The 144179-nt window shown below is 39.2% G+C and overlaps 9 protein-coding genes, 2 long non-coding RNA genes and 1 other non-coding gene across 25 annotated transcripts in view; 5 read left to right on the plus strand and 7 right to left on the minus strand.

The window, feature by feature from the left end:
• Window positions 1–25050: 25050 nt before the first annotated feature.
• On the minus strand, window positions 25051–25122 carry Trnat-ugu (transfer RNA threonine (anticodon UGU)). Its single transcript has one exon. It is a non-coding gene; the product is annotated as a tRNA-Thr (tRNA).
• A 7440-nt stretch (window positions 25123–32562) lies between these two features.
• On the minus strand, window positions 32563–33070 carry LOC133838452 (uncharacterized). The gene is made up of 2 exons (XR_009893947.1): window positions 32938–33070; window positions 32563–32886 (listed from the first exon to the last, which is right to left on the minus strand). It is a non-coding gene; the product is annotated as an uncharacterized LOC133838452 (long non-coding RNA).
• A 3250-nt stretch (window positions 33071–36320) lies between these two features.
• LOC133839128 (uncharacterized) lies at window positions 36321–37226 on the minus strand. Of its 2 annotated transcripts, none has more exons than XR_009894056.1 (3): window positions 36744–37226; window positions 36486–36689; window positions 36321–36407 (listed from the first exon to the last, which is right to left on the minus strand). It is a non-coding gene; the product is annotated as an uncharacterized LOC133839128 (long non-coding RNA). The 2 variants fall into 2 exon arrangements; XR_009894055.1 differs by having other exon boundaries at window positions 36322–36407; window positions 36463–36689.
• An 8080-nt stretch (window positions 37227–45306) lies between these two features.
• On the plus strand, window positions 45307–47573 carry LOC133838028 (chymotrypsin-2). Its single transcript, XM_062268953.1, has 3 exons — window positions 45307–45419; window positions 45472–46073; window positions 46137–47573. The coding sequence occupies exons 1-3, from the start codon at window positions 45338–45340 to the stop codon at window positions 46317–46319; spliced, it is 867 nt and encodes a 288-aa protein (XP_062124937.1). The 5' UTR covers window positions 45307–45337; the 3' UTR covers window positions 46320–47573.
• Window positions 47574–54737: 7164 nt separating this feature from the next.
• Window positions 54738–56125, minus strand: LOC133838091 (FAM172 family protein homolog CG10038). 2 transcript variants are annotated; one of them, XM_062269055.1, is made up of 5 exons: window positions 56023–56125; window positions 55866–55954; window positions 55486–55789; window positions 55170–55428; window positions 54738–55112 (listed from the first exon to the last, which is right to left on the minus strand). In XM_062269055.1, the coding sequence occupies exons 1-5, from the start codon at window positions 56028–56030 to the stop codon at window positions 54804–54806; spliced, it is 969 nt and encodes a 322-aa protein (XP_062125039.1). In that variant the 5' UTR covers window positions 56031–56125; the 3' UTR covers window positions 54738–54803. The 2 variants fall into 2 exon arrangements, with proteins under 2 accessions (XP_062125039.1, XP_062125038.1); XM_062269054.1 differs by lacking the exon at window positions 56023–56125 and having other exon boundaries at window positions 55866–56004.
• Window positions 56126–56988: 863 nt separating this feature from the next.
• Window positions 56989–58596, plus strand: LOC133836475 (apyrase). The gene is made up of 2 exons (XM_062266982.1): window positions 56989–58041; window positions 58098–58596. The coding sequence occupies exons 1-2, from the start codon at window positions 57110–57112 to the stop codon at window positions 58393–58395; spliced, it is 1230 nt and encodes a 409-aa protein (XP_062122966.1). The 5' UTR covers window positions 56989–57109; the 3' UTR covers window positions 58396–58596.
• Window positions 58519–60715, minus strand: LOC133836474 (exonuclease 3'-5' domain-containing protein 2). The gene is made up of 3 exons (XM_062266981.1): window positions 60264–60715; window positions 59084–60211; window positions 58519–59022 (listed from the first exon to the last, which is right to left on the minus strand). Exons 1-3 carry the CDS (start codon window positions 60482–60484, stop codon window positions 58608–58610), a joined length of 1764 nt encoding a protein of 587 aa, XP_062122965.1. The 5' UTR covers window positions 60485–60715; the 3' UTR covers window positions 58519–58607.
• Window positions 60716–61054: 339 nt separating this feature from the next.
• LOC133839442 (solute carrier family 35 member G1) lies at window positions 61055–63640 on the plus strand. The gene is made up of 2 exons (XM_062271013.1): window positions 61055–61401; window positions 61457–63640. Exon 2 carries the CDS (start codon window positions 61515–61517, stop codon window positions 62583–62585), a length of 1071 nt encoding a protein of 356 aa, XP_062126997.1. The 5' UTR covers window positions 61055–61401; window positions 61457–61514; the 3' UTR covers window positions 62586–63640.
• LOC133839440 (DNA ligase 1) lies at window positions 63394–78443 on the minus strand. 6 transcript variants are annotated; one of them, XM_062271004.1, is made up of 9 exons: window positions 77763–77838; window positions 75173–76503; window positions 68718–68841; window positions 68560–68649; window positions 66093–66846; window positions 64601–64720; window positions 64250–64512; window positions 63969–64182; window positions 63394–63740 (listed from the first exon to the last, which is right to left on the minus strand). In XM_062271004.1, the coding sequence occupies exons 2-9, from the start codon at window positions 75975–75977 to the stop codon at window positions 63540–63542; spliced, it is 2571 nt and encodes an 856-aa protein (XP_062126988.1). In that variant the 5' UTR covers window positions 75978–76503; window positions 77763–77838; the 3' UTR covers window positions 63394–63539. The 6 variants fall into 6 exon arrangements, with proteins under 6 accessions (XP_062126988.1, XP_062126990.1, XP_062126987.1 ...); XM_062271006.1 differs by lacking the exons at window positions 75173–76503; window positions 77763–77838 and adding an exon at window positions 78389–78443; XM_062271003.1 differs by lacking the exon at window positions 77763–77838 and having other exon boundaries at window positions 75173–76613.
• On the plus strand, window positions 63620–93147 carry LOC133839441 (trichoplein keratin filament-binding protein). 3 transcript variants are annotated; one of them, XM_062271010.1, is made up of 2 exons: window positions 63620–63756; window positions 91580–93147. In XM_062271010.1, exon 2 carries the CDS (start codon window positions 91582–91584, stop codon window positions 93091–93093), a length of 1512 nt encoding a protein of 503 aa, XP_062126994.1. In that variant the 5' UTR covers window positions 63620–63756; window positions 91580–91581; the 3' UTR covers window positions 93094–93147. The 3 variants fall into 3 exon arrangements, with proteins under 3 accessions (XP_062126994.1, XP_062126995.1, XP_062126996.1); XM_062271011.1 differs by lacking the exon at window positions 63620–63756 and adding an exon at window positions 91207–91364; XM_062271012.1 differs by lacking the exon at window positions 63620–63756 and adding an exon at window positions 91342–91476.
• Window positions 80526–88184, minus strand: LOC133839443 (peptidoglycan-recognition protein LB). Of its 4 annotated transcripts, none has more exons than XM_062271014.1 (3): window positions 87964–88184; window positions 81005–81373; window positions 80526–80939 (listed from the first exon to the last, which is right to left on the minus strand). In XM_062271014.1, exons 1-3 carry the CDS (start codon window positions 88124–88126, stop codon window positions 80719–80721), a joined length of 753 nt encoding a protein of 250 aa, XP_062126998.1. In that variant the 5' UTR covers window positions 88127–88184; the 3' UTR covers window positions 80526–80718. The 4 variants fall into 4 exon arrangements, with proteins under 4 accessions (XP_062126998.1, XP_062127002.1, XP_062126999.1 ...); XM_062271018.1 differs by lacking the exon at window positions 87964–88184 and adding an exon at window positions 81690–81832 and having other exon boundaries at window positions 80528–80939; XM_062271015.1 differs by lacking the exon at window positions 87964–88184 and adding an exon at window positions 85434–85902 and having other exon boundaries at window positions 80529–80939.
• A 42449-nt stretch (window positions 93148–135596) lies between the features above and the next one.
• LOC133838058 (hemicentin-2) overlaps window positions 135597–144179 on the plus strand; it is a 9554-nt gene continuing 971 nt past the window's right edge. The window contains exons 1-4 of one of the 2 annotated variants that reach the window (XM_062269009.1): window positions 135597–136144; window positions 136860–136984; window positions 139019–139369; window positions 143874–144131. In XM_062269009.1, the coding sequence (XP_062124993.1) occupies window positions 136894–136984; window positions 139019–139369; window positions 143874–144131 (700 nt within the window). In that variant the 5' untranslated portion in view covers window positions 135597–136144; window positions 136860–136893. The remainder of the gene's footprint in view (window positions 136145–136859; window positions 136985–139018; window positions 139370–143873; window positions 144132–144179) is intronic. The other variant, XM_062269008.1, reaches the window with a different exon arrangement.

Raw genomic sequence — 144179 nt, forward strand, 5'->3', positions numbered from 1 at the left:
TCCTACGGGGCGGGGGCCAAGTTGTCCAACTCCTCCAGCCTCAGCTCCAACTCCAGGTGGCTGGTGTTGGGAAATCGGAATCGGCTCCAATCCGTGTGGCGCAGCTCGTGCGAAATGATAAATATTCCATAATTTCGCTTGGCATTCAATTTCGATATGTGTGACACATAAATTACGAATTAACGCTTTGAGCTCAACGCCATGCAACATGCAATACAACTGGGGCCCTACGAGAGGGACAGCGGAGGCCCAAGCAGCCTTGGGGTGAATTTTGGGTCACGGGTGGGCAACCAATGATAACCAAGCGCATTGTGCGGCATTTGCACATCAATTTGATAGTTGCCCGCTATATAAATCAAGATAGTCAACCTTTTCAGCTGAATTTGATTTAAAATCAAGATTTCTTCCGATTAAAATAAATATATTTTTCTATAATAAGTTTTAAGTAGCTAATGTTGGTTGACACCAACTAAGAGCATAATTTCCGTTGCCTTTTAAAAGCCGTCCAATAACAGTTTTAGTTCTCCTGGAGCCTTTTCTATCTCACGCAGAAATCTGAAAACTCAATTAACTTGAAAATTTAAGAAGTTCATTATGAACTGAAATTCATTAGTAAAAAGCTGGTATCAAAAGAATACAAGACCTGTGAAAGTAAAGACAAAATAATTTCCTTAGAAAAGGATTTCCTGCCGCTTGCCTTGAAACTTCCGTAAATAACACAGTAAGAGAAAGATATATGGAAACGACAGAGAGAGAGAGAGAGAGAGAGAGAGAGAGAAAGAGAGAGAGAGCGAGAAAGCAACTTAAGGTGTGGTAAGAGCGATTCTCGATATGGAAAAAGAAGTTCAAAACTGGTATTAGAACTGCCAGCAATGAGGCAACCGAAAACTGAAAGATACGCACAAAAGATGATTAATAATCTCAAAGACGCACACACTCTGCCTTCGTCGTTTCCTTAGAATGTCATGCATAAAGAAAAACTCGCGGAAAATCTGCACTTTCCCTTGGACCCGACACAAGACAAATGTCCTTGCTGCGTGGTCTGTTTTACAGTTAATTTAAGTTGACAACGCCAAACGGATGCAGATTCTGCTTCTCTTGCCTCTCGAGTAGCTCATACCACGAAAAATGCTGATTTTGTCAACTGTTTGCCACTGATAAAATTATTAGCTTGTCTTTGTTTCGCTCCCACCACAAGTTTTTGTCCGCGTTTTCCGCGCATTTTTGTATTAAAATGCAAATTTTTGGTTAATTTTGTTGTTTCTGTTTTAATCAGCGACCCAACAGGGCGAGACTTTTGCCTCCATAGCACCATCCTCCAGACCCAAGGGCACTTCCTGTCTAGCGGTTGCACTTGGCTTATGATGAATAACCTCTCCGTATGTTTCGACCCCAACGCATCCATGGCTATCTCTTAAAAACTTGATGGCGCTCTAGTGGTGACTTAACCTAGGGCATATTTTTTAATTTCCAGCGTGTAATTGAAACATATAATTGTTTTTTATTTGAGGACATCTTATGTTCACATAAATAATTCATTTCGGAAATATACAATGCATGAAATTTCTTTTAGATTGTTAATTGCGTCTTAGCTTAAGTCTACAAATCAATTTGCTCTTAATTTATAAACACATTTTATTCGAAATAATCGGAAATGATTTTCTCTTTGCAAACTAATAAGCATTATTCTGTCTATGCAGATACAAAATAAACCTAGTTCTTACATAGCTAACTCTAATGTCTATATATGTATACTTCTAAATATATATGTATAGGTGCATGTGGGTTTATCTGGCATCTAACCAACCACTTGAAAAACGCGACTTTGTATGAACCTAGTCTCACATAAAAGACATAAACAATTAAACTCATTTGACGATTAATTACGAGCCGCTTCTAAATCGCGTGCCGACGCCGGCGGCGACGCCAGTTCAGCAAAATGTGTGCTATCAAAACAACAAGAACAACAACAACAACAATAGCAATAGCTGCTGTAGTACGATGTGGCTAAAGTACAAATTCATTTGCTGCTAAAGACACTGAGTCGATCGGAACTTGCATGTCGTGTCATAATCTTGATGAATGCATAATTGCTGGCCCGACATGCGGCAGCTCTACTTTCTATACCCGACCCCCGATTCACGACCATGCAACAGGGCATCTCCCAGTAGTCCACCCCAGCTCCACCCGCACCATCAACGATTGCAGAGACTGCAATTTGCGGTTACGTGAGGTTGGCCAACGCTGTTCCCATCTAATGGGCTTAAATGTCAACCAGCATAAAGTGTACGGCAAAGAGAGAGAACGATAAAGAAAGGGTCTACTATAACATATATGCAGTTGCAATTGCAGTATTTCTATTTTCAAAATATTTTCATAAACTTTAATAGAGAAAATTCCAAGTTTTCTTCATGGCATCGCGCATGCAATTAATGAATAATGCGTCAATTAATTATGTTACTTTGTAAGCCCCAGAAGCACCCAAAGTTCCGGGCCAACGAAACCCTACCACCATGAGCAGCAGCTTCGTCAATGCTGATCCACATTCTCGTACTCGTGGCTGACCCAAATTATTCAATTCGTTTTTATTTATTTTTAATTTTTTGATTTGTTGCAATATTTCCTCACACTGAGCACTAGCAGTATGCCACCCCTACCCCAACTCTTATTCTTTCTCTCTCTCTTGTTAAACGTTCAAAGATCGAGTCGGGCCAGCCAAAGGGGTCTCAACTTGTTTGTGTAACTATTTATTCTAATTTGACCCGCTTATTGGAAGCCAAGTAACATTCCCATATTGGGGTCGTTTCTCGGCATCGAGTGCGTATAGAAGACATATGAGGGGCCGCCGGTTTACCATGTTTTTAATTGCTCTAACAATGTCGCTCGATGCTCTTAAATGATGAATCACTTTTTCATTAAAATTTGACTTTAAGCGTGACCTCCATATTGCCGTTATTGACTTCTATTGGGCTAATGCGAGTAAATAACTCTTGAATGTCGGCCCCATTGAACGAAAACAAAAAAACAAACATTGAATACATCAAATCATGGGAAGAGTTCTCAACTGCAACATTTTACATATGCTTACTTTACATACTGGTTTATTTATATTTATTTGACTTTATTAATAATATCTGTGGTAATTAGTCAGTTTACAAATTTACAAATACAGCAGATATTACCCATAAAGTAAATATGTTTTGAGAACTTTGAGCCTCCAGGAAATATATGTAATAAGCAGACCCTATAATCAGATCAGATAAAAATTGTATAGGTTATTTAAAAAATAATAAATTTTATATTGTAAAATGAGCTGCTGCAGTCGGGATGTTAGTCGCCATGGTTGACAAACTGACATATTAAATACTTTATGATTTATTTTGAATGTAATATTATATTTATATACCAAATATAGTATGGGTGTATATGAAAATTTGTTCATCATATTAATTTTGCATATTTTAATAGTAATAGCGGCCTGTTTAGTTTTTAATTAAAATAGGTACATAGAGAGAAAAAAAATAGTGTGAAAATATTTTAATTTAAGATTTTTCGATCCAAAAAAGAACAATCGTGAAATAAGACTTTTTGATTGAAACCATATTAAATCAAATTTTGTATGCTAAATTTGCATTTTAAGATTAAAAACATCTCATTTGAAGATTAAAATTTTGAGTCAAGAATTATTTATTCTGGATTGAAAAGTTGCTTGTAAATCTTGATTTTAGAATTTTTCAATCTAGAAAAAAAAAAATTGTTTTCATTTCGTAAAATGTTGGAACTCCTTCCATTATATTTATAACATTATTTTTGGTATTGTTACCTCTAGCTCAGTAAGTAGAGATGTCGCAATTCATTATGCCGTGTAGTCGGATGGTATTTAAAAATGAGGTAAGTAATTGTAAATAATAATAATAATAATAAAAGAAAATACGCCCTATTTTGCTGTTTTTATATAAAAAAAATCTAAATTTAAGATTTTATTAAGGCAATCTAAATTTAAGATTGTTTCATCTTAATTTAAGATTATCTTGGTTTCATTTTAAGATTCTTGAAACAAAATTATAATCTTGAAGATTTTCGATCTTGATTTAAGAATAAACCTTCTTGGTTATATTTTGACACACAAACAATCATGATTCAAGATTTTATTCTTGATTTTAGCACGTTTTTTTTCTGTGTATTAACAATTACACTGGGATGAAGACTTTTATTTCTATGTAATCTCTCAAATTTCAAATTCTATGACCTCCCACTGTTTGTAACATATCAATGACTTGACAATAAACCATTCAACTTCTTATAAAGTATATTCTATAAGTCGATATCATTGCGAAGCGCCACATAATAGTTCGATGATATGACTCGTGATAATGATACATTAGAAACGTTTTTGCAAATGTTTTTTTTTTTACAAGCTGAAAGTAAACATACCAGCTAAAGTTCTTGTCATCAACTTCGTGCAGAATTCACACATGCAGTAGAAAGCGAGCGAGAGTGATAAAAAAAATGAAGAGCAAAAAATAAAAAGACAAAAACTGCATTTAACACGTTAAAAACAGAACTGAGAATATGATACGTTGAGTGTATATAAGCCAAGGTCGAGGTCATTGGAAGACACTTGAGTTGAAAGTTTAGTTCAGACAACAACTCTATAGATCCCCTATAAACGCGAAGATGAAAGTCATCATTTTAATTGGACTGCTGAGTTTTATTCACGTGAGAGGTGCAGATGAAGCAACTACAACTACACTCTCTGCTGCAACTTCAACTTCAGCAGCAACAACATCAGCGGAAACCACCGAAAATTTAACATCCTCTGGTACAACTACTGAACCAATGCCGGCAGCTGAACAACTTATTCCCAAATTGATTGCAGCAAATACAATTGAATTAAATAACAATCAAAATATGCTGAGAGATATTGAAGATGAAATAATACTTTTCTCGGCCAATATAACGCAACAGATGAAAGATATACAAGAACTTGGCGCATTAAAATTGCTGGCAGTAAGTTCAGTCGACGTGATGAAAAACAATTCACTATATTTTCTGAAGGATCTCACCAACATAAATTACAAATTTGGTGTCGCCACTGGAAAAGTTACTTATGCCATGGATAACTTGTTAAGGGATCAGCAAGAATCTAAGGATACCATCGTTCAAATGCAAAACAAGCTTAAGGATTACCAGAAGAATATTCTAAGCCAATCTCAGACTATCGACAACAGCATTGTGCAGTTATCTAAATTGATCACTCGCTCGGTACTTCCTAGGTTGACTAACTTAAAAAGCCGATTCACAGGCTTAAACTCCTCTCAGATCATCATTAAATCTGAACTGTCAAATATTGATAATACCAGAACGATTCAGATAAAGTCCTTCACAAAATTAAATGATTTGGAGAAACAATTGATCAACAATATCAATAACAATAACGCTAAGAGCACGCAGATAAAAGAAATAAGTGAAACCTTACAAAATTTAGCGCATAAAAATTTAACTGATATTGCTAATACTATTCAAAATTTAATCATTGAAGAGAAACGCATTGACTTGACATTAAGCTCTTGGAATAAGCTTAGCAAAGCTAACTTACCAAAATATGTATCTGTAAATACCAAGGCAACCACGAAATATGTGACAGGTTACGTAAAGAAGTCCCCAGTTAACAACATCTCGGAACAACCAAAAACAAACTTCTATAACCACGCGTCTTTCACACAAAAGAATCAACAGGATCAACAAAAATCTCAAGCAGTAAATGAGGACTACAGCGAGGTCTATGAGATTCATCAGCCAGCATTTGAAGTTTACCAAGTCCCAAAAAATATCCAGAACCAACTCACGACTTCTTATGATACAACAAATAAAGTATCTTATGCGTTACCGGAAACTTTTAAATACTTTGCTAATGATAAACTACAATCTCCCGTATTACCGACAAATAATCCGATTAAAACTCATTATCCAAAAGAGCGTCAATCAAAACAGATTTCTGGAGTTCTAAATTACTATGGTAATATCAAAGGTGAAGATAAGTTTGTACAAGTTGCAAATAGTAGGAAAAATATTCCGAGAAAAGGTACAAAACAGACGACTTCCTATGATAGACAAAAAATACTGTATTCAGCACCAGATAACTATTTTAAGGATGGTAAAATCCAGTCTCGTCTGAATGATAAGGCCGTTGAGAATTACTATGCTGATGAGTTAAGGTCAGAACATATATCTGAAACCCCGGATTTCTATGATCATAATAAAGATGCAATCAAATTTGAACAAGGAATTAAGACGTATCAAGAAAATGAAGATAAGTATGAATTCTATAATGTTAATAAGGATCAGAAGACCAACAAGTATGGAAATGTTCAAACATCAAGCTGGAAATGAGATTATAAATTATTCCAATATTTTGCCCATCGACCAATGTAATGACATTATTAGATGTATATTTCTAATTAAATTGTTCATGTATTCAACTTTGTAAACTTTTTGCTGTGCATAAAATCTGTTGTATTTAGATTTTATCGACACAAAGGCAATAAACCAAATAAAATCGAAAAAAGACCATAACGAAATCACCAAATTGTGTTTGCCAAATATGCGGACTATTTGGGAACTATCAATTTACAAACAAGCGCAGACCATGAAACTGATACGATGCGAATGGGTTTGAGATTTGCGGAATTAAAGGCGTCGTAACATAAATGTACTGACTTAGGGAGGTGACAAAGTAGACAAAAGTCGAGAACAAGCGCAACTGGAATGAACCTTTTAACATACTTGTAGTTACTAATTTCATGCGACAGGCGACACAAACCAAAAACAAAAGTGCATTTTTCATTTGTTTTTATTGTTGTCCAACAGCAGCAGAAGCAGGAGCAGAAGCGGACAGACAGTCAGCAGGACATAAGAGTAGAGTGCCCTGGTCAGAACAAAGTTGTATCAACACAGTGACCAAATCACTAGTAATGTATCAGGCTACCAAAGTAGTTGTTGTTTTGCCAACAGATGCTATGCGAAGGTGTTACCAGTCCATTGGAGAGCCCGCATGAATTGGCGGCTATTCAGTTGCTCGGTCGGGTTCGACATTCATGTGCTGAGTGGAGGACTCAGGCACTCAGGCACACGACCGTTTTTGGCCCGAGCGGTGCTATAAATTATCAGCTCAATAGAGTGGGAAAGAGAAGGGAAGTCAAAACACAGACACAGCACTTCAATTCGAGTGGTTCTGCGAAAGAGATGGCACTAAAGCACGCACCCAACCAATTGACGACATAAAAGAATGAAATACCAAAAAAAAAAAGACACAGCAAAGCAAAACAAAGCAAAACGTAACTCTGCTCAAAATGACCAGAAGTATGCCCAAAAAGCAAAAGCGTACAAGACAAAATACTGCAACATAAACACTGACAACATGCTGCGACCTCAAGCCTGTATCTGTATCTGTAGCTGTATATTTGGGTGTAGCTGAACCTAAATCTGAACCAGGCTCTTTCGCCACTCTCGAGTGCGGCTTGGTTATCGGGCAAAAGTCGGGACGGAAGCAACTGCAAAACGCAGCCGTTGCAATGACAACTTTGAGGGCAAAGTCAATGAGAGCCTTCCTGCTCCCAGTTGTCGTCTGTTTGCTACCAATGCCAATAGCAGTGCGAGAGACAAAAGGACCCCGGAGCGTTCCATATCAAAACATGAATACAACGACAGCTAACAAAACTCTCAACATGCGTTGAAATGTTAAGAAATATTTTTACTGCCTTCGACCAAACGACTCGAAAGATGCCAACGACTCAAAAACTTCTTGACCAATAAAAAGAACAAGAAACAACCAAAAACAAATACTTATTCCGGATGGGAGGACAATTAAATACCCTACAATTATCAGATTTTATTTCATGGAAATTTCATGCGGTTATAAGCTTATATTATTATTATATATTTACATGTTATTCATACATATTTGCATGTTTAAAATATGTTTATTTGAGGTTTCCTTATAGTACAAATACTGTCTTAGTATGTTAATACTTGTCAAACATCATCTTAATTCACTGTTCTTATTGTAAAGATATGGTATCCCAACAAGCGGAAAAGAGGTATATAAGCCTCAACATACAACTTAAAAAATAAATATACTAAAAAAAATAACCTTGAATTTGAGTAGAATTTAAAAAATTAAGCTAAATCCATTAAGCTTTAAAATAGTAATTATCGAAGCGAAATGAAAAATCAGATCTGATTGGAAATTTCACACCAATATAAAGTGTCCTTGTATAAGTTAATTATTTATTTAAAAATAATAACAAAAATATATTTGATTAAGATTCCGATTGGAACCGTTCTTTATTGAAATCAAATTAGAGACTAAAGACTAATTCTAAAGCTAGCCCTATATAAAGCTGCGAGTTTCAGCAGCGGCGTTGACAGCGCTGCTTTGGTTGGTGAATTGGGTGCAATGCTTCTTATTCTTGGAATTGCTTGCACCGGCATGTGGCGGATGTATTGGGCAACTTGGCTTGGGTCTTCTTGAATGTTTGCAGGTGCACTCGGCGCGTGCAGGAAGTTGGTCAGACGCTGAGTCTGCATTTTGGACTTGTGGGATTTGTTGTTTGGGTTTCGAAATGTTTTGTCTGTTAACTCTTCCCCCTCTAATTCGTGCTTGTCCTCAAGCAATTTTTATTTCTCAAAAGTATGGGATGTTGTTGAATTGAGGCAGTGGATTTTTCTGTAAATCTTCTTGCTTGCGGAGTGGTGGCTTCAATGTTTCTGATGGAGCTGGTGTTGGTCCAAGTTGAAGGGTAATGGTGTTCTTCTTCCGACTGCAAGCGTGAAGTCCTAACGCTGTTATCAGGATGACACCGAAGAGCGTTAACATTGTAATGCTGTTGACCATGGAATGCGTCTGTATGTATTGCAGCTTGTTGGTGTTATTGAGATGAAGCGCCTCCAGTGCTTCTAGGGATAAAATCCTTAAACGTTCAGTTTCTTCGGCTGTTATTTGTGAGATTGGCACTTTTGGTTGCATAATGACTGGCTCCATATTGTTGAATAGCCGCTCTTTGATTTGCATGGAATCGTTGATTAGGTGAATTAGAAATGACCCTTCCAGATGATTTCCGGTTCCATTCCAGACCAAATTGCCGTTGAAGTTGTTGAGGAGAATTAGACCATTGTCGATTTCCTCTATCTCCGGGATGTGATCCGCGTTGCTGAAACTGCACAGTGCTCTCTCCCTTAACTAGTTTCGGAATACAATGTGTTTGGCTTACATCAATAACATTCTTTTGTCGCAAACTTTTATGTTTAAGTAGGTTTTACAATTTTTTGGTATGCCATATACTATATCATTATACAAAAATAGTTGACTTATTTCTAAGTGTACAATTGCGTTATTTTTTACTATTGGTTTTAATAAAATATTTTGATATTCAATTTCTTCTAGGTTAGGAATTTTGACAATATACAAAAGTGTAGTTTTATTATGAAGCATTGATATATCGGAAAATTCCATTATCTCTTCGATTGACAATGGTGGCATATTGCCTTTTCTAAATATTTCTCCAATTTCTGTTAGTTCATTTTCATTTAGTAAAAGAGTATTTGCTATATTTAATTTGGCCCACTGAGTGGCATATTTGATATTTACTATTTCATCTTTTAATAATCGGATTTCATTATGAAGGCTAATGGCTACCTCGTTACTAAGAAAACTACTTTTTTGTATTGAATTAGTTAGGAGTTCGATAAGGACGTAAGTTTGTTAATTCTTTGCTCCAGTTGTGTATTAACTATAACCTGTTGATTATTATTACTGATGAGATTATTGATATTTTCCTTTAACATGACGAGATCGTCATGATCTGGGTTGCCTGCTATGTACTTCCAACCTGTACCTAACCAATTTAGTGACCTAGATTTTCGTTTATTTGGGGAATCTGTTATTGTTTTGAGTGCGTTAGTGGTAGCGATTAACTCATGATGTATTGTTGAATATAGCGGACTACGCTTTAGGCCCTCTTCAGTGTGACTGTTAAGTAGGTCTAGTGCTTCCTGGATTTGATTAAGGTCTATTACATGTACTAATTTTGTTGAGGATGTCTGTAACTTTCCCAGTCCCCTATGAATGGTCACTGTCTGAACGTTCGTGTAGTTTGTAATGTCCATTGTAGCTTCCGTTATTGTCCATAGTAATACCCTGCGAATATTATGATTTGATGTTACTTTTATGTACGATTCTTCCAGATTCTGTTAAAATGTTTGTATTTTTATCTTCTTTAACTAATTCTTTCTTAAATCTTGGGGAAAGTTTTGAACCTAAACGAGTGTTTACTTTTACATATATTTCTTGTCCTGGCTCATAAGTTATTATTTCGTTTCTGCTTTTGTTGTGGAATTGTAAATTTTTATTTTGTGCGATCTTAAGTTTGTCAATATTGTCTTGTCTGGCCTGTTCGTACTGGTCTGGGTTTGTCGTGACTCTCCTTCCAAAGAATACCTCTAATGGTCGCTTTTTGGTTGTGGAGTGGAAAGAGTAGTTATATTCGTATATAGCTCTATCCAGGAGCTCTTCGAAAGTTCTATGGTGGTTTTCTTTCTGTAAGCATCTCATTACTTCGGAAAGTGTCGAATGGAACCTTTCTACTTGTCCATTAACTGTACTCTTATATGGTGGCGCAGTGTAAATTGTAATATTTAACTGATCCTCAAGCATGAATTTTATGGACCTTGAGTTGAGAGATTTCTCATTATCTATTACAACGAACTTAGGAACTCCATAATAGAAAATAATGTCCCTAAGTGGTGTTCGAATGTCTTCTATTGCTTTTGAATTGATTATGCGTGCCTGTGCTAGTTTTGAGAATTTATCTATTGCTGTAAGAACTAAATGGCCTTTGGTTGAGTAAATGTCGATGTGAATGATGTGACCGGGATATTCTGGTATTGGAGTTTTTTTTATTTCTGGATTAGGGGGATGTCGGTCATATTTAGATTCCTTACAAATTTTGCATTGCCTTACTATGTTGCTTATTTTTGTTTCATTTTAGGAAGTAGAATTTTTCTGCTAATTGAATTTTATTTTCTTCGGCACTGCGGTGTGCTCTATTGTGGATTTTGAGGATTTCCTCCTCTTGTCTAGATTCGTTGGTGAGGTCTACAGTCATGGATTGAGAGAATCGGGTTTTGACGTTTTTGAAATATTTAGGATATAATAGTTGTATTTTCCCCATTATATCCTCAGTTGTTTGGATGCCATTTATAACCGAAGGGTTGAGGTATTTTTTAAGTGTTTCTACTAATTCTTTATCGTTAAATTCCTTTTTGTATATTTCGTGTCGATGGAACGTGGGGAATGGTATAGAGAATATGTAGTCGGATTTATCTGATTTGTTAAGAAATATTTGGTTCTTGAAAACATTAATGGGGACTTCCATACTGGGTATTAGTTCGTGACTTGAGCTTTCTGCACTATGCTGAGTTGAGGCTATGGAATTGATTTGATCAGTTGATATTCTCGAGAGTGCGTCAGCTACGACGTTCTCCTTTCCTGGTTTGTAGAATATTTCGTAGTCATATTCTTCTAAGTAGGATTTCCATCTTTTAATTCTAGCATTTCCGTTCCAACTGCTCAAGGAATGTGTAAGGGGTTGATGGTCGGTGAATATTTTGACTTTTGCTTTCCCATATAAATAATTTTTGAGAGCTTTAAGTGACCAGATGATGGCCAGCATTTCTTTTCGTTAGCTGCATAGTTTTCTTCTGCTTTTGCTAGTGTTCTCGATAGGAATGAAATTGGTTGGTTGTCTTGCGATAGGACTGCTCCTATTGCGTAATTAGACGCGTCCGTTGTCAAGTGAAATTCTTTAGTAAAATCTGGATAGCGAAGAATTATTTCCTTTGAAATAAGACAACTTCGTAGTTTTTGAAAAGCCTTCAATGCTTCGGAGTCAAGAGTAATTGGTTTTTGATGACCTGTTTTTGGACACATGTCCATCTTCCCTCTTAAAAGAGACGTAAGGGGTTTTGCTAACTTAGCATAACTTTGTATGAATCTTCGGTAGTAGCCGGAGAGTCCAAGAAAAGATCTCAGCTCTTTTAGTGTTTTAGGGCAGGGATAGTTGGCTATCGCTGCGACTTTATTTGGATTTGTTTCGATGCCTTTATCGGAAATTACAAAACCTAGAAATTCGACTTTATTCTTCATGAACTCGCATTTATCTAACTGACATTTCATGTTGGCATCTTGTAAAGTTCGAAAAATTAACTCCAAGTTCTTGTAATGGGATTCATCATCTTTACTAAATATGATGATATCGTCTATGTAAATGAAACATATCTTACCGATATGTTCATGAAGTATGTCATCCAAAGCTCGCTGAAATATAGCGGGCGCGTTTTTGAGACCAAATGGGAGTCGTGTAAACTCATACTTTCCGTTATTGACGGAGAATGCGGTCTTTTCTATATCGGAAGGTTTCAAAGGGATTTGATGAAAACCACTTTTAAGGTCTAAAACCGAAAATACTCTATTATTGCCTAGCTGTGCAAGTACTTCACCTATCTCAGGAATAGGGTATTTGTCTGCAATGGTTACTCTGTTTATTTTGCGATAGTCTATTACGACGCGATATTTCTTTTTCCTGAAGCGTCAGCTTTTTGGGTACGATCCATACGGGAGAATTGTATGGGGACCGAGACGGTCGAATTATTCCATCTTCTAAAAGTTCTTTTATCTGTTTATTCACTTCATCTTTCAGTGACATTGGATACTGATAGAACTTGGAATATACAGGGGTGTCGGTTGATGTTCTTATTGTTGCTTGTACCTTGGTTGTGTAGGTCAGTTTTTGATTTGGATTGGCGAAGAGGTTTGGAAATTTTTTTAAGAGTTGGTTTAGATTTGTTTTCTGTGTTTCTGACAGGTGGCTTGTTCTTGGTACTATTGTATTTACTGCTTCGAAGATTTGTTCTTTTAAAGGGATTTTTATCTTGTTTCTGATTACCATTAGGTTTTACTTGGATTTATTTCTGCTCTTAATTCCTTTAAGGTGTCGTTTCCTAAAATAGCATCAAAAGTTTCTAGATCTTTTAATAAGAAAAATTTCACCTCAACATCTGTTATATTGAACAAGTTGGCATTTTTGTGGTGTGTTACCAGTGTATTACCTCCTATCGAGACGGCGTGAAAAGGGTTTTTATTTGGAGTGGGGTTTTCTACAAATTTCGGCTTGATGTAATTTCTATTGGATCCAGTGTCAATGAGAATTCTAATTATTTGGCCGTTCCTCAATCTACAAGTAAAGTATGGGAGAGAGGAACTCTTTACTCTAAAAAATTTAGTGCAGAGTAGTCATAAAATTCGCAAGTGTCATCTTCATAGTTGTTGTCATATTGGTCTACTTGTTCTACGTATTCTTCTATTGTTTGTTCTACGTCTGCGTGAGTCTCGTATTCAGCGACTGCTTGTTCATAGTTAGTTGTGGTATCGTAAGTTTCTGTCGAAGGTTCTGTTATTTCGTCGTTGTTTGTCTGTATGTTAAAGTTTCTCTGTCGTTTCTGTCCGTCTGGTATAGGACCGGGGGGTCTTTTCCCAGCTTCGAATCGTGGTCTGTTCATGTAGTTGACAAATTTCGTTTGAACGCTGGAATCCACATCCATTGGTTCTGGACGCGGTAGCGGTTTCGGGGCCATTGGCCTAGGTGGGGCAACCTGTTGAGAGGTTGTGGCAACAGTGTATTGCCGTGGGTTGGCAATTGGTTGATACCCAGAATTTGGGAAATATTGTCTTGGTAGTGGAGTTGGTGGTAGTTGTCCGTAGTGTAAGTATTGTCGTGGCTGTTGTTGTCTGAAAGGGATTGGTGGTGGTTGTCTGTTTGAGAAGATGACATTCCGTGGGGCTGGTATGGGTTTACCATTACTGTTTCTAAAATGTGTCGGATGTCCTTTAAAAGTGGCATGTTTCGACCTAAAGGTTTGATTTTCCATTTTAAGCAGAGATGTAGTGCGGTAGGTAAGTCTGCTGGTTCTTTCATGCCTAATAACCGAGGCAAGTCACCTTGTAGCCCTCGAATGAAAGTGTCTAGCGCTTTGTCTCTGTATAATTTTGTCAACATTGCTTCCCCGTTTCTGTCAATATCCATGCTACTCGTTTTATTTAAAATTAGAGACAAGTGTCTGTATACGTCTTTGTGGAAATCTTCCACTGATTGATTCGGACCTTGTACTAATGTAGTCATTTCATATTCTAGGGTTGCTATGTCTCGTTTATCTGCATAATGTAGTGAAAGACATCTGCACATGGCATCCCAGTTAAGCGGTACCTTATATGCTTCTAAAGCTTGGTCTGCACTTTTCGTTATCTTGTCTCGGATGGTGTGCAAGATATTATGATATTTGGGCGTACCTTGGTATGAGTTATATGCTTGTAAAACACGCTCTACACTTTTTTCCATGAGCTAAATTCTTCTGGGTTTCCACTAAACTCACGCAAACCTTTTGCTATGTCGGGTACTCTGTCAAGATCTGTCAAATTTCTTTGATGTTCTGGCGCAATAACATGATCTGGGAGACTTAGAAAATCTTCTACAGGATTGGTATGTTGTCTTATTAATATTGGCAATTGTTCGGCTAATATTTCGCTTATAGCGGCTGTTAGAGCGGCTCTGTTATCTTCGTTCATTGTGGGTCTGTTTTGTTGATGTTCTAAATGCCTATTGTTTTGTCTCTCAATTGAACGTTGTCTTTGTGCTTCGTTCACTTGTTCTATTTCTTCTGGATTTAGTATGGGGGGTCGAATTAAGTTATGACGATTGGCCATAAGCGATAAGATGAAATTTAAAAGCTATTTTTTGTTTTTTTTTTTTTTTTGTTTTATATTAAAGTTTATAACCAGTGGATGGTTTTTCCTTCTACTTTGGAGGGTCCCTTGGGAATCGCAAAGTTGGAATAAGTTATATCACCGTTGTGATCTTTTTGTTTGATTTATCGCTTTACGCTTATTTATGTTATTTACTCTTTTACTATGGACTCTTTTGAGTCTTGTTTACTTTGCAATAATTTGTTTCTTTTCTTATATATTTTTTCAAAATTTTGCTTTTCGCTTTTAGTTTTATTTATTTGCTTGCGATTTGCTATATTCTATATGGACTCCTTGGAGTCTTGTGTATTTTACACTTTGCTTTATGTTTTTTATTTCCGTTTTTGTTTTCTTTTCTTTGTAAAATTTCTTATATCTAACTTACATTAGCAATGATGTGGCCACCTTTCCTGATGGGACGGGGTTGTTCCTTTTGCAGCTGCTACTGGGGCTCCGTGATCCATACCTTCTGGAGAGTATTCTGAGAACGGATCTTGCAGAATATGTGGTCCACCGATGCAGTTCTCACAATCTCACCTGTTACACTAGCTAATTTAATGGCTTGGTACAGGTTTGTGTTGGCTAACTTAATTGCCGAGATTGCTTGAACTGTTCCTTCAACTGACTAATTTAATAGTCGAGAAGGTTTTGCAAATTTAATTGCTTTGGTCGCACTTGGTCGAATTAACGTCCTTTTGGCTTAGTTGCACTTCGTCAAATTAATGTCCGATTGGCTGATTGTTATTTCCCAGTGATTAATTATCACGAGCCTCTATTGGGATAATAACTTGAATTGCGCACTTAGAAACTGTTTTGTTCTGTCGATGCACTATTCGTTTTCACGCACTTAGATACGGTTTTGCTCTATCGTAACGCGATTTGACCGAAAATGTTCTTTGGCGCACTTAGATACGGTTTTGCACTATCGATACGCGAACTTTCCGGTCCCTGCTCGGGCGCCAGTTAATTATTTATTTAAAAATAATAACAAAAATATATTTGATTAAGATTCCGATTGGAACCGTTCTTTATTGAAATCAAATTAGAGACTAAAGACTAATTCTAAAGCTAGCCCTATATAAAGCTGCGAGTTTCAGCAGCGGCGTTGACAGCGCTGCTTTGGTTGGTGAATTGGGTGCAATGCTTCTTATTCTTGGAATTGCTTGCACCGGCATGTGGCGGATGTATTGGGCAACTTGGCTTGGGTCTTCTTGGAATGTTTGCAGGTGCACTCGGCGCGTGCAGGAAGTTGGTCAGACGCTGAGTCTGCATCGTTGGACTTGTGGGATTTGTTGTTTGGGTTTCGAAATGTTTTGTCTGTTAACTTATATGTTGGGACCAGAAATAATAACTACAGTACTTATGACAACAACAATAACGAATGCTACAAGAGGAGCAATTGCAACAACTAAGGGAGAGCGAACTGGGTTTAAGGCTCTCATAGAGCAGCATGCTGCATGGTTGGCTGCATGCCCCATGCTGCATGCTGTGCGCGATTCATGTTTGGTGATTAAAGTAAAGTTCGTAAATTTACAGTTTTCATCAAAGAGGCGACTTTTAGTGGACTGGACTCACCTTTTCAGTGCACAACAGCGCAGAGTTCAGCCGGGTGACTGTGACGATGACTCTGGACTCTGTCTGTGGCTTTAGCTATAGCGTTGGCTTTGGCTCTATGACCAGACTTGGCTGTATTGCCACACACACACACACACACACACACACACAGTCACACTCACATGCATTGATAGCGACTGGGTGCTCGCTCCTTTGGCTTTCCTAAACTGATTTCCAGCAATAAGCATTAGTTGAAAATTGCAATTGTTTTTTCTCTCTTTTCGATTTAAGGGGAGAGTGGGAATCGAGTAGGTTCCGCACCGCGGGGGAGTGCCAAGGCAGCTAAGGAGTAAACCCGGGCCCAGACACGATTCGACAACGAGGTCTGGGCACACAGGCACATCATCAACTTGGTCGTCGTCGTCGTCGTCGTCGTCGTAGTCGTAGTCATAGTCGTAGTTGTAGTCGTCAGCGACAGCGAGGCTCAGCCCCAAAAGAAATCCAATTGTATTTAACGAATTTTTGAGTAACCAAAAGCATCTGTGCATCCAAATGGCGATGCCGATGCCGATGATGATGGCGATGCTGATGTCGACGCAAGAGACTGCTGACTGTTGGGCTGGCTGGAAAGGTGCGCTGTGCGCTGTGAATCATATGGACACCATTAAATGGAAAGGCTTTGGCTTTGGCAATCAACAACACGCGTCAATTGCACGCTGTGTGAGACCGCGAGGAAAAGCGGAAAACTGAAAAACCCAAAAATGAAATAAAAATAACAAAAAAAAAAACAAACTGCAAGAGGCAAAAGGCAAACGGCAATACTTTGATTGCAGTCTCACTGAAATCTGGCCTCGTTTTTCGCTAGAAATGCGCAGAGATGGGTTCAGAATCTGTTATTGGGTTGGGCTCCATTTCGAATACCCTTTGGTGTGAAACTAAACCTTGGTTCTTGCACAACTGGTTTCATAACATGCACAATTGTGTGCATCAAAAGCTCAACCGCAACCATTAATAAACCTAATAACAACATTAAGGGAAATATGTTCTTAACAAAAACTAATCAGAATTTGATAAGTGCACTAAATTAGCTGATCAAAGTGCTGGTAATAAATGTAATTTGAATTTCATACACACGCAAGCACACACATACGCACACAGGTGTCTGCAGCAAGCTCTGTTGTTGCACTGTTGCCGGCAACATTACTTAATTGCATTGCCAATGCCAAGGATATCACCAGAATGGAGTACTGGCAATCGATCGTCACGGATTATCAACTTGTAATAGACCTGATGCTCCATATCTCAGTGCTAAATTATGCTCTCTCTCTCTTCGCTTGTTGTTGTTGTTGTTATTGTTATTGTGGCTCGCTGGACAGGTGTTGATTGCCCTGACCAAGCTCTGGTTGCCAATTTATAGCCATCCAGTTGCTTCGATTAGAATACGCTTGCGAATTGAAGACTGCACCATAATAATGCTGCAGCCTGGTGCATCTGTTAATGTTGTAGTTACTGCTGTTGTTGCTCGCGGTGGCGTTGATATCGACGCTGGTCGTGCTCTGGAGAAGGGACTTGCAAACGTGTTGCAAATTATTGCAACTTGTACGTGACTCAAATATCGACAACAGCCACACGCAAATTTCAAACTGATGTAAGCAGATCTGATCATCGTAAAGATGCGCATGACGCATACATAAATTGTGAAATACATACTACATATGTATATATTTAAATACAATATGTATGTATATATTTAAATATGAATATGTATCTAGAACTTATTTCAATAAGTTTTATAATGATATCGCCATGTACATCATAAGTTGTTCGTATTAAACGTATTAACGCAAAAATACTATAATATACCGAAGGCTATATTTGGTATATTGATATAGTACTACATGCAAAATATACCATAGGGTACAAAATATGCTGCCCAACCAGCTTAGACCTGATCTCAGTAGGCGTTTTTTGCCATACAAAAGCTTATCTTACATAATTTCTAAAATTTGTATCTAATCGAAACTAAATTATATAATTATATAGTAAATACTGTAGTTTCACAAATGTTTGCGCATGACTAAATCGTCTCGGCTGTTAGCACTGAACAAAAATGTATACTTTTTGTGGACGGAGTTGCTTCCTTCTGCCTTTTAGATAAATGTCCTACATGTACAAAGTTAGTTAAGTTAAACAAAGTTAAGTTAATTAATTAATTAACGCAATCTATACAAAAGTACTGTCTTAACAAAGAAACACACTATTATTTATTTATATCCCAAAGTTATGACATTCTTGTGTCAATATAGCCAAGTCTATTTATCTCATTGTCTGACCGTATAAACTTTTAAATCGCAAAGACTACAAAAGGTAGAGATACAATCTTTTTTGGTTGCACTTCTTAAGATTTTGTTGTGTTTTCAATGCAGCAGTACATCTACTAATACGAAATATTACTTTCAGTTCAAAATATTGAGTGTGCAAATGATATTATCTATTTAGCAATGGCTTACAAAGCAACTGTCTTGAACTTTTCTTGTAGCTTAATTTATTTATTATGGAATAAATTCCGGGTTCAATTAATGTATACTTTGTTTTACTAACAAATTGAACAAAGTTTGCAATTGCAGTTCAATTGCACCAACATGACTTCATTTTGTTGTTGCTGCTATTGTTATTGTCGTTGATGCTGTTGTAGTTGTTGTTGTCTTATGTTGATTGCTGCGGTTGCTCGCATTTGAAGACAATCATCGAAAGCCACGCTGAACAACACCGAGCCACTGAACAACTGAGTAGCACGACGATGACTACGACGACGACTACGACGACGACGACGACGACGACGAAGGCGACGACGAGCAAAGGCATTGCAATTTGCTTAAAATTTGAGTTCAGCTGCGGGTCAAGCAACTGCTGGCTACTGAATTTAACCACGGCAAGGGCAGGGTGCAGCTGGTAGATAAAGAGAAGAGGGCGCCACAATAATCTATTTATTTTGTTTGTTTGTTGTCTTTAATTTTGTTTTTGAATATCTCTAGTCGAGCACAAAAATAGTTTTGATAAAAATCGCAAGCATCGAAATTTTTTATTCAAACAATAACGTGCCAAAAGTTTGCTACTGCATTTTAAATTTTTATATCTTGAGTTTGTCGTCATCGACCGCCTCCCCACAATCTCTCCAACACCCCCCTCTTCGCCTTGCAACAGCTGCTGCAGTGTTGAAGTTTTGGCTTTGTAGACTATAAAGTTTGTTGAGCGCACGTTTTAGTTGTAGCTCAAAAATTTTACTTGAACATGAAAAATATCTTGTTTAGATTTTAATTTGTAGATAGACGACAAGTAGACTTAATTATCATTTTTTGTTGTAATATGGGTAGACTTACTTACTACTCTATACATAATACATTAGGCTGCTTTGAAGGCGGCTTTCAGCTACCATAGTCTAGTTGCCATTTGCTGCCAGTTGCAAGCTGCAAGTTGTTTCATTTGGCCAACTTTCCACGGCGAAATTTCGCCAAGACTCACAGCATAATCATTTCCCAGCAAATCTATGCGCATCTCCCACTCGATGCTATGCAAATGATTCTTGTATCCACCGAATTAAGCTCAAGCAGCCCAAGAATGCCGCTGAGCGCGAGAGAAAGACAGAAACGATGCCAGAGAGAGTGAGAGAGAAATAGTGAGAGAGTGAGAGGAGGAGTTAGATAGTTGGCAGTAGCTGCTCGTAAGGTAAACATATTTTCCATGTCGATGCCATCGATTGCGTTATGCAAAATATATGCAAATGCCATAAATACGAACCTCGGTCCAGACCCCAAAAGCGACTCTTAAACTGAAGCTCTCTGCTATAGAGTGACGCAGCAAAGGAAAACTGTTTTTCACCAGAATCGAATGCTGATGTTGTTGTCGCTGCTGTCGGTTTACTTGTTGTTTCTTCATTCTATTTTTTTTTCTTTTTGTTTTTTTTTTTTTTTTGCCGCTTTTGATACCCAGCGATGCCAAGATTTGTGAAATTTATCGACCAAGTGATTGGATAGGTGTGGGAGTGTATGTTTGTGTGTATATGTGTGTGTGTTTAGATTTGGCATTCTTGGAACGGTAGTTAGCGTCTCAAATTGAATAATCTTCGATTTTGACATCATTTGAATATCGTTTGGTAGCCATTGGCTGTGCTGCAAGTTGTGTTCATCGCAAGCAAAATTGAGTTGGTGAAAGAATAAACCTGCAAATCACGAGTTTGAACTCATCTGTCAGGCGTTTTTAATTGACCCAGGCATTCCAAATTTTGCACGTGCTTTCTTTAAATGATCATGGAATCTGAGTAAATAACAAATACTACTAAATACTAAAAAAGTATACATATTAAAAAAGTATTAATTTGAAAGAGAAAAATGTTAAGCTTATGCAATAGATCAGCTCTCAACATATTCAAATTTCACATATCTCTTTTTTGCTCTATTCTTTCGCGTGCCTGTTTAGCTATTTTGGCAATAAGTTTTTGGTCATTCGTAAATAGAAAATCAAACCATAAATCTCTCGCAAATACCACTCAAAAAGCAATAAGACTATTTCATTGCCATTGTGTGCTAAGTAGATTTGGAAAAGGCGATACAAATTTCACTAAAGAAAACAATTCCGGCTGCCTAGGGACAATGTCACAAGGCCTGAAACGTTGCATTTGCAGTTGCCGTTACTGTTGCAGTTGCAGTTGCAGTTGGAGCTGGACAGTCGCACAAGCCATACGCATTTCCATGACAATGCTGTAAAGAAGACAAAGCACTGCAGCAAACCAGAGGCTAATCTTTGAGGCAAATCACTGGCAAGATGCGAAGGTCTGTGCCATATGCCAGCTCGGTTCGTGCCTTGGTCGGGTGACCGTTGTCCAGTTGGGCTGAATCAATTTGTTAGAAAAGTAGCCAGAAATTTAGCGGGAAAAAACAAAGGTCAGATAGGCACTGGAGAGGCGTGTGACATTTACAAACCTTGTGGGCTACTTAAGATGCTAGTTACAAGGGTGGATGTGTGTCCTGTCAAAGCGATAGAGAGAGAGAGAGAGAGTTTCATTGTGCGGGTGCCAAATGAATGAACAAATGGACAGCCAACTGTGCAGATAATCGGATTGTTCAGCAAAGGTAATTTGTGGGTTTTTAAGGACTCAACTTTAAGCAGCTGCCTTGCCGTTAACGTTGCCGCAGCCTCCGTCGTTGATTGCGTCAAACTTATGCAAAAAATGTCTTGAAATAATGTTTACTTCGCTCAGAGAGAGGGAGAGACAAAGTTTAGCACCTCTTGGGCATTATAAATAGCCAGCGGGCGGGCAGCTGATCCCTGATCACCGATCACTGATAGCGTATCGTTTATCGCCATAATTCCTCTCACCACAACCTCGACAACACAAGAACAACAGCGTGGCACAATTTTTGGCGGCAGTCAGCAGAGGAATCCCAAGGATGAGGAAGCATTTCGGTACCAAAAGTGTCACACATGCAACGTCATCAACATTTTCGTAACCCATGGCCAACAAAAATATCAAGATGCATCTTAGCGATCACAACAACATGAATAAACACGACTGCATTGCGGCAAGCAGAGAAGACACAACGCTAGCTGCTTCTGGTTCAAACAACTCTGTCGGCCTCTCTGACAATTTATCTGATCGCCGGCATCAATAACTTGGCCTATGGTTGACCAATATGCTGAGGTAGTCGCTACCGATAAGACAAATGTGGTTTGCAAAATATTGCCTAAAAATATCGGTAAGTTTCACAAAAAATATTTTAAAAAAAATATAGTTTTATCAGATTTAGAGAATAAGCAAAATAAATACAATCAAATATGAGGATTTCACTTGGTGACAATATTATTTGAAAGTGAAGTTTTTCTTTAACAAAAAATTATCACGCATAAATTACTATTACGAAATATACATTTTGATCTCAAAATATTAATGATCATGGATAAGGTAGGATTCAGCAAAAGGAATAATAAATTCATAGTATATATTCTTTAATAAATAATTGAACTATTTTTGTAAATAAGTATCTTATCTTTTCGATGAATATGTCATTTTATATTAAGGGATGGACATATAACTTATAAGCAAAATATATCTGGGTGATCTTCACTTTCGTTTGATTATCTTATTTCTTTTGTCTGAGACTTTTGAAGAATGCATGTAAGTTGATATTTATGAACGGCTTAATCAAACATTATTTATTCACAAATGGTGGACAAGCAGTTAGTGAGCGAGTGAATGCGAGAGTATATCAATTAAAACTAATAGAACAATTAAAGAAATGCACCCAGAGAATTCCAACAAAGCATAGACACAAAACAACTTTGCCGCATGCGGAACAGTGTGAGAGTGACGAGAGAGTTTTGTAGTCATCGTCTTTCGCAATTAAGCAAGATGAATAAATAAATAAACGAATGTATGAGTGCATGAATGGAGGAGTGAGTGAATGAGTGAGTGACTGAGTATTTGGTCTGTGTGTGTGTGCTTATAATTTCTCAACTCTAATTCCCAAGAAATATACACACAAATTAGACAAACGGGAGCAATGATGGGTTGTAATTTCTACATAACTAAATGAGGCAACTGGCAACATTGCCAGCGGGAGGCGTTGCAAGACAGGCAGAGTGCACAAACAGTTAAACGGCTTCAGTGTTGGCAGTTGCAATTGCAGTGGCAGTTGCTGCCACCCACTTGTAATTGTTGCTGCTTGGAGAAAATAGACAACATGCAATTATTAGCAGCTGTCTGCTAGAATAGACCACAAGACGTAAACAATTTCCAGTATGAATTATGAAAATTTTAATATGTACTAGCAAAATGCCAAAGATTCGGTCTAATTAACTAAGTGCGAGCTAAGTGCGAGGCAGTTAGGAATCAGGTCTAGCAACTGCATGCGGTTCATTTTGGTTGAGTTCAGTTCGTTGCGAGCGCAAAACCCCATTTTTTAGCTTCATGTATTTTTAATTTCCTTAATAGCTTTTTGTCTCTTGCCAGACATTGATGGACCAGCCAAACACCCAAAACAAAAACAGCCAAACAGCAACTGCGACAACAACAACGATAACAACGACCACAAAAAATTAAAACACCAAAAATTGTGGAGCGCAGCTGACACTCAAAACTCTGGCCAGATTAATCTGTTGGCAGAAAAGTTTTAGACCAGTGAAAAGTTATGCTGCTCTTCTACCTGGGCGCAGCTGGGAGCCAACTAAGCGGAACGTGTCGTCCATCAAAATTAATTACAAAAGAAGCAAAGCGGCAGTGTGCAGGCCAATTGTGGGTGGTAAGCTCAAAAGTTAAAAGCGGGTCTCGGCGACAGGGCAATAAGCCAGCGACTGGCGCCCTCTAGCGACTCACCCCTAAACAATAGCTCAACGCCGAGTTTTCTGTTTTCTGCTCAGCGCGTTGTGCACCATCCGTCAACACTGTGCTGTGTGTCTGTCGCCCTTGCACCCGTCGCTTAACAAGTTGCAACAAACTCAACCAACTTTACAAAATGATAAATTGGCACTCTCACACCCTAGGCACATAAGCTGCACTTTTGCTTCTCTCTAAAATAAGTGTTGCATACTTTCGGGCGAAGCGCTGAAAATTGGATTCTTATTATCGATTTCTTTCTAGCATTATCACACAATTAATAAAAATGTATTAAATTTTAAGCTCGTATGGGTTTTACAAAATCGTTCATTGATTTAAAATTTATAAACGAACCCTTTAAAATCTCAACATGTACTCGTCACTACAGCGGCAATCATTTTGGGGCTATTGTCAGAAGTACAAAAGAATGCAGTCGATACATACGATATACATATTGAGGCTTCGATAAATGCGGTACTCTCCGATTTATTGGCTAATGCGCATTTCATGCCATGGCCAAGGCCAAATTAATTAATACCAAAGCTTTCGCTGTCAATTGTTGATTTTTAATTAAGGCACTGAATGACATCGAATTGAATGCGATTTATGCTTGGCGATAGGAATCGAAAGGAACAAAAAACAAATGTCAAAAGCACGGTTTTAATTATAAACAAATAGATGACAAAGATATGAGGCCATTGATAAAATAAACAACATAATTAAAAGCGAACAACAAGTCAAATAGAAAATACATAAAGTTGTCGGCATTGGGACAAGTTTTGAACTCACGACACGGGTCGAATTTTGTTCAAACATTTGCGCAAATATTTGACATCAACAACTGCGACGACATCAGCTAATAGCACAAGTATCCTTAGCATGTCCTTGAATACGCTCGGCTTACATCCCCGTCCGTTTCTATTTATCCAAGCCCTTTAATTCAAAGCGCAAATGTTACCGCTGCCGGGGTGTCAACAAGCGCCCTCTGGCGTCGTGTAGCTGATGTTGTTAATATTATGTCAGCGATAATGTCACACATGGCTGCTTTGTATATTCTTGTGGTTGCTATGTGTCAGCATGAGTTTCTAATTAAAAATGTAAAACATTTGTGCTTGTGAAAGGAATAGGGTTTTCCCTTAACCTGTGTGCAATATATTTCAACTTACAAATTCAAATGAACTTATCATTTAACTCCATTTCAATCGTAAGTAAAAAGTAATGTTAATAATTCGAGTTACTAAAACAATGTGAAAAAAATAGGAACTATAATTGCCTCCTGTGAGGATTGAACTCACGACCCCTGGTTTACAAGACCAGTGCTCTGCCACTGAGCTAAAGAGGCTCACGTTCGAAGCGCGTCCAAGTACCTAATAAAAGTTGAAAAAATTGTACATAGGTTATTGCAATAGTGACATGTTCCTTGCCCATTCTTTTCTGTGATAAGAATTCATTGTTTTCAATTACACTAAGTGCTCTTTAACAGTTGAAAAGTCGTTGTTTTTGTAAGAAAAACATAGTTTCTACATGAAAAAACCACGTCGTCACAACTATCTAGTTTGATTACATTTTTAACTTCTACCTATGCAAGTTTTTAATAATAATAAGTGAGATGTAAACATACTATATTAAAAAATCTAAATATTTAGCTTAAGGTTTTAACAAAGTAAAAAAATGTTTAAATCCAGATATTTTTGAGCCGGTAGCTTGTAGAGTTTTTGTTACGGTTTTAATCCTTCCAGACGAATGCGTTGAAATTATTTATTATGACGCAAAACTTTTTTCCGACCGCGACATTTTTCGAACACGACTGCGTCCGTTATCTGCAGCCAAAAAGCCAAAGGGCTTGTATGGGGCTCACAGCCCGAAAGCACACACAAACAGGTGAACACGCTGAGGGTAAAACCACAATAGACAATTTTGTGAGTTAAGCCCGAACAAAGCTTTAAAAGGTGGACAATTCTTAACGGTTTGCTGGCGCTGCAATATAAAAATGCTGTAAGCTGATTAAAGAGACATCAAAAGCGGATTTTGTTGATGTTGCAATTTCATTTGTGGGCGCCAAGAATCATGGGTAATCCTTGGCTAATGAATAATTTTGGTGGGATAACGATGTCGTAATGATATCCTGTCAGTTGTCGTTCCATGTCTATGACGTCATGTTTAGCATCTTCTTGAATTTTGTGAGATTTTCTTTTGTTTGTGGCCAATAAATTTTATCTCATTCTCTTTTATTTCGAGATTGGTTCAATCCTTTTATGGGGTACTGAAAACACTAGGCTGTCCCTTGCACTTGTTTTCAGCCTTTTCTTACAATTTCTCATTGTTAATTTTTCATGCTGAAGTCATGTTTTCTTAAGTGTCTGACTTTTTGTAATTAGTGCGGCTTTAATTGCCAAAATCATAACCGCTATAAAAGTCTATGTCTCAAATTGTGGCAACCGTTGCGCTTTATAGCACTTAAGTCAGCTGTCCCCTTTGTGCCATTTATTGACTGACCAGATCATTAATCCTTGGCTTGTTAACGAAAAACAATTTGTCCAAATAACAATTAAGACTGCCAAATAACCTCGCACCCTCCTCCGTATTACACCCCCCGGGGCAGGATGTGCAGCACCGTAAAGAGCCTTTGACAGTTGGCTAATGAAATCTCAGTGAGAATGTGATTCAAGTGTGGAAAATTCCACATGATTAATCACTTTAAAGTATTCAACTTGGTTATTTGACTTTTTGGTGTTTCTGTTTAAATTTACATTTTATCTACTTTTTTGATTCACATCAGCGTCGTATTGTTAGACGCTGTGACTCATTGTCCTTCACTCCCGCCCTAGAACATCCATTAATGTCCATTATTTCGTACATGTTTGTGGTCAGTATTGCCCAACTTTTTTTTTTTTTGGTTAACAATGACTTTTTCCACTTTCTATGATACCTGGTTTTAGGTAGACTTTATGCATTGCACTGCTCATAATGGAGCTATTGTTAGTTGATAGCTATAACGAAAACTTTTCAGTCAGCTCTTAGCAGTTTCAAGTAAAGTTTTTTAGTTCTTCTTTCTATTATTAAAATTGCAAAAAGTAATATACTTTTACTTAGAACATTTTCTAATATTTTAAATATTAATTCACTTTTCTTTAATAATTTAGTATTACATTTATACCCTCTACCCTTATGGAAGAAAATGTGCCTGTAGAAAAATTTAACTTCTATATATTCTTGTTCAACGTGAACAGCCGAGACATTATAGCCATGTCCGTTATTCGGTCCGTCTGTATGAACATCTAGCTCTAAGAAACTATAAAAGATGGAGACGACAGCAAATTTTATATTTACATGGAGATCAAGTTTAGTTCAAATTTTTGACACGTTCACTTCCGACCCTCCAAATTAACAAAATTCAAGTAGCAAGCGCAATTTTGAAGCAACAGTTAATTTTCGGAATCTAAAATGACAAAAACAGTATTTATGATTCTTAAAAATTGTAAAAGTTATTTAAGAAATACTTTTGAATGGGATAAACGTCTACTTACTCCGGGTCTTAGCTGCTTTTTATACCCGCTATCCATAGGGTAACTTTGTGCCGACAGGAAATGTATGTAACAGGTAGAAGGAGGCATCTCCGACCCTATAAAGTATATATATTTTTGATCAGCGTCAACAGCCGAGACGATATAGCCATGTCCGTCTGTCCGTCTGTGTGTCTGTCCGTATGAACCCCTAGATCTCAGAGACTATAAGAGATAGAGCTATAATTTTTTCGACAGCATTTGTTATGTTTGCACGCAGATCAAGTTTGTTTCAAATTTTTGCCACGCCAACTTCCGCCCCCGCATATCAAAAAGTCGAACAACAAGCGTAATTTAAAAGCTAAGGTTGTGAATTTTGGTATATATAATAATAACTATAGTAGTTATGACTCCTGCAAATTTGGTTGCGATCAGATAAAAATTGTCGAATTGTCGACTAGGGGTCTGAGTTGCTTTGGCTGACAATCTGGTATATTGAGCCGTTCATGGTATATTTTGAATGCGGTACTATATCGATATACCACATATACCATTTGGTATATTTTTAGTATATTTGCAGCACATTCGGTATATTTTGAGAATAATACCACAAAATATATTGCTTTTAATCAAATTGGGTAGCGGGTATCTCACAGTCGAGTACACTCGACTGCAGCTTTCTTACTTGTTAAATGTAGTACTATGTCAATATAGCAAACATAATATTTTCTCGGTATATTAATATACCATATTTTAAGATTTTGAATAAAAGCAAAACAGTCGTCTACACTAGACTGTAACTTTCTTACTTGTTTTTGTTTTGCAGAAAAAAAGTCTCTTTCATTCGCATTAACAGAAAGAATGCGTTAAGGTTATTCACTTAATGCAGCAAATAGAACTAATTAGCACTTGACCAACAATTGTCAATAATTAACATAATGGAACCATAAATTGCGAACGTACTCCGAAGAAAGTCCAATGATACAAACAATGCGTTTATTATCACACCATAGCCAAGGGGACGGCGAAAGCAAGCACATAGCTTACAATGCGTACTTTTATAAATATTATCATGGGTCGGGTAATAAATTCTAGAGAAAGCGCAAAATTAATGTAACTCCTCATAAATTAATTTGAAATGCGCATATGTATGGGTGGCAATGGTGTCCAATGTTTTGCTCTTGATGCTTATCTCTAACAATTGCAAAGAGCACCAGTGAAAGTGAACAGTTTCACACAACCAGTGAAAGAATGGGCAGAGCCCTAATTGCCCATACTTAGTGGATGTATCAGGAAAGGGAAAGCAGCCACAAGGCACATGTTCATTGGATGCCGACGCCGATGCCGGACACTTGTGCTGGACATGACATGGATGAGCCTAGCAGTCGCATCTTTGGTTAATTACCAAGATGTATGCGTGTCGTGCACACAGCCCAATTAACCCCCATTATGGGCGACTGAGTTTGTGGGTGACGACTGACGACTGTCGACGACGACACTCAACCCAACACTTCAAGTCCAAAAACAAGCTAAGCCCGAAGTCAACAATCGTCCTGGGCGTGTGAGTTCAGATGCTGCACGAGGTCAAGCGTTCGCTTGGGCAAGTAATTAAGATTTCTGCTTTTTCCCCCCACAGTTACAAGCCAAATGAAACAAAAAAAACTACGACAACAAGCACCCGCAATACCAGTCACACATCCATAAAGTCGCTCTATGAGACGCAAACAACTCAGGGCGTAGTGCACACTCCGTTCCACGACGCCATTCCAGCTCCAAATTGCTTTATGATGTTGCAGATTATGATAATGAATACCATCTGGACTGCACTGGACACTGAGCAGGGGCAGCCCGCCTGCCTGCCTGCCTGCCAAGGGCGCCACACACTGTTGCAGCAACGTTGACACTTTAAGTGATTTAATGTTATTGTTTTCGAACCATTCCCCAGCCTCGAGAGTATATCACATACATACATATTCATATACCAGAAGCCCAACAAATTTAATGGATATTAATGCATGCGGTTTAATTGAAATGTTTCATTCCAAAAATTTACGATTTACTTAAAATTATTTACAGATTTTTAAAGAAATTTAAAGCAATGTTTTCATTTATATAAGCTAACTGATAGAATGAGTCAACGTTTCGGCTTATTTAAAGAATATCAATTGTTTCAGGACGGTACTCAAACAAATACATAGACCATGAACATCCAAAAACAAGTAAGAAAGCTACAGTCGAGTGTATTCGACTGTAAGATCACTACCCAGTTTGAATAAAAGAAATATATTTTGCGGTATTTTTCTCAAAATATACCGAATATACTGCAAAAATAATAAATATATACCAAGTGGTATATTTGGTATATCGATATAGTAACGCATTCAAAATACACCAAGTAGGCGTTTTTGCCCATACAAAAGTATTTCTTTAATAACTTCGACAATTTTATCTGATCGCGACCAAATTTTCGAGAATTATAACTACTATAATAATTATTGTATATACCAAAACTCTAGCTTTAAAATTACGCTTGTTATTTGATTTTTTATTTGCGGGGCGGAAGTGGGCGTGGCAAAATTTGAAACAAACTTGATCTGCGTGCAAACATAACAAATGCTGTCGATAAAAATTATAGCTCTATCTCTGAGATCCAGTGTTTCATACGGACGAACGGACAGACACACAGACGGACAGACGGACATGGCTAGATGGTCTCGGCTGTTGATGCTGATCAAGAATATATATACTTTATAGGGTCGGAGATGCCTCGTTCTACCTGTTACATACATTTCCTGCCGGCACAAATTTATAATACCCTTCTACCCTATGTATAAACATTTTATAGCAGTATATGCAAAATTTTGAATTTTGAATACAAATTTTCTAATTGTTGAATAATTTTGTGGCTTCAACAATGTCTATTAATTGCTTTATTATTTGTATCATTGAGAAACGCTTGCAAAATATTACAAAATATGATGTATACACTATGTTAGAGCATATTATAATTTACAAATATGTGACATCCATTCTCACCGAACTCGAATGAATTGTTCAGAGAGTGTAAGTGCAGATTTCATATCAATATTGTCATCTCTTTCTACATTTTCTCTCACTCACTCTCTCGCCTTTTCCACCTCTGTTTGGGCGCAAGTGTGAACTGCCATTGAAATGATTTTGATTGGAAAAAATTTAATTTCCTATACGCTTCAGTGTGTGCTTATCGGAGCCGCATTGTGTCAAAAATTGACAATTTTTTACAATGAACTTTGGCGTTCTTTTTTTTAAATTTAAATCAAGTGTTGGGGAAAAACGATAAAGTGGAAAGCATTTAACGGATATCTAAACTTTTTGTGATATGTTGTACACAAACCCCAAACCACAATTAATTAAGCACAAACTCTTGACAACAATGCAACAAAACCAGTTGCAAATATTCATAGACCGTTTCTTATTTATGTATGTACTTCTTATCATACCCTATGTTTTCGTTAATTTTAAAAAAAGCTATATAAAAATCTTACTTTCCAAAACTTGTGTATTTCTAAAATTTCCACAGAAAGTGCTTCCTTAAAAACTAAATTTTAAATTAAACCATTAGAGATATAATTAAGGTGATCATCGATTACAGCGTATCTACTAGTCAAGTATTCTGCCACTGAATTGTTATCACTTTTTTTTTGCGGTACGATTGCGAAACTTGCTTCAATTACAATTTCGATTTGTTGTGCGAGAGAATTTCAACTCAGCCAATAGGAAGAGCAAAAAAGTTCATTAAACGCTTTTCCTAGCTGCCAACCAATTTTCACATTCATGGAAATTCGTTTGCCGTCGCTCTTTTGTGCCACACAAAAGGCTCCAAAACCGCAGAGCGTGGAGTGAAATTCATTTTTTCCATTAAATCGAACCGTTGATTGTGCATGAAGCGAACAGGCACAAATGTCAACGCTCGGTTAGATGGCAGCGGCCTGATAGGTTGCCAACAAATGCCATCGCACCCTCCTCATCCTTCCTCCCACTACTCCGGCCACACCAATAGCTCCTTCAACTCCTGCTTCGCCTGCTCATCGATGTGGGAGTCTGAGTGCCAAAACGCGTCGACTCTGTCACATGCGATTGCCACACAACCAACGACCAACAACAACCAGGGGGAGTATTTTTCACAGCACTTTTTCCATGACGATTCCAACCCAACTGACACCCTGCATCATCTCAGTTCAACCCAAGTGTTTGACCAGAGAATTTTACTCACTTATGATATATCGATATAGCTTTATACGTCAGCTCTGCTTACATATTGGAAACTCAGTTTTATACTGTCAATTTCCAATACCCTTTACCTATTAAAAATGAGTGGTATATCGATGGAGAATGCTGGATATACGTTCACTGATTCCTATTCTTAATATAACAGATAATATTTCATTTCGCTCCGTTCTGATTTCCCAATAATTACATATTTAAATCATATTTAAACGTAAGTGTCAGACCTATGGCACAGCAGATCGGATTATTCTAAACTGTTCACTTTACAGGGTAGCCATGAGTGATGCACTTTTTTCATATAGTGATTTTTTTTATTCTTCTCGCTACTTGAAATTCGATACTAAGCGCAATGGCTTTTTGACAAACAATGACATGGACTCACCTACTGTTTGGGGAGTGTTTTCTGCGGTTTTCCTCATCTTTTTTTTCAGTTTTCTCTCTTATTTGCTCCCATTGACAATCGCATTTGCAAATGAATTGCTTATTGACAGTTTGATAGAATGTTGCCTCGTTGACTGTTGTTGTTCGTATTCGTTCGTTCACTCGTTCGTTCGATTCGCAGCCTCCTTTGTTATTCTTTAATTATTCGTTGCGACGAAAATAAAGAAAGCAAAAGTAAGCAAAGCGATACAACAAGAAAACGAACAATAAAGAAAACTGATTGCTCAATTGTCTCAAATGAAGATTGTACTAAATACGAGGAGAAGAGCCAGATTCCATAATATTTTATAATTGCTCAGTCTAGTTATATGACTTAAGAGACTTAAAAGTTGAATTTATAGTACAAATTCAAAAAGAATCAAATTATTAAAAAGCTATGCTTGGTATAGGTTTAACCCCTCTAATTTGCTTTGCATCTCCATTAACTCTAACCCCATTTAAATAGAGTTGTTGTCCATACCAAAAAGGTTTACGGCTCATTGCACTCTGCAGGGCTCTTCAAATTTGTCACATTTCCCTTATCTCCATACAGTTGCATACACACATGTATGAATAATAATAATAAATTCGCATGCAATTAACAACTTAGCTTCAATTTAATGCATGCAAAATCCATTAAATCACTTAAAATGCGCAAATCTCGCGGTTGCATTAAAACGTTAAAAAGCGAAGAGACGCGCCATTTGAGAACACTTCAGAGCGATGTCATACAATACGACTACAAACAGTTTGGCGAGCCAGAGTTATGCACAAAAGTCAGGGGAGGACACGCATAAGGACAACGCTCTTTAATGTCGATGATAATGTAGCAACACTCAACCTCCTCGCCCATGAGGGGAGTTGACAGTGCCAGAGCGAAGATATACACCGAATGGGTTGGACATGCGTGTTAAATCCTAAAAAAAAGAGGGTAAAATGAATTGTCACAATTCAAAATTTAATTACACATATCAGCCAGATGCAAATGAAGGCATAAAGTGTCCTCTTTGCAGCTTAAGCTTAATGCAGTTTGTTTTATTTTAGTCCGCCAGTTTTCAGTAGATATTCCATGAAAAATATTCAGAAGTTGTTTCCTACGATTTTAATTGTTTTTCTGAATTAAACATTTTTTGCAGTCAACATATCAAAAGTATATTTTTTCGTATTCGAACTCGAGTCAATCTAAAGTTATCTAAATCGAAATGTCAACCTTAACATGAGTTCATCAACCAACTGTCAAAATTGAAATTTAATACTGTCAGTAATGTTAACACGTAACTTCAGTTCTGATTCGATTTACATGTGAGCGATGTCATGCATGAATAACTGATAACAAAATATGTACAAAGAGTTCAACTGAATAGAGAGTATGAAATCAATGGATCATACAAACTCCAAAGCTGACAAATAAAAGAGGTTAAAAAATCACCCTAACTTATTATAGTTGAATTTGTTAAATTTAAAAAATATCAAAATTCGAAAACTCATTGCACTTTAGTATATTCTAAAATATTAAATGCAAAACCATTTCAAACAATGAATATGAAATGAAAGTTAGTTATTAAAATATGAGAATCATTTCGGACTCCTTAATGGACTAGCGTCCGAACAGAAACGCATTTGCAAATTGCCCAAATTGTTGGCCAGCTGTGGCTCACAGCGATAAATGGGTGGGTTTCAATTAGCCTAAAACCAGCTGAACAACCGAACGGCTGATGACCAAAATATTTAATACCTTTTATCCAGTGTATAATTCGCATAATGACAAAAAGTCTCATTTCGTTATTTAGGCTGTGGAAATCAACAAACGTCAAACAGGCAGCAAAGAGCAACCATCCAACCACATTTACTGACCATCCGGATGCACTTCAACTTTCCACCCTGTTGCGTACAATCAACGCAAGCCACGGTTATGGAAAAAGCAGTGGCATTGGGTCACCCGCTGGCACACGACAACCTCGTCCTGTCCTCCTCGTCGTCGTCGAATTGTTGCAAAAGTGCGAAACCGCAAATGTTAAGCACAACACAGAAGTCAACGCCGCCACCCAAACAAACCCACCGACTTTAACGGCGACAACCGCAACGAGACCCACTCGATGATGCCGTCGACAAAGCTCTTCAATTTGCTTGCCATCTATTATGGCAGCTCATTGTGGGATTACCGAACACAACCACAACCACAACCACTAGACACACTGCCAACCACCAACGAGCGTTGGCGATGAAGCTCGCATTAAAAGGGAGAGAGGCAAGGGTATTGAGCAATTGCTAATAAAAAGGGTGGAAAATCCACTTTGCTATGGCATTTGATTTTGATTTCTCCCTGTGTTTGTCCATTGACTCTTGGGACGTGGCGTGTGGGCAGGATGAAGATACGGTAGATAAATCTTACTTCGCTGACTTTTGATGTCATCAGATAAGCATATGATATCCAGGTAACTTTCAAAAATTCCCAAATATTGCCATATTTGCAAAAGGAATAATTTTTAGGTCGAAGCTAATTGAACTATTGAAGTTTAAACTATTGACTGATGAAAGAAAAATAAACAATAATTGCTATCCAGCTGAGTGAATTTCGTGCAGGTTTTTTTCAGGATTACACTCGATTACAGGATACATTACAAGCAAGTACAACGGGTGGGCTAGCTAGGGCATCACCCGCTGGGAATGATCAATCAATTGAAATCACATTTTATTTCATTCAACTGACTAAGCATGGACGAACAAGTCTACGCATTCAGGGTGGAACTGTTTGATTATTATGATTATTGCATTGCTTGAAATGGATATGGTATGAAACCCATGTTAATTATGAAATTAAGCTTTGTTCCATATACTGCATATACCATATAAAAACATTCTGTTATACTTGCTTGTCCAGTACTATATTGAAATGGAGCTCAGCAAACAAATTATTTTGAATTGAGATATGCTTAGACATTTTGATTCGGATTTTGTCTGGTCGACTTAATGAAAAACGGAAACACCACTTGTTTTATTTCCCATTTTAACATTATTCTGCATCCTCATCAACGGTCCCGAAAGTTTCTACGTCTTATTACAAGAGTTCAGACTTTAGTCATAATGTGAAAGAAGGGAGAAGAGATAGACGGGGATTGCTCTGTTTGCTTGTGTACTTTGTTTTTTAGCGATTAATTAATGCAATTAATCTGCAGCTGAATTCGTGACTTTCGCCTGGAGGGTTTGTCTTCCAGTTTGATTGAATTGTTTGTGCGCATTTGTATTCCTCAGTCCTAGACGGGAGTGTAAATAAATGGTAAAGATTCAGTTGAGATTATCATTAATGAAGAAATTAATTAAGAACATCGAACTTACATGCCTATATACATATATCTGTAATTGATTAGCAATAACCGCACTTCAGCAGAACAAAATACCTATTTCTATATCTGCAACTCGCCCACAATCTGTCATTTATAACACATTTGGTGTAGCATTCAACCCTTCAAATCAAGCAATCAATCTGGTAGTATATATTAGCACTAAAACAAATTACCATATTAATTGCTACTAATTAAAAATTCATTAAAACTCAGTGCACTCCCACAGCCTGAAATGGGGTCCACAATCGGACTGAAACTCGCGTCGAGAGAGAGAGTGGCAATTTATTATGCTTTGTCATCTCGATGTCGTCAGGACCAAATGCACAAAATGATAATAATAAACATTTTCATTTTCATAATGCCTAGATATCAATGAGTTCATAACGGCCAGAGTGGAACTCAGTGTGTACTTTCAATTAAAAGCCAACTTTCAGCCATAATTCAAAACTAAAATATGCAAAACGAGTTTGCGGTGAAAGTTTCAATCGCATCGATTTGCATAGCCTGAGGGCTGGCATCGAGCATCGGGCATCGGGCAAACGGGCAACAGACACATAAGTATCTATATCTGTGTTGCCAGTAATTATGGCAGTAAAGTCCACGCCACCACTAACCAACCACCAGACCAGGAAAGCACAGCCCAACCAAGCCCTCTCCCATTCCCCAGATGTATGCACCTGTAACATCTGAGCTCCAACACACTTCGCTATTCATGCCATAAATTCCGGCTGTGTGGCATATTAATTAATTTGCTTTGCGGCATTTCAAAAGGATTATTTACAGCTCATTTCATATGTGCGTGTGTGGGTGAACGTTATTGTCCTTGCATATGTGTGTGTGTGTGGTTACAAAGGCAATAGGCTAAGGTTTAAAACGTGTGTGGGTGAATACAAAAGCTACAGAGTTATTAAATTTTTCAAAAGGAACTTTTTAAATCTTTCTTATTGTCAAAAATTTATGAATTTCTTCATTGCAAAGAGTATTTCATAAAAAAAAATACACAATATTCCCTGTTGATTTGATCTCGCGGAGTGGTCCCAATGAACTTCTGTAACTGCAAAGCAATCCAATATTAACAAAGCACTCAGTCTCAGCTGCGTGTTGAAAGTTTGCGACAATTTAAAATCTAATGAACAGAAATTAATTTACCATACAATAATAACTCAACTAACACGAAACGACGCGACAAGCTGCTACTCTCTCCCTCCCCAATAATCCTGCCATACCGGATCCACTTTCATCCGGCTAAAGAGTTGAACGGGAGCATCAAAAATCCATAGCTCAGGTCGTGCGACTCTCGACTACCCAAGGGAGACAGCCGAGTCGCGATTTCAAAGTGTTTCCGTTTTCAATTTGCATAAAATTCGTTAAAATGTCTAACGGCATTAATGAGCAAGCTAGTGGAGGTGTGAGGCTTAGGAGAACCTTACCTGTTGCCTTGAAAGCGTCATCGGCTGTGCCCAGTGGAGCTTAAGTGTAAATGGATCGCCTTGTGGTATCCGGTAATTGTGTGTAATTAAATCCTGCCCCGCTGTTTGCAAATACCCAAAACAAATGACAACACTTTGCCTTTGCCACATTGCGGTTGCCTGTGGTTACACCATGTCAAAGCTTAAACCTCAACCCTTTTCTGTCGCATTCTGTTTTAATTATGTTGCGTGAATAATTTTTGCTCTTTGTTTCATCTATTTTGAAGTCATTGATATCCTTTGGTTCTATAGAACAGGCGTTGCTTTAATTAGTGAAAATTCGTTTGTAATTAAAAACGACTGCTATTAATTTTTGAGATGGAGACAACTATGACAAAGACAATGTTATTTATGCAATGTGTGCTGAAAAATTTGTATTTAAATAATTTCTTAAGAAATATAAACGCCACAAGTTGAATAAAAATAAATAATCTCTATGAAAACAAAAATTAATGTACGGAATAATTTCCATTTAAGTTTTGTAAATGGTATTATAACTTTGTGCCTGCAGAAATTGTATGTAACAGGCATAAGGAAGCATCTCCGATCCCATGTACATATATATGTAGTATATTCTTGATTCAGTGTCAACAGCGTCAATATCGATGAATATCGATTAACAAGCGCAATTTTGAAGCAAGACTACGTATAATCATAACTACAGTTTTTTATGACACCTGATTGCGATCAGATACATATGTAAATGTTGTATATGGTATTTGGAAATACTTTTGTACGCAGAAAAATGACAAGTTACATAAGGTATTAGATGCTTTGGGTGACAATCTGGTATATTTTGCACTCTGTGGTATATTTTCGAAGTATCAGAAGTATCAGTGTATCGGTATTCATCAATATACCAAAATCATAGCATTTGGTATATTTCAATATTTTTACGGTATATATTAGGAATAATACCGCACTGTTTTGCTTTTACTCAAAATGGGTAGCAGATATCTCACAGTCGAGCACACTCGACTATTATATTCAATTTCTTGTATTGCGTCATTGCCAGATTGCCGCAATACATAACATAGTTTGTTTTACTTGCCATACTTTGCGGTGACTGAGCGAGTAGATAGAAAAGATGCCCGACAACAGTCTCTTTTGCCATGAACTGCTTCTTAACTGGTGTCTGTTGTTATTTTCGACAGCGTGGGTTGGTTCACTGCACCACATTGCCTCACAACGAATGTTTGTTGCAAGTTTACAGAAAAATGTTACATTTAATTTAAGTAAGTTAACCGATTCGGATCTTAACTAGACTAAAAAATGTGCAAATGTATGTTTATTTTGACATGGTTGTTGCTAACAAGGCGTAAGTTTCCATGTGGGTTAAAATATAAATATAGAATATAGAGAGAAACATGTCAATTTAAAATTAAACAATCTTTATTCACTTTGCAAATATATTGAATTTACCATTTTAAAAGGCAGATTTTTGTTATAATTAAAAATGTTATTAACAACAACTTGATGATTAAATACAACATTTATTCTATTATTTGATCTTGAAATAATGAATTAACAGCTTCAGAATTATGTACTCAGTGGTAAGATAATCAGAACTCAATTGAAATAACTATGTTACTCAAAAAGAAATTAAATATATTGAAACAAAAGTACCAAAAGGTAGTATATATAATATACTAATACAAGAATATATACTATCCAAAAATCTCAAGCAAAGTTGCTATACGTCAACCTACACAATTAACCAAGCTCTTCTTATACTCGTATTGTGCGAGATTTAGGGGATCATACAGAGAGATAAGCATAGCCTTATAATCTTGACTATTAACACTGATCTGGAATATACATATATACTTTGTAGGGTCGGAGATACTTGTTTATGTTCCAAATTTAGCACCAAAGAAAAAAAATCAATATTTATTTTCTCATCTGGAAGCCGAATTCAGATTAATAAAAAGAAACCATAGTGGATTCTTAATAAGAAATTACTAAATGTTGTTATTAAATGCGTATATTCCACAATTGCTATCTGCCAAATATATCATTAACTATATTATATGTATGTTTTTTACTTTCCCACTTACAATGTTATCATCATAGTTAAATACATTGTTGTAGACGATATTTGTTATTTAATTAAATTGTGTACACTTCTACTCATAGCACGTTTGTGCATAATTAATAGAGAATATTATTATACAATGCGATAACGTTATCTTTAGCGAAACGGGTGACCACAGCAATTTAGACGACCTGACCAAATGTTGCCATTAACCTTGGAGTCGGCGTGGGGCTAATAAGTTACGACTAATCCTAAATTATGATTTGGTATAGTAAAAAGCAAAACGATAAATGCTTTATTTTCAATTTACGACCGAAAGGGTTACCCATTACAAAAAAGGAAGGGATTTCCTTGTTTCCATCAGCCTCATACTCCAACTGTTTTTTAGAAATGTTTCCAAATCATTTGCATATGAATTTTGAACTCTAACGCCTCTCGCACTTTGCCTAGTTGAGCATTCAAATTACTGTTATTATTATTTTCACTCATATGCCACTCGTCCGCATCCGTCTGGGGGGTTGAGAGTTAAGGTTATAGTCTCTCTGGCGGTGAAGGTGGCGGTATCGGGTGTACCATTAAAATCCGGCACGACCTTTGCACCACGCTCGCTTGGAGCACTTTCGTTGGGTTTTAATTCTATTAGACAAGGCCACAGGCTCTACGCTTATCGCTGCCGGCACACATGTCGCCATTCCTCTGCTCAGACCCGGATCTAGAGAGAGAGAGACACCCGGACCCAACAGGCATCTGGGCAACATTTCGAGGCGCGTAAAAGGTTAAAATTGTAATTTGTGGCTTCTATGGCGCACTTTATTACGCTTTTCATTCACAACTTTGGCATTTGCAGTTAACAAGCTCCGGCACGCTTAATTTCTTGGCCGCCTCTCACAACATTTGTTCAACATCATGTAAGAGAACAGAATGAGGTGTAGAGGTTGTTTTGTTTGTCCGCCGCTTGCTCTAAAACAAAAGAGATTTTTAATGGCCCTATAGCACACCTTATCAGCGTCGGATATCCTTGCCGCACTTGCCACATAAAACAAATAAAGGTTAGTTACCAGATTTCGGTTTTCGCTTTTAATCAACTTTGTTTATTTGTGTGCCTTCACCTTAGCCCAAAGTGGGCCCAAAGTTTCGCACTTGTCTGAGGCCAAACTGGCGATAAGCCGCTTCTGAATTATTTCGTTAAATGTAAACATGTTTTCCCTCTCTCAGATAAGTATGTACTATATATATTGCTTTTCGCGTGGGCGTATACATACACGAGAATATACTGTTTACCTTTTAGAAAATCGTATGATTACGCATGAGACTCAAAGCAGTTACCCAAAGCTTTTGGTGTATACTGTTTGTAGTGTATCTTGAGTTGAATGAAATAATCTAATATTTAATAAGTTATTTTATTGTCATTCAAGGCAGACTGTTTTAAAATTATCCCTAATTAATATACTCATCGGATTGTATATTCTTTAGTGAACTTAAACTAGTTTAAAATTCCTTTTAATTTTTAAATCCTCACACTATTTCAACAATGAAATAATCTAATGGGAAAATGTATCCTAAAGCCTTAATTATTCTTAACATATTGTAGACATAATACTATTGATACGACTCCAAAGATGTACTACCATGAAAGCTTTTTGCTTTGCAGACATAAGTATTTAAACGGTTTTACACTTTTCTTCGTAAGCATCTCTCAGATCTCAAATCGCATGCAAACAAGCTCAAACCCTGGCCACACCCATTGCTAAAAATAACAAATTGTCAACACATAAGATGGCATTTAATCTTCAACAAATTGCAAGCCACTTGTACAGACAGGCTTAAGTAAATACAATGCGACTTCAACATTCGTTCCTACCCTCCCCTCATCACAATTCCACCAGTCTCTGACACTGTCTACTTGTTTTTCGACTTGTTCCTGACAATCTATCAAGTGGTAGGATGGGTAAGCAAAAGTGCGCAGGGTGTTATGCGAAAATTTGTGAAATCTCTTTGGATTTTTTTCTCTTTCTTATTCGTCTTGTAGTCACGTGAAATTTGCATTTTAACTCAATAAATTCACTTTGCATACGCACACGTTGACTGGAAGCCGAAACATGCGCCATGTTGCTCTATAAATCTGTTCCCGACTCTTGCAGATAAAAAGAGGGGAGGCGTGCGGTGGTTAGCGGCTTAGCCTTCAGCCTGCGGCCAGCTTCAGTCTAGCTACTGACTTGCAGCTTGGCATCCATCCCAACCACAACACCTCAACTGTAGCTGCGGCCTCTCCCCTCTCAAACTCAAACCTATTATAAGATTACTTGAAGTCGAGAATTGGAACTGCGAACTGAGAACTGGGAACCGGCCGTCGCCTTTTGTCGCTTTGGCAGTGCTTAAGGCGATATTTGCGTTATTTACGATTATTTACAATTTAAAATTTACATGTGCCAAGTACCATTGTCGAACCTCCTTCCTCCTTCCCATTTCTGGTATAGCCCCATGTTGTACATCCTTCGTCTTGTATCTTGATATGTTGATTTTTATTTATCTCACAATTACTTGGCAGTAACTATGGATTTGTTGTGCTTAGCTCTGGCTTAGCAAGTGAGTTACTAACTTACATGCAAATGCATTGTATAGATATAATTTTGGGCTACAAATAGATGTCATTTAATATCTAAAATTTAAGTTTCATACATGATTCGAACAAGTAAGAAAGTCGAGGATTCTCGTCTAATCCACTAATCATTTTATAGAATAGTTTTATTATTTAATTATTTATAAGCAATACTCATTATATACAACCTACATACTACATAAGGTATAAAATGTTGTAAACTTTAGTTTTGGCTTGAAATGAGGAAATCTAACAAAGCAACTTTTTTGCAATAATTATGCATGATCAACATTTTTATACCCGTTGCCCACTAAAGAACAAATGAAATCATTTTTTACGAAAGACAAAATAAGCAAAGTAGTATATTCTTGACTAAAATGATATACGGTGAAGCTTCATCGGTGCTTTTACTTTTATATTCCCCAAACAAGTATAGTAGGTATTTCAAAGTTAGGCTCACTCGATTGTAGTTTGTATACGTTTTCTTATAAAACACAGAATTTTGTTGGACTGCAAATTTATGCAGTGGTGCGATACTGGCCAGCGGCAATTTGATAATCGAACCGTTGCCCTACAAACTCTTCTGCGACTGCAGCAAATAAAGCAGAAGCGCAGGCAACGATATCCCGCCAGCCAGCTATATGCAATTCCACAACCACCACCAGCAAAGAGAACAGAAACAAGACCAGTCAGCATCACAGCTGGGCATCTTTCTGAGGCAACTAATTGAATTATTAGTGGCTGTAGTCAGCAGTTGAGTTTGCTTAACCACGGGTTAACCATGGTTAAGGTTGCGATTCAGGTTGATTTTGAGGCTACGGTCTGGTCGTATGCCAGTTGTGTGCACATTGAAATTAGTATTGGTGGTTGACAAGGATCAGTGCCGACGCCTTATTTGTGTTCACGCTCATTGCTGGGTCCTGCCAGCCGCTTTGTCTCCTGCCCCAGCCACAGTCTGTGACCAAGTGCTGTTGCCCTAAGCGATGGGTGGCTATTCTCGTGAGCTCTAACAAGCGAGTGCTTGCCATGTTGCAGCCCAGTTGTTTGGCCGATTCAGATTCCGATTTCCATTTGTGCTGAGCCCAAGGCAACGACATGTGCATGCGTATTGTTCTTGTAAATCATTGATTAACTTTTCACTTTTTGCATATGATTAGAGAAAGTTGTTCGCTGAATTGAATAACAGAATCTCCCCCCTCATACGCTGTTTTGTCCAACCCTTTTATTATCAGCAATCAAGGTCCAAGACAGCCACACTTTCCTGACACTCTCCATGTCTCCGTCAAAAGGCAAATGTCACGCATGTCACTGGTCCAACAATGGGCAGATATAATCAGTATGTCTTATACACAACAGCTTTATATCGCATATATAACTCACCGCTGACAGTTTCCACAGTTTACTTAAGAAATATGAAAACCGAAACTTTGGTATCTTTGAATTTTGCTAACTTTTAGTTGCATTGTGCAAACTTTGGTTTGCTTTACATCAACTTTGACACGTTTTGGCTCTAACCCAAAAATTTCATGGAGCAGTTGACACTACGTGGACTGTCTTTGTACAAGGGGTACAATGCACCCAGAGATCTACTTACATATATACGCTCATAACTGGAGCACTGTGTGGCACCCAAACCCAAGAAAGAGGTCTCCGCTTCCGCACAATTAGTTCGTTCCAATTGTGCGCCTTCAGAGTCTGTCTGTCTGACTGTCTGGGCGAGGAAACAAATTTCCCATTTATGCGCTGGCAATTTGCAAGGTGTTAGTCTTAGGTGCAGCTTGGGCGACAGAGAGAGAGCTGCCTCATCTGACAAAAACAAATCACTTAGCCTTAATGGCTTATGGAGGCAGCGCATTTAACCAAAAACCTCAAGCAGTTAAGCGGAATGACAGTGGGCGACTGCTGATGTTGGCAGCAAAAACCCCCCAAAGAGCTCTAGAGCACAAGACGGAAAAAAGAGAAGGAGGACCAGAAGCTAAAGAGAAGCTGTCAAATGGTTGTCTTTACTTGCATCTCACACATAAAACTGGAAAGATGCTCGTTGTTGACGTTAGGGCCTCAGACCTCAACTGAGAGCTGAAACGGGGACTGAGACTGAGCCCGGAATTGCAACTGAGACTGGGTCTACATCCTTCATAATGGGCGACCCAATTAGGCAAAGTGAGTGTCGGTAAAATGCATATGAACCATAAAACAATTGAACAATGTGCTGACAACAATTAACCACTAAACCGCAAAGATCTGCTGTGAGTAAAAAAAATGCAAAAAGGATGTTTAACCTCACAAAGCAAATATTGTACACAATGCTTAGAAATTGACTCATGGCTTTAAAAGAACAACGTTTCTTTTATAACTTATTAACAAGGTGTTGGTTATTATTTAAATAATGTTGATAGACGGAAGGAATTATAATAATTTATGAAAAATCTGTACTAAACTCAAAAATGCATCTCCAGTGTAGGCATAACAGAAAGAAACACTAAAATCCAGTATTAAATGAAGACCATAAAATTTAGTACTAATTAAATTTGCTATGCAAATTTTCAAAGTATACGTAAGGGTTTGCGGTAACTTTCTTTACTTTTGATTTGTTAGTATACATGTAATTAAAATCTATCCAGTAAAATAGCAATTTATTCTTATATATTATTCAGTTATCTAGCGATATAGAAAATATTTTGAGACTGTGGTACGTCTATATATCTGAGACTTAATAAAATGGATTCCATTAACTAAAAGCCTTCAAATGCACGTCAACATATGCTGTTTCAGTAAGCGTCAATAAATTGCTAGCAGCTGTCCGTCATTTGATTATTAGATTTGTCAATGCAACACTTTTTGCCAAATGGCAATTCACACAATGTTAGAATCAAACCGAGAAAGGTGGAGCTAGCAATAAAAAACAATCGAAATTGCAAATGGATTGACCAAAAAACTTTGGCTACGACAAATGCGAGCTAACTTGTTGATGTCACATGCAGACGATGCATATAAATTAAAGAGACTATCAAGTGGTCACTGAGTGGCCATTGTGTGGCATCTTAAATGTCAAAAGTGACACCCCATGCTCTCAGCCAGCACCCTCGAGCTCGCCCCCTGGTCTGGTGCACCTGAAGCGAACTAACTTTGACTCCCACCGCTGCTGAAACAATAAATTTCCTTTTGACTGGGGACAAAAAGTAGGCAAGCCTCTAGACCTGACCATACACATGTGTGTAGAGCTGTCGGTGTACGCATTTGAGCGGGGACAGGGTAAGAAAAATGATGACCACAACGCCCTGATGCTGGACGCACGGATGAACATGGATGGCATAAAAAAGAGCGGATAACGTTATGTTAAGGAATAACTTGCTGGCTAATAAAAAATCAAAAGGCAAAAGCTGAGTGAAAACCTGGGGAAGGCAACCTGTTTCAAATGCATTTGGCCGAGCCATGGTTTACCATTATGTCCTAGTTGGGGGTGTTTAAGCGGAAAAGGTAAGTGCCATTCGTTCACTGGACCAGTCTGGGCTTTTAGTCAATATCTCAACCGATGTGCAATTTTTCTTCATTTCTTGTGTGTTACCAGTGTGCTGCTCAGCCGGAAGTTAAGCTGTTGTTTATGTGTCATAATAAATCATGTTCAATGTACACGAAATAATTTCAGGTAAGTGGATAATGGAAGCTTTCGACTACAAGTTGCAGTATTAGTAGTTCTTTAATATACCCCAAGCTAAAGATATTCGAGTTCCTTATCAAGTTTCTAGTGAGCGATCATCTTAAAGCTATACATGAAACGAATTAAGGTCACATAAATAAATATATTTATACTATTTTAATTTGCCATTTAAGGCGTTGATAATGGAGTTATATACTAATTTTGTACACTTAAAAATGATTAACAAATTTGTTTAAAAATGACTTAGTTGCAATCTACACGCCATGAGCTATCATTTGTATTTCACAACATGTATCTTTATGTATTGTATCTTAAGGATAGAGCCCAAAGTGGCTTATGACAAGGGTACTTATGACAATTTAGAATAATATACAACCCATAATTAAAATTCTCTTAGGGAGCAATAGTATATCCAAAAGTGATATTGCAAAAGCTTCGGTCAATGATGTCGATGAACCACTTGAGAACCCCACAATCTCAAAATATCCTTTTATGGTCTCCATTGAGAGAAATGATTATAAAAAATACACACATCTTTGTGGTGGTGCAATCCTTAACGAACATTTCGTGATAACTGCAGCCCACTGCATGCTGAAACCGAGACAACTTTATGCCAAAGACATTTCTGTTCTTGCCGGTTCATCTCTTTTGTTCGATAAGAATGCAACACGATTTTTCGTAAAAGCCACGAAACGACATCCCCAATTTGTTCCATTCAGGGGAAATGATATCCTGCTTCTTTTAATGGAACGTGAAATACCTATTGATAATATTCAATTTGGAAATATCGATTTTCGAGATACCACTAGAAAAAGCGGAGAAATCGACGCACATCTTCTCGGCTGGGGACAGACGCAATTAAATCAGACAAAGGAACTTGAAGATGTCCCATTTAAAACAATTCAAGATAAAGACTGCTTTCTCAACTATCGCTTTAGATATTTAACTAATTCGGAAGTCTGCGCGATGAATACAAAAGGACCTCGTGGAGCTTGTGATGTGAAGAATGATATTGCTATCACATGTGAAGAATATGTTATAGATTAATTCTTATGTTTTTAGGGGGATTCTGGAGGACCTCTTGTCGATGACACTCATCAAAAGCTTATTGGGCTGCTGACTTATGGCAGAAAGCCCTGCCAAATTGACAAGCCATATGCATTTACCCGGATTAGCCTCTTCGTCAAGTGGATTGAACAAGAAATGGCAAATATGCTTAAACTGAAGACGAAGGCCATTAAATAGAGCACTCAGGTATCAAATATAAAATGTGACTTCATTTATTCAGAATAATTCCCACTTGGCGCTCTGAAATGTTTCAAAATGTAAATAAGAGAAGTCACTTAAAAAAATTCTACCGCCCACATTTGTCAGTTAGAGTGGAGAAAGACGAGATGATAATGTGTTAATGTTCTCTCTGGAACGTTTTTAGAATTCATGTCAGTTTCATAAGGTAACAATTCACGCGCAATTGTCATTCACAGTGATTTCTGGGTAAGGACCCCAGAGGTACCCCAATTCCGTAGTGTAAAAAATAACACAAATGACAGCTACGTGATTTTATTCAACAGTTTCCCCACTTATTTTGTTAGGTTTTTATATGTCGTAGTTTGTTTCTTTCTCTCCATCGGTTAGAAAATATCTTGAATTTTTATTGCAAGTGGAAAGTAAACTATATCAATACACTATCAGGAGTAATCAGTAATCATTTTAAGAATATATACTTAGATATGTCTGCAACAACACTCTTGAACAATATTTTTAAAACCATTAAAAATTTACATATATAAATTATAAATATTTAACCAAGTTGGAACAGCTGCATTTGTGGAACTGTGTTGACTTTACGTGGAAAAGTTCAAGGTCCGCGCCATTGATATGAGTGCAGGCTTTAATCGACTTAATCGAGTGTGTAGTTCAACTTAATACACTCAGAGATGCAGACGTTCTTTTTTCCATACTTGGCGATTATTTCGATATGTTGTCTCTGCTCAATACACGCTTACTCACTTTGGGACTCTGTGGATGAACAGGAGACTTGTCCAGCCTTTGCCCAACGGAGGGAAATATTAAGACCACATCATAGCACAAATCACAATGTTCAACATAATGCTGAGCATCAGCATAAGCCCGGTAGACTGTTCAAGCCTGTTCAGTGGCTCATGCGCATCATTCAAATAACAACTATATCGAGAAACGAACCCAAGTGTAATATTCAAAACCCTAAACCTGTGCAAAGACAAGTACTAATACCTAATAAAAGGCTGCGCAAAATACCAAACTCCAAAGATGTCAAGAAAAATGCTAAGATGCTGTACATATTGGATAACAGACCAGTTCTTGAAAGGCAGCCCAATTATTTTTTTAATGTAATATTTGCATTTATTTCTTAGTTTTAAGAACCACAATTAAGCAAACTTGAGCAAACATATGTGACCATTGTAGGCAATAAATTAAAAGTGTTTTGTTCCAGCTAAGGATTAAATAATCACAACCAGACTTCAAGACTTTCCCAATAAATAATATGCACACATATGCGACAGAAAGAGCTTTTCAGCCACAAACTGCGCCACTTGATTGAGGTTGCTACCAACCGCAACCATTTCATGGTGAACCTCAGCAATAACCCCCACCTAGGACTACGTCTGTCACATAAAAAATGATGGTATATGCCTGACCCTAAATTAATCTAGCGAAACCTTTTCCTGTACACGAATTCTATGTCACCCCTCAGTCTCTTTCACTTTCTGACTCTTATATGCTTTACTCACAAGCTCACATACAAGGAACATCAAAGCCACTGAAGGATGACAGAAACGAAGTTATTTGAATATGCACGTAAATGTCATATGCGAACAAATTAAATTTGGCTTATGACCGGCTAAACGAGAAAAGCCAAAGAAAAAAGAAAGAATTGTTTATACATTTTTTTTATGTATGTAATGGTCGAGTATCATAAAAGAAAATACAAAAATTTTATGATTTTAAATTTGTTGTCCTTTTTATTTTTACTCATTTTTAGATAGTTTATCTCAGGATTATAATATTAAGACTTTAAGCTCGATATTTTATTCGCTTACCGAAATTAATTTTGATGTATTATTTTACGCAAGGATTCTCTCTAACGTAATAGTGTGTTAAATAAAAACTTAAAATTAAATTTGTTTACCCTAAACTATTATACATTTTTCTATTTTTAGTTTTTAATAGACTCTGAAATTGATGCGCGAAAATTCGCAAATTTAGGTGGAAAAAGAAGAAACTTCGTTGCAATATGTCGCTTGCAGTGAATTGGAATTATGCAAAACAAAGTAAGAAATAGAATTTCATTTGAAATTCAAAATTCAAAATTTGTGCAGCCACTTTAGAAGGTGATGGAACTTGCGGTGGCATGCTGTGAGAATGACAGCGCCAGGAACACCTCATTCACATGCAGTCAACGTACCGCAAAGTGGATATTGATATTTTGTCCTTAAATTTTGTTATTTATGTGGACACGCTTGCCCCGCCTTAGAAAAAGAAAGGACAGAAAATGCGAAACAGAAGTTTACAATTTGCCAACTTGTGCAAATTTAACGCGGCATTGTCAGAGTCGAAAGACATGGTCTACCCGCCTTCGGATCCCTCTCTCAAGTGGAATATTTCAGCGATTATCATGCAAGTCGTGTGCCAGTGCAGAGGCCGTCGCTTAAGTTTGACAGACCAAACCAAATAATCCGCACACCCTTCGACACCCAACTATAGTATGTTTCCACATCCGCCCCCATTTCACCATATATTTGAAAATATTTTCCACACATCGGCGAAGTTTTTTGTTTCCTTCTGTATAGTGTGTTTGGCAACCACTTGAATTTTTTCAATTGTCACAAATTTATTTTAATACAGCGTGAAATTTATGAGTGACAAATTGAATTTGAAAATTGAGTAATATTTTGTTTTATCATTTCTTTGAGAATATTTTGAACAATATCTTCAACGTTTAAAGTTTCTTGAAATTCAACTTAAGCATATGAATTCTAGTACTTTAAGTAAAGCTTAAAAGCTTGAATTAAACTGCAAAGTTATATGATATAATCAATCCAAAAAATATAAAATAAAAATCTATAGACTTACGAATATTATTTCGTTTTATGTTTATACTATTGTATGTCTAAGATAGATTTTTTTATCAAAGTTGATTGATGATTCCTATTCCCCTAAAAAAAGAAGCAAAAAGTAGACAACACAAGTCATCGATTCGATATGGATTGGTTTAGCTGCAGGACACTCATAAGTCCTAAACCTCAAAGCAAGGCACTGCCCCACATATCTCAGAATGTTTAAGTATCTACGCGTGTTTTATATTGTTTCAAATGGGCCAACACTAAACACTCCATAAATAAAACCATTAGGTATACCATTAATGTAAGATGGCTAGCGGAAAAAATGTTTATTTGACTTGAAGAACTTGAATTACTCTTACCGATGGTATTTTATGTTTATCATCATGTAACACATCAAATCATGAAGCTAACAGCTGACGTATTTTTCATTATATATATTTTCTTCCAAAAATATGTAATTATGAAAAAAGACTCTATAGCAAAAATAAGAACTTTGACTGGTAAAAGTAAAGACCCACATAAAACCATACTTCAGAGTATTCTTAGTTCGGTCCACGGAGTGAAGTTGTTTTTTTCTGGATTGCTTATCATTTTTATGTGTGCCTTGAGTAGGTGGGCGTATGTGTGTGAGGGGTGTGCAAGTGTGTGTGTTTGACATACGCAATCATATAAATCTTAATGTTTATAAATCACGTCCTACTATTGTGCCCAAGGGTCACTCGTTGGAATACAAAATAAAATAAACTTAAGATTGCCTAGTATAACTGCATTTTAGCTAAAAAATAAGAGTGCAGTCCAAAAGTAATATTAAAGTATGAAATCTCATGCGGAAAACTGGCACAATTTGTATAAAAAGAACCAAGATTTCATTTGAGAGTTTGTGGCATTTTTAATATGCAAATAATTTGCTGGGCAAATGGCAACCAACTGTGACCCAGCTGATGACACAATGGCCAACGCCCTCTGCGGAACATTGAGCATCTATTCAAGAGTCAAGTTGACAACAATGAGACTAGGCCTACTTGCACTTGCAAGGAGCAGGATGTGACCAGCATACGGCGCATTGGGCAAACATTTGAATATGACACACAGAGTTGACAGCTGCTCCATCCCCATCCGAATGTGGGTCCGGGTCTAGGTCGGGGTCGGGGTTGAAGTTGGAGTCTGAGGGATGACTCTGTTGATGCGTGCCCATTGTGCGCATTTGACGTTTGGTTTATTAATCAGTTTGGCCCGGGGCTAGGGCAGGACCAAGCCAAGGACCAAAAGCAGAGCTCACTGCCGTCACAATTTTCCACAAATGAATAATTTTTGTATTCAAAAAAAAAGGGCAAAGTCAAAAGCAGCAGCAATAGCAAAGGACATATCGCAGAACTGAGTTTATATTTTTGCGGCGCAAGTCGCTTTTTAATTTCACACAAAAGATGAAAAAAGTCAAACAAATGTCAGTCGCGTGTTAATCAAGTGTAAATAAATGGCGCAAAGATTAGAGAGTCAGACCAACAAAAAAATCAACAGCAGAAATTTGAATGAAAACGTTGCAGCTGAGAGTTATTTCAAATAGGATACCCTGTACTCAGTTTTCAATTGAAAATGGAAATCTATGAACATTATTAATCTCGAATATACCATTTTTTAACTCTATTTGTTTTCAATGGATCTATGATAGAATAACACAAATAAGTGTAAATTCGATAATTATAATTTCTTACATCAGCGTTGATATTACTCAGAAACTCGCACATTTATCATACTTTACAGTCGTTATGTGCAGGGTACAAAAAACCACAATGAAGCCACAGAAAAATGTTGTTGACGCCACGCAAAATAAATATAAAATGGGGTGTGATGCAACTCAGAATAAAAGTTCACAAAAAAATAGGAAAAAACATTGAATATAAAGAAAAACATTTAATGGTTTTATAAATGTTTTTTAAATGTGCGTGAAAAATCTGTCACTTGACCGCAGAACGCTTTAAGTTAAATTTCGCTCAGTCATTTCCCGTTGCGGGAATCCAATGCAAATTAGCTACCAATGTTGTTATCATGAATCCAAGGCGCCTTGTTATTGCCTGACACCCACTAAATCCGCCGGCAATGCCCAATCCCAAGCCCCAGACGAACTCGAACTTGGGACCCAAACGCTGAAGCCCTGCCGTCGTTACCACTTCTTTTAGCGCCCCAGCAACGCCTTCGATAAGTAAACGCTGAACCATTGTCCTTTTTAAGGCGTACCCCTAGGGTGGGAAAGCGCCGCAAGTCGAGGCTTCGGAAGGCAGGGGGTGTTGATGATACTATTATCTTATATCGCGAACCGTTGACGACAAGAAGAAGCGCCGGCTGTCAGTGGTCGCGAGCACTTCAATTGTCCTTTTTCTAAGCATTTACAATTCATAGATACATAGATAGTCACTTTTGGAGTTTGGAAAAAATCGTTTTATTGGCTTTGAGGTCCTTTTGTCGCCTCAGCCGCCCACCAGCCAACAGCAGCACAAGTGCTGAAGCAACAAGGACATAAACAGCAAATAAGTTTAACATTGTACACCATTCAAAGGGTCCAAGGGGATGGCCAAAGGGCTCCCGTTGCTTGTTATTGTATTTGCCGTGATTTGTGTGGCTTTGTACGGGAAAGCACTTCAATTTTAAAATGTTTTGCTTACCCAGCACAGTGGGGCAAACTTAATGTAAAATGTATATTTAAAAATTATGAACTTACACTTCTAGAAATGATTCATTTAAAAATAAAGAGAGTTCGAGGAAAAGTTAGATAAATAAGAAAAAATAGTTATAAAAAATAGTTATAATAATAAACTACTGTTCTGTTTCACTGTGCAGTTTAGTCAATTTTTCCCGAAAAGGGGTGCTCATAGAACAAATTGTAAAATTGCGTGTTTTCCTTTCCCCTTCCTCATTTACAGTACACTGCTTCAAGACACAATGCTATCTAATCTTATTCGATATTATTTTTGCGTTAAACTTGCATTTAAGCACATTCTTGAGTCGCAATTGAAGCTATTGTTAAGCGACAATCTAACAAATTGCCTTCACCAACAAGTTGAGGCTTTAAATTCCTTGCCCCAGTCAGTCGATCCTCTGAGAGAAACAAGCACTTTTAATGATATTTACAGGAAATGGCAGAAACGCATAAGTCATTTGTCAGCCATAAAAATTCGTCACACATGACCATTAAATTATCAAACAAAAAAAGGCAAAAAGAAGAAAATATGCCTCAAAAAATATTCTTAATGGTTCTTTCTGAAAATATGACCTTGTAAGTTATGAAGCGTACACCCAGCACAGTTGGGCCCCTTTTCAAAACGGAACGACCACGAACCACGAGCTAAGGTTCAACGATGGTCACCGCAGTTAAGCATGGAACAGTTGGATGCTTCCACTTGTGGCTGGTATCGGTGGGTGGCGTCGGTTCAATTCGAATTGGGATGGTGGATGGGAGTTAAGAGTTGAGAGTTGAAAGTGAGTTGGGTGTTGGAAGTACGAAAGTCAAGTACTTTGCTGTGTGCGTACGCGCTCATATGTGAACATTTATTGGAAAACATTATTATTTATGACTTTTTGAATGACATCGCTTGAACTTTTCAAGCAATACAATAAGCCCAACCCACAGCGAATATTGTGGCGGCATTCGCTTTTCTTATTTTCATTATTCTGTTCTTTTTTTTTAGGTTGTTTAAATTGCATTTTCTGAACAGTTGAGAGTTTTGATTTATAGAGATATTCATTAAGTATTAAGCATTTGCGTCATATGTAACATCAACCAAAAGAACAAAACGAAGGCGATTTATTATTGCTGAATTTTAATGAATTAACCATAGACAACTAGTTATTCTCAATGTAATGATTATTCGAAGCCATTTACTACAATCACTGAAAATCTATCCGTGTATATCAAACACTTTATCTCTTAACATATATCCATTACCAACGAATGGCTAAGAAAAACAAATTTGCGCCTTGAACAACACATAAATTGAGTTTCAATCTAAAATGAAAATCTTTATGTCCCTCAAATAAAACGACCTCACAAATATCCCAGCAGACAAATCAACACTTTAAAAGGGTTAGTTCTCAGTCTCCAATCTTATAAGAAAAACGATGCTTTTGCTTACATGCTCAAAGATCTTATCAAATAACCACAAGAACAATGCTTATTTTAAGTAATTGCTAGTTCTTGTTAGCTGCGATAATATTGTAAGAAGTTTGCATCGACGTGACTGTTAAATCCTTAAATTAAACCTAAACTCTAACTTGTGCTTTTATTTACTTTTCGTTTGTGGAGTAAGAGTTTGCCTATTTACATCTGTCATGTACAGAGAAAAATAAAAAAAAAGAAAAGATATATAGTAGATACATACATGCTCCAGGCGCATGACCCATTCCTGAACTCGTACAAAGAGCTCTGAAGGATACGAAGAATACACGAGCTCTCGCTCCGACTATACTAATGCCATCCTCTTCGTGTGTTTTTCTCTCTGTCTGTGTCTGGGTGAGTTCGTGTAGGGTGCGGGTGAGTCAAAGTGTAGATAGCAGCCTGCCATAGGACGGCAACAACGTCAACGATGTCTAAGGTGGAGCAGAAGCCATGACTGCGGCCATGACAGCGATAATGTATACACCAAATAGAGGGGGGGACTTAGCAGGGGCAGCCTTGTCGGCACCACCCACTTCCAGCCCTCAACCAACTGTCTGTGGCCGTTTCAGCTTTCTCGCTCTATCACTCCCTCTTAGAATGCCTGATTCGGATTCGCAAAGTGAACTCTTTGTGGGTATTAAGTTCGGTTCTGCTTAATGTTGAAGATAATCCAATGACTACACTTATATTAACCGCTTTAAAGGTAAATCTGTTGCCAATAGAATTACGAATATCTGAAAAAGAAAAATAATTTAACTCGAATGTGAATGTACTCAAAAATGTAATACTCATAGATTTTCATAAGAAACTACAAATAATAATAAATGCCGATAAATAACAATTACATTAATAAATATTTTTATGCAATTTATTTGTTTTTAAAAAATAGCTCATTCCGAGAATTAAGCAGCAAATAATCGTCAATAAAGGCAAGCTTAATTACTCAGATTGTACGCTATCATTTTTAAGTTACACCAGCAAACTCACTTGGGACACTTTTTTATGGTGTATTTTGTTAAACGATGTGGTTGCTTATCGGCTAAAGTTGGCTGGGAATTTCCATCGCTGCAACAACCCCAATGATGAAACTTCCTTTTGAGTGCCCTTCTTATCACACTATACTCAAGGGAACTAAACTATGGGTAGTTTTTTAGCTTTGTTGGCTGGACACGGAACCCACTTTTGTTTTATCGGCTACGATACATCAACCATCAACTTGATTAACTCACATGGAATGTGCCAAAGTGCCGAAAATCAAATTAAATGTCGTCGATGTGAGTGCTTGTGACACATCTGAGTTATTGCGGGGGGCTTGTCTATTGCGACGTTTGATTTATGCATAGTAAATCGATAGTTTGTGTCACTCCTTGGAGAAAAGGGATAAGTGTCATAAATACAAATATGTGTGATAAAAAAAAACGTATAATACATTAACATAATCTGACAATATATAGAATGAAAGTATTGATTAGATAGTTATGTGTTAGACGACGTGTTTTTGGTTCCCACACGTTGCTCGTATTTATCCTCAAAGAACTTAAAGATCGACTCCATAGCCGAGTATGAGCTCCACTCGTGCTCAGGATGCCCTGCAGATACACGTCTGAAAGTATCTCGAGTCTGTTCCCTGCGCAGATCTGTATCAAGAGGTTCATTGCTAGATGCCCAATTGCAGGCTACATCGATAAAGTACTGCTTGCAGCTGGCCGGAGGAGAACCTATTGTTCCATCGGTCAAGGCAATAGCAAAGACCTTCTCCTTAAAGAAATCTGTATAGTTTTCCGTCTGCAATATAAGGAAGTCATTAATAAGGCTTTACATTTTAGCTACAATAGAACTAACCAGATATCTTGCAATGGATGCGCCAAAGCTGTGCGCAACAATGGCAACGTTTTCTGGGTTTGATGGAATTACAACATTCTCCCAGACATAAGATGCATGGTGAAAAGCAGTGTCAAGACCCTTTATAGGCTTTAACTTGCCCTTTATCTCACGGGCATTATCATTCGTGTTAGTCACGAGTATATCATACCCTAGTTGTTGGGCTCGCTTGATGTACGGCAATTGAGTTCCGTGATCCAAGGAGTTGTTAATTATTAACCTGTGAAAGAGAGTTTACTTTAATTTAATGAAAAATATTTATTTTGAATATGTATACTTTCTAGCCCATTGACCAGCAAGGACATATCCACTGCCATTGATCAGAACGAGCAACTTCTTGGATTTGGAAATCGGTTGTGGCTGAGTGAATACGAATGTGGAACGCTCGATTGGCATGCCGAGCGGAAGATATGTCTTCTGCAATCCGTTCTTCTCTAATAGCTCATAAACGATTTCTGGAATTTGATTGGCAAGTTTGTCGTAGTGTTCTCTGTTTACTGCCGCATCCTCGCTTATTTGGAAGACAAAAGGCTCCTCTCCTGGCTCACCAGTTGCAGGATCAATCTTATGCAGCTTGCCATCTGAAAACATATATTACAATTACAATTACAATTATTTTACTTGGTTTCAAATAATTATAATATCTCATGAACTGACCTTCTGTGAAGCCATAACCGAATTCACGGAGGCGCGCAATTGCTTCTTGGCTGTTTACTGCCTTTGGCTCTGCCATGACTTGGATTGCACTTTGAGACTTTCCTGTTAGAACAGATTGAACAGAGTGTTTAATGCGTGTCCACATCTTGAACAATACAAATTCATAGCCTTACTGAATGAAATTAACAAGATTGTATTTGTTGATATCACTAATTGCCGGCGATTACACTGCTCAGTGTGGCCGAATACTCCATTGTCAAATAATACCACTTTACGTTTGAAAATACCGCATGGAAACGGATAAATATTTAAACTGATTCAAATACACAACAGGCATCGACCAGTTCTCGGTCGGGTGCTTAGGGAGCAGCCAAATAATTCCCCCCTGCCCATGGGTCGGGTGGTAACTTAAAACTTAAAAAAAAAAAAAAAAAAGTTGATATGACATTCTGGTGTACGCACAACGGATAATATTAGCACATTTACTTGTATGAATTTCATCCACATATAAAGTGGCAAGCTTTACGATTACAAATTGATTTAATCGATTCTTTTGATCGACCAATAAATTGATTAAGGCGATTTACCTGTTTTTATTTAATTTAAAATGTATTCGTATAAGATGTTTATACTTTCAACTTAAGATTAAATTTAACTTAATTTACAAATTTTTATAATAAATAAATAATATTAAAATTCTTTAAAGATGAAGAAAAAATTAAAATCACTTACCATATAATACATAGATGCTTTAAATCTTGTAACAGAAACGTATCATATGGTATTAAATGGTTAATGTTAAAATAAACAGGAATGATATCAGCTGTTGTGGAGCCGCTGTTATCGCTAACAACGTCCGCTAGCTATGTTAAAGATAAGAAGCTGACACCCCACATCAGCTATGAATACATTTCATTTAACTAAAAGTGCCCACGCTACCAGTTCCATAGCTTTAATTTACAATGCATTTGCAAATGCAGGGTTAACCATATTTATAATCTGTTGAGGAACAGCGGTTATCGACCGCTAATTATCGTTAGGGGTATTTGAAAACCGACACACCACATCAGCATGTTGGTAATCAGCTGATGTTGTGTAGCAATTATCGATAATATCGACCGCTATTTATCGTTAGAGGAATCTAAACAACAAAAACCGACACATCACAACAGTTGTTGACACATCTTTTATTATTCCGTTTGCCACGCTATCAAATCAATAGTGAATAGTTAATACAATTATAAATGCAAAGCCCGTCATTTGCTTACAGGGATACTGAACACACGCCGCGCGCAATGTATTTGCGCGACTGGCGATCTGCGTTGCGAACTCCGTCGTATCGGATTGGAAATCGCACCGTGCGCTTCAATTATCACTTTGCCCTGCTTGTGTTTTGTGCGGTGGTGCTCATATTACTTTTCTTGTATGCAAGACAAGGCTCCAAGTCCTCCTCTGATGGCTACTGGCTGCGCAGCATGCACGTTAACGCAAATACCGAGTACAATTCAACGTATCCGCTGACAGCAGCGATGACTGTTCATGGTGGCGCTATTGTCTATCGCATTGCTATAATAGCCGATTTAGATACTACCTCGAAACTTGTGAAGAGCGATGGCAGCACAACGTGGCGCAGTTATCTCAAAAAAGGTTATCTAACTTATGTACCTGCAAAAAACGAGATACAAATCAGTTGGGACGATGGTGCGCCGACGACGTTGGAGTCTGCGTTTGCCTTGAAGGGACGTGGTATGGAACTCTCCGAACTGGTCACGTTTAATGGCAAACTATTAAGCTTTGATGATCGCACTGGAATCGTCTATGAGATTAACAATGACAAGGTCATTCCATGGCTGATATTAATGGATGGCGATGGACGCAGTTCCAAGGGCTTCAAATCGGAGTGGGCAACGGTAAAAGGACACACGTTATATGTCGGTTCCATGGGAAAGGAGTGGACAACTAGCATGGGCGACTTTCAGAATAACAATCCCATGTATGTGAAGGCAATATCAACCAAGGGCGAGGTGCAATCGATCAACTGGACGAAGAACTACAAACAACTGCGTCTGATGTCTCAGCAAATCTCCTGGCCCGGCTACATGATCCACGAGAGCGGCGTCTGGTCAGAGGAGCATCAACGCTGGTTCTTCCTGCCACGACGCTGCTCCAAGGAAAAGTAAGTAAGCAAATTCGCTTTGGAGGATGGAAGTAACTGGAGTCATTAAATTACAGATATAATGAAACTCTGGACGAGCACATGGGGTGTAATATTCTAATCTCCGCCGATGAGGATTTCGTGAATATTAACACGGTTCAACTGGATCCGGAGAACACATCGCCGACGCACGGTTTTTCCAGCTTTAAATTTCTGCCGCATGCCAAGGACAGCGTGATTATTGCACTCAAATCGGAGGAACTCAATGGCAAGACGTCCACTTACCTAACTGCGTTTAGTGTAGGAGGCAAGACAATGTTACCGGAGGTGAGAATCAACACAGACTACAAGTATGAGGGATTTGAGTTCATTTAGCGATCACAAATGGGCAGAGAAGCAATGTGTACATAGTGTATTATTTAATTTTAGTCAATTAGGTTGTTTTTATAAGAGATGCTCATAGACCAATGCCATTAATTCTAGCTCTGAATCATCAAATCTCTCTTTTCTATAGCTAATTCAAATGCCAATAAATTTATTTTAATAAAAAACGTATGCCAAATACGTAACAACTCACGAATACACTGCTATGTTATCTTTGAATTAACAACTGATTCCAGACCTGCGACAACCAAATCTGCATTGTCCACTCGACCCTCATTGGCGCGCACCTCCAGTCGATCCGCATTATGATTGACATTCCACAGTTGGGGCAAATACTTGGGCTGCATTGTGTGCAAGAAGTGTTCACGCCAAGTGCGTTCTAGCTCAATAAGGCCGCCAAACTTATCGCAATACATGTCGACTACTTTTTTGCCGTGCTGACAAAAGTCTTCGTTCTCTACTTTGCAGTCTAAAGTGGCTGCCTTTCTCAGCAGCTCCTGTGTAATCGAGTCTTCGTCTGTGAAATAATCCAGGATTGTCTTTTGCATTTGTGTAACTTTTTCGGCTGGAATGCGATCCACCTGCTGCAACAGAGCCTTGCCTGCAGATTTGACGCTTCTGCAAAACAAATTACTAAATGAAAACCACAAGTACCAGAAGATTAGCTTTCCCCACTCACCGCAGCTGCCGATCTTCGTGGTATTTAACCATGCCATCCTTGTGCTTAAACGGTGCATCGCAGCTGACAGCTAGGCGATTGCGTATCTTGTTATCCGAAATATTGCTCAGCTGATGGCAGCTGGGACACAATAACAGAATGTCGTGTGAAGTGTGCGATTTCATGACCACTGGAAAGTGCTTGCGATATTCACGTGGCACCACATTCTTCCTTATGTATGCATCTCGTCTTCCGCAGACCACGCACTGATTCTCTTTGGGCGTCTGGTAATAACGTCCAACGTCGCCCACAGCTCGACCAGCAGGTTCAAAGTTAAGCCTGACTGTGAAGGGCTGTTCGGAGATTTGCGTACCCAGACTTTGATTCAGATACCAGGACGCCTTGCGACGATCTATGGTGCAGAGCAGTTCGCCATCGGGCGCCTCCAGCAGACAGTTGTCGTAGAAGGCTTTCGATTGGGTGCCAAGATTGCGGCATTGCTGCTTCTTCTGTTGCTTTGTCTTGCCCGTCAGGGGATGAGATGGTGTTCCCGAGCTTACACGCTCTTTGGAGATGCCAGTAGCGTATCCCTTGCTGAAATCCACGTCCAGGAAGGGCTCAATCTTAGGACGCAACTGTTCGAATTGTAATGGGCGCCAGTCCCAGAAGTTTCTTGGCTCCAAGTCCCTGGAAAGTTTCTGGAAAATGGCCACTGCAACAAGCGCATCATTGGCAGCATAATTCAGTTGCACTGGTTCCAGTTGTGGTGCCTCCCAGTTGGAGCAGACCAATCGCCAGTTCTTGTCTAGTGTAAAGTTGAGATGTGTCTTTGCCAGCTTTCCCAAACCTTCTGCCTGGTGACCAGCCATGACAGCCATGAAACGCAGATCGAATGTGTTCGAGACGCCGACGCCATAGTCGAGTGACAATTTCTTGGCATCATCCTGTGGAGCCACTCCCACCTTGATCACATTGTCATCTTCGAGCAGCTCACGCAAATCCTTGGGTATCTGCTTCATACAACACAGTCGGAACAGCGCACATAGTCCCTGATGTGAGCTCAACTGGAGCAATGCCACCGGCCTACGGCTACCTCCAACTGTGATCCATTCACAGTCAAATCCGAGTACTTTAAAGGACTGGCAGTGTCTGTTATTTAAAGCTGGATTAATAACCGTGCTGTTATGCATGCTTTACTTACGTTTTAAGCTCGTTGAGAACGCGTTGCGAGTCGTGAACGGAGCTAATCACTTCGATGCGTTTCTGCTGCAGCGTCAACTGGTGGCTGCCACTAAATTGCAGCCTGCGACGCAACAGGCCCAAGACGGATTGTCTGTGTCGGACCAGGACGTAAAAGAAACCGAGCCCGGCTGCAATGATGGCCCATCTTTTTCTAATTCCGGGAGATATTTGGCCACTCATAACGAATCCAACCAAATGACAAGAGCAGTGTTTAAAGTTGTATGAATAAGATTACGCGGTTGTTGCCCGAAATTGAATCATGTATATGAATATTTGAATATGAGTGAACACAGCAGAGGCGGCGCTTATTTCGATTTGAGCACGCGGTCACAAATGTTCCTGAGATTTTATATTTTGTATTTCACGAAGAATCGTAATATTTTGTATTTGTTTCTTATTGGACAACTCAACATATGGTTGAAAGTGTGACCGCAAAGTTGATTTCCAAAATATGACACTTCACATGGTATATTGGTATATTTACAAAATGAGTTGAATTTCAAACATTTCATTATTTTTGTAATTTGTAAATGTAAATGAATACAAACTATTCTAATGCTGTATACTTTTAAGCAAAGTATATTAATTTACGTGCTTCAACTTTCAAAAATTAACTTATTTTTATTAAAATAATTATTTCATGGTTAAAGCAAATACGCTTTTTAAATTTGAATTAACTTTTTTTCAAACGTCGCCACATAAAACGGGTAGCGATTCGAGCAGCTGTTAAGAACGATTCTACACCGTGACGCTTTAACATGATAATATAAATGTTATATTGAGTACTCGATTCATGAATCTATCGAAATATTCGGTTTTTTCCCCAAGTTGACAGGTCTGCGCTAAATCACTGGCAAAGTACTCGAGAATCGACAGCCGTTAAAATTCTCAGATTAGATTTGTTGTTTTTAAATGTTTGTGTACAAAAAATTAAGGAACATTGAATAAAAGTAAAGCGAACAGTAAGAGTAATAAACGAAAAGCTATAATGTGGAGTTAAATTGTGTCGCAGTCGAGCAGCTGCAGCTGCAAGCCTTTCTCCATGCCGCAACGGAGTTGAAAAATCGATTTTTCAAACACGAATTGGAAATGAGCAGGTGCAAAAATAAATTAAATTCAAAAAGAAGCCAGTTAACAAATAAATGCTTGCAGGATGTGCCATTAACAAAAGAATTACTGTCATAGAACGCATTAAAATCACGCCAACAGTATGCCTGAGAACTTGGAACTGCATCAGTTCGTGGACGGGACGCGAACAGGGGACATATCAAATCAATGGCTGGAGCGTATAAAGAGTCGCGTCAAATGTCCCTATCTGGGCATCATACTGGCCACCCTCTCCTCCCTCTTCTTCTCCCTCTGCTCAGTCATAGTCAAGGGTCTTGTCGATGTCAATCCCATGGAGCTAGCATCGTTTCGTTTCGTTGGCGTCCTTTTACCCGCCATCCCCATCCTCATATATACTCGACAACCGGTGTTTCCCGAGGGCAAACGGGTAATTCTGCTGCTACGCTGCTTTATGGGCACCACGGGCCTTATGCTCAGCTTCTATGCCTTCCGGCACATGCCACTTGCGGATGCCAGCGTCATTATCTTCTCCACGCCGGTGTTTGTCGCCATCTTCGCGCGCGTCTTCCTCAAGGAGCCGTGCACGCTCTTCAATGTGGTCACCATCAATATGACGCTGCTCGGAGTCGTTCTCATCACACGCCCGCCGCTCGTCTTTGGTGACGCAGTGCCTCCGTCTGTTGTCGATATCTCTGACAGCGCCGCTAGTGAAAGGTATGCGGAAAAGAGCTACGACATCTGGGGACCAGTTGCTGCCATATCCTCGACGCTGTTTGGTGCCAATGTTTACATTCTGCTTCGTGCTCTTAAAAATCTACACTTCTCCGTGATCATGACCAATTTTGGAGCCATCGCCTTAGTCTACACTCTCATCGTCTGCGGCTCCATTGGCGCCGTTTGCTGGCCTAGCTGTGGACGCGATCGCTGGCTGGTCGTCGTCCTTGCCATCTTCAGTTTCCTGGGGCAAATCCTGCTGACGCTGTCGCTGCAGGTGGAGCAGGCGGGTCCAGTGGCCATCGCACGCTGTGCTGACATCGTTTTCGCCTTCATCTGGCAGATGATGTTCTTCGGCGAAGCGCCCAATGCGTACTCTCTTTTTGGTGCCCTAATGGTCGTCAGCTCGGTGATTCTAACTGCCATGAAGAAGTGGGCGATGACTTTGCCGAGGGAGTCGTCGCTGCGCAAACGATTGCGTCTCATTTTGCTGGAATAGAGGACTGGATGTTGTAGTGATAGTTATTGATAGTTAATGGACTCGGACCCGACGCGTTTTGCGGTTTCTCTAAACTAGCGTCGTACTTTGAAAAAATCAAATTTGAGCAGAGGAAACACATTTTGGGGGAACAATGCTCAACATTAAATTCGATTCGTACACTTAGACTTTAAATATTGAAATGCTCATTTAGTATATTATAATGGTGCATTGAACACATATACTACATAATGAAGTAAAAAGTTTTAAAGTTCGAGCGTGATACTCATACCATCAAAACAAAACAAAAGAATAGTAAAAATAATATTCATACATATGACTATGATATACACACATTACACTTACTTATAGCGTAACTATTGTATTTGCTTTAGTTTAGCCAAATTCATTGAGTTGTTGTTTTGTACATTGTTATACATGCTTACACTACAGAAAGTATTTCCATCAACATAAACTAATAAATCAATTTAAATTGTGAAAAATCCAAACGGTTGGTCATTTAAATTACACAACTGCAAGCGGAAGATGGCGCTGCCATAGCAGTAAAACAATCAGCTGGTTTGTTATCGATAGTTCTGCTCAGCAATATTAATTGTTTTCTACTGACGTCACGCTTACATAAAATGTTGTTTAACAGACGCTTAACATGAGTAACCTTATCGCACAGCTGGCCTTGACTACAGCGCGTCGGCGCCACCGTTGCCACAACAAACCATTAAAACGTAATCAAGTGAAAACAAACAACAAACCAATTGGCCGGTCAATAAAAATAAAAAGTTAACACAAAATAGTGTGCGACGGCGACGGATTTACATGTTTTGATAATATTATTATATTTAAATACATTGAAAAAAGGAACACTACGCAAACAGAAAACAAACACGTTGTACATTCGATTCGATTGTTGGCTTCAGCTGTTCGCAGTTGTTGTTGCTGCTGCTGTTGGTGTTGTATTTAGAAACCCAAATCGGCAATTACGGCATCCAGTTCGTCCTGCAGATTCGTTGCCCTGGAACGCACCTGTGAAATTTGATCCTGCAAATTGTCCACATTCGCCTGCAGCAGAACGTTGCACTTCTTCATTGCGGCAAAGCGACTCTCGTGCTTCTTCACCCTCGGCTCCAGATTTCCCTTTTTGGCGGAGTTGGCAGAGTCCTAAAAGAAAACATTGGTGAGTTTACAGTAGAGTTATTGCGTTTCTTTACTAAAATATTGCAATCTAATATTTCTAAATAAATTGATGATTTATCACATCGACTTAAAAAGATCGTTAGGATGACATCTCTATAATAAAAGACAAATTGTACTATCGACATTTATACATGGATTTACTGACATCGCAGATGAAACAGTTTTAGCATGAAGGAGAATAATGGTATTTACCTCTGCCTCTGATTCGCTGCCTGATTCCTCTCCGCTTTCTTCTGATTCAGATTCCTCCGACTCTTCTTCGGATTCTTCCTCTTCCTCCTCCTCTGCTTCGGCTTCTTCTTCGTCGTCTTTATCTTCGCCGTCTAATTCGTCTTCGTCCAGCTTCATGGATGCAGCCATCTTCTGCACTTCCTTCTCCAGTTTCTTGAACTTTTTGTTTTCCTCCCTTTTAGGCGAAATAAGTATTATGTATTTACTCATAATTGATTGACTCAGAGATGAATATTACGCACTTGAGTATAACATGATTCTTCTTCATAGCCTGCTTCAGTGCATCCTTCTCTTTTTTGGCTGCCTCCTCCTTGACCTTGAGTTTGGTCAGTTTGCTGCGTAACACTTTCACCTCCTTGCCCAGTCGTCGTTCTCTTCGCTCTGTCTTCTTTTCCTCGGGTTCATCGGGATCGCTTTCACTAAGCTCTAGATCCAGTTCTGGCGAGCTGTCGCGTCCAAAGTGCACATCGCTTGGTCTCCTCGATCCATCTAATGAGCCGCCACCCTATTTTTAATAGGCGATATATCAAAGTATGGTTAAAGCAGCGTATCTGAACTATCTGATAATATGCAGATTAGATTCTTGGGATTACCTTGTGCAGGCCGTGATTACCATAATTGGAGTTCAACTGGTCGTAGTAATCATCGTTGTCATCGTCGTAAGCAAAGCAAATACTAATATGCGGTCTGTTAGTGCTTGGCGTCGTATTGCCCTTATATATGTATATATAATAATAGTAGCGATAGCGTTTGGTTAATGGGTTAATGTTTTAGTGGTGTGTCTAGTGCAAACATACGAGTAAGAGCATTGTCTAAATGGGATTTGTCTTGTGTCTTAGTGCATTTAAAATAGCATTTTTAATTTTTATTGTTTGCAAAAAAGTAAGAAAACGATGTCAAGTCTGTGCACAATGTTGGTAAGATGAATCGACTGCGAATGTTGATATCATATTCAAAGGACAATTTGTAATGCTGATAAATGGGAAATGATAAATTTCAAGACTTGCTAGACTTGGAAAAGGTTTGCATTTGTATTCTTTATAGAGGTTATTTCTTCTGACAGCAATTGGCTATCTAAGTGAATGTGCTTATTTACCCTATTACAAAATATGACTTCAAAAACACTTTTATGCCTTTTCGAATTTACGTGGGTTGCCAAGTTCGAACATACCATAGAACAATTTTTTAAATTAAATTTTGTCATGGCCACCACCACAAATTGCAAATTTGAATTGTAATAAATTTTGTACAATTGACAACATCATTTCAATGCCAGAAATATTTAAAAATATACATTGAATGCATTAAAATTTATTAGTTTTACAATAATATTTACTTTTCGCTAATTTTTTAATTAAAAATATACCTTAAGCTGGTGGATTGCATGGATGTTATTTGAATATGAATACGCGAAAAACAACAACAGATGCACCTTCTCAGTTGTTTTGATTACACTTAATTCTGTTGTGTTAAAAAAATTCCGAGCAGGTATCTCTAAGTGATTCTTAAAATTTACTACATAAAATTCGACCTTAAGAAATGTTTCCTAATGCAAGCAAACAACTTTATAAATTTGTCACCTATTTATAGGAAGAGAATTTAGAATGAATTGTTTTAAAGGATATCAACATCTATACTCGCTTCAGCCTTCGAGATGTGGTGTGTGCCGAGTGTTGTCAGCTGAAGTGTAATTATTTATTGCAACTGCTACGACTACAAATTCAACAAATATTGCAAAAGAGGTGCAACAACGTCAGTTACGTCTACAGCTACGACTAGGATTGCAACTATGTAGAATCGATGGCAAAAGCGACTAATTGCGATTGCTTTGTTAACTTGGCATAGTTGTTAGGCTGAGCTGTCGCAGGGACGCGCAGGGCGAGGACGGCGCTGAAAATGTGCGAGACAATGTGTGGGTCATAACCCCATCTTCATCTCCAACTTCAACTGCAACTGCAATTGCAACTGCAACTTCAACTTTAACATTAACTTTAGCGTCAACTGACAACACCAACACATTGTGCCTTGTGACTTGTCTACTCGTTCCCGCCCCCCCTTCATGTCATCTTTTGTACTTTTGCTTACCTGCAGCGCCGCTGCCAATTTGCGCTCCAGCAATTGTATCTGTCTCTTTTGTTCCTCGATTTCCGTTTTCGCATCGACGAGCAGTTCGCTGGTGTCGTGATAGTTCTGTTCCACCTCCTTGGACACCTTTCTCGCATCTTCCACTTCGCGTTTCAACGAATTGACATACGCTTGCTCCGACGTGGGCGTTGGATCCATGGTGGCAACAATGACATTTGAACCGTACTCCAAATTCTTCTCTCTCGACTTCTCTCGCTCCAGTTCCGTTTCTAAAGTCCTAATCTTCGCCAGCAGTTTCTTGTTCTCACGCTCCTGCGCCTCACGATTGCGCAGTTCCATGGCCAGCATTTGTTTTGTGCTCTGCAGATCGTCACGAATCTTGTCAATGTCATCCAACTCATCGGGACTTTCCTCATCAATCGACATGGCTGACACAATACTGGGCCTTGAGCTACCAGCTCCAAGTGCACTAGCATTCGCTCCTGGTCCCAGGGCATGGCTGCTAGGCGCCTCACTTAACATATTAACCTTCGATTGGGACTTGAGAAGTTGCTCCTCAATAGTCTTCTGGCGACGGAACTTGCGCAAACCTTCAAGGATGGGTTTGCTGCGATCGTTTGTCTGTGTTGGACGTAGGCGAACTCCACCTTGGATCTGCTTAAGCAGCTTGTTGTGCGAATTGTCCTTTTCTGTTTCGTAGATGAACTTGTCGTCCACTTTGGTCATTGATTTGCACGTTAATATGGGCTGAGATCTGCATGGAACATTGTTTAGAGTTTATTACTTGTTACTGATTTACTTAACACTTAAATGCTTGAACTATTATTGCAGTGCTTGATAAAACAAGTAAGAAAGCTACAGTCGAGTGTACTCGACTGTGAGATACCCGCTACCCAATTTGATTAAAAGCAATATATTTTGCGGTATTATTCTCAAAATATACCGAATATACTGCAAATATACTAAAAATACTAAGAATATACCAAATGGTATGTTTGGTATATCGATATAGTACACCATTCAAAATATACCATAGACGGCACAATGTGCTAGATTGTCGGCCAAAGCAACTCAGACCCCTAGGAGTTTTTGCCCATACAAAAGTATTTCTTTAATAACGTCGACAATTTTTATCTGATCGCAACCAAATTTTCAGGAATCATAACTACTATTATTGTATATACCAAAATTCAGCTTCAGCTTTAGCTTCAAAATTACGCTTGTTATTAGATTTTTTTGATTTGCGGGGGCGGAAGTGGGCTTGGCAAAAATTTTAAACAAACTTGATCTGCGTGCAAACATAACAAATGCTGTGAAAAAAAAATATAGCTCTATCTCTTATAGTCTCTGAGATCAAGGTGTTCATACGGATAGACGGACAGACACACAGATCGACAGACGGACATGGCTAGATCGTCTCGGCTGTTGTCGCTGATCAAGAATATATATACTTTATAGGGTCGGAGATGCCTCCTTCTACCTGTTACATACATTTCCTGTCCGCACAAAGTTATAATACCCTTCTACCCTATGGGTAGCGGGTATAAAAAGGAAGAAGTTTGCAATTTATCTAATTCCCTATCCCTATAGGGCATTGTGACCAATTTTTTCAAAATAGTAAAAATCGTTTAGTATTGCGAATAAAACCTTCTACTATTCTAACAAAATTCATTTAATTATGATTCCTATTCAATTATTAGATTAGCTACAACTTGATTTCTTATTTTAAACATGGTATTAACTAATGTTTAAATTTAAACGAATCTTTATGCAGTTTAACCAAGAGAAAATACGCAATTGTTGGAAGAAATTCCTTAATGCACACTGAAGTTTTATGCAACTAAATCGAAATTTTTCAAAGAAAGTGTCATTACGTTTCCTAAATGTTTGGCAAGTTATCTTTGAGGAGGATTTAAGTATTGAGGCAGTTAGCCTTAGTCGGAAACCTTGGTTGCGGTTTTGGATTTTAATGACGTTCCTGATAGTCCCTATTTGTTTGTGTTCACAATGCTGAAAACATTAAGTTGCTGCATACAAATTTGCTCGGTTTTCATTGATTAAGCAATGTATATACTGTATTGTACTGTAGTAAAATCACTATCACTATCTTTGACTTTATTTCTCATAATTCTCATAATTATATTTGAGCTGAAAATTTGCATCTAAATTAACAGTTTCGTTATCCCTTGCGCGCTTGAATGAATTGATATTTATTTTTGATATGAGTTATATAAATTAAACTGCAGTAAACTCTTAACACATTTTTCCTTTAAATGTCCTTAGCTCTTAGTGCTAAAAGTAATTATATACTGGTGTTTCCTATCGTCCTCTATGATTTTCATTTACACATTGCTACTTATTGGGCAATTAGGGTTTATTCATTTTTATTTCCCTTTTGGATAACTATTTTGATGCCTCATTTGTAATGAGCCGTCATCCATCCGAGTGCTACAAATGAGCAGCTTACCTATCGTTGCATGCCACATGGCGAAGCTTCTTGCCGCTCTCGACCTCCTTCATCATCTCGGACCAGTCTGGTCGTCGGCGTGGTCGTGTTCTGCATGAAATCAAATAAATGCTGGCTTAGTCTTGGTGCTCTGGTTCAAATTCTGGACGTGTGCTTACTTCAGCTTTTCGAGCGTTTTCTTCTGCGTTTCGGATAGCACGCGCTTCTCGCCGGGAGCCAATGGGGGCGGTGGTGGTGGTGGTGCCTTTGGAACCAGGGATGGCAGCGGCGGAGGCGCTGGAACTGTTGCAAGTGGATAGAAAGAGAGAGAGAGAAAAAGAGAAAGGTTAGCAAATGCCTTAGTTAGGATATAAGTATGGATGGTCTGCCCGATTTTGTTGATTCCTTCGTTTTCTTCGGTTTCTGGTTTTTTACTTTTTTGTCGAGTAAATCGTTTAGCGCTGCGTGCACTCGCGGTTATTAAATATAATTTTAATTTAATGAGTTTGCAATTTGTGTCAGTTGTTTGCGCAAAGTTCTTCTCGCCACAGGCCATACATATCAATTGGGGTTTTTCAGTTCTTTATGGGTTTTCACTTTGGGGGCGGGGAGCAGCACAAGTATTTTCTTTCCAATTCGAGTTGTGCTGGTGCACGCTCTCTGAAAGCTCTCTGAAGTTGCCAGCATTGCCTGAGATTGAAAAGTTACTGCCGTGCTACGGTCCAGAATCAACTGGCAACTGCAGGCATTCCTCCCTTCCCCCCAACTCTCGTATGCCGCAACGCACACCAAAGCCCTGAGCTTGTTTTATTGCTTTAACACCCATGGAACATCCATGAACTACTAAGAGTAGGGGATAGGGAGGCAGGCAAAAGTTTGATTGCATTTTTTACTTTGTGCCGTGTTGCGCTTGACTCGACTTTGGTTTAGTTAGTTAGTTTAAAGTCTGTGATGCGCTTGCTGCAGGCTTTTGTTAACGAGGCCAATTAATTTGAAATGTTTGCACAAGCTGTTACTAATAAATTTCCGCTTAAATTGTTGGCCTAACAAGTTGCGAGACGCCCAGGATATTTCTTCCAGTTGCCCTTGTAATTAGCAATTGAAAAACTTTCTGATTTTCTGTTTTCCAACCCGTAACAACAGCAGCAGCAGCTACCAGCATCGAAAGGGAAGAGCAGCTACATTTATCCCATCCTATCATCGCCAACTGGATCCTTGATCCCTTCCACCAACAAGTGCAAAGTTGGTATACAATACTTTGCATTCTTTTCAACTTGTTTGGCTCGTCACCCCGTTACAGGTTGATGCTTGTTTTTCTTTTTTTTTGGCTTTGGCTTTGGCTTTGGCATTGCCATGCTCTGGCTTTTGCTTCTTGGCTTGGCTTGCCTTGGCTTTGTATTGTTTGATGCTAAAAAGTGCAAAAGTCAAACAACTGCTTAAGACAATGACGGCGCCAAGTGATGAAAAGCTGACAAATCTGTTAATTAGCTTTGTTTGAATGAACCCAGACCAAGAAGGCAACACACCCGCACACACATACAACACTCCTTCCTCCGTCACCTCGCACAGCAGTCGAACAAACCCAAAAAGCAGCCAACAGTAGCGTACCCCAATCTCAGCCTTATCCTTTTGTCTGGCTGGCCTTGCCACTGCTCCTTATCCCCACTCTTCCCCTTGCTCTTTCTGACTGCCTCTGCTTCTTTGTCTCTGCCTCCTTCACTCCCTCGCTCTCTCTTTAAATCTCCCTCAGCTTGGTTTTAATACGCTTTGCCATGGCTTTTCTTGGACGCTTCATCTCTGGTTTTAGCAGTTGCGCCTGGCTGAATCTGCACTTAATCTTTAAGTGGTTGGCTGCCTTTGCGGTGTCGGTGGCGGTGGCGGTGCATTAGTTGCTGCCTCAATTCGGTTGCTCATTCTGCACCTGTGCTCGAAACTAATCCCGAACTCGTGTTACTTTACTCAATGAAATCAGCGCCAAACTTGATTATTGTAGTCTCTCCTTGCTGCTGCTGCATGTTAATGTAACATCCTGGCCACGTTCCTATATCTATATCCTTCAAGTCTTTGTCGCCTCCCACTCTTCTGTCTGGCTGCCATTTGTAGTCACTGATTAAAATACGTGGTCAACTTTTTGGGCAGCCAATTGAGCACTCGTTTAGTAAGTTTCGCTTAATTCGTTTTAGTTATTTATGGCAAAGCTCTGGCAAAGCAGCATCCTAAATCAGGGCCCCTCTCACCCTCATCGCAATTCACATTCACATCCAACTCACCCATTCGCATTCACGAAATGAAAATGAAAATGAAAACAAGAGACTGAAGCTGAAACGGAGAACAGAAAAACAAAAAATAAAGAAGAAACTTACCCAAGGCACTTTGTGGAAGGGTGCCGGGCAGATAAAACTCTTCATTCATTCATTCATGTCGACAAAATTATTTCTTATTTAAATAAAATCCTGAGCAGAACGAGGCGAGGCGAGGCGGGGCGAGTCCCGGCGTCTCTGAGATGATGCTACCCACTTAATATACCGCAAAGCCCGCACTTACAACGACGCAAAATGAATAGCGGGGTATGTAAACATAAATTTTGCGAGCTCACTCAGTGCTCCCCTCAATTCTCAACCTTATAGTACCCGCTCGGTTTCTGTTCCCTGTCTTTGTCCCCGACACGAGGAATGTTTCTGTTCCCTTCTTGCCGTTCCCTTCTCGCCCTGCTGCTGCTGCTGCTACTGCTTCCCATTGTGTTATCATCAACAGAATATTCTATGCATGCACAAATGTTGCCGTTGTCATTGAATCACGCTGGGCCGAGCGCACCAGCATCACCAGCATTGGGCGGGGAGGACTCGGGACGGGATGGAACTCGGGACTCAGGACTCAGCGAAGGCGGAGAGAACCGGAGCATTAGCATGGACTCCAGTTTGATTACTGACTTTGTTCCATTGTCTGTGCTTTACATGATGAAGCGTTGAGAAGCTCTGCCATATTTTACAGTCTGCCTCACTCGCCCCGCCCCGCCTCCCACCCTTTCTTCCCCCCTTAAGACCAATTCCCCATACTGACAACTTTAATCCTGGCGGTTTACAGGCGTCTGATTAACGGTTTTCATCTAGTTAATAACTATTGGCTCTCGCACAGCTTAGCAAGTTTATAGTTTGAGATAAATAAAAAAATATATTTTTAAGTACATAATAAGTGTACATTTTATTCCATATATATATATAGAATTTATTAATTACTTTTGAGGAAGCACTTCTCTATTTATGGAAAATTCTCTTGAGGTAAGTGAAAAGTGCTCACGGTTTGCTATTTCTGTTTATTCCGAATCGCGTCAAGTCGATTCGTGTCGAGTCGTGTCGAACGTTTCACCGAATATCAGCAGTTTCCGGATCATAAACCAAATGTTACCCAATCAATGTGAATTCATCAGACTAGAAGTCTTTACAAATGACTTGACATATAGTATAGCATGTATCTCTCTACTATGTATGTGGTTGATGCAATTATTTATTTAGTGAAGCATTTTATTGTCGCCCAACATAATTATTGTGTGTAATGCATGTGTGTGTTTCAACGTTTTTCTTTTACGTAATTTTGACCACGCAATGTCCAAATTTCAAATGGCCTAATCATCTTTTATGTCCTGGCAGAACGCGCCCCTCTCCCCCTGTTTTTTCCCATACGGCTGCACCTATTGAAAGTCGACAGGATACAAACTTAAACGAAGCAAATAAAAAATGATGAAGAAAGCAACAAAATGTGCCCAGAACAGAGCACAGCCGTTACATGTCTCACACACACAAAGATATGTATAGATATATAGAAAGCTGGCTCATTTAAATAAAAGAAAATATATTTCGTCCAGCCGGTTGTCCTTTTGGCTCCTTTGAAGACATTGGCTAGGCTTTGTGGCTGCCGCCATCGCCGTTGCTGCTGCCTTCTTTTTTTCTGCGTCTTCGTTCGTTTTTTTTTTTTTATTTGGTTGCTCGTTTTTTAGTGCGGATATTTGAATATAAATGGGGCATTTAGTTAGACTATATCAAGCACATTGCCATATATCTTTTGTCCTTAACACAGAACTGTTTCACTTCTGCTCAAGAGTTTTGTTTTCCGTTTTCGGTATTCTGTATTCAGTATTCAGTATTCTGAGTTCCCATTCCCAATGATGATAGTTGTCAGTTTCGGTTTTGCGCTTTAAAAGGAGCTGGCCAAGTGCCTGAACCCACTCATCATCCTTCTCATCTGGTTTTAAACATTCCACTTTATGTTGTAGTTTTGACACAATGAGCAATAATCATGAATTTTACTTAGACCATAAAAAAATAAGTAAAAAAGAAATAGTCCTGGCAGGTCAAGGGGGGGTCGGGTAGACAGGATAAAAGGCGGCGGCAGTCCAAGACGTCGTCCGAGCACATTAAATAAATGTTTTTCTTTTTTGTCTTCATTGTTGCCTTTTTATTTTTTTCTCTTTTTTTACTGATATTTTTTTTAATTTTTATTATGCGACAGCTTTAAAGGACAAGCATTGGGGACAACGGTTACCATTTTGTTTAGTGACCTCTCATTCCCTTTTATTTGGCCAGCACAACAAACCCACGAGCCACGAGTCTCGAGTCTCGTGCCTTTTGTGCGCTTGTGTGTTTGCCGTTTCCCTAGTAAGATTAGGACGCATTTGCGGTCACGTTATTGCCCACTGATTAGGACAGGCCGCAACTCGAGTTAACTGCCTTACACGTAACCTTTTTTGCCTTGTCCACCCTCTTCTGTCCCCCTTGTGATGTACTTTCCACACTTTGCGTTCTTAACGAGCTTTTCACTTCATTCATTTGCCGAGTCCCCTTGGGGCAATGCAATTCAATTAGATAACTTATGCAACTCACTGTTATTGTTTTCAAATTACAAATGGCCGCAGCTCGGAGCCACAAAATGCATTAGAATATTGCGACTTTAGTTCACTTTATCGAATGCTAGAATTGAAAACTGTGTTTTTGTGTCCTTAAATTTGTTGATTATTATTATTTGTATATTTTTATTAATATTTTGTTTGTGGGCGGAAACTGTTTGCGCCTCTTTCGACTCAATGCACAGCACTCACTAAAATTTAATAAATAAAATATGTTATTTATATTGCTTTATAGCCTTAGTGTGGTGTGTGTGTGTGTGTCTCTGTGCGTTCTGTGTGTGTTGGTTGTTGTGCCCCTTTATGTGCTTTGTTGTTTTTGTTTGGGCACAAAATTTTTGATGAAATGTTTTGTGCACATTTCATTTATATACTTATATACATTTATTCATATAGATGGACTCGGTACACTCACTCATAGGTACTCATATACATTCATGCGACTACGAGTATCTCTTAGTGCGTTTTAAAAATTTTAAAAATGAGCAGTCGACGTGCAGGTGAATGTGAATGGACCCACACACATTCATCCTATGGCATATAGTATGTTATACATAACTATATATGTATGCATGCTGAAATGCATTTGTATGAGTAGCTGACAGCTACGTATATAAGTGTGTGTGTGTGTGTGTGTCTGTGTGGATAGGTAGGACTAGAGATGGACACCCGACTTAAATATTCTGTCATGCATAATAAAAATGCACAGGGAATTGCATTTTCATCACACAGGCAAAGTGTGAGAGCGACGCACCTTTGTGATATGCTGGAATCCTGGCTGAATTCTGAAATTCCAGTGCGATTAAATTAAAAATAGCTCGGAGAAAACTCGGATTTAATCAGACATGCTTGTTTAAATGTTAGCAGAATAGAGAAATGTGAATGAGGTCAACACTTGAATTTTGTGTTGCCTGATGAAAATAGAAACAACATTTCTTATATTTGATATTTTTATCTCTTGACACTCTGGACTCTCACGTGCCCATCTCTAATAGACGGTTTACTCATGAGCAATATCACTCATACGCTAGGCTAAGAAAATTTATTTATTTTTTAGCTGTGACGTCTCTTGGCCTTGCCTTTCGCCAACATTTCGATAAATAAAGACCCATTGAGAAAGACAGAATAAAATCTAACAGAGAGAAAGAGATCACAAATTGGCGAGAAGCTAATTGAAGGCCATTCAATTAATTAATACGGATATTTTTTGCTGATGAATGTCCAAAACAGTCCCAGTAGATTATCCGTATTTGCATTGCCAGTTAAATGGTTTTAGACATTAGAGAAGCATCAATATTTTACAGCATTGGTGTGGTAGTCCATTAGAGTAGTTAATCGGGGAGTTTAGCTTCCAGTGGCTGGTCTCGCTGAGCAGCGTGAGCGGAGCAAGTGGGGACAACTTACCTTTCCTCAGGGTTTTGGTCTTGAACTCGGGCTTGGGTTCTTCTTTGGGTTCTTTAAGTATTTCATCAACTTTGGGTACCTTTTTAAGCACTGGACGAATCTTGAGCAGATTATCTGTGCTCTTGCTGGGCAACGGTTTCTCCTCGCGCTTCACATGCCTCAGCTTTGGCTTCTCAAGTTTAAAGCGCAAGCGACGCTCACGCTCCTCCTCGGTTTCACCCTCGACGGCTTCGTCGTCGTCCTCGGGCGCAACCTTTTTCATTGATTTATCCCGCTTGACAACAACGCTGCGCAATTTGGGTTTCTCTAGGGTGAAACGCTGTGTCAACTCACTTTCCTGCGGCTCCGTTCGCTTGTTGACCTGCGTTGGACGCAGTTGTGCGGCTTTCTTAACATGCTCTGGCACCTTGGCCTCCATTGTGGTGTCGTCATCATCATCGTCGTCATCATCGTCGTCTTCGTCTTCGTCCTCGTCGTCATCGGTTTCCTCCTCCTCGGTCTCTTCTTCCTCGGACTCGGTTTCTTCTTCGCTTTCCTCTTCTTCCTCCTCGCTCTCCTCTTCCTCAGAGGATGACTCTGGCGGTGGCGTGGGTTCCTTCTTCTTAGCCGGCAGCTTCTTTGTTACCACACTTGCTGCCGCTTTCTTTACTGGCTCTGGCACTGCCTTCTTCACAGGCTCGGGAGCTGCTTTCTTTGCGGGCTCTGCAGCCGCTTTCTTCACCGGCACAGTCACCTTCTTAGTAATGGGTTCGGCGTTCTTTTTGGCAGCTGCTGTTGTGGTCGCTGGAGCAGCTGTTGCTGGTTTCTTGACGGGCTCCGCAGCTGATTTCTTAGCTGGCTCAGCTGACTTCTTGGCCACCGCAGTTGTTGTTGTTTTTTCGGGCGCTGCCTTTGCTTTGCTGTTGGCTGTCGTGGCCGTTGTCGCTGTGGTCGCTGCGGTTGCCGGTGCCTTTTCGCCATTTTCCTTGGTCGCGTTGGCGGTTGCCTTCTTGGCCCAGGGCGTTGTCGCTGGCTTTGTGGTGGCCGCATCCTCCCCCTTCACCCACGGTGGACGAAATGTGGTACGTCCGCTGCTGCCGCTGCCGCTGCCGGCGCCGCTGCCAGCGCTTGTTGTGCTACGGGGTGTCACGAAGGGCATTTTTAGCAAACTCGGCAACTGTTTTCCGTTCTGTTAATTCTCCAGGGGTTTTTATTCTTGCTATTGTTGTTGTTGTTGTTGTTGCTGCTGGCAGCCACTCTGGTCGCCCACTTTTCGTCGTCTATTTGCACACACTTTTTAAATAATTTTCTCTGATTTTTTTTCACTCTTGTTGTTCTAGTTGTAGTTGTTGTTGTTGTTGTTGTTGCTGATGAAAACACAAAACTTTGCACATTAGCACCAACGACGTTGGCGGCTGTTGGCTTGTCGCTGCGATGATGATGGGCGCGGGCGAGGACGGGGGCCGGGGTGGCACACCTCCACTCGGTTGGTTCACTCTCCACTTGTCCAAAAGTTATTTCAAATTGCCGTTGCTTTTTTTCCAATTCTTTTCTGTTTTTTTTTTTCTATATAATTCTTTTATTTTTGTACGTTTGTTGAATGTTTGTTGTTCGCGCTCGCGTTGTGCGTGATGTTGTTGTGCTGTGCTATTTATTTAAAATCTGCTGCCGACGATGAGCAACAGCTGTTTAAAATATCTTAAATTCTCAATTCGTATATATTTGGGTATGTTTCATTTCAAATGTTATTTTTAAATGCATGCGCTCATTAGCTTGTTCTACTTGTTATTGCTGTCGTTGCCCTTGTTGTTGTTGCTGTTGTATTGAGTGTACCTTATTAGCAAACAAAAAAAATGTAGGCCTTTGTGTCATAGTAACAATCAGCGTGCCGTCTCTAAACTGTGCAGCGTTCGACCAACTAAATTGGCCAAATTCCCACTCGCTAGCAATTTAAATACTCAAACAATTCCTATGCAGTTCCAGCTATCAGATATAGTACACACATATATATCTATTCACGACTACAGCTGCGTGCTACATGCACTCCAATAAGCTACAACAATGACAACAACAACAACAGCAACAATCGTAGCACCAACAATTTGCTCTGCCACTGCCTCGATATGTAAAAGGCGAAAATATTTAATTTTAGTTTCTTTGTGCCCGAGCGCTAAAGCGTCGGAGAATCAAAAAAAATTAAAACACAAAAAAAAAAACGAAAAACAACAACACATCTCTGGCTCTGGCGCTTTCGTTTCACAAAGTATACAATGAAAAGCGTACGCAGACACAAGAGAAAAACGAAGAAAATAGGCGAGAGAATGAAATCCGAATTTGTTTCATTCCATTTGCCAGTTTCCATGGCATCTTCGTCTTCATCGTCATTTCCATTTCTCCAATTCGTCCAATGGCCTTTTGCGAATTTTCTCAAATTTATATGTACATAAAAAAGGGAAAAAAATATTTTTTTCCTTTTGGTGCGGAGGAGGCGTTAATTAAACATGACATGCATATAAAAATTATACTTATAAATATGCCGTCATTAGGCTGAATAATATAGCGACAAGACGGTGCTATAAAATCCAAATTATGGCCAGCAAATTTCGGGAAAACAAAATGTCTGTCTCTATCTGATTTTGCAATTACTTTTAATATCATAAGTGACACTTTTCTCTTGCAACTCATAATCCTAAATTGTCTGTAGAAAGTTTTGAGAAAAATACAATTTTATGCGTAATGTTTTGACATATCTCTGGCAGTGGCTGAGCAAATCAATATAGAATGATGCGCAAATGTATTTTCGTATTTCGTATAATAAAATTTGATTTTTCTATCAATATTTGTGGGTCTTTATTGGCTGCGACGCACGTTCCGCCGTTTATAGACATTTTTAATATATTTTGTACACCACCCACAATGCACACACGAACACGAATACACATACAACGCAGTTGCACAGTGGGACAACTAAATACGGTGGTAAAACGCAGGCGAGAGAGAATTTTGCTCGGCACGCAGCGCCTATGACGGCGTTTCAAAAACTAAATTCATGTATTTTTAACAGCACGCTAAAAGCTTGAAAATTTCGAAAAACATATAAAAAAAAAATACACAAAATTATTTGACTCTTGTTGCAGGGTCTTTCTCTCTCTATCTCTCTCTCTCTCTCGGTTCCTCTCTTTGCAGTCTCTCTCACGGGATGATCAGAAAAATGAAATTGAAAATTGTTTTTGGCCGACAAAAATATTTTTAGCATACTCGACAGTTTGGCGTTCATCTCAGCCGATTGACCTTATGGCAGGTGCAGCATAGTTCAATGAAACTGGAATTATGAATACTATATATACACCTTCGCCTTCATAAGCACAGTGATATTAATAACCAATGTGTATCTGTATATATTGCGTTTGTCGCTGGCCGGTAATTCACATCTCAAATCTCTTATCAATTAGCCCCAGTGGTGAAAGTGGTTCTCAATTACGCAAGTTTCTTTGCGCATGGGTTCGCTGTTAACGATGGGGAGGGAGGGAAAGGCTGGGAGGAGGGGGGTTTGGGTTTGAAGAGTCTTACCCTGTGATAAAAACCATTCGTCTAGAAAATCCAACCCCATTAGTGCCTCTTAGTTTTCACTCTTTGCTGATAAATTTTATTGATACTTCTTTAGATAGTTTTTGCAATATTTACATTGTGGCCAGCTGCGATTTGCGAGCTGCGTCCGCTTTTATCTTTCTTTCTTCAAACTGCTCTGTTCTGTTCCTCTGCGCTGTGCAATTGACATTTGCCGTCGACTGATTGCATTTGCAATTGCAATCCATCCATCTATCGGTTAGTGCGTGATCTTATTTATAGTCGCAAATGATTGCATATCGATTAGACAATTGCATTGTCGCAGTCTTCCGACCAGGGTGTGTCGAAGAATTCAGAAGTTGACAACTCTACTTGATTGATTGGCAAAGCACAGAAGGAAAGATGTTACCAACAATGCGTGATTGATTGAGGGGAAAAAAGAACTTAAAAAAAAAGTAAGAAAAAATGAAGATGCGTGCGATAATAATTGACACAAACTTCAAACGGAAATATAAATGAAGTCAAATCTGAGAGCATAAAACGAATGAACAGACAAAAGACAAAAAAGCAGGAGTTGAAAATTGGTGACCAGGAAGAAAGAATGATAAGCAAAAAAAGGAGTAAAAGATATGCGATAAAGAAGGCAACGACGAAAGCAGATTGAGGCATTATAATAAAAGCGCCCAAGTACCTGAAGGGAAGCTCCAACTAAAGCACAAATTGTCAAAAAGAAGAAAACAATTGACAACCCGAAGGAAGTAAAATGGTGAAAAGGGGAAAGAACAGAGGCAGTTCATTACTTTTACAGCAACAAAGAGAAGTTGCCATAGAAGCCAGGCGGCTGCCACTTCTCTTAATTGAAATTAACAAAAGAGAGAAAAGAGGCCTTAACCAGAGTCAAATGCTTCACTGAGAATATTATTACATTCACAAAATTGCATTAAATTTAATATATATGGAAATTGTTTTGGAGCGAAAGCAGCATAATTTACATTTGGTCCAACGCGAGAGATTAAAAACAATAACAGTTTCAATAATTTATCAAATTTCGACACGGTTATCAGCATTGAATTGAAATTTCACCAGGCGTATAAGTAATAACATTAACGGGAGAGCGAAAAAAGAGTCGGTTGCAAATTTTATACATAAACTACATACACAAAGGCTATATGTATGCATTTTCCAGTTAGTTTCTGTTTGCGACTTGCCAGATGAAACAAAAACAGACCTCGTAAATATTTAAATGCCCGCATAGTTTTGGGGTTAAAAGCAACAGACAAATTTCAGTTGCATACTTCTCGGCGGTGCCAAAAACTCATCCAAATGTATCTTTATACCCTGTTTTGTATATTTTGTGGAACTGATTATATTCTTTCCCGGATTCTATTATACTCTAAGTGTAAATAAACAGTAAACTTTTTAACTGTATAGGGTAACTTATAGTCAAACACTCTTTGAATTTAGTAGCAGCTCCCATAATTGCTGCCACATTTTGCTGCATAGTCAAATTTTGTTTGCAAATCAAAGCGAAGCAAAGCAGAATCAATAAAATTAAAAGTCACTTTGGTGCTGAGTTTTATTATTAAATGTTTTCGGTTTCCGTTTTTTATGCTTTACTCTGCAAATTGAGTGAAAAAGGGTATTGACAATTTCAGAGACCATCAAATACTGGCATTTATGTTTGTGTAATGCAATAAGCAATTGAATTTTTTTTAAATATTTCTCCATTCCCTTAACAAAACTTGCAACTCTTGGAATTAAATTTGTTTACTTGTTAAAGCGTTTATCTTCATAATAAAGAATTTATAATTTAATGCCGAAGTCTTGCTATTTTGAAAATATCGCGTGCGATATCAAAAGACTGATCGCAGGGTATCTCATAGTCGAACACTTTAAATTCAACGCTCTCACTTGCCGTTTTTATTATATTTCTGGCATGATAAAGTTGCAAACTTGCCATGGTCGTAAATCAATTTGAAGAGCGTAGACAAGTTTACAGCGGCTGAAATCAAAAAATAAAACCGCACTAATTAAAAATCATTTGGCAGACAAATTGAATTGCAATCAAAATCCAATTGCGAATTGTTTGACGAAATATTTTTAATTAATGTAACAAAGAAAAACATTGCTCTGTTTTTGGTTTTTTTTTAAGTAAACGTAATTCTAGTAGTTGTGTTTATTTGTGCTCTCTTCTCTGTTCATGTTACACGAAACCTTATGAAATACTGTTTATGGAAGTTCATTGACTTCCAGCTGATTGTTGCAATTTAGCTTCTGTATGTTAGTTGTCAGTTGTAGCTCAGTACTTAGCACAAACTGTGCGACGCCTGTGCTTAAATCTTCTTGACCACGGGCGGTGCCTCCGGTGTGTTGTTCAATCGGGTGAAATGCGGCCACGTGGATATCTCGTGGAACAGTTGGCCGCCAGGACACTCGGTATCGCGCACCTGCTTGTGGCCCAGCAACTTGTACGCGGGATCAATGTAACCCTGGGCTACGCCAAATGCTATAAGATCCTTGGTGGCGTGCAACATGCGTTCTGGTGGTAGCTCAGCTATAAGGAAGGAAATATAAAAGTTAGGATCTGATTCAATAGTTGGCATCGTATCTTAAACTCACTTCTCCAATCTCCGATAAGGACAATTCCCACACTCTTGTCATTGTATTTGGGCGCATGAGCTCCCACCACATTGAATCCACGTCCTGTGTAGATCATGCCATCGCCTCCAATGCCAAAGCTATAGCCAATGTCATTCCATCCGCGATCCTCCTGATGAAAGTCCTGAATGTCACGCATGCTGCGCATACAGTCCGGCGTGGTGTAGCATGCGGCTGGTATATACGAGTGGTGTATGATGACATAGGGCGCGGGTCCGGTGAAATAGTCCACCTGCTTGGGCATGCGGGCACCCCAATCGGCCCTCGACAGCAGTCGGGCACTGTGTGGCCCACCCTCCGTTGCGGCTTGCTGCATGTGCTGGGTGTAACCTGAAAAGGTAAATGTGAGAACAGAAATTGACCATCAGTTGAATGTTTTGGCTACATGCTGCTGCTAGTGTTGTTGTTGTTGTTCTGGTGGTTGTTGTTGTTGTTGCCTTTGCTGTTGCGGCTGCTGTTTGTTTGCCTGGCCAATAAACAGGCAACCAACGTACCACGTTTATTTACAATTTTCGCACTTTTTTGCTTGTGTGTGTGATGTGTATACGCTATGTGTGTCAGTGTGTGTACGAGTTGTATTGCGATATGTCACTGTGTGTGGCCAAAGTTTGTTAGCATTAATTGCATCAGTCTGTTTGACTTTTACTTTATCGAGTCTCTTGATTTTTTAGCGTGGGTCGCGTATTGCCTTCCGTGTTAGTCGCGCGAATTCCATTGATAAATTATTGAATGGATTCCCCGGCTTACGGCTACTCGCTGGTGGTTTTGTGGTAGTGTTCCCCCAACGAGGTGAGAAATCGCAATGATATCGAACGCCAAATGCCAGGCGGCGGAACGTTTCATAAAAATTCCCCCGCACACGACAAATGAGACGCACTCAGCACTAACGAGGCAGACTGAGAAAGAATGAGACAAAGAGTGTGAAAGAAAGAGAGAGAGAGAGCGAGAAATGACCAAACAAAACAGGCTGCTGATGAATGCCTCTGAAAACGGGTTGATCTCAACGAACTATCGACGATTTAAATAGTATATTTGCGTATCTCTCTCTCTATTACTCTATTACTCTATTACTCTCATTATTTGCAACGTTGTTTGCTTCTTTGGCAAACGTGTCAATTAATGAACCGGCCTCAAATCATATGAAATATGCATGAAGTTTGTTGAGCGATTTGTTTTGTTTACTGAATCGTTCAATACGCTCAAGAGTGACGTGAATGTTTGTGACATTGTACAGCTGTTTAATTTGGAATTTGACAATCTTGTTTCTTATGCTCTTTCGCAGGTATATTGAGTATTATAAAGATTATAATTATATGATTATAATTATAAACTAAAAAAAGCAATCAAGTCGATTAGATTGCATTATTTTATATCAACTATTTCTATATTTAATATTTATTTATTTAATATTTATTTAGAATACTTTCAAATTATTGCGATAGTTAAAAAAAACATTCGTATTAGCATTAAATTCCCTACTTACGATTGGAGGTTAATATTTATAAAATGGAATTTCATAAGAAATAATCTTTAGCAAAAGCGAAATGCATTTTTTTAATAATTGTCTGGCACTAAGGGAATAAACTAAATTGTGAAATTCAAGTATTGTCAGAAACATATCGAAATCTTACTATGGGAAACACATGTTTCATCAATTGATAGTACTTGATACTTTGAATTGTCATGCATCTAATCTATTAGAATTACTTTCAAGTGTGTACTTAATTACTATCTCATGTCGACTGTCTTGCATAGACATACAGAACTGTTTCCCAAGACTCATAGATAACTATTGTTGAATGAAAGGAATGTGCAACTTTTATCGCTTTAGTGGGTCACTTAATAATTGTTGAAATGAAATTAAGTTCTGAAGTGGTGAAACGAAACCGTTTACGTATTAGAATGTTAGAGTGTGCCGGGTGCGTCTATAAGCCAATCTCTGTTAATTTTCACAAGTAATGATGAGTCAGCTTTAAGCTTCGCAAATATATAAAATATTTGAATATTAAACAGTGAAGGCAACAGGTGCTATCATCTATCAGTTGCCCGTTTCACAGTTACCTATTGACAGTGATGTCTATTGCCCCAAAGCGGCGGCCTTCGAAGTTAACTTTCTGGTATCCGCCCCAGTCATAAATGCAAATGCTTCACCAAAAACTATTTCATTCAAAATTCGTTTAATGTGTGTGAGTCGCTCTCTCTCTTTACTCTTCGGGCTGTGTGTTGGTGTGTGTGTGTGCCTGTCTGGGGGAAATACTTGTGGAATGAACTGAAGGAGAGGAGAGTGCGAAACTTTAACAGCATCCATTTGGAATGTTTACCAAGGCGTCGCACCCGCAGCAGCTCGTCCCGAACCGGCATTTATATGCATATGCAAAGTTGGAGCGGAAAACGCGAGTTTGGAAATGGCAGCTGGAAAATGGGGAAGTGAAAGTTGAGGTGTGGAAGTGGGGAGCTGTTTGCGGAGCTCTTGCTCGACCTGATGCCTGAGCACTTGACTAAGTTAATAGCAGCAGTTTCTAATTAAAATTTGGAGAGCAAAACATTTTTGTTGGCGCCTGTACATTTGCACCTACATATATATATACACCCAAGAATATCCCGACTCTGGACTACATACACATACATATATGTATGCATATATAGTGGCAAATACGGGAGCTGGAGCTGGAGTTATAGTTGGGAGCTGGGAATGGGAATGGGAATGGAAATGGTAATGGGATCGTCTATTGGCAGCGCGTGCTTGAATAATAAACAGAGCGTGCTTGGGGGCGTGGTCGCCGGGCTGCTGTCAAATCATTTGGTGTATAATTTATGCCTTTTGCTTTTTAGTGTTACATGTTAATTACGATTATACTCGTGCACTTACTGTTACCGTTACCGTTAAGCCACCCGGGATCTCCTAACGCATACAGAAAACTAAACACGACAAACTTAAATTTAACACCTCTCACCACGCATTTCCTTAATCGTTTGCCCTAATTACGCGGCCTAATAAAGTAAACATTAAACTCGTTGTGCTAATCAATGTTGCAAACTGTTGCCACACAAACACACTCTATATGTAAAAAGAGAGACAGAGAGAGAGAGAGACATAACGTTGCAAACTATTTAATAATATATACTAGGATGAAGTTTAATAACTGAAGGGATGTGCCTCGTATTTCATAGGAAAATAGCGAAAAGTAATTTGACGTTGTGCATAAAATTGACTTGTGCATGGGTGAGAAGAGAAGAGGAGGGTCGTCAAAAGTGCGCCTAGTGATGGGTTCATTGACTGCCTCGATAATGCGATAAGGTTTAACAGGCCACGTTTATAATTGAAGTATTCAATTTATTCAATTTTGCAAAGCGTCGCGCCCAACCACCCTTCACTAATTGTTTGTTTTTAATCAAGCAAAGCATATAAAATATGCTATTTATTCACACACGCAAACTGGCACAACATACACATAAACTCTTTGGTACCTGTAAGCATATTATATGAGCATACTCATTAAGCAAATATTGTTTATAGTACGGAATATTCCAAATTAAGTCACGCTCACTTGGAAACAAAAAATGTGACAAAAACGAGCAACAACAACAAAATATGAGCAAAAAGAAAAATATTATATTTATTCTGACAAAGTGTGCATACTCTTGCAAGCAAAATAATTTTAAGTTTATTTTTTTTACTATTTATTATTGCAAAACAAGGAAGAAAATCAAAATGAAATTATATATGGCTATTAGAAATGGTATTTAAATTAGATGTGGTATTTGTCAACCCATATCAAAGTTAAAAAAAATACTTATGGGGATTATTCATCAAACTTTTCTAGAAAGCTTTTCTAATTGCAAATATTGCATAATTATAAATTAATAAACGTAGAGCAGTGCAAAATGATTGCAAAATTTTATAATTAAACTCCTTTTTTCCAGTGAAATGCAGTTCGATACTATTTAAGTTTTTGTTAGAGTATTCAGAAATTAATACATTATTGTGCATGGCATAAAAATCCCTCTCTGACTGTCAATGAATTTGTGCTCTCAAATTAAATTTTTGTTAAATGGGAGTAATTAAATTTGCGTGAAATTTGCAGCATAAATTCTCTTGGAATGTGTGTGCATATTTAACAGTGTAGTGCACAAGGTGTTATATAGTATACGAATAATTATCTCTTCGGTTGTATCTGCTATTCAGTTACAGGGTGTTCTGGAAATGAGTTTAATCGACGTGACAGGCGCTCAGAGCTTGCCGATAAGAAACTCAGAGGCACAGTCAAAAGCTTTGGTATATTGCTATTTGGGTGTTGGATGTTTGTGCCATAAGTATGCGGTGTTTCTGTGTTTTATTGTGTATAGTATTTCAGGGGCAGGCTGATAAGACTGCGCTCAGAACACTTACCCATCATAGATAGCAAAAGTAATCCCAGTGCTGTCATGCTTGCAGGTGGTGCGAGTATTTTGATGACTTTAGGAACTTTTTGTTTTTGCACGTAATTTCTATTACTATTCTATTTTCTAAATTGTACCGTATCTTTTTTTTTTAGGAACTTTGTTTTGTTTTAATTTTAATTTGAATTTCAATGTATGTTGGCAAGAATTGTGCGAAATTTTGAATGATCTTGAGGTCAGTTTTCACATGCTGAATTTCCAGAGCATTCCTTGCCACAGTATTTTTCGGCGCTTTCCTTTTGGTTCGTATTGACGCAGCTCAGAAACGCGAATGATTGGATGGCATAAGGGCGCTACGATGTTTATAGACCGAGCACAGATTTATTTATATTTATTTCTTATGTTTTCGTGTTAGTTTTATTTTTAGTTAAATTTTGCACCAGCGCTGTCGACGTCAGCGTCGCTGTCGTTGTCTGCGCGCAATGCCAAACAATTTCTATATCGCATGGAATTTATTACCAAGTCTCGACTGCGACGCCAACGCCTCCGCCAGCGTCGACGGCGACGTCAACACCGACGCTAGCGCTAACGTCGCTGGCGCCTCGTCGAATCATTCGATTCGCTCTTTGACTCTCCGCAACGCTCACTTCCGCTCCGCGTAGCTCTGTTGCTCAATTGTCGATCGGCTCTCAAACTGCTGATAATTTTGTTATCAACCTGAGGGAGATGTCTCTTTTTGTCTCTTTTCGCTAATTAAGTATTAATCGCATTTAATTACAGTTTGAAAAGCTGCGAATCGAGTCTGCTTTGTGTGAATTACACGAAAATGTGCAAATTTATCGACCTCTTTTGAACCGCTTGTGCCTGCGGTTTGCCGATTGACGGTACTTTTTATTTGCAATACGTTACGGGTACTTTTTTTCAGCTGCTACTGCTGCTGCTCTTTTGTTCGGCCCTTTCTGATCGGACAGTGCTGATTATTGTCAACCCATTTAACGGTGACTTGGCAGAAAAAGTGATATCAACCTTAACCTGAGAGTGAACTTTGAAGCGCTTTCCCTTGGCTAATTGCGAATGTATCGTGACGCATGCTCACATAGTAGGTTTGTTTGTGATATCACACGTTAGATAAATTAAGTCAATTGCAATAATTGCCTATCATTGTGTTCTAGGTCATTTAGTTTTGGGCTTGCGTGATATGGTTATATCGGTCACTCGGTTTTTTGATAAGACTTTCCAGCAGTCATGGCCGTAACGCAAGCTTTGAAGAGCCATTTAAAACATGTGTCGCTGGCCATGTTGCTTATGCAACGCTTTAAACACGAAAGTCAAATAGATGTCTCAGATCTTATGAATATAAAACAGCTTAGTTAAAGCAACTCGACCTTTTCCTTTTATAGCATCATCATCGTTGCTGATTAGGCAAATTGTTGTGACGATTTCAATTCACAGAAAAATTTGTTTTCCATATAAGTTCATGTTGTTTATTTGTTCTATTGTGATTTCCCAGAAGATCTTATCAATCGATGACCTTTTGGATATTAAATTATTTATTGACCTATCAGCTAACTTAATGCATCTCTGCCTTGTTTTATCCCCCTTCTCCCCCCGTTCTCCGCTTAAGCGCTTCTTTTCTTATGTTTCCATTTATTATTTATTTGCCTTTTTTTCTTATTTGTTACCATGTGGTCTTTTGAGGGGATGTCCCTGGTTACTTTGTAGGGGAAGTACACGGCAAAAACATCTGGTAAATTGCTTTAGTCAATGCGTTGAGGTTTGATAGACGAATTAGCAGGGTTATTATACATTATATTTTCTTAGTTAGGGTATTTTAGTGTTCTCAATCGACTTGTAACATTTCAACTGACTTTATAAAATACGAACTTTCTCATTCCGTGACGCACATAAAATAAAAATATCACATTAACATAATTTAAATTGGCTTCAAAAAAAGCTTTGCCAAATATTTGACGTGTGTGACCTTAAGTTCTTTGGAAACTCTCTCGAAACTTGTTATACTGGCTTACGAGGCAATATATGACAGATACAGGCGTATCAAAGTGTTAAATCACTGAAAAACTGATTGCTTCATAAACAATTATATTTTTTTCAATGATTTACTGCGGGCTGTAGTTATCACAATATTATATTATTAGTGTATAATTGCTTCGTTTAGAAGGGGTGTACGATGAGCAGGTTACGAGTATTTAGATTGTGTGTAATTTTAACGATATATTCAACAAACGAAAAACAAGACAAGACACACAGATAAATCTGGATGGTTGGGGGATTACCGCAGCACCCAGATGGCCGTAATTTCATCAAAGGAAATTCAAGTCGTTTGCCAGCCAATATTTTGGATGTGTTTATGTGGCAAGGTAAACACGCAAGCCTTACCACCACAGCCCCCCTCCTTTCATCCACCGGCGTTCTCAAAATATATTTATTTATTTAATTTTGAAAAGGGGAAATTTTTCGAGTGCTCTCGCATTAGACACATGGAATAGTTCAAATAGTTGAATTGTTGGCACGGCACTTACCACAAATTATACTTTGTTGTTCTCGTTGATGTTGCTCATATTGTTGTTGTTTCTGTTGCTGTGTGGCGTCTACAGCGGTAACTACGTCACATGGTTTTGGCATTGGCTCTGCTGTTGCCACTAAGGTCACAGTCGACCCACATCCAGACCGCTCGTCGCCCATGTCGTGCCGATGTCGTTAACAAGCAAAACAATTGTGAAAACCGCTAACAACGAAGTGAAGCGAAGTCCAACTGAAGTCGATGCCAGTGTCGAAGTCAAAGCCGAAGCAGTTATAGTGCCTCTGATTAATTCCTGTGCGTTTCCAACCCACACCACCCACACTGCAATTAAATGGGGCATGTGTCCATCTCTATTAAGCTGGTCGCCTTAAATTCGGAGATAATTGAGACAAAAGGAAAATAAAAAGAGGCGTCACACGATTCACAGTCTCAGTAAATTAAGAAAAAACAGTTAATTACAGACTTTTTTTTTGTTGAATAAAAGAAATTGCATGGAAAGAAGTGTAGCTCGCAGTCTGCTGTTAAGTTATATACTATACGTATATTTCAACTCAATTCATAACTGAAACCAGCTTAAAACTTGGCAGTGCAATAAAATTCATTTTATTGCAGTTCAAGTTGTATTTAGTATTCTAAAAACAAGTTCTAGAGGAAAAATACTCAAAGCCAAAGCAAAGCAAACATAATTAAGCTCAGAAATCGATGCGCAGTAGAGTATTCGGGGGTACGACTTTGCTAGCGATATCAATTCTTAAAGAAGTTTTTTTTTGTTATTTTTTTAATTTACCATTCAACTGTCCGCTAATCGCACATCTTATCAGGGTATTAAGTGCTATGTTTGCTAACTGCCGCCTGGCACGCTCTTTTTCGGAGTTCGCGTCGAGTATAGAAAGAAATCACATTGTTTTTAGGGTATTCACCGCAAGGTGAGGGTATTATTATCTGTGTTATGCGTCCGTTAGATAATGACAAGCAGCGGCGTGTATTACAATTAGCAAAAGTAATTGCAAATTATTTGTTCAAGCAGGCGCTTCCTTTGCCTTTGCCATTGCCTTTGCCTTTGCCTTCAACTTTACCTTGCGTTTGCGGTATGCTTTCGATTATAACACTCTGGAGAGTCCAGTTTGCAGTTGCGAACTTAATTAATGGACAACACAGGCACAGACTGTTTGCTGTGTGGTATCAACAGCTCGCCCATCTGCTAATGCCTTGTATATGTATATCATTTGGACAGCCGGCTGCAGGAAAAGTTTTGTCAGGAACAACTCATCAGTTGGCGCTCTCTCAGTCGCTTATATCATTGCCAGGACGGATTAGTTACGGTTGCTGGTTGCCTTTTGGGTTAACGGGATCGGGAATGGGAGTGGGAATGGGAGTGGGAATGGGAATGGAGCTTGTGGTAGGAATTGTGGATGCGTCTTGTTTCTCCTATCTTGATGGCTGGGCGGCTTTGGCTTCACGACACGCACATGCCATATATTAAGGCATACATAAAATGACAAACGATTTGCGTTGCGCGTAAATTGAAAAGCGCTGAGCCTGTGAGATTGCAGCAGCAGGAGGTAGAACCAAGGCAAGCAGAGGCACCAGCCGAGGCATGTGGCATGCGGCATGCGGCATGAAGCATGAGGCATGAGGCAGCCAGTAACAGTTGGTGCTTGCTATATAGGGAGGCTGCTGCTGTTGGCAGATCTGGCGACAGCAGCGACTTTTGCTTGTTTGTTTGGCTGTTTGTTATTGCTGCCTGAATGTGTCTGCATGTCTCGCTGTCTAGATGTCCTCTCCTTCCCCTTCCCACCGAGCTGCTGCCAGGAGCCAGGAGGCGCCTCCCCCTCGCGCTTAGCATGGCTGAATGCCAAAACTTTGGCAAAGTATTCAAATTAAAATTTCAATTAAGGAAGTGAATTTGTGTGCCGAAAGTGTATTAAGTCTATTAGGGCGGCATCTTGGCATTTGAGCTGTTCCTCCTTCTCCTACTCCATCTCCTCCCGCATCTCATTCTCCTTGAGTTCGATTGAAATGTGGGTGCATACGTGTGTGTGTGTGTGTTTGTGGGTGTGAGTGTTGTGTGTGCTTGTGGTAGTGGCACGCCCAATGTTCGCACCGTTGCTTGATTTATTGCCAAAGTTTTGTCAGTCACATGACATAAGAAGTACTTTGTGGAATATATTTTGCACCCACATTGTGAATTTTGAATAAGCCGACACATTGCGGTGCGTGGCGCTTTGTGAGTGGTGAGCGGAGTGGCAGAGTGGCTGGTATCATGCCTTTGGGGGGGGGCATTATTAATAATGTAATCAATTTGTAAACAATTTGGCATATATCAATGCGCTTCGTGCTGCTCATAAATCTCTCACAAAATTAGCAATGCCGCCATCCACGCAACGCCAGCGCCAATTTGCATCTCGATTCCGGGGAATGGCTGGCCCTAAAGCGTGAGCAGCAGCCAGCTCCCTACAGAACCATAACCAGAACAAGAACAACACAGAGAGCAGAGCGAGAACTGTGGACGGCAACGCACATCGGCCTCTGACATATTGCAACGGGTCACGGTGATGGATGGACGGTTGGAATGGACAGTTGCCTCTATCTAAAACTGAAACAGAAACTGCTAAAACGGGTGGCGGCGGGTGGCGGTGGCAGACACAGAGGGAGTGAGGATGGGCACGTTATGTTGCTGCATGCCACATTTGCCGAGCAACAGATTTCGCCATGTTGTTCCCCTGCAAGTTTTGCGAGCCGTTTGGAGTTTGGGGCATGGGTTTGGTTTAGAGAGCTCGTCGGTTGGTGGTTACGTTAGTTGGTTGCCCGGTTCGTTGCTTCCGTTGCGTCTGTTTGCTGCCTGCCTGCCTGCCTGCTCGCTTGGCAGTTAGTGACAGCTGCTGCAAGGCAGAGCGAACAAAAAAATATATACCGGAAAGAGTGGAATTTCTAATTTCTACAAGTCTGAAATTTGGTGTCCTCTTCTCTAGACTACACACACGAGTAGCTTACACAGAGATTACAAAATTCTCGGCGTTTGCAAGCCACAAATATCTCAATTGTGTGTGTTCTGCATGGAACCCTTAAAACAGGTTATAACAATCTAATTGAATACACAAATTTATGTATAAGCGATTAAATCGTACAGCAACTGTTTTGATTCTTACTGCTTCTAATAATAAATACTAAATATTAACACATTCTCGGGTAATTTTTCATAGCTGCAGACTTGTGAATTTACTTGTTGAATGATTCAATGTTTTGTTATTGAATGCCAAGCAAGCCTTTGACTAGGCTTCGTTTGCTCTCTCAATGTATTCTTAAATAAATAAATATTACTACTCAACAATTCTCTACGTGTGTGTGTGTGTGTGGCATGGTAAATTCTCAATCAGAGCATTCAGACGGCAAATTGAAGTTAGTGTCTGTTTTTTTTTCGTTTTGTTTTTGTATTCCCATCTTGCCTTGCTTTACTTTGCCGAGTTCGCGGTGTGTCAAGCACGAGTGGTCTCTGGTGGTTGAGCACTCGGTGCGTTGTCCGCTTTGTTGGTGAACTCAAAGTTAACTTGTCATTCAACTGCTCATATTTTTACACTTTCATTTATTTTGTTCCCCCGGTTTTTATTTTGCAGAAATGTCGGCGAGGTTGAATCATCAGCATGCAGCGTACGCCTGGCGTCGAGAACAGGAGAATAATCGAGTGCAGGCGACGCATCAGGTGAATCGCTACTATGGGCACTGGGGTCAGGTCACGTCGCGCTTTGAGAACTGGACCAACAAGGAGTACTATGATAATGCCGACAAGAGAATGCAGCACAAAAAGAACCAACAGCAAAAGGATCAGGAGCTCGCTGAGCGTCGCTCTAAGCTTCGCAAGTTACTGGACAGCGACACTGAGGCCTTTGAGTTGGAGCTGGGAGGCAGGCGAGGACAGCGACATGCCTCTGGCGATCTAAAGACTTTGGAGCGCATCAATCAATCGCTTAAGGAGCAGGAACAACTGAAGCGCAAACTGGAAATGGAGGCTAAACTCTATGGCCGCTGGCGTCATGGCGTGGACGATGAGAAGCTGTTGTACAAATCCAAGTCGGACAACGAAGTGCTGGCCAAGCTCAACTGGCTGGACAAGCAGATCGAGCAGCAGCAACAACGTGAGCAGCAGGAAGCGTTGAGCGCAGAGCGGCAGCTGCAGTTGCAGCAGGAGATCAATCGCACAGAGCAGGCACAAAAGGAGCGACAGTTGATTCGAGAGCAGGAAATCAAGGACATTCGTGCACTGCAGGAGACTCATGTGTCGGAGCTGAAGCAGCGACAGGAGCAGGCTGACAAGCTCAAGGAGGAGGAGCAACACTTTCGCCTATTCCTCACCGAACTGGAGAAGGAGAAGCAGCTGCTGGAGGAGAGCACAGCCATGATGCTGCACCGTCCCGACGTGTCGCAGGCCTACAATTTGAAGAAGATTAAAATCTTCATTAGGAATCGCAGCGATGCAGTTCGCAAGCAGATTACACTATGCATCAATCTTCTAGAGCGCATGGTAAAGTATGCGGTTAAGACCGAAGAGCTGAAGCAGCAACTCGACAAGTGCAAGGAGCAACTCCAGCTGGAGTTGGTGGCCTACAATCAAATCGAGGCAATGTACGAGTCCGAGGCAAAGAGCAATCTGCAACGATGCGAGGAGAATTGGCGTGAACAGCATCTGGAGCGCTTTAGTCAGATCAACAGGATCATCGAGCAGGAGCAGCAGCTGTTGAGCGACATGTTGCGTGAGAATGTGACAGAGCAGCAGTCGCTGATTGAATTGCGCAGCACACATTTGTCTGGCATCGAGCAGACCACCAAGCAGCTGGAGCAGCTTAACAAGGAGCAGGAACTGATGTCACCACGCCAGTCCGAGTCATCAAATCTGATGTTAAATCAAGTGGCGTCGACTGCTTCAGTTGATCTGTGTGATTCCGTCGATCAGCTGGTGCCCAAGGTGTCGGACTCATTCACCAATCTAAATCTAGATGTTTGGGAGAATATGCCGCCAGCACGAGGTGGAATCGATTCGCCACGCCTCAGCAACACACGCTCCATGAATGTGGTCACATCAAAGACGGCAATGCCACCGAAGTTTGCACGCAAACGCGTTGCTTGGACTTAGAGTCAAAATTGTATTCAAGTTTATAGAGTTTAATTAATCAATGTTGTAACTGTGGTTGTTATTGTGTGTATCTCGATGTGCGTGTGAATATGCTTTCTCCCCTCTCTGTCTCTCTCTCTCTCTCTCTACACACATTATCCCTTTCTCTCTCTTCAACACTCTTCAATAGACGATAATCAATAATAAATTATGTTCATATGATAATAAACAACGAAATAGTATTCCCAAAGAGACTTAATTGTCAAATCACAATATTTATTTCAAATGTTTTCAATTTATTCAACAAACTAATTAAAATCTATTTTATGTCTATTTAAATCATTAAAATTTTTAAAATATTTGCAATTTGTAATCAATATATTATATTAAATCTAAATTTATAGTGATTTGTTTATGTATTTTACTTGTATATCCAACAAACCTAAAGATCCTTTCAAATATATTTTTAATATGAAGTGCAAATGAAAACTAATAAATTATGTATGTACAGTAAATACTCACAAATTTTCTTTTAAAGGTAATTTTAATTTCGGAAAAGCTTAATTTTTTTTTTTCAGAAAGAAACAGAGCGTTAGAAAAAAAGTAAGACAAGTTGATTTGAGTGCAGCAATAATAAGTGTTATTATTCTATATTTTATAGTCTCTGAGATAGGTTTTCATATACTTTATGGGGTTGAACCTGCTCTGTATATACCCTATGGGTAGCGAGTAAAAAATTTAAGATGTCTCGCTTAAAAAGTTACAATAGTTGTACAAAAATAATTCAAATCTTAATAATTCACGTTAAAAACCTAAATCTAGTTCCTGGAAGCTTTTGATGTAAATGGAAACCACCTAGAAATGTTTGAGACAGGAAACACAATTGTAAAGTGCAGTGTCCAATTCATTTCAATGTAGACTCTACGTCAAGATTGCGAATGATCTAATCTGATTGAATATTCAACATGACCCAATTATTCACAAATTAACATCCATCCCTTGTGTGCTAGACTCTCACTTAGGTTATTGAATTTATGGATTACTGGCTACCAACTAAGTAATAATCAAAATGCACATAAATTTGCATTAAGTGGTTGCAATTACTTCACCTGAATCTGAGTCAGCTGCAGCTAAAGAAAGAGCAGAGGGTGGAAGACGAAGTGGGGGATAAGGACAAGATTTCATTATGAAATGAAACTGGGGCACAAACAGAAGTCCATCATCATCAGCTAGTCAATCTCTCAGTTCATTCCGTTGCCATTTGTAGAGTGCAGCCAAATAGTATCAGCAATCATTTTCAGAGCATTTCCAAATCGTTTCAGTCGATTTAATAATAATAATATTATATTATATACAAGGAGAAACAGTTGAGGGAAAAGATGTGCCAAATATAGCCTCGGCCATGTAGCGACTTTGATTAAATTTCTTTGAGTGTTTGGGGCACCAAATGCAATTTCATTTGCACTAATGGCTGCTGTTGCTGCCGTTTGCCGCCGCTGCTGCCGTCGCTACAGTTGCTGTTGTGCAACGTCCGGTTCGCTTCGCTGCTAGCAACAATGCAAAACACACAGCGCTGCAGAAGCGGCGGAAAAAACAGAGCGAAAAGTGCAGAAAAAAGCGATTGTTAAATTGAATTAAAACCAACAAGAAATACAACAAAAAAAAGCGTCCAACAAAAACGAAGGCAAAACGCAACGCAACGCAAACATTGCTGAGAAGCATCCAACTGCCGGCCATGCGGAAGGTATGTATATCATGCGGAGAAGGAGCACTCTCTGCCCTTCCACCCCCCTAGTCTATCAAGAGATTTGGACGTGCTGGTGTTGCAATCGCAATTACACTTGCCCCACTAACGAGGTTTGCCTGAATCGCGCGGAGATTTTCCTCACTTTATGCGAGGGAATTGTCAATTACTTTTGAGTATATTTTAAATGATAATTGCGCTTATTATATGCATTTTTGAATATTTACGAATATATTAAATACTTATTTCGCTAACAAGTCACTCAGTTCAGTACTGGATGTTATTTTACCCAACTTTTACTTTAATGCTTTATGATTTTTGCTTCATGTTGTTTCGATTGTTCCATTATACACATCGTTGTATTGGATATATTGTATGAAATGCAGCTGCTGTTTACTCTCTTTTTTATTGTTTACGTATGTCGGTTTTATGAAGGAAAAAAAAAGAACTGCTGCATCAGCTGCAGTTGCAGTTACACTTGCACTTTATGTGCAATTCGTGTTCACAGTTTACTTTGCTTCAAGATTTAAACCTCAACCAAAGAATTGATTTTAAAGCTATGAAATTGCTTCATTAAATCCACCATTAGTTTTGAGTACTACTCAATCTCCCCTCGCCACACGACTAACCCATTAAATGACTTGCTTGAGCGCCTTTTGCGACTTGCGTGAGCTTTTTGTCGACAATTTACATCCGCGTTACGAAATTTCATTCAAACAGGTGCGGTTGGGTGCTGTGAATTGGCCACGTACTACTGACTACTGACTACTGACTTGGTGGCCATAAGCCGCCGGCCGGCTGTCCGGTTGTCGCTTAAATAAGATTAACGATGTCTACGGATGTGGTGACGGCACAAGAAGCAGTCAAAGCAGCGGCGGTTGTAGCAGCAGACGGAGCAACAGGAGCTGTAGAAATAAGCCAAAATGAGATTGAGACAACGACAAACGTAAACGACAATGAACGTAGGCATGTCAACGGATGCTGCCACGCCCACATTGTATGAGCCATGCCTTTCATTTCGAGTGACATTCACGTCAACAATTCAACAAACAATTGGCAAATGTGGCCATAAAACCATGACAGTTGCGACTGTTGCTGTTGCTGCCATTTTGCCTACCATTCAGCCCTTTCCATCCCTTTCGTCAGTTCCCTTCTTGCAGGCATGACAACTCGGTCTGTCAGTGTCTGTGTTTGTTGCCATTTTCTGTTGCTTCCCAATGCACAAAGCGGAAACGGATGCGGATGCGGAAATACATGTATGCGTACTGTTGCTTTTACTGCAACTGGCTGTTGCTGTTACTGTTGCTGTTGCCTTTGGCCGACTGACGCCAGACGGCGCCGTTAACGTTAGCGTCAGCTTCACTGCCATCGTCAGCGTCAGCTTCACCATCACCATCACCATCAACAACACCGTCGTCATTGCCGCCGGCTCAGCCATAAGCCAACATGTCGCCAACAGACTAAGCCCAAACTGAGGCCGCACATTTTGCCGGTTTAAGCCTTCAGTCAATTGCATTCAAATAAACGGCTCACCGACTCACCAACTTTCCACTTCAAAAAGAGACTTGCGAATGACTATAAGAGAGGGAGGTGGCATTTGCCATTTGGTAGGTGGCAGGCAACAAGCTTAGTAGCATGTTGAGAAACAGTAGCCAAGAGAAACTGCACTCATGGATAGAAAGAGAAGAAACGAGCTCTCTTGCTCTCTCTCTTGCTCCTCTCTGTCTTCAACCAAGCAGTGGAAATGCGCTTTAGCCCAATTTACATAGAAATACTGGATACATATCGTATAAGAGGAGCTCTCACTAAAGCTGCAACTTCAACTCTGGAATGTTCAATTTCATCCATGGCCAGTTGGCTGGCTGGCAACATCGTTTCATGTAACACTTTATGGATGGATGGGGAGCAAACTACGTTTAAACTTTAAACAACGTTTATATTATCTTTTGCTCTCCCTCTGGTGCTCTCTCTCTCTTTCTCTCTCTCTCTCTCTTTAATTCACATGTGTGTTTGTGTGTGTGAGTGAGCGCGAAATTGTTGCCATGGCATGGCGCCTTCACCATCCTTCAATCCCAGTCGCCAACATTTTTTTAGTCAGAGCATATAAAAAAGTTGCGTAAATATGCCAGCCAACAATACAAACAACAACAAGTACGGCTTCAACAATAGCAGCAACGACAACAGCAACAACAACAACTACAACAACAACAGCATTGATGGCGCCGCTTTAAACGCATGTTGTTGTTCGTTATACATATGTACATATGTGTATGGTGAGTTTGTGTGAATGTGTGTGTAATACAGTTTCAGTTTCATAACTAAAAAACCATAAAACAAAATTGTGTACACAGACCAAACCAGTCAGCTCAATGCCACCGCCCTCTTCTGCCCCCTTCCTGTACTCCTCCTTCACATTACGAATATGAGAATAATAAGCATACAGCATCATATCGTGTACTAACTACATTTACTCCTGTGTGTAAGTGTGTGTGTGTGTGTGTGTGTGTGTGTGTGTGTGTGTTTATGCATCGCAGTACAGTGAAGATTAGCCTAATGGAAATCTGCTGAAGTGAAACTCTAAAATGCATAAGGAAATGGATAATTTGAAGCAAGCTTATCTCGACTCACAGTAGCAAAATATGAAGAAAGCTGAAAAACATATAATTTATTTAGAAAGAAGTCCAGAATAGAGAAAAACAGTTGTATTAGTTTACTAACAACAAACAATCCGATACTAAATTTACTTGAATAGTTATTAAGGAAAAATTTGTTTTTCATTTGAACTTTAAATGAAAAATGAATAATTTATGTTTTCACTGCTATAAAGTTTTTTGTGTCTTTTTTTAGGTTTGAGCGACTTTAATCTCCAGCTGAGTGCATGCTTAAAAAAAGGCTAGGGTATTAACTCGTTAACACATCTTTTGATTGCCATTTGCGTATTACTTTGCAATTATTGTGCATTTAATTGAATTAATTTGCTTTAAATTGTTTAAAAAAGCAGAAAAAGTAATTGTCATTACTCCCTTTCATATTTACATTTAATTATATGATTTAATTTTTACCAACACACCAACACACACCATTCACACGCACTCACACACTCACCCTTTCATAAAGGACGTGTTACTGCTGCGAATGCTCAGCCTGCGGGTCCTTTTGTTGCTCCTGTTTTTGTTGTTGTTGCTGTTGTTGTTGGTGTTGGATGAGTTTCACACGACCCCGGGTTCCGGGTTACTGAGGTGTGACCACAATCCAATTGACGGTGCATAATTGTGGAGGTGTTAGCCGAGTTATTCGTCCGTTTGAGTTTCAGCAATGTGGTTTCAACTGTTTTGAGTTGCGACTGTTTTCAACAGTAACTGAATTTAGTTGTGTAATCCATCTAAGGGATGACCTTTAAGCCCTCATGCTAAAGCTGGCTTATAGGCCGACCTATGTACCAAATGTTTCTAGCCGTTTTAGCCAGACTATTCACGCTGTTTGTTAATGTGGCTTTTTCTCTGAAAGTTTGTGCGAAAAATTAGAATTCATTCGCATTCAAATATATGAGTACTCGTACTCGTATCCACAAGTGCATGTGTTTGCTCCAGCATGAGTACATAAAACTGCCCAACAATTACAACCACAAACAACCACAACAGCAACAGCAACCACAACAACAGAGTCAGCCACAGGAGCAATTGCAATGGAACATATACCATAAACCTTTCATTCGGCTATTTTGCATTCATAAAACGGCACTAATTATACAGTTATACCGTTATACCGTTATATACGGCTCGGTTTTGGCCTATAACATTTTTGGCCACATTTCCTGTCTGTCTATTATTTGCCGAGGATGCTTGGTTAGTTCTCTCTCTCTCTCTCTCTCTCTCTGTCTCTTTCTATAGCTCTGTCTATCTGTGTGTATCTGTAATGCTTTCTACAAAAAAGTGGCCCCAAACGGTAATTAACGAGCTCGAACGGAACCGGCGACTTGAAGCGCCATTTCTGGAGCGGCTTTTGGCATCAGCTGGCAGCCAGCAGTCGGTAGTCGGCAGTCGGTAGTCAGCAACCAGCAGCCAGCAGCATCAACAGACGCAGCTGCAACACCTGCAGGACGTATACGTAACTTTTGTAATTAAAAGCAGCGCACTGCAGCGACTTCGACTGCAACTGCGACTGCGACAGCGACAACGACAACAAAAGCAGCCATGCAAAATGCTGCAGCTGCTGCTTTTCTTGCTTCCACTAGTACCAACAGCCATGGGGCGTTGGTCTTTTGGGCGTGGCATTAGAACAAAGCTCTGAAAAGCGCACAGTACTTTTTTTGCTTTGTAGCTGGGGGGCAATGTTTGCAAAGGGCGAGGGAGGGAGGCGGCATTGGGGTTAAATGCGGTTGCGGTTACTGACTGAACTGACGCGGCGAACTTAGTTGCGTCTTAACGCTATTTGTCTGTGGTCCTAGCTGCAACTGCAACACCTGCAGCTTGCCGCTTGCCACTTGCAGTATGCAGCATGCGGCATGCGGCAACACCCGTTCAACTGTTATGCAGTTCGGTCCTTGTGGACCTGCCACAATTTGTTAAAGTGCTGCCAAAGGAGCTCAAGCTTTTGCTCGACGCACCTTTTGGACAGCCCAAGGAGCTGGAGCATGGGGCTGTTCAAATGGGCCATTGCCTACGCGCTTAGCTGAGTATTACGAGTAATAATAGTATAAGTTAATGTTTTTGCTTTTGTTGTCGAGTGTTAAGTGTTGAATCATGTTAGCTTGACTGGCAGTTGCAGCTGCAGCTGCACAGCACAATTTGTAGCAATCAAATATGTGTTAGGAAACGTAATCTCCGAGTTGCAAAGCACTTTATATTACACTACTCGTAAATACGTAATAATTTAATGTTGAATTTCAATTTAATTTCGCACAGCTTAGTTGAAGCGTCGAAACTAATTGCTCTAATGTTTTATTGAATTAACATGCTTCTCATGTTAAATGTATCCAATTAAATTAAGTACATGATTCCAAATCTTCAAAAGCTAACACTATTTTATGTCAATATCTCCATTAAATTTAACACAATTTTTACGGTTTAATAATTTATGTACATTTCAGATAATTCTGTTGCGGCAGCTGTATTCGACTCTTAGTGGCTGTGATTGACGATCTAGTCTATTTTATATTTATGGTGTATTTTTGATGCAATAGATTGCTTTTGTAATATAGCTTATTATTAATATTACTGGCAATTTATATTTGTAGTTTTTTCTAATTATTTAATGTTGAATTCAAGCAGAACAGCGTATATGATGCTAAATTAACACCGTCTTAATATTAAATGTAGTAAATTAAATTATCACATGTACCAAATTCCATGCTTCGAAGTGAACTTGAATCCAACATCCATAATTTGTAGCAATTAAATATGTGCCAGGATATTTAATTAAAAATAGATTTATTTAATGTGGAACTTAAAGCAAAATTCGAACAGCTTAGTTGAACACCGTAAATGATTGTTCATGCTTAACATGCTCCTCATTTCAATAAATCAAATTTAAATTAAGCTCAAGAAATCTTATCTTCAAAAGTTATCCATATTTTATGGCAATATCTCCATTTAATTCAAAACAAGTTTTGCGGCTTAATAATTTCTGTATCATACATACATACTCGTATGTTCACAAAAATCTAAATGTAAATAAATCTGTTTTAGATTCCTCTTCTTTTCATAGTACATCTCTTTCAATGAAACATTAACAATTATTAGCAATTAAATATGTGCTAGTCTGAGTTGCAATCAATTTATATTAGATTAAACATCTAATTATTTAATACTGAATTCAAAATAAAATTCACCCAGCTTATTTGAACCCCAAAAATAATTGCTCTAACATTAAATTAACATGCTTTTCGTTTTAAATGTATCAGATTAAATTAGGTACCTAATTTCTTATCTTTAAAAGCTACTCATATTTCATGCTAATATCTTCATTAAACTTTTACGGTTTAATAATTTGTATCTAAATTAAATCTGAATGCGAATTAATCAGTAATAAATTAAATCTGAAAGTTAATAAGTTTCGTACATTCGCGTATGTGTAATAATTCAGCATGTACATAAATCAGCAATCGATTCGTCTTCTTTTCGCAGTAGATTTCCTTTAATGAAAACTACTTCGATTACGTTTTTTGTATGCTCTACTTCTTGTGGTGTTTATAGATAATATTACATTTAGTTTATAATTTACTCTTTAGCTTTATTACATCCCATTAATATTTAATTTCTCTGAATTATTTCTAATCCAGTTCTCTATGCTGATTAGAATTGTAATACTGCTTAAACTAAGATTAATTTGTAATATATTCGATTTAGGCTTACAAAGCTTACATAATGAATATTGTAAAAAAAATTATGATTATCTCAAATTAATAATTTGATGTGTAATTTTTGTTAACTAAATTTGAATTTTCGCTTTTATTTAATCCACAATTTTGTTTTTCATAATTGAGGCTTATCATAAATAGCCACTGTCATCAACTGCCTTATAGTCGGCTCATACAAATTCATCTTGGATAAGATTTGCACGTTTTCAGCAGTTATTTTTCAATTTGAAAAAAGGTTTTTGATTGTGCCAGAGCTTAAATTGTAAAAGTGTCATCAGGGTTGAGGCCGGCACTCTTATGTCTCTTACTGTTTTTTAGTGGCCCAGTGGCTGTCCAGTAAAAGCTGGGCAGTATATCAGTGGTTGGAATGGTTGTGCGTCATTGTTTTTGCATTGCCTACAAGTGGCCCTCAGGTCATGGCCAGGTCCCTGGCGAGTCGATGTCACCAGCTTGCTGGCATAGTTAAAACATCCTGCGGGCTGCGTGAGCTGAGCTCGCTCGGCTCGGCTTGGTTCGCATAAAAAAATGGCCAAGTTTAATTGATAAAGTTTCTGATGATGCCATGACGCCGCATTAAGCCCGCAACCAGGCTCGGACCAAGGGACGCACTCCTCTCTCTTATTCCTCTCATTCTGACAGTTTGCCCATTGCCACTCTCGGCTGTGAGAAAAAATAACTGTTTGTTCAGCTTTAACTTAAAGCATTTGAGTGCGTATGCTTGTGTCTCTCGCTCTGTATGTGTGTGTGTGTATGTGTGTGTGTATCCTAACGCATGCTGTGCTCTGCACTGATTCCCACAGCGCTCGTTAAATCAATCGCATTCAAACGACAACTACAACCCGCACCAGGAGCCTCATCCTCATCATGATGGCCCGGACACGAGCACGAATCGGGGACCAATCCCAAACCGGACGACACAATCAATGCAAAACAAAAAACAAAATGCGAAAAAGAAAATAAAAGAACGAGCAAGAAGAGAAAATAAAGCGAATGTTATTCCGTCACTTCATTGAGGACATCAAAATGTATGAGGCTGTCTGTGTCCTCTAATGCCCATCAGGCACACACGTGGTGCCATCGTCATCAGGTCGATCCGATTCACTGATGTGGCTGCCGCTGCTACTGTTGCTGTTGCTGTTGCTACCGCTGCTGGTCACGTTGTGCTCTGCTTTGCTTTTATTAAAAACGCTATGCAGAGCACATTACAAGTTAATAATTCCCGTGCTCTGCAGCGCGTTTGGCCACACACACACACACACACACACACACGAGCCACACACATACAGAGACACGCTGCGAGTCTCACGTACTTGGTTATAGTTACAAGTGGAGCACGGAGAGACGACGAGCGAGGGGAGGTGAGCACGGTCATGGCCACGATGGTGCCATATGCTACACATTCGTCGCGGTGAAATATTTTGCCCCTTGTCCCAAGCGAAAAATGAAACGAATAATTTTTATTATGCTTCCCATTGCACGAACGAATGAATGGCGTTTGTGTTCGAAAATACATTTATTTGAGGGCGTTGTTGGATATTTACTATCTCGCATGAAGCGGAGGTTGCTCAGAGTTCAGCTCTATGGCTAGTCTCTTGCCCTTTTTTGCTCTGCGGCTGCGGCTACGGCTGCTGCTGCTGATGCTGATGCTGTTGAGCTGAGGCAGTTGACACAAATTGTCAGTTCATCAACGCCTACCGGGCGTATGGGTGATCTGGCCTGCCTGACATGGCCAATAGCATATGGCTGCGAGCTGGCAGCTTCGTTAGGACACACACCCACACACACACGCGCTGTGACATCTCCTCTGCAGTGAGAGTTAGTGAAACAAGCTCATATAAATCCTGCACGTTGCCCATAACCATATTGAGAGCCTTTTGGGTTCATCGTTCCTGTTGCTATTGTTATGGTGTATGCCGCGCTTGTTCGTTCGTTGCTGGCGAAAATGTCATTGTTATTAACTTTTTATGGCTTATTACATAAGCATCGCAAATCCTTATCAATGCTCTGACGTGACAAACAAAATTGTCGCACTAATTAAATCTAATGTCATCCCTCGGGCTATTTCTTACACAAAAAAACCTCAGTTTACTCAAAAAAGTGAAAAAGATTTTGGGGAATAAAGCGATTAGAATTAAATTATGTGCTTTAAGCTAAAATCGATTTGGGGCACAATTACAGTTAGGCCTACATTTCTGACCGGAATATAATCAATTGACAAAAGTTATTAAAAGTTTAAGCGAAACCCGTAAAACTTTTTGTTGTATATCTGTTTGTGTGCAAGAGTGTGCCAGAAATCACAGCAAAACTCGCACATGTTTCTCTTTCAATCCTCGGGACCTCCTTCGACAGAGCTAAATGGTAAACCAATGCAAATCAATAAAGGGCGTGATAGGTTTTGGCGGGTATCGTGGAGGGTCTAGGGATTGAGTTTGAGACAAGTTTATATCGTAAATTGTGCGCAACGAAAATGAGATACGTAGAACGCATACCAAAGGATTTCTGAGTAAAACATTTCTGATTAGCCCAGCCACGTTGTCTGCCTTATGAGCTGCCAGCCAGCTGGCCCAGTGAGTGTTGGCTCAGTCAAGCAGCCAAGGCAGTCAAATAACCAAAGGACACAACGGGGCCCCAAGACTGCGACGACTGCGGTTGTGATTTGTATAAGGGCAAGGGACGAGGACTGGACAGAGTCTATTTGATGTTTTGTGCTGACCTCGCTGCGGTTCGAGAAGTGCGCAAGCATAATAAAATCAAGATAGAGAGAAACCCAAGGCGCAATGACAGCACAAGCAGGACAGCAGGCAGGACATGAAGACATCCTACACTCTCCACCCAGCATTTTAGTCCGGCTGTTACTTGTACTCTGTGTGTACTACTGGCTAAGGACATGGACTGCCTCTAATTGAACTTGTGTGCAAACGTATTTAAGCTTATGTGTGAATGTTGTCTGTCTCTCTGTCTGTCTGTGTGTCTTCGGTTTGTTTGCTTGCTCGCCTGATTCAGACTTCGGGTTCAGCTTAGAGCTCTCTCCCTCTATGCCTGGATGAATAAAAATATTGTGTTAACTTTGGATACCAACACTCGTTAGGAGAAGCGTGAGAGGGAGGGAGACACATCATACATACATATCTCACCATCTCACTCTCTAAGTGTATTTGTTTCATTGCTCTGAATGCTAATGATGGGAAAATTTGCGAATTTGCGCCGCGTCGCGAGGGGGCCGAAAGGGGGGAAAGAAAGACTCAGCTGAAATGCTAATGATGTAAAAAGCTTCGACGCTGAAACAAACGACAACATTTTGGGGGCAACGTTGTCCTCGAAATGAGGAAACTGACTTAACTTAATTGAAGTTGCCTTTGCCCTTGCCTTTGGCTTTAGCTTTCGGTCTGCCTCTAACTTGGCAATTGGCTGATGGACTCACTGCTTGCCTTACTCCTCCCCCTCTGTATCTCGCTCACTCTCTCTGGCTTGCCAAATATCTACCCGTATGCGTTGTCGAGTTCTGCATTTAAAAGCTATCACCTCGCGTTCCATTTGGCACCCTCGCCTCATATCCTCCCATTCCCATTCCAATTCCCCTCTCGCTTTGTCTCTGCCATTTTGTATGATGTGATCGGATGCTCGCTCGAAGTGATTTCGTAATTAATGAATCCATGGAATGAGCGTAAATGGGGCTTAGCGGTTTCCTTGATGTGCTTTCAACGAGCTGGCCAAAACGTTTACTTCCCAGAAACCTGTCAAGACAACGCACTTTGCCCATTCGTCCTGCTTAATGGGTGCTTGTCTTCTATTCGATATTGTATCTTGAGCTTGTTCATGGCTGTCTAATAAATTTCCATTTCTAGAGCTTTTAATATTCACCTAAATATTGCATTTTTAAGTTGCTCACTTTGCACTTTATATAGGAAGTGTTGTAACTTTCTTTGTTTCAAATTTACTGCTTATATTACTTCATTGTTTACATTTGTCAGTTGCAATATTCATTTGTGAACGATTACTCACCAATGTGTTCAGCTGCAGTTCTTCAAGATTATTTTTTGTTATGTGCTTCCAATGACCAACCGGATGCAGTGCTTGAACTTTACTGCTTCTGAATAGCGATCGTCAAGAGAAATTTAACTAGTACACAATGTAAAGATAAGCAATATCAGAAAAATCCCCCTATATTTGTGATGTTATTGTTTCCAATTGTTATAATATCGTGTTGCTGTTATAAATACATTAAAATTAAGTGCATTTGCCGTCCACACACATTATAAATACAAGTAAGTCCAATAAATTGTTTTTCTATATTTACAATGGCAGTTTTTTTCTCGTTATAAACAAAATACGATTAGAAGATCCACCCAATAAAACAAGCAATCCCGTAAAATGTATATTTAAAATTTATTTACTATTATTTTATAAGTAAAATATTTGCAAATCACTTCCGCTGAGTCAGAAACACAAAATAATAACCAAGAAGAAATTAAGCGGCTCACAATACATAAAACTAAGAAAATTCATTCTAGCTTTAACAATTAAATATTATTAAAACCTAAGTTACCAATAAATCTTCCTATAGCTTTTTTTTGGCATTCGTTTCATTTGAATAATATATATTTATATAGCTCATATCAATAAAATAACATAAGGAAAGCTTTTGTTATACAGCGAGACCACAAATCTATATATTGTAAAGATACGCGATATAAAGAAAAATTCTATTCATATTAAGGTATTTTTTTAATTGTAATAATATTATATTATATTGCTGTTATATACTATATAACGTATACATAATGTGAAGATAAAACTACCTGTCTATTTATAATAACCTTATTTTCTATCTTTATTTTGATTATATTGCACTAAAAAATCGCGTAATAAATATTATTTTGCTGTTAAAAATAATGTATACGTAGTAGTAGACAAAGACCAAGGAAAATTCTGCGCACTGCATTATTATTCATTATGAATATATTAGTATTAAAAACTATTGCGCTGCACTGAGATCACAAAACAAAGGTCTTACAATTTGCAATTATGACATTAAAGTATTTTGTAAAATGTTTTTAGTACTTCCTTGATATTGTCGGGCAGAGTTGGCGCTTTGGGCATTATAATTCTCTCGCTCCAGCTGGCCTTTGTATTTAGATGCTCTAATCACCAGACTTTAATAGCTTTTATCAAGCGAGTGCATGGAGTGAAAGAGAGATATGTATACAGATAAACAGAGAGCGAGAGCAGGACAGACAAGACGGTGTTGGAGGAGTCTGGCCAAAAATGTGCAGCACTTCCGGCTCGTTAACTTTGATGTAGGTGCAGGGAGCAAATTCGGGTCCAAAATTCTCACTTGGCCCAGCAGCAAGTTGCCAAGTAGCCAAGCAGCCAAGTAGCCAAATTGCCAAGTGGCCAAGAATGTGAGGCAGGCACTGACAATGCTCCATTAGCATGCAACATATTTTAATTAGCCAAATAAATTGTACATGTCTGCGGCTGAAACATTTTCAGTGTTAAAGTCACTGCAATATTCGTACTGAGTGCAAAATACTCGAGAGACACAACAGAGTAACAGAGGGGGGAAATCTCAACGAATCGCGTCTGCATGTCTGTTGCCTGCTGTCCATGCTAGTTAAAGCTAAAGCACTTGCTTCTCGCAAAGATTTATTGTGCATAAGCCAACAGCATTGGGGAGGAAAAAAAAGAAGAAGAAGGCGAAATAAAACGAAATAAAATAAAAATGTTTAATGTATGTGTATATGGGTGGACAGTCCCAGGCGTCTGTTTAATTTCACTTAACGTTTAACCTGATGCCATTAATTGAGTGCAATTAACGCGCCTTTAATGGCGGCTCCTGGCCCAGGACATGGGTGGGTATACCCTGTAAATATGTAGGCACTAAGTATACAATTATATGTACAGCTCTGCTTACATATGTATATTTAATTAGCGGGCCACGCAAAGTCAAGCGCGAGAGCAATGAGCAATCGCTGAGTCGATCGGTGATGGGGGGAGTCACTGCGCAGTTGGGGGAGGTCGAGGCCGCCAACGAGTCGCTTGATAAATAGCCAATAATTCTTACAGTGCTTTAGAGGCGCCTAGACGGCTGACTACAGGGTAGATGGCACCCACGGGAGGAGCGCGGCTGCCTATATATGTATGTATGCTCGTACTCGTAGTGCTGCTGAAAGCGAAAATGAAATGAAATAAATGGTCCGGCATATAACCTTGAGCGTGTGTTGTGGCTATTATCATTTGTAATTTGCAGCAATTAGTTGGGGCTCAAAAATTCTAAAGCAAACTTTGTCGACAACAACGGCAACAGCAAAATACAGCATGAGCAGGAATAGGGAATGGGATGTAGGATGGAGGCATAAGACGTAGACGGAAAACAACAAAAATAACAAGGACTAGAACTCTGCCAGCGGCCACGTGGCAAGCAAACAGAAAGCAAAACAAATAAGAATATAATAGCCAAGAGTGCTCTACGAGAGGATATCCCTTAGTCGCATTTCAAGAAAATATAGTTATAAAACTTATTTAAGTCGACAAACAAATCTGAAAATTCATACCAACATTTACCATATATTTCAAAATCAAACTAATGCCCCAAGTTGTGCTACCCTTTCGCAGTAAGTCCTAGGTCTACAGGGTAGAGGAAAAGAATTTATTGAGCTTGGGCCAGCTTACATATTTATAAGGCACATTAAATTAATTTACGCATGTTTTGCCCCATGTATACAATATACTTTGGCAGCACTTTTGCATTACCTAACGGTGGCAGACTCACGGGCTTCTCCGACGTCTCTGGGTCACGGGATGCTTGTTTACACACAGTTGGACAAAGCATTTACAACCCGGGAATACTTAAATACCCCCCAGTCTCACCCGCGCCACACGCAACAACAGACCCAATTAGTTCTATTGATTGTCCAATTGTCGATTAACATGTGACATTGTTACCCCGAAATTAATGTGATTTAAGCTCCGCGCTGCATAATTATCGCCCGTGGGAGGAGCATTTCGGTTGAGGTGTCATTTTATATAGAAGTTTTCAAGACTCAGTTAAATATTCTACGCCCCCATTTCTTTGACCCCCGTTTAATGAGTCCCCCGGGTGTCTTCAAAGTTTTTTGAGTGCGTCGGGCAAACCTTGAAATATATCGCAGAGTCACCAAGTTTTTTAACGCTTGAATATGATTATTACACTTCTTCCTTATGTTTCTCATATTAAAAAGTTATTTATTTACTTTTGTATCTTTCTGACACATCAAGTTGACATATTCCCAAGTTTTTTACGAGTTCAACAATGACCAAACCTTAAAATATTATAAAGTGCCTCGGCCTCGCCCTCCCTTCGCTTTCTTGCTATCTGTCCTTACTTGCAAAAGCTTTCAATTTCCCTGAAGTGGCTTAAGGATGCTTTAAAGTCATTAATTGTGGCTTTCAACGTTCAACCTCAACGCAAGTCCTTCAAAATGCGATAAAATAGCCATGGCTCCTTGCAATCATAAAATCAATGATCCTTCACGTGCCTTCTAATTCTAGGACTCTTACAGATTATTTCCTTTAAGTAATACATTTAAGGCTTTATAATTTTATGTTTGGAATTTAAGCTCTGCTTAAGACAATTAGGATGTTTTAGTTACATCAGCAATTAATTTATGGTGCACGCAACGTCTTGGAACTTTGCATGTCAAAGTATCAAATGCGATAGTTATATTTTCCAGAGTCTAAGACAGGCTAAACCTGGTAAAATAGTATTTTCACTTTTTCATGCTTTCGAGCTTAGCAACGGCTTTTCGCTTAGAAAAGAACAAAGCTGGCAATCAACGCTGCTTTCTTTTAGCAGCCAGCAGTCAGCAGTCAGCCGACTGCTAAGCTCCGTTTATAAGCCCTTCCCGGCAATTTCGAACCCTTAACCCTATGGGGATAATAATAAGTAGTGTAATCCAACAATTTACACACAAATGTGTGTGCTTCAGTTCGGTATTGACAACGCCCACATATGGTTCGGCCCCTTGGGGAATCGGGGAATCGGTAATATGTTCTTACACATCTGCACACACACACATATATAACTAGCACAACAACACAAATTAGTTCAATTGACATTCACATGTGTGTGAGCGAGTGTGTCTGAGTGTGGGTTTAATGTATAGATAAATATTGCGTGGGGCAGCCATAAAACATATGCCGTGGCTATGAATAATAAATCCAAATACCGCCAACGTCGCATTGCACAGCTCTACGAGTACGCATTGTATGCAAAGTATTTCTGTCTGCCGCAGTGCAAGTCGAGAATAGTTGGAGAGAAGATGGGAGGGCAGGAGTAGATCTGCAGTTTCTTGCAAGAAGAGTTGCTGCAGCAAATCGCACAACTCGAGCCGAAGAAAATGGTGTGCAAAGTTATGCTTATCCTTGTGCGACGGCTGTGTCCTCTTGCACCAGATAAATTGCAGTTTAAACCTACTTAGATGCATGTGTTGGATGCCGAAAACCGAATCCGAAAGCCTCCGGACCAGCATCAGGCACCAGAATTGCCATGAAACAATTTTGGCCCTGTCAGCAATCGGAATAGGAATGCGAGTGCGAGTGCGAATGGAAGTCGAAATGGGTAAGGGGAAATCTTTGCCAAATGTTGCATGTGAATGCAGCAGCTCCTGCTGCTTCCTTCTTCATCATTCGCTTCGTTTTGCTATGTTTGTCTTGACTGCCTGCCAAGAGGGGAAAATGGGGTTGGGAGGCAGAGCCCGAAATTGGAATAGACTTGTGTTTTAAGCGGCTCAATATATTCTTAATATACTTCGGTTGCCTACAAAGTCGGCTCAGCGGTAAAAGTTAATACGACTTAACTGGCGCACAATTTTCAGACGACAACAAGACAGAGAACGAAAGCAAGGATAACAGCAACAGCCACATCGACAACAGCAGCAGCAAAAATAACAAGGAGAATGAATAGAAAAGACTCCTCCGCAAAATATGCAAAACATGCCAAAAGTGAAAGAGAATCCTGAAAAGAGTTGGGGCGAAAGCCACTTTGGCTTGCCAAAAATATGTATTAGGCCACTTGACTGTGACTGTGCCTTTTCCGAGGGCACAAGGACTACTGGGAATGGGATGCGCTCGTTCGCTCTCCTCCTCCTCCTCTCTCTCTCTCTATCTCTATGGGCTGGGGCAGATTTGTTGAGCTCATTCGCTTCATGAATAATTTGCGCCACGATGTCGTTGCTTGCTTTTTGTGACTCAAAACAATAAACAAATGGCCAAAAACATATGCAAAGAAAGATACTAGATGGTTCTCCTCAGTCACTAGACGCACTGCTTCCTCCTACATATGTAGTATGTGTGTGGCAACCACTTACTCGTACAATACACATATTCAAATCGAGTTGACAGGCGAACGACAAGTGCCGCGTGCGTGTCATCAATGGCGTCATCCCGGGGTGTCTTCCTTCGAGCGTGGCCTGCCGGAGGGTGTCAACGCGGCAACTCGGCAAGTCGTCAAGTCATCAAGTCATCAAGTCATCTAGTCATCAGTAGCATCATCAGACGCAGCAGCAGCAGCAGCATCAGGAGCAAAACAAATGGCCTGAACTGTTACCATCTTTCCCTCATCTTATTTTTTCTGAACCGGAGGCGAGAGATAAAAACGTGTGAAATGGCATTTGGCAGGCAGGCTACACAAACAGGACATTGCTGAAGGAGCAGGTCAGCCACCTGGTCTTAACTCTGAGCAGGAATCTTACTTCACCTCTTGGCAAATGATAGTTTTTATCTCAAATGGCAAGTGTTTGGCCCCGATGAGTTATGGTCGCTGCATCAAAAAGGCTTTGGCGAGAGCAACATCAGCAGGAGCAAGCAGCTTCAGACTCGATTGGACTGCGGGCAAAGGTGTGTAAGTGTGCAAGTGTGTGACTGTGTGTGATGTGTGTTGGTCCTCACACATCACCATCAGTCTCTGCCTACGTTTTACTCTCCAATGGATGCGGAGAACGTGCGCACAATTCATCACATGCTGTCATTGCTGTCTTGGCAGCAACATCAACTGGTTTGCCTCGTCGTCTCGCCTGCGGGTTGTGGCAAGCTGGCAAGCTGGCAGTCTGTTGATATGGCTGCTTTCTGTTTTCTGCTGGCTTCTGGCTCCTGGCTGCTGCCTGTGCCACATTGGATTGAAGATAATGTTTATTGAGCTGCTAGTTGGTTAATTTTAATACCACAGCCACACAGCTTGATTTATTGTTGCTGCTATTGGACAATTGAAGCATCCGTCAATACAATAAACTGCACTTGCTGTCAGCCATCGCTGTGCGGTCGAGTGCGCAGTCTTTCGCATTTTGTCTGCAGCACTTGGTTTTTATGTGAAAAATGTCTCATTAAGTAACCGTCGAACGAGCATTCTTCGCTCGCAACTGTTCAACGCCCAACACCCAACGCCCGATGCCCTCAGCTGGCAACATAAAAAACTCGTTTACCTGCATTAAGCGAAACACTCAACAGACGGTTCAAGCATAAAGGAAATGTGACAGCGACTCGCTAACCAACAATGGAACACAAAAACGAAGGGGGATGTGGCGAACGCATGGCATGCAGAGGCTATGGGAGGTGACTCTCAACCGGATGCCACAAGTGCCCCTTGCCTGCTCGCATAAGCTTGAAACGCAAAAGCTGCTACCTGTACTGTAGTGTAGTTGTAGCCAAAGCTGACGGCGACAGCGACCCAAGTCAAGCTGCTGTTTGCTACTCGCACAATATTGTAGATCCTGTCGCTGTCGCAGTGTCGCCTCCTGCAGTGCGAGCGAGGACCCCAAAATGCAAATCAGGTGTAAAGCGCGAGCAAAGTCGCAAGTCGGCGACATCCTGCCTCAACTCTTGCCACCTTCCTTGAATGTGGACTCCTGTGATGCCAGGTTGAGACGAGAAGAGTCGAGTTGAGTGGATTGGAGTGGAGTCACCGAGGCCACGTGGCTTGCCTGTAATTGCGCACACTTGGCGCTTGCCGCTTGCCGCTTGGCGGTTAATGGGGGCGACACAGGCAATCTCAAAGAAATGTATGAAATTTGTATGGAATTCGGCTGGCAAAAGTGCAACGCACACAATAAACCCAAGACAGACGAATAAAATGAAAACGAGACCTCGAGCGAGAAAGAGGGAGGAGGAGTAACCAGTCAAGCAGATGAGAACCACTTGAGTTTGTTGCATGCGAAATCTTTAGCAAAAGCTACTGAAACTAATTGAAAAGAAATTGAAATCCTAAGTAGATCAAAGCGTTCGTTGTAAACTATAAATTCAAAAGAAAATAGTCGAATTCTTTGTCATTTCTTTTCTGAAATCGCTTTCGCTTTATGCTTTATGATTTTGTCCATTTCAAGGATCCGATTTGCTTCACTTGCCTTGGCAGGAAAATACTTTTATTGCTTCTTTGGTATTATAGTAACTACTTATAAGTATTGCATAAACAATGAAGCTCTTCAAACGGTTTGCAGCTGAATTGAATGTGTATTTTCTGAGCATTATTATAAGAGCATGCATGTGGACATGTGCCAGATATTATTTTCCATGAACGTAGCTATATGTTTCACCCCTAAAAGCAAAAAAAATTGCTTTCCGTTTTCAATGAAATTCTGCAGCAAAGCAACTCATATCGAAACATGCAACTCAATTTATTTATTTTCAAAAAGATTTTCTTTGAACTACACTTTGCAATCAATTTCACAGAAATTAATATATTTACATATGAACATTCATATATCACAAATACAACGACTGTGTTCGACAAGTTTTGAATAATCCTAAAAGTATGCAGCAAATTTAAATTATAATTAGCTTAAGCTTTCATATATGTAAGTAGTAGCAGGATATTAGTGAACTACAAAATAAACAAATGAAAAGCAAAAAATAAGTAAGTGACAGTGTTAGTGCTGTAGAAATAAGATTACAACTCTATATCTGAGATATAGGTGTTCATACTGATGGACGCACAGACAGACAAAGAGACGTTCATAGATATATTGTCTTTTCTGTTAACACTGATCAAGGATATATATATATATATATACTATATGGGGTCAGGATCCCTCTATCTCTCTGCTACATACATTTCCTGTGGGCACAAAGTTATAATGCCATTCTGTCATATGGGTATCGGGTTTAATTACATGTGTACATATATGTATATTAAAAAGTCTGAATAACTTTCTTGCATGTCGGATTAGTTCCTTAATATTTTAGTGCCAAGTTTTCAAATCATAATTGAGATATTATTGCATGCAAACTTAATTGAAATATGAACCATGGGAATCGTAATGGGAACATTACAAATGCAAACGCTGCACACTTTTGTTATGCCAGAAACCCAGTTGCCTAAGTTCTTTGCAAACAACAGAGCTGCTCTGTGGCAGTGCCCTGTGACTTTGACTATGCCACTCTGATGCTCTCTTCTACTACATACATAATGCTGCATGGCTGCATGTGTAATACATTGTCGGGGCTTTTCGTCCTGTTTTTTTTCGGATGTGCGTAGTTTTAATGTGCTTAGAATTATGCGCCAAATGCTCTAGTTGAACTCTGGTAAGGCACTTCAATTGCAGCAGCCCGTTGAACTCAGAACTCAGGTTGGCAGCTTTGCAACCTTGTTTCAACCTTTGGCACTTGAGTCATCAGACCCACAGTTATTGTTGATGTGCGCATACAACGCTGCGTATGCGTGATTTACATGCGTTTTGTTTACATTTGCTTGTTTGCTGTTGTTGCATTGTTGTTATTGTAGTAGTAATAGTAGTTTTTGTTGTTGTTGTTGTTGTTATACGTAGTGGCTGTTGTTGCTGCTATTTGAGATCTGGCCCTGTTAACTTGTTATTGTTATTGTTTTCGCTTGGCCAAAGCCAAAACATGTGAACTGTAACAAAAATTAGCAAGAAGATAAACATTACACATCCAGCGTCAGATAGAGAGAGACTGAGAGAAAGAGAGATAGAGACATAGAGACAAAGACTAAGCCGTAGACTGAGCCGCAGTCTCAGCCACAGTCAGCGCTTGATCCAGTTGACCTGGCCAATTAGGAGATGTCGCTTATGGCATTCAGCTTGCCAAGGCAACGCCACGTCTGTTCGTTTTATGCCTTTTGTTAACATGTACTCACACCCACAGACACATGCACACACATACACACAGGCACACAGAGCGACAGCCACTCAGTCACCCACACAGAGATATATGTATTTGCTTGGCAATTTGTAAGCAATTGACGTAACAGCAGCTAATTAACTAACTTTAATTTCAATGCCTGCCATTGCCTTTCAATGCCTCGCTTGCAATGAGCTGCAACAGTGTGGCACAACCCATACGCCTTATGGCTGACCCACTGACTCGGTGACTCGGTGACAGAGTTCCATATTAACCCATAAGCAGCGACACATAACTTGGCTAACATTATGCCAGTTAACACAAAAAAGGCGAATGAAAAAGTCAGAGAGCAAGCAAGCTCTCAGAGAGACGAGAGTCAAGAAAGAGAGAAAGACAGAGAGACTGAGAGTTTAATGGTAGTGAGTGTGCAACTGAATGAGAGCTGGCAACATTTAATGTTGCCAGTCTGACTGTCAACATGTTGCTGCCACTTTCAATTATCTCAGTGTTAGAACATTAAAATAATGAACAAAGCATATACTTAAATATGTGCATACAATATATATATTTATTGAATATGTATACGTATCTGCTATACACACATATATGTATGTACGTATGTATGTAGGTGCTGTGTATGCTAAATATGAGTAGGTAAAAGAATATGCAAATGAATAGAATTCAATGTAGTTCGATGTGAGTGCGAGTGCGAGTAGAAATGGAAAATTTATAGGGCACCATTTTGTCAGGCCATGGTCACAACCGCATTTACAGCTACTTCGTTTCTATCATATCTTTTTCGCTTTTCGCTTTTTCTTTTCTATTTTCTTCGGTTTTTTTTTTTTTTTTGAAGTTTTTCTCACGGCTCATCGAGCAAAACATTTTCCATTTTGATGGTCTGCCGTCTGTCACATGCATACACACACAAACACACACACACACACTCGCAGACTCACACACTAGCACACCCAAAATAAACATAATCTGAGCAGAGTGTGCATGAAAATTGTCGTTGTCGAGGCCTCAAATGCTAAAAGCGTCTGCCAACCCAAAGCGGCAGCAGCAGCTACTGAAACAACAACAACAACAACATGTCACATTATTTAATCAAGCGTAGAAATTGAATAGGCCCTTAAAAACTTTGCCTAAGGCACTTAACCCGCAGTGAAAATAGAAATTGACGACATCGCCAAAGGACGACAGACAAGAGATAGAACTTGAATGAACCTGACTGAACTCGACTTCAGCTCTGGCTTCGGCTTCGGCTTCTGTCTAAAGAAAAATGAGCTGATAACGGAATTTCATGCAAAATTGGTAAGCCAACAACCTGATTACTTAATTGCCGTCGCAGCGGGAGAGGGCGTGTCTCTGTCTGTGCTCCCAATGTTTATGTTTCTCTGCGAGTTTATGGTAGATATATGCGTGTGTAATATATTAACAGCTCGTTTGTGGGCGCAAAAGAGTCACAGCTGCAAATGGGACAGAAAGTGTTGTAATGGAAAGCCAAAAGAGTTTCACAATTATCTCCAATGATTTTCACATCTGAAAGACAACATGCTGACATACTAATATATTTATGGCCATAATTATGCACAGAGAGCGAACGAACATTACCAAATTTTGTTGTTCGCTCCGGGTTGAAATTGTTTCACTAAAATGATTTCGCGTGGAGGTGCTAGACAATAATTTCAATGCTTTCGTATATTTTCGGTATTTATTCGATGTATTGTTTGGAAGTTTATTTATAGCCTTAAAGAGTTTGTTCTATGCTTAGATATCCTTAAATTTAAGCCAAAACAACATCAATAATGAACGAAGGTCAACAACGAAAGGTTAACAAAGCCTTTGGATCAAATTCCTATTTTTCGAGAGGTAAATAAATTTTTCGGTATTCACATTCGAGGTGCTCTTTAAAAGAATCAAATGTTTATAAGCTGCTTTTGTTCTCTGTCCGCTTACCCTTCTATTATGTTCACTGTATGCCATCAGAAATTCAGAGAACACTTTAAGCTTTACCTTCTATAATATTACCTGAAAATTTCAAATTTTGTGTTTAAACTACTAATCCGTATGCAATTTGTAATTGTGCAAATATATTAACCCAGTAAACTAACAACCATCTCCAAACAATTAAGAGAGCTTCCTAGTTTTGATTAAAGAATGTTTTAATTTTTTTTCTTGTTTCGTAAAATGTGGGAAACCCCTTCCTTTAAAATTAGATCCTGATTTCTGGTGTTGTTGCTATTAGCGATGTCGCATTGTGCCGTGTGGGTTTAAACTGTAGTCGGGTCATATATAAAAAGGGGTAAGTCTTATAATTGTATAACTAACCAATATAAAAATAAATATAGAAGAACATAATTTATTGTAACCATCTAATTAACTAATATAAATTTATGATGGTTGTATTATGATTTAAGATTTTGCCTTTTTTATAGATTTTCGATATTATTTTAAGAATAAAGCATCTTTGTTCAATTGTAATATATAAATAAAATTGTTTCAATATTTAATTCTTGATTTTAGCACGTTTTTTCCGCATATGTTTGCATATGACATTCACCTTTTATAAGGTGTGATGTCAATCACAAAAAGATTTCCTAAATATTTTAGAAATTACAAAATTGAATTGTAATAATGTAATAAATGCGATCGCAATAAATCGGTTCTGTTTTAAAAACTGGTTAACAATTTGAAATGCTCAAGCTGTGAAATAATAAATATTGTTAAAAATCATTCGGTCATATTATTGCCAATTTATGAACATATCCTTTAAAAATATAAATTTCTTGTAACATATTTCTGACATACAAAAAATTAAAATAAGAACAACAATTAAATATAATAGTACCTCCAAAAAACATTATTAATGCGATTAATAATTTCTACAGAAATGCACATTTGCCCTATGGAACCATAATGTGACTTCATCAAAGGATGCTTCAGTCAACATTTTTTATTGGCTCCATGGTGGAAAAAGTTGTTATTTTTTTATAACACCGAGTGCGCTATAATTGAACACAACATCAAGCAGAAATGTTTTCATTACGTCTACTTAACATTTTTACATTCGTATTGTGGTATTCTATTTTGCTGAAAATGTAAAGCATTCAATGTTATTACGTATTTCATACCAAAGGCACAATTCCATCCTCAACGTAGGATTCTACTGCAGTACTTTCAATTGCATTCCTAATTGATCCCATTTAATAAATAGCTCAGTATAAAAAATATTGTCTAAACAAAGGATGTCATTTAATATTCCGCACTGATGTTTGACCTTTAAGAGGGAGCAAAGATAATTTAATGCTACGGAATAAAATATGCTTCTGTCATGTTCCCATTCGTGACATTCGACACTTTTCTTGGAATTTCAATTTTCAATTTGATAAATACGAGTATTCAAAGAATTTGGCCAAAGCCAAATAAAATCCTAATAATCTTTATAGATGCGTAGTCAAAAGCAAACCATGTGCGTCGCCATGTAAATTCAATTTTATTTCACGAAATACTTTAAACATACGGGTATTTTACAAAGTTGCGCAACTAATTTTATGAGGCATACGTTATAGATGCTTTGTTACTTTGCTCCCGCATCTTGTGACTGGCGCAAAAAGCATACAATATTAATGACGCCGAAAGCTGTACAAGTTGCCTACTTCACTACCGCACTAAACGAGCTGACTTATTTGAAGTATTTGAATAAGATATTTTATGCCAAAGGAAAGTTTAGTTGGCTGTCTCACTCTCTCTTTCTGTGTGTCTGTGTGTGTGTTTGTGTGTGTGTGTACAATGGGTCGAGAGCTGCAAACTTATTTTTAATTCTCACGCTTTTTGCAGCTGCCATTTACTTGGGCCCCATGTCAAATGGCAAAACTCTGTCAGCCCACCTCCAACGTTAGGCAAGGCAAGGGCAAATCACACTCACTGAGTCGCTCCGGCGGCGACGCTGACCATTTCCATGGCATCCGCTTTGCCATGGTCTGAGCTCTGTGCTCTGTGCTCTGCGCTCTGTAGTGCTGTAGTTCGGGCGGCAAGTGGGAACGAGTGAGCATATAAAACTACCGAGTACTATTTGATTTCAACATTGATTTATGAGCGCATCCGCTACACGTAGTGGATCCAACCATTTCGATTGCCTACACCTCATCGAAGGAAGGAGGATGGAGGAGTTCGTTTTGCTGTGACTCGATGCCTGGATGGCTGGTTGGCTGGTTGGCTGAATGGCTGACTGAATGGCTGCCTTTGGCAGATTTGCTTTGCACTTAACTGGGTAGTTGGGCAGCCCGTTTGCTGGGCAGTTGTTGGCCAGCATTGGCTTCGAGTTAGGTGTAGGGCAGCCTTCTGGCAGCTGATTGCCCAAAAGTCAGTAAATTAAAGTTCATTGAGAGCATCGTGCGTGTGTCTGTTTGTGCCTATTTGTGTATGTGTGCGAGTATATCTGGTCATGAATTTGTAATTTATACGCTGGCAAGAACCGCAAAAGCAAAATAGATATTTATTAACATATAAATTATGCATGTGATTTGGCCAGGAGCAGACAGGAACAGGCATAGGGCCAAGCAAGATGATTAATTGACAGCACTCCCTAGCAGTTGGCTCTTTAAAGTGAACTCAATTCAACTGCTCGACTAATTTGTGATATATTTTAAATCGCTGTCATTGCAATCCCATTGAAATTTCCCCCATCCAGCCATCGCCACGCCGTGGTGTGTGCAGATAAAGTAAAAGCGAAGGATAGTTTCGCCTGTCACATAAATCGGATCAATAAATGATGATATTATGCCACCGCAGGGACACATTCAGCTGCCACACACCCAGATACGTTGTTGAGAAAAGCGACTATAGCGAGGGGCGACGCTATCGTCGACAACGACAACGATGGCGACAAAACGCCAAGTCGTAGGTGGTAACACATTAAGATAAAGTGACAACGCCTCCTCTGGCAGCGATGACGACGACGACGACGGCGACGCGCCCCAATGCAAAAAGGGGTAGTCAGGATGAAGGACAAACAGAAATCAGGCAGCTGGCAAAAAGAGAGGAGTTGAGTGAGAATGAATGAGGAGGGGGAAAGGGGGGCGACTGGGCACATAAATGAATTGTTTTGCTCGTACATGTGTGAGTGCGAGAGTGTGTGCGTTTGTGAAGTAGAGTGGCAAGGCTTTTATTTTCGCTTGGCATTTTATGCGCATCACGCATACGCACTGTTACACACACGCATAGATGCTCGCAGATAGATGTGTACACAAGCGACATGCATAAAAGCAAACACGCTCTCGCTTTGCATCAAAAGAGCCCTTCTCAACTCAGTCGGGGCGGGGGAAGCTGGAAGGTTAGCTATAATGACATTTAGCTTTGAAACAATGTAAACAGCGACCACGGCCAACGACAACGACAACGACTACGACGACGACGACGACGGCGGCAAAGGCAGCAGCAACAGCAGCAGCAACAGCAACGGCAGCGTCGAAGTTCAAAGTTGGCAGGCTGTAGGCCGCCAAAAGTTGCTGCTAAGTATGTGTGCACATACTACGCACACACTTGCAAACAGGCACGCACGCACTCGCACACACACACACATACAAACAGAGAAACTTACAAAGAGCTGCGCCAAGTTGTATGCTAAGGAATATTCTATGAACTGTAAATGGTTCGCTTATATCGCAGTTACATAGACTCTACGACCACAAATAGTGAAACTCTCTCTCTCTCTTTCTTTCTCTTTCGCTCTCTGTCTGTACCTCCTCCTCGCTGCTTCCTCTTCGCATAACTAACCTTCATCCCCCCAACCCTTAATGTGTGCCAACTGGCAGGTTAACTGGCAAAGCAGTTTCGAAGCCATAAATTCATAAAGTAAAGGTACGAAAGTCGGCTAAAGGACCAGTTAAGTTTTGCCCAGGGAGTGAATGTGAAACTGAAAAGAAGCCGACATTAGGCTGAACTGATATACAGACTTCTCTAATACCACACAATCACAGTCATAAACAATCTAGTTCATGTGTGTGTGTGTTGATGAGACTATAATCGACGGAGGTCGATCTGATCATCTGGACAAAGGCAATTCGAATTGCCTTATTAGCTTGGATTCTGACTTTCCGATCGATTAGCATCTGTTTTTGATAGCTGCTTCTGAGTTGCTCAGTTGATTGGCTTATCAATGCTCTGCTTGTTAGTTATGCACTTTACATGGATTCACTTTAATAAATTACAATTTGTATTAATTTCAAGAGGGGGAAAAAATACTCATAAATCGGTGGGTAGAAGGTATATATATCATTCTTTTGTCCTCTGCAGCGCGTATTCAAATGACAGAGAGGAGGCTCATATAACATTGTGAAAACATTTACGCAAGCTTGTAAATATTTCAATTTATTTTATGTGGTGTTTATATGTCTTTTATGTGCATCACTCTCTGTCTCTCTCTCTCTCTTTTTGTCTCACATAGTCTTTTTGGCTGCACTCATTGCCAAGTGTGGCGCATAAAAAATGGGCTCCCATAATCATATCCCAATAAAAAGTCGGTTAGCATGCCACACGCTTATTGGGAGTAGCTATGGCAGTTTGGAGTGCAAAAGAGAATGCTAAAGGGAGGGAGGGAGGTAGGGGGACACGAGAAGGGATCGTATTCGGGCCACGTTATCATTATGCGCTACATCACATTCGCATGTGGTTCGCAACCAAAATGGTCAGCCAGCCAGCTGGCTGTGTCCATGTCCATGTCGATGTCGCTGCCTTTGTGTTGTCCGTGTGTGCATGTGTGCGAGTGTGTGTGTGAAAGTGCGTGTGTGTGAATATGAATGTGAATGTTATGGGGCCACCTACGGCGAGGATGCCGTATAATACATTCAATTCATGGCTAGAACAAATGATGTGGAAATGTAAAATAGATGTTGGGCTTACGACCGAACGAACGGTCAGACAACCAGGACGCAGGACATGCAAACAGCAGTCCGTAGTAATAGTAGGAGTTCATGGTATGTATGCAATGCTTTGCAGCTTTAGCTCTGACTGAACACAAGGAAGGGGCTTAGCATGAATATCAACGTGAATAAAGCCCAAAGGCGACGGCTGGAGAGATGAATGACGGTCGCCAAGTGGTGACAAAGTGAAGCGTCATAATGTGGGAATAATGGCCAACATATGCACACTTCAAATTAAAGTGAGCAAACATCCACGTAGCTGTCATTCTTGTGGCTTCACTTCAGCTCTGTTTTAGGCCAAAAAGTCTGTCACGTCGTTGTCGTTTATTGTCTGAGCCGAGACGAGCTGAGGCAAGTCGAGTTGGGATGATATGGGACTGAGCAGGACAACTTCATTAGCTGCAACGGGCAGCGTTTAATTTTTATGTTCTTGTGCCTAAATGTGCAATGCCCAAGCCAATTGGCTCGCCCACTTTTATGGCTTCGAAACCATAACGAGCTTTAATTGAACAGCAAAGCCCCAAACAGATACTGGGCCTGTACAGACAGATACAGAACCGATACAGAGAGAAAAACACAACCAAAAAAATTGAAACGAAACGCACGCAGGCCCTGAAACAGACAAGAAACCAGGAAAAAGCTACGGATGCAGAGTCATTGGCTGTGGCAACGACAACGACAACGGCAATGACTGTGACTGTGACTGTGGCAGTAGCAGCAGGAGTTTCTGTGTTCCTGTGACACTGGCAATATCATTTTCTAATTGGCTAACTGTTATTGTTAAATGGATAATGGCCATCAGAGTATTGGGTAGACGCAGGCAATTTGGTAAAAGCATTAAACAGGAAAATCACAAAAGGTCTTTTCTCAATTTCCTTTATTTTCTTTGGCTGCTATGTTTTTTGTTAACATTTATTGAGCCTGACTTGACACTCATTTCTAATGACAAAAGTCATTTCTAATGAATAGAGAAAATACTCAAAAAATGTTTTTTGTTTTGCCTTTGGTTGAATGAATGCCAGTTACTTGATTGGAGAATGAAAGAGCCAAATTCTTTTATTCATTGATGTATGTATTTGTGTTTTATTTTTACTTTTTATAAATCTTTAATGACGTTGCAGAAATTGTCTGAATATTGCAATAATAATTTCTGTATTTTGATATTTTTCTAGTTGTGTGCATTCCGTTTATTGATTTTGTTTGAACGTCGAAGAAAATCCTATTAAATTGCTCAATTCATACAGACAAATGCATGTGTTTTGTGTGTGCACATTTTTCAAAAACCATTGCAATAGGATGTCAATTAACAACAATTACAACAAAGGACAGGCAGTCACAAAAATGAATTTATAAATTGCACTCTCTGTAGTTGAGGGACATGGAATTCGATGAATTATTTAAATGTGGGTCGGACAAAAGTGTGAGATCTCTAAGATAAATTGCCAACAAATGCTGACCGAATTGAAAATAAATAAAAATATTTTTATTACTTGGCAATCGATTTGTATTCTTTGCTGTCTCTATGACAGCCACTATTGAAGTATATCCATGAATATGCCTTAATTGTAATTCAGAAATTTGTCAAACGAACAAAACAAAATATTGATTTAAAATTAATGTAAATGAGACTAATAAATATTTATATGTGCGCTGCATTTTTAATGGGTCTATGTCAAAGCATGGACAGCCATTGTGCTGCCAGCCAGGTGCATGGCCTATTAGACCAGACTATTGTGACAGTTAATTGACCAACTACTTATATATGCTGCCAAACTCTAGTATTTACTTAACGTATACGTAATGGCTTCATTGTTCGCATTTGTTTGTTTTTTGTTTTTGTTGTTGTGTTGGGCTGAAATGTGAAAATGACTGCAATTACTGTCCCCATCGATACTCGTATATGCTTATTTACTCGATTTGCTGCCAGATGTTGTATTGAATGTGTGCTTGGGGCACAACAACACTTTAACGCCTGTCAAAGTCAGCAATTGGCCATATTAAGCATACGCAGCGTGCGACAAACATGCGAACGCTTTTCAGCTTCAGCTTCAGCTACGGCTTCAGCTTTAAGGCGAACGAACGGTGAAAGGCGACAGGCTGGAAGAATGAAAGGCTAAAAGTCTGTCATTAACTACCAAAGCGACTGCGACCTCCTTCCTGCCTCCACTAATGAGTGATAAGTAATGGTCACATTCACGTGCCTCATAATCTTATTATGTATGTATCAATATTACCAAATGTGCTTCCCATGCATTGTTATGGCCCACAGCCAGTTTTGTCGGGGGGCTATTAATTGTGCTTAGTTTAGTTGCTGTACTTAGTTGCTGGCATTTTTGTTAATCGCTTCACATACAAGAAAGGCCACCCTGGGGCCAAATGGGACACTCAGGACACCCCGGACACCCAGAGCCCGCCCCCAGATGAGGCCTGCGCTGCCTGATAAGGCTGCGATGCCAGTCTCTCTATAGGCACACACATGTGTGTGTTTATATGGCAGTGTCTTCATATTTTAACATTAAATGCTTGGGCATTACATAAGAGAATGTATTTGAGGTTACACTCAGGTTGTTTTCTTGGCTCGCCACATTCAACTGACCTTTAAACTTGTTTTCAATTAAAACTGCAGACCTTTCTGAACTATTGTGTTAGTGTGAGCAGGAGGTGTGTATTTGTGTAGTTGTGTATCTGGCTCAACCTTTCTAGCATTTACTTAGCATTTAGTTTTACATGTACGAAACTATAACATGAAAGCAAGTTTCATAAATCACAGCTCAAAGCCGAGCAAAAGTGAAAAATCGTAGCCCCATTTTAATTAAAAGCGTGCAAAACACGATACTCTACAAACAGACACACCAACACAGACTTCCACTATATACGTATATATATATACTATAACATCCACACGCACGCACATTGAAACAATCTGGCCAAGTCGTATACAATGTTTTTGGGCAAAGCCTTGGAAAAGCCTTGCCTGAATAATGATTGAAAAACAAGCAATGAACGGGGCTCGGTCTTTCAGGCCTTGCTCTGGGTCTTCTCTTCCCTGTTCCCTCTTTCTCACACTACTTTCTCTCTCTCTCTTTTCAGCCCCCATCAGAGTCACAGTCTTGCAGTCACAGTCTCTGCCTCAGTCTCAGTGTCCATCTTATTCTCACACCCAAGCCAGCAACGAGTTGTACAAACTCAAGAATGAAGTTTGCTTAAAATAATTTGCAAGCTGTCCAGGCTTATGCCTCCCGTCGACCCTGTTCCCATTCCCCCTCCCCTTGCCCCCTCGACGATCTTACACCTAGAATTTCCTCAGACCACTTTCGTACTACAATAAGGGGGCTTTGTTTGCTTATTTGCAAAGCCCATTTGTTTCTGGGTACGTGCGTCCTCTATGCGTAGCGTAGGCGACAAAAGTCTTTAATTTTGCCTAATAACAACAATGCTGACAAAGTTTTCAAAGCCGTTAAAACGAGGGCGTTAACAAGCGCCAGAAACACACACACACAGACATCTTGCTCTTTATTTCCAACTACAACAATGGGAAATATATACATAAGTATATGTATCTATCTATATGTATGTAGTTGTATGGACTATAATACCCTGTAATCATTAGCTGAGTCAGGTATTCGCTCAAGCGCATGATTGCCAAAAGGACGCAACAACCACCTCCAACTTGAGGAAAACAATCAGTGGCCCGGCAACACTTTCAGCTAAATTGAAATACTGTTAAATTCATTTTAATGAATCTATTCCATTTTAATTAAAATTCGAGAATATTGTGGCTATTTAATATCTTTGTAGTTCGCCCTAAGCTGTCAGCCAGATTGATCTGATGGTACGGGTCAAATGAGAATTTACTTAAATAACTTTGAATAGCTTGTTAAACAAGTCGTAATTACAATAACTATAAATGATCAACCAAATAATTACAAATTATTGCATATTATTGTATATTGTAGATCTTATTATGAGATTAATACGAGATTTACTATATAACATATCTAACAAATAAATACTGGACTTTGCTGACAGGAAAATAAATATTTTTAAACATAATTTTAATAAAGTGAAATTTAAGACGGGTATTTATTTCAATGGATAGATTGGAGACAGCTTTCAAACACATATTTAAAAAAAAAAATTCTGCAAAAATAACGTCATAACATAACATCCTAAGTTAACTCTTTTTACGGTAAGAAATAACTAAATTATATATAAATAAAATTATAATGTAAATTATATGTACATAAAAAAGAAAAGATCTTGGAACATTTATTACAATAACCATTAGTTATATGATCAAAAAACAAGGTATTATGACAGTAAATGTAAAAATAGAAATTGGTATTATATTTGGGATTAATTTCGAAAAGTCCTCCGCTAAAAAGTTTATTTATTATTTATTAACATTACTTTCCAACTTATCTTTTACTACATTTATATATTAAAAATAAGATTTTGGAATATTTATTACGTGAAGTATTATATTACTATACAATCATAATATTGTATAACAACAAATTTGAAAATAAAAAACGAAATAGGAAAGTAAGTAATAATTGATGAACTCTTCGTTATAGGCTAATAATTGCCTGCAGCAAAGATATAACCTTGAAGCGTATTTAAGTAGTCGAGATAAGTTCGCTATTTCCTCGGCATCCTCTCAAGTACATAAGTATAAGTAGGTATAGAATTATAGAGGTATAGAGGTACAGACGTCATAGTCATGCCATAATAGCGTTTTGATACCCGCACATAAACAACAATGACAACAACGACAAGAACAACAATGAGCGAGAGCAACGTTTCGACAATAAAATGCAAAGAGGCAGTGCTTGCCTCCCTCCTCCCTCTTTGCTGCTCCACTCCTCTCACTCTCCTCTATTAACACATTCCCCTGCTGCTCTCGCTCGGCAGAGGTAAGCTCAACTTGATGCTGTCTGCTTTGTAGTGTCTACGCTGTTGCTGCTAAGCTGTATAGTCAGTATTGAAGTGTGTTTGTGTGTGTGTGTGTGTGTGTTTGTGTCTGTTTGGCATCATCTAGGCGGGCGGGTTAATCGCAAAAGGGGAAAGGCGGGTGGAGGCGAGCCAAGCCGAGCAGCCAACGGATTACGTAAACGTGGCAGCTAACGTACTTATTATGCTGGCAAGCACAAGGAGCTGCGATTTATTGTTTGACGTTTACCGCTGCCGCTTGTTTTTGGTGTTTCGCTGTTGGCGTCGCGTGGTGTGGCGTAGCGTGGCATAGCGCTTTGAGGTCATGGCTGGGCCCTACAGACACCGTTAACACAAACGTTGATCTAATCCAGAGCCTGGCACACACCAACACAGTAACACAGCAAAAGCAAACCAGTCATGGCCAGAATGGATGACATGACACAGCCAAATAGGCAAAATGGCAAAACAAACTGAACTGAACGGCTTGCGACTTGATGAATGTGTTCGTCGGATTCGAAGGATTGCACGGAGCCAATGAGCTGCATGACATTGCAGTCACTCTGTGAGTCACTCAGTCAGCCAGTCATTTAGTCCGTTGGGCAGCTGGCAGTCAGGGAGTCTCAGGCAATCAGGCTGTGTTCGCCTGCTTGTCACTCGGTCAGTGCTCGAGTGCCTGAAGTGTTGAATTGCCTCTATTGAATGGTCAACACTTGATTCGCATAGTTTCGGCTTGTTGAGACGTTGCTCTTTATTCGAAATGAAGTTAGGAAGAAAGGTGTTGTATTGAAATCGACATCGATCGACCGCTCGATTGATTGATTACTCTATTGGAATACATACTATATGCAGTATAATGGCCGACAATCGATATACACTCCTCACTTTATATAAAACAAGTTTGGGCGATTTGCAGCTCAAAAATAAACGTTGCGATAATGGCCTTTTATTTTGCCATTGCAATCAATTTATAGGCACAAAAACTGAACAACTGAGCAACCGAGCACCGACTCCAACCACTTAATGTCACAATAAAAATGTAACTAACCATGAAAATGACATGTTTCTCAGTAATTTGCCATTTTGACATGGCCCTGACGTCCCTGCATAACAATCTAACCAATGGAAGGCAACACCAAACCGAAGCCAATGTTTTCTTTTCCAACCCATAAGCCACCCACTTGTCGTCGGACATGTCCTTGTCCAGCTCTTTCTTTTTCTTTTTCTATAAGCGGAACCAGTCACTGACTCCATCGCCTTGGCACTCACACAAACACACACACACACACACGCACATACACTCGAAGTATATACGATATATTTAGGTTCATGTGAGTAAACCAATATTTATCAACAATGTTCGTGTCGGGCGCATTGCAAAACTTCTTAAAATGCTTTAGAATTATAGAAAAAAATCAAATAAAAATAAAAAATAAAAAACGTTATAAAAGAAAACGTTGCAAAATAGCCAAAGAAATTTTCAATAAAATCGACTTTTGTTGGCAGCCAAATGAAAATACATAGAATATATGTGACTGTGTGTGTGTGTGTGTGTGTGTGTGTGTGAGTGTGTCCTGTGTATTCTCAACTACAGTTACATTTGTATCATCTACACACATACAAACGCATATGAACACAATTACATATACTACAGCACATTCGCATTTAGAACGTAACATTCCTGAGCATTGGTCTCTGCTCTAGCTTTCCCTCTCCTTCTCCCTTTTCGTTCTCTCTCTCTCTCTCTCTCTCCCTTTTGCTCTAGGGTCAGACATTGGTTCTGGTTCTGGTTGGTCTCCGGTTTTTCACTGCTTTCCATTCAACTTTTTTTCCGTTACGTTTTTCACTTCAGCTTTGCATCGCAATTCGAGTGGAAAATTGACATATGTTTACTTTGTTGTTGGTGTCCGCTTTGCTTTTGTTGTTGTTGCTGTTGTTGTTGCTGTTTCTGTTTTTTACTTTGAGTGGCTGAGAGTCGGGCGTCATTAGATTTTTGCCGCACTACCAAACTGAAAGGTATTCAGAGCTTCGACATCTTTCTTGGCTCCACAAAAATGTCAAATACACCTAATGACCATATTGAATAGATAAAATACAAATTTAAAAATGTTCACAGCATTGCTTTTAACGCACATTTTTCATGGCTTTGCTGGCAATAATTTAATTTACTACACTTAATGGTTAATCGAACCGAAGAATATATTATGCTGTTGACGTGTTTCCCCATTTCTCCAAAAATGCAAATTATTCAACGAGCTCAAAAGCATTAAACGTAATTATTCAAAGCGAATATCTAACGTGAGTGCAGTGTATTTAAAATTCTAGTTCATCGAAATTTTTTTCGTTTATTTTTTTATTTTAGAGTCGCCATCAGAAATTAAATTAAATTATTGAAGCATTTTATTACCTCTGTGTTGGCATTTTTGGTGTGCGAAAAGCTGTCGACGACATGTTTGTGCTTTTTTATCGCTGAAATATATTTATTAAGCCGAAAGGATATTGAGAAAACTTATCAAGATAGTTGCCAAGCGACAGCAGGGACAATCAATGGGGCGGCAGCGGTCTACAACTTACATACGTATTTTCTATGGCCTATGGTCTATGTGATGACTATGGCCAAGCGTAGAGCCAAGAGTGGGGACAACTGTATCTCAGAGCCCGAGTTAAATTGCCCATTGAAAAAGCCGCCCGGGGCAAACAATTGTTGCCATAGCTGCTGCCATCGTGGCAAGGCCACAGACCAAAGTAGCAGCAGCACCGACAACAACAACAACAGCAACAGCAATAACAATAACAACTGCAATGTTAGCTACCGATTGCCATTATGTTGACAGCAAAAGAGAATGAGAGTGAGGGTCACAGAGAGAGAAGGATAGAATGGGATGCAGCAAGATCCTGGCGCACGTCCTGCCCGAATGTTGGCCTATAAAAGTGCATTGTGATGCAGAAAGTTGGCAACTTGCTGAAAGAGTGAATAAGTGAAAAACTGAAAAACCGAAAACTGAAAACTGTAAAACTGACGCCCATAAATGATTAATGGGCCAAGTTTTCGCTTCCCACTTTCTGATGATGGCCCAAACACTTTGCGTAATTTTATGCTCTCGAAATTAGTCAGCTCTTTTTCGGTAAGCATGGAGCGTTGTCGTCGCTTGCATTAACTACTCTGAATGCACATTAATGGCCATTTATAACAATTTTTGGCAAATGCTGAACATTCAACCAAATACTACGAATTGCCACTGCAAATGAAGTGTAAAGCAGATACGAGTTGTACTCGCTAAACGTCAGTAAAGAGGGATAGAGAGGAGTGGAGTGGAGTGTTAGTCAACAGAATTCGTAAATGCAAACGCAATGAAAATGTTTTTTAAAGTTGCACAAGCAACAACATGAGCCAATTTACATAACCCAGAACAACAAATAGTTACAAATTGAAAACTTTTGTCTGCCAAGATTGTAAGCGATTGTCTCTGAGTCTTCCCATTCGCCATTCTCCATTCTCCATTTCTCCATTCTCCATTTCCCCATTCCCCGTCCCTATGAGGTTGAGATGAGGCCACTTCTCCTCTGTTTCAGTTTCCATTGTTATAATCAAAGTAGCACAAATAACAAGAATAAGAAAAACCAGCTACTGAAATTGACAGGCAGGCAATATGAAAACCAAACCCAAGCAGAGCGATAGATACTACACTAGCATTCAGCTCAACTCAGATACAGATACGGATACGGAATACGGATAGCAGCAGCGCTCGTACTTTCTCGCAGATATCTAGCACAAAAAAAAAAAGAAGAAGAGAAAAAGTATCGACAAGTTTGACGCTTTATGGCATTGTTTAGTGCCGCACATTTCGCCAAAAACGTTTTTCAACTTTCACACAATTGCGCCATTTGCCGCGTCTTATGACGGAGGCCAGGGATTGGGAGGGATTGGAAGGGAAGAGGGGCGACAAACTGGGTTTTTCGAAGGAGGCGTGGTCCACACACAAATCTGCTGACGGAAGCTTTGGATACGTTGGCCATAGCATTTTTTATACGGAAAACGTGCGGAAAGTTTGAGTGCCAGCTTAGAGGGAAAAAAGTTATAAAACAGTAGATAATAAAATAATAAAATATATGTATTTGAATTGCTCGCGACGCGGCATACACGAAGTCACACCCAAACTCGCACACTCGCACACACACATCAAGTTTTTGCTTGATACGATAAAATTACATGTCAAATTGAATGTAACCTGCTATTTGTGCGCATTATGTTGGCCATAATTAAACGCCCAGATACGAATTACCAGCCAACAGCCATTTCCATTTGCCAGCAAGCATTCCCCAGTTGAATTGAACTGGCCTCCGCCTGATGTGGCAGAGTGGCTGCCACAGTCAACTGCCACATTATGTGATGGCTGGTCAATCATTGGTTTGCTTTATTTTATGACCAACAGACGTTTAAACTTTATTCGCATTTATGGCCAAAGTGCGAATGCGGCTCTCACTCCGTCCACATGAGTTTTGGTTGCTCTCTCTCATTAAAATGGCGCCTCGGCGATGACCTCAACTCAATTGATGGCTATTTATGTGGTGTTTGCTCGCCTTTCCGGTTGCCAAACACACAAAAACACACAAAATCCAAGCGCACACAAAAACCATTTGTCCATTTCCCACATTAAAAACCAAGAACATTTCATTGTTCGACAACGTTTAGAGCAATTCATAATAATTCTGCTACATTTTTAGAGATTTAATTTAGCAAGCCAATGCTGCATTTAAATGAGGTTTCATTCCATGGAATTTCCATAATCATAAAGTGCGTGTTTCGTTTAAATAAATTGACAATTTAATACAATTTGAAATTAATTTTAATCTCGTATCCAATTGAGGCATTACACAGTGTATCTACTCAATTAATTTTATGATTTTTCAAGGCACAACTATGAATACTCTGTAGTATAGGAGTATATATAGTTAAAAAGATCTAAGACACAATTTGAGATTAAGATTTTTGCATGCAGATCAAGTTAGTCTTAAATATTTACCACGCCCACTTCCGCCCCCCAAATCGAATACGATTTTTGGTATATGCAACAATAAATGTGATTCCAGAAAATTTAGTTGCGATTAGATACAAATTTTTTAATTATTTAAGAAATACTTTGGTATGACACTTTTGATTGAATGGTATTATGCTTCGAATGGAGTTCTATATCGATATACCAAATATACCAAATAGTCAAGCACACTCGTTTGTAGCTTTCTTACATGTCAAAGGTGCTTTACAACATAAATAATACACCCGGTGGCTTAACCACATAGGGTATTAATAGCTTATAGGCCATTATTAAATGATTTGTTTGATTTATCAAAATATTTAAACTAGCTCCCGGCAATTAGCATAATAAAGTGTGAAAAAATTGATAGGCCAAATAAACAAAAAACGAAAGGAAAAGTTTGCATTTAAATTAATATTAAACTGTTTACTCGATTAATTATTAAATTATAAATCACACATCAAATTTCGCAATCAACTTGAAGCATTCAATTTAAAGCGAATGACAACTTCAATTACGGTATGAGTACCCACTCTGAAAGAACGAATGAATGAATGTTATTGTGGCAACTTGAGTTGTAACTTGAGTTTAATGAAAATCCTTTGAAGCAAAAGGGTTTTATAATTTGCGTTAAAGTTATTTCGAGAGTGATAACTGTGGAATTTGATGGCCATTTTTGCAGCTGACCAAAGAGCGATTGTCAAATCGAATTGAAGAGGAAAGCAGATAGCAGATAGCAGATAGATAGCAAAAAGGAGCCCTTCTTCATGATTGCTCAAGTGGGGGGAAAAATCAATGCGTTTTCTATGTTAATACAATCAATCGGTCTAATCGAATCAAACGTTTTGACAACTGAGCGAATCAAATGGCTCGTTTGGGGAATTCTCATCTCTTCTCTTTTTTTGTGCGACTTTTGTTTTCGTCTCGTCTTATAAAACTAGCGAATAGTACAAATCAAGAACAAGAGCAATATGTATGACAACAACAAGTGCACAATATGCATAAAACTTTATATGGCATTTAAATCGTGTATCTCTGTGTACGTGGGCGTATTCGTGGAGGGGGCGTGTCTCACATTCTAGTCGGATAGGGGGAGAAAGGAAAAAAAAAAACCGAACAGTATCGTTTTGGCTGCTTACTGCGATTGTTAACTCAAGCGTCACAAATACCGGAAATCGAATACTCGTACAATTTGTAATTCTGATGAACAGTTGAGCAAAGCTTAACCATTCTGCTGAATCTGTCCACGACCAGCTCCTGGATTTCCTTTTTATTCGTGCCACTACTTTTGTCAATGTCTCTTTGGACTCTCTGTGTGTGTATATGAGTATGTGTGGTAGTACTGGTGTTATTGTTGTTCTTTCGGTTTCTCTCTATGCGCTTTGCTTTCTGTTGTTTGGATCCATTTCGTTATCGAGTCGATGTCAACAACAATGGGCCAGATGTAATGCCAAATTGGGCGACATCGTTTTATGTTCTATTTGTTGTTGTTACTTCAGTTGTTGCTGTTCGTCGCCTGTTCGCTCTTGTTGTTGTTGTTGTTGCTGTTGTTTTTACTGTTGCCACGGTCTTTGTTTAAAGGTAGCTGGGCGTGCGCCTTTCAGCTCGTCGTCCACTCATCATCAGTTGCTCTGTTAAATTTCGCACACGTAGCAGCATAAAAATTGACACCGATAATTCGCATGCATGTGCGAGTGTGTTTGTGTGTGTGTTTCGATATCGCCACACGTGTGAGTATGTGTATGTATGCATGTGTGCCTGTGTCTGTATGTGTGTGTGTGCGTGCATGGGCAATGGTACGTATACGCGATAAACACGCACACGTAACGCACACATACATCATGTCAAGTGAAATTTGTTGGTCTTCCTCTCTTTCGGGCCGTCGCCCTCCTCTCTCCTCTCTGCGAGGAAGATGAACAACATGGCTGAAGAAGGGTGGCAATGTCGCGACGCTGTTTACACAAACAAAGTTATCAATTTTACACACGCCCCGCATTCAATTTCCCGGTGGATGGGCTTCCTGTCAGGATAACAACATGTTCTCATACCATTACATCGCCACATCACCCAAAGCTACACCTTCTCCTTCCCCTCCGCCACCAGCCACACTGCTAGTATCATCGTTTGGCGGCATTTCCATCAATTCGGTATGCAATCAATGTCCAAATCGAAGACACAAACCGACGAAGCCTCTCAGCAACAATAACAACAAGTAGAGTACCAGAGGTCGGCTTCAGCGGGCTGTTTAACACATTCTTCAAAAAACGAAGCAAGGGCATAACAATCAAATTGTTTGTTCAAGTACTTTTCAGTTTGCTCAGGTCAGCAATATATTTGGCTTCATTTCCGTGTTTTTATAGGCACGAATACAAACTTAAGGACTTGAACGGTCTACTAGGATTTCCTATTGGATTGTCAAGAGAGTTTTCTTCGAAGAAAAACATTACGAATTTAGAAAAGTAATTAATGGTATATCGCATTACACTTTTAAAGCTTTAGCGATGCAAACAGTACATTTTAATTATAGAATGCTTTTAATATTTATTAAACACAAAGAATAATTTAATTTGTGGTATACAAGCAGTATATTTATTAGTGCTTACGCAATCGTAGATATATCGATAGTACAAGCTCTCATTCGATAATTTTGTAGAGTTGACAGCACTCTGTAACAAAGAGAGCGTCGGCAACAAACGATCTCAAAGCAAAGAATAAAACAGTCGATAAAAATTGGTGAAAATAATTTAAATTGCCATTAATTAGGCATTCCATATAAGCTTATTACATTAATGGAAATTACAATGTGAATTTTTAGCATGTGCTTAATATTATGCATTGAAGTAATGCTGACAACGTGTAGAACAACCCACTTGTGCATAAAAATTCACTTAAGAGCATTGAGCGATGAGTTGCGCGGTTGGAGAGTGAATGAGCGGCCGCGGGGACATACAGAAAGAGAGACAAAGAGAGTGGCGAAGAGGGAATGCTGCTTAGCTAAGGAATGTTTGTCTTGTTAGTGTAAAATAATAGATGACATTCTTCAAAACGGGGAGTGAGTACTGTATTAGTTAAGAAAGCACTCGGTAAAGGCAAACGCAAGGCAAAGACAAGACAAAACAAGGCAAGTGAATGGTCGTGTGGGGGAGTAAGGGGGCGCACATACTTAAGGAGCTGCTGGGCAACTGTTTTGGTTATTTGATTTTTATTTCTTCATATTTATTTTGTGTGTCTCTGTGTGTTTGTTGTTCTTGTTCTGCTTTACTGTGCTGTGCTGGTGTCGTCAATTCCAGTAAGACAACAGCAGCAACGTTGCGTTATAATAAATGCGCGTAGGTAAAATGGAAAATTCCATTGAAATTGCATTTATCTGAAAAATATTTATAATAACTTTGAAATTCAATTTCTAAAGAAAATATGTTAAACGAATTTGCATTGAGGGGCGAGCGCAGTACTCAGCATGGGTGTGTGTGTAAGTGTGCATGTGCGTGTGAGTGTGTACGTGTGTTAGTGTCGATGGCTGCTGCTTCTTCTTCTATGCTGCTGCGTTGTCAATGTTGTCGTTGTCGTTGTCTGTGCTAGAAAATTAAAATCGACCATATGTTGCCTCATCGATTTTGATAAGTCGCTGGCAGAGCTGCCAGCGGCGTTGGCCGTGGTGTGGATGGGGGAGGGGAGGGGAGACGAGGTACGGTTGCGCGGAGGAGGATGGTACAACACCCAGGCCTGGCCTGGCCTGAGCTTCATATCCGTTTCCGTTCCAGCACAATGGGTCACGCCATGTACGTGGATGCGTATTTGTGTGCGAATATGTGTGTGTGTGTGTGTGTGTGTGTGTGTGTGTGAATGTGAGTGTGCGGGTTTCCACTTTCAATTGAGACACGCTGACAAAACTTGTAAAAACGCGCCTTGTCATGCATGCGATTTTGCCTTTTTTTATTAATGTTGTTCCTGTTTCTGCTTCGATTGTTGCCGTTGTCATTGTTGCTGTTGCTGTTGCTCTTGCTCTTGCTTCTGTTGCGTGACACAAATCAAACGACATTTTGTAAGTGTTTCTGGCGTTACATTCAATGCCTTGTTAAATATTTCATAAGCACTTCTAAAGCAATTTCAATGAAATTTAACCACAGTCCCCCCGCCAGTCATCAAGGTGTGTGTGTGTGTGTGGGTGTGTGTGTGTGATGACAACTACTGTATAGTATGTGATATCAATGGCAGCCCATTGGTGGAGGCGTCCACCCATTGATGGCGGTTAACGGTATGTGTTACAATTAAATTATATTTCAATCAATGTTGCCGCAACATGTTGCAGCCACATTGACTGCGTCTGCGACTGCGCCAACTCCGTGCTACGAAGCTCTTCTCTCCGACAGCATTTGCATACTCCAGAGGTTCATCGTTGGTTAGTTTCAGTTGTTTACCGCGCCTCAAGCCACACACAACGCAGCGTGCGCAGTTGAACATTGTGAACTGTGACAACGAGTCACAGTGACTGTCACAACATTTAATCACTTAATCACGCAATCACGGATCACGTTACACGATACACGTTACACGCTACACGGATCACGAGTTACACGATACGAATCACGCGAGGCACGAGTCACGAATCACGATTCACGCGGGTCGCATTTTGACAGTTTTCGAAGTGTCGAATTGAATCGCTGTGAAATGAACGCAACGTACCACATTAAAGAGTTGCTCAAAGACAAAAGAATCTGAGAAAAACAAGAAAAAGAAAAGGAAACAGCAGAGAAATCAAAATACACGCGCTCGAATGCGTTACGGTGCGCATGAAATGGCGGCACGCAGTTCGCGCTACATTGAATCCAAACGCATCACTTACAAATTGCTGTAGTCCGCAAAAGGTAGCCACAGCTCACCCAAAAATACGAATACGAATACGAAAACGAATGCGAGTGCGAGTACGAAAACGAATTCGAATGCGAATACGAAAACGATAACGAATACGAGTGTGAGTGTGAGGATGACTACAATTAAGTGTATTAGCAAAACGTGACCAGACCGAAATTATAGCCCCTGGTCAAAAAGTTAACTGTACTCGTCTCACCTCCACTCCTCCCTGGCGCCGCCCCACCCCGCCTCGCCTCCCCTCTCAATCTTCGACTCCCCTCTCGACCAATTTCACAACAGCTTAGTGCTTAATGAAGAAATTGCTCAACTTTGGCTGCTTCATCGCCATCGACATTGCCATTGCCATTGCCATCTCACTTCGTCTCTCTCCCACTCTCTCTCTCTTGCTAGCACCCTCGTACACCCAATCATCAATGGCAACACCCCCTCACCCCGGGACCCTCCGCGATTCCTGCGGGCGTCATGGTGATTGAAAACTCAACCGCATTGCGGACTTGTCATCATTTCAAATGAATGTGCTGCGGTCTCCGTTTCCGTTCCGCCTTGCTCCTTGCTCCTCATCCGCCGCATCCTTCGCGCCAATGATAAGAATAAGAATAAGACTTTGGGACTCAAAATCTAATCCGTTCAGATGGTTTCGTTCGTGTCCGTGCGTCCTACGTCTTCTACTCATAATACTTATAAATTAAGTATGGCGGATGACAAAACAATATGGCGTTGACTCATTTAAGTCCTTGGCAGTGTCTTTGTCTCGAGTTTTGCGATTGCCATCATTTATTTTAATTACTTTTTGCCGTTGTCGTCTTTGGTTGCAGTTATAATTCAACAGCGTCACAAATTGCGCATGAAATGTTGTTGGAATACTTTATGGCGATGCTTGTGATCATGGGATTAACCACAACATTCGATAAGCACAGCACCAGGCATATGCCACACTTTGGTAAGTACGAGAGCTCAATATTTAATTGAGAGCTGACAAAATCAATTAGATTTAACTCGAAGACAACACAGATTATCGAGATGGATTAAATTACTTATTGATGCTGAGCATGGTAGTTGAAAATAAATTTATTTGACAAATTGAATTTCACTCAAGACAAATTTAATCGCATGCTTCTAATTGCTTGGGCAATAAGTCAGACAATGTTCGTAATTAGATTTCATACTTACTCTTTGTTGTGACTGCATTTTCATTAATTTATTATTGTTATTATTTTCATTTAAGTTTTCATTACAAATCACAGTTTACACGCAAATCGTTAATGAAAAAAAATGTAGCATACTTTTGTGAGCGTCGAAGGAATGCACCCATTTATTTTGGTTATTGCCAAATTTAATGTTCTTCGGAGTAGCCGAAAATAGATTTTAATTAAAAAGACTCGTATTTCATGCCACAACTCTTTCGTGTGAAATTAAATTGTCATTTGCAGATGAGCAAAAAATGAAGGCAAGAAAAACGAGATATTCATATGGGGCTTTATTTATTTGTTCATGTATTTGGAATTATTTTTTGCACAAGCAAGTGCAATTTCTCATTTATTATTTATGGCACCTGCTTTTATTTTTAGTGCCCGCATGGGGCATGGGAGCGGAGATGAGGAAGGGGAAGGGGTATGAGCCGGTCGAGCTTGTTGCTGCGGTTAAACACAACAATTTGAAAACCCGAAACTCAGATCTGGTTACTTCTCGCCGGTGCCGCACTTTGTATGTAAATACAAAACTTTTATTAAAAAAATTTTTTTATATTTTTTTATATGCGTATGTGTGTGGAAGTTAGTATGTGTGTGCGTGTGCGTATGTGTGCGAGTGTTTGGGTGTGTAAATTTGATTTTTTTATATACTTTTTGTGGGCAGCACAGAAAGCAATTTCATTTGTAAAATGTTTGGCCAATGCCGGTGAAATACTGGAAAAACGGGAAACCGGGAATCGAAACGCGAAAAAACGGCATAAGCGGGAAGTCGTGAAGTGAGCAACAGTTTCAATTAAGTGTTTAACGGCATTTTATTGCTCGATATTAGATAGCTACATGGACAGTGGGTGTGCCAATAAATCAATATATACTCTCATATATATAGAGGTACTTTATATGCATGTTTGTTTAGCAGGCACTGTATTTATGTTAGTCTCCTTCTATTTGTGTTTGTATTTATATTAGTGTTTGTGCTTCCATGTTTGCATTAGTATTTGTGTTTTGGCTTAGTATTTGTATTTGTTTAGGCTGTCGTGGATTATTAGCGCATTAGTTGGCTAATACGTTGATGTTGATAAAGCGGCCCCAATTCCACATAAATCACTTGCCCTGCCCCACAGTGCGGTGCGGTGTGGTGATCCAATGATGGATCATAATATGAATGGGTGTTGGCTCCACTTAAGAGAGAGAGAAACAATATTAGAGTATGTGTGTTTTTGTACTTAGTATATGATGCCAATAAGATGGTAAACTTTAGCATAAATTAAGCACAAATACTCGTTAATCAAATGAATGCTGATTCGTCTGTGGCACTCACTCATTCAGGCCATTCATATCCATTTGCCCAGCTGTCCATTGCACAATGCCTTCCATCTGATTTCATTCGATAGAAACGTTGTGTGTTCGACTTCGACTTCGACGTCGACATCAACTTCAGCTTCAGCTTCAGCTTGGTTGTGAATGCGATGTTGATGTTAATGTTGCTGCTGAATATAAATGCACATGAATACATTGAGATTGACATTTAGATACAGTTATTTAATACCCCTCTGAAGTGTTTCTCTCTTTGAGTGTCTGCGAACCCAAGTGTGCTGAAGTGTGTGCGGTTTCTCAGTGTGTGTGTGTGTAGAGTAGAAGCATATGATTGAGTATCTTGCATGTCTCACAATTCGCACAATGTGGGCAAGCTCCTGTTCGAGTAGTTTCTCAAGCGTTTATTGACCCAGCCACATTACCACTGACTGATTCTCTATTTGCTTGTCTGCCCGTCTACCCCCCCACAGCACTGGCCACGGAGCTCTCCAACATCATACCCGAGGACTTTGAGCCGCACTTTGACAACAGCACGGACCGTGAAATAATTGCCGCCCTCGGGACAACAGCGCGTATGCATTGTCGTGTCCGCAGCCTCGGGGATCGAGCAGTGTCTTGGATTCGCCAGCGAGATCTTCACATTCTCACCATTGGCATCATGACCTACACCAATGATCAGCGCTTTCTGGCCCGCCACATCGACAACTCCGACGAGTGGGTGCTCAAGGTCGTGTCCGTGCAACCTCGCGATGCTGGCATCTATGAGTGTCAGGTCTCTACAGAGCCCAAAATAAGCCTCGCCTACAAACTGATGGTTGTGAGTAAGTATCGAAGTTTTTCATTTGGTAACATATAAAAAGATAATTCAAACTAAAAGAAATTAAAGAAAGTTTAATATTATAACTCAAACTAAATAGAATTATTTAATGAATAGATAGGTGTCTTTGCAATAGTTCTAGTTCTAATCGAATATGCGATACCTTTTGGAAATTACGTGTTTGAATTGTTGTTTGTCTTGAGTCGTTCGTGAAATAAAATGGAGCAAAATAAAGAGAAAATACGGCATATTTTACAGTTCTACTACGATGGTCATGCTGCCAATAAAAATTATGGACCCGATACAGTTTCCATTTCCACCGCACAACGATGGTTTAACGTTTTCGTTCTGGTTTCGAAGATGCGCCACGGAAGGCCTGTCGTCGAAAATACGATAAAATCGCCGAATTGATCGAAAGAGATCGGCATAGTTATCGGCCAAGAGCTTGGCATGAGTCATCAAACCGTTTTAAACCATTTGAAGAAGCTTGGATTAAAAAGCTAGATGTATGCCACACATATTTTTGGCCGTATGGATGCATACATCGCTTCTGAATCGCAACAATCGACCCGTTTTTGAAGCGGATGGTGACTGGCGATGAAAAGTGGATCACTTACGATAACGTGAAGCGCAAACGGTCGTGGTCGAAAAGCGGTGAAGCTCCCATCTGGTCCGTTCTTCTGTGTGTTTGGTGGATTAGCAGGGAATCATCCACAGATCTCAAAGACTATAACCGCTTGAATGCAGCACTCATAAAGTTATAATTGTTTCCATCAGGACAACGCCAGTACATGTTGAGTTTGTTTTACCGTATTTCGGCTACGCCCAAAGTGGCCACAAAGTCCTGTGAAAATTGGCTCTCCGAGTTTTTGCCAAAGCGAGCTTTTAAAGCTAGAATCATGGGTACATCATCGAATAATACGGCCATATTTGACTTAAACAGTCTTTTAGAACAACCTTTTGGCCAAAAATTTTACATTAATTTTACATTATTCAATGAATAGAAGTTAATAATAACAATAATAGGAAATTACTTGAATGATTCAAATAAAATCAAACTGGTTTTAAATTTTAATTCATTTTTAATTTAGTACGAGAATATAAATTTGATTTTTACCCTTTCATCCCATAAAGTATACATATTCTTGATCAGTGTCAACAGCCGAGATGATATAGTAGTCCATCTTCCTATCTGTCCGCCCATCCAGATCTCAGAGACTATAAAATATAAAGTTATAATTATTTTCGACAGTACATGTTGAGTTTGTTTTAAATTTTGCTACGTAAAGCTAGAGTCACGGTACATATCGTATAATAATAACCACAGTCTTTAAGACACCTCAAAATTTTCGTGCGATCAGATAAAATGTATAGAAGTTATTTAATAAATAGCAAAAACCGGGTACTGCAATCGAATCTTTGGCTTATGACAAGCAATGATGGTATATATGTTTTCATTTATAAACCCTCAATTCAATACGTAATATAAAATATAATTGGTAATTCTCTGACAGATGTCACGTGCGACCATCTTTACAGTGAAAAAAAAAACATAAACTGAAAAGGTTATTCTTAAGGCTTTGGATGAGCACTATATTTCACAAATTTCACGAATTTCACAATGTTAGTTATGGAAATCGCTCCAATTTAGGTGCAAACTTTTGAGGGAAGTTATTTGATACAAGTAAATATCGATATTTTGTCGATAAAAATATATATATATATATTTCAGCTGGTAAATTCAATTTAAACATCACTAAAATTTGAGTATAAGTAAACTAAAGAAAAAGGTCCTTAACTTTGGTCTAAAAGCCAGAATTCCCGCTGCCCGCTGTTTTCATATTTTTCCCGCAATCACACTTCAAAACAAGTAAGAAAGTTACAGTCGAATGTGCTCGACTGTGAGATACCCGCTACCCATTTTTAATAAGGCTAAAATATTGCGGTATTATTTTCAAAATATACCGAAAATACTAAAAAGAAATACTAAAAATATACCAAATGCTATGTTTGGTATATCGATACAGCACACCATTCAAAATATACCATAGACGACACAATGTACCAGATTGTCACCCAAAGCAACTCAGACCCCTAGTAAGTAGGCGTTTTTGCCCATACAAAAGTATTTCTTTAATAACTTCCACAATTTTTATCTGATCGCAACCAAATTTTCAGGAATCATAACTACTATAGTAGTTATTGTATATACCAACTCTAGCTTTAATTTAATTTAACTTACGCTTGTTATTCGATTTTTTTTATTTGCGGGGGCGGAAGTGGGCGTGGCAAAAATTTGAAACAAACTTGATCTGCGTGCAAACATAACAATGCTGTCGAAAAAAATTATAGCTCTATCTCTTATAGTCTCTGAGATCCAGTGTTTCATACGGACAGACGGACAGACACACAGACACATAGACGGACAGACGGACATGGCTATATCGTCTCGGCTGTTGACGCTGATCAAGAATATATATACTTTATAGGGTCGGAGATGCCTCCTTCTACCTGTTACATACATTTCCTGCCGGCACAAAGTTATAATACCCTTCTACCCTATGGGTAGCGGGTATAAAAATGCAAATCTGACGGGAAAAAAGGGGATATTACACCACTGATATTTGGATGAAGTCAATATACCAAATATAGGCGTTGGCGTGTTTTTAGTATTTTTGTGGTATATTAATTCAGTATATTTTAAGAGTAATACCAATATGTTTTAATATACTAAATTAAAAAAAGGTATCTCACTTGACTTAAGCTTTTCTACTTGTTTTGAATAGTTACTTTAACTTATTATATTATTTAAATGAATATGTATGTATAAGATATTAGGTGTTCAAATTCGTTTTAATTACATTTTTTTGGGTTTGCTAGACCTGAATAAGTGTTAAAATAAACGCGGTAAAATAATCTAAAAATACAAATCAGTGCGGAAATAATTTGCAGCGCTAAAAACTTTAATGAGAAAGAAAATACTTAGTCAAAGAGAACGAAGTAAATATAAGACCGGAAGAAACAAGAATAACAAAAATGCAGCGAGACAGAGAATAAAAAAATTCGCCAAGGTTGCAAATTAAGCTCAATTCGGGGAAACAATAAAAGAAGAAATAAGAAATAAACGAAAAAATTCAATTCGACTTTCATGTTCAACTTTTACCTATATATACAAGTGTATATATGTATGTGTGTATCTGTTCAACAATATAAACAAAACTATGAATTTACAAAGTTGCGAGTTAGTTAAATTTAGTTTGCCAACTTTGGCAAATTTTTTTCAAATATTATTGAACTAAGTGAAACTTTATATTTACGACATTAACTGAATAGGGGATGAAAAGATTTCAAAACTCAACTTTTAACTTAAATTTGAATTTATTGTATAGTCAATATTTCAGCTTAGAATGTAAGTTATATTTATTACATTACACTTTGCAAGTACTTTTAAACATAGTTAAATTTAAAAAATTAGTTATTTTTAAATGACAGTTAAACATAGTAAAACAAGTTAGAAAGTTACAGTCGAGTGTGCTCGACTGTGAGATACCCGCAACCCATTTTAAATAAAGCAAAATATCGCGGTATTATTTTCCAAATATACCGAAAATACTACACAAATACTAAAAATATACTAAGTGGTATAATTTTCAGAAATCATAAATACTAGAATTATTATTGTATATCCCAAAATTCGCAACTCTAGCTTTAAAATTACGCTTTTTATTCGATTTTTTTAATTTACCAGGGCGGAAGTGGGCGTGACAAAAATTTGAAAAAAACTTGATCTGCGTGCAAACATAACAAATGCTGTCGAAAAAAAATAGAGCTCTATCTTCTATAGTCTCTGAGATGCAGAGTTTCATACGGACAGACGGACAGGCTCACAGACAGAACAACATTTTTCCAATCAAGGACAGTCATTCTAAAATAGAAATATAAATAGTTTTAAAAAAACACATAAACCAAATATTTTTGTTATACTTATTTAGACTGTTTTGTTTCTTTCTTTTTTTTAAATATATATTATTTTCAAAGTATTTTCAAAATCTTAAGGGAATTCTATCATTCTATCATTCGATCTTAAGATTTGTAGGCTCATTATTACAAAAAAAGAAATAAAAGTCTTGGTTTTAAGAACTTATCCATCAGAAGCCTGATTTTGTAAACATGATTGAATTGCGAAATCTTGTTTTAAAAAACTTTCTAGGATTCAAATCTTGCTTCAAGAGTTTTTTAAAGATCAAAAAGTTTTCGCACTACAAACTTTTATTACAGCTTTTAGAATGTAATTTTGCTGTGTGTAAATGTAGCTTAAAAGTCAGCTAGTTGTTATGTAATTTGGTTAATTGCACAAGCTATGATAGTGCTCGAAAGCTGTAAAAAGCAGTTGCAGGTGCAAACAAGCAGGTGCTAATGAGTTTCTCACAATGCCTGGGAAACGAGCTGAAATTCTGTTGGAACTTTCACTTGATAGCATACTAACAATCACTTCCCATCTTTGACAGCATCTAGGGCGCAAATCCTGGCGAATCGCGAGCTGTTCATTCAAAGCGGCAGTGACATCAATTTGACATGCATCGCACCTCAGGCGCCAGGACCCTACACGCACATGCTCTGGTACAAGGACACGGAGCTGGTGAGCGACTCGACCCGGGGTGGGATTCGCGTCATATCCGAGCAACAGATGAAGACTAGCAATCTGGTGATATCGCGTGTCCTGCACACTGATTCCGGCAATTACACATGTTCCGCGGATAACTCAAGTGAGTCCTGACCTCAAGAAGCTGAAGCAGATGAAATTAAATACCTAA

Source organism: Drosophila sulfurigaster, chromosome 2R, assembly GCF_023558435.1.
Source record: "Drosophila sulfurigaster albostrigata strain 15112-1811.04 chromosome 2R, ASM2355843v2, whole genome shotgun sequence".
Taxonomy (NCBI): Eukaryota; Metazoa; Arthropoda; class Insecta; order Diptera; family Drosophilidae; genus Drosophila; species Drosophila sulfurigaster.

Bases quoted from the DNA above. Each gene is read 5' to 3' on its own strand.
- LOC133838028 (XM_062268953.1), top strand. From the start codon at position 45,338: ATGAGCTATCATTTGTATTTCACAACATGTATCTTTATGTATTGTATC. The intron at 45,420-45,471 runs GTACTTATGACA...AAATTCTCTTAG, and splicing joins CAAAGTGGCTTATGACAAGG to GGAGCAATAGTATATCCAAA. The intron at 46,074-46,136 runs GTGAAGAATGAT...TTATGTTTTTAG, and splicing joins GACCTCGTGGAGCTTGTGAT to GGGGATTCTGGAGGACCTCT.
- LOC133838091 (XM_062269055.1), bottom strand. The intron at 55,429-55,485 runs GTATACATATTC...TCTCTTTCACAG, and splicing joins GCTGGTCAATGGGCTAGAAA to GTTAATAATTAACAACTCCT. The intron at 55,113-55,169 runs GTTAGTTCTATT...CTTATATTGCAG, and splicing joins CATCCATTGCAAGATATCTG to ACGGAAAACTATACAGATTT.
- LOC133836475 (XM_062266982.1), top strand. From the start codon at position 57,110: ATGCAAAGCCCGTCATTTGCTTACAGGGATACTGAACACACGCCGCGC. The intron at 58,042-58,097 runs GTAAGTAAGCAA...ATTAAATTACAG, and splicing joins CGACGCTGCTCCAAGGAAAA to ATATAATGAAACTCTGGACG.
- LOC133836474 (XM_062266981.1), bottom strand. From the start codon at position 60,484: ATGAGTGGCCAAATATCTCCCGGAATTAGAAAAAGATGGGCCATCATT. The intron at 60,212-60,263 runs GTAAGTAAAGCA...TTTAAATAACAG, and splicing joins GTTCTCAACGAGCTTAAAAC to ACACTGCCAGTCCTTTAAAG. The intron at 59,023-59,083 runs GTGAGTGGGGAA...TTTGTTTTGCAG, and splicing joins CACGAAGATCGGCAGCTGCG to AAGCGTCAAATCTGCAGGCA.
- LOC133839442 (XM_062271013.1), top strand. From the start codon at position 61,515: ATGCCTGAGAACTTGGAACTGCATCAGTTCGTGGACGGGACGCGAACA.
- LOC133839440 (XM_062271004.1), bottom strand. From the start codon at position 75,977: ATGCCCTTCGTGACACCCCGTAGCACAACAAGCGCTGGCAGCGGCGCC. The intron at 64,721-66,092 runs GTAAGCAAAAGT...TACATATATAAG, and splicing joins AATTGGCAGCGGCGCTGCAG to GGCAATACGACGCCAAGCAC. The intron at 64,513-64,600 runs GTAATCCCAAGA...TATTAAAAATAG, and splicing joins GTAATCACGGCCTGCACAAG to GGTGGCGGCTCATTAGATGG.
- LOC133839443 (XM_062271014.1), bottom strand. From the start codon at position 88,126: ATGGGCGACGAGCGGTCTGGATGTGGGTCGACTGTGACCTTAGTGGCA. The intron at 81,374-87,963 runs GTAAGTGCCGTG...TTACCTTTTCAG, and splicing joins ACAACAAAGTATAATTTGTG to GTTACACCCAGCACATGCAG. The intron at 80,940-81,004 runs GTGAGTTTAAGA...CCTTCCTTATAG, and splicing joins CCTTATCGGAGATTGGAGAA to CTGAGCTACCACCAGAACGC.
- LOC133839441 (XM_062271010.1), top strand. From the start codon at position 91,582: ATGTCGGCGAGGTTGAATCATCAGCATGCAGCGTACGCCTGGCGTCGA.